Genomic DNA, 144,179 nt, shown 5'->3' with positions numbered 1-144,179 from the left:
GGCCCTCAGAGACACTTAAAGGTTAGTCTTGGGACTCGAGAGACAGAAATGAGGCCACCCGAGGCCGGTGTGAGGCTCTCAGACGCCGGTTGGGCCCCTGAGGCCGGTTTAGGGGCCCTCAAAGGCCAGTGGAGGGCCCTCAGAGGTCAATGTGGGTCCTCAGCGGTCAATGTGAACGCTTGACCGCCACTGAAGGGCCCTCAGAGGTCAGTGTAGGACCCTCAAAGACTGGTATGGGAGCTGTTAATGGCTGGCGTGGGTTTCTCGAGTCTCGTGACAATCGAATACGGGCCAGGGCCCCATACGGCCATGGGGGCCCATCGGTTGTTTGGGGGGGGGCAAATGATATGATGGCCCCCCCTGATTTGCCTTTGGGGGGGGCCATGGCCCTGATGGCCCCCCCCCCCTGCGACCGCCACTGCACTAAGAAATAATTCATTTGGACTTGCAGATGTTTGCTTACTAATACGGCACCACACCGCCAAGCTGACATAAGAAAATAGGACATGCGTGGCAAAGACAGCAAGCATAGGTCAGGTAGACCAAGGTTTCACCGACCTTTGTCAAATGCATCTTAAAAAAAAAAAAACAGGGAAAGTCCCTTAACTGTCACTTATTGCCGGGCAAGGTTCAATTATAAGAGTAATTAAACGGAATAGAACGCAGAAGATCGTATACCATTACCCATACATCATATAACTATACAATCTATAACAATAATTCCTCTCATTTACACTGCATATGGCTGCATACAGACCTAGGAGACAACACGGTGTTATTATTCGAAAAAATAGACAAGATGCTAATTTTTGATCTGACACAAGATGTCATTGGTGTGGTATAGCGAAGGACTATAGAGTGACATTTGGGAAGGTCAACAAGAGTTCCCTATGATTGGAATATAAACCGACCATCGTATGCATCGTGTGCAATGTCAGTCAACCTTACATAAGTATTTCATTGACTTGGCCCGACTGCAGATATGCAAGCTTTCACCGTAGCAGACGCCTCTGAGAACTTGTCAACATTTCACAGGTTGATCCCATTCAAGGCCGCGGGTTAATGTTTAGCTTCTGATATGTTTATTGTTTATGCATGAAGTGTTCACAAAGGCTGATGCCGTACACCAAAACATCCAGTCCCAGTGATTACCTTTGGGCCTTATTGTGCATGAGCGGGTCTAGATGGTGCATGATCGGGTCTAGATATCTTGAGCTAATCATTGAGTTGACATTGGGTTAAATATTCAGCTTAACGCCTCTCGCCCGTGAATGACTGATTGGTATAGGTAAGTACCTCTGGAGTTTTTTCACGATCGCACGGTATGCATGAGAGATAACCAGCTGAATGTGATTATAAATGACCTGATGCTCTTATTGAAAATAAAATAATTGAAAAAATCAGACCCGCAGAAGCCAGGCCTGGCTGGCGTTACTATAGGTATCCTTGGCAAGGGGACGTTTGGGGCTCATGACATGACGTAGATACCTAATCCACCCACTGCGGATCAGTTGTTCCAATGTAAACTATGGTGTCACCCACGCTCAGTTGCCAGTGGTTCATGAGCCAGAATAAAGACTAGCTTTGCCAGCGCGTTTAAAGAATCAATGGCCTACTTGGCACCGTGATTCGTGACCTCAAATCGCAATGCTATGTATGCACTGTGTTGCAGCATCAACGATTCCCGTTTACCAGAAGCTCCCAAGTTCTGTCGTTCGGCCCCGCTTTGTGTCGCTATACGGCAGTATGAGCATCTCTCGGTGCCTACGTCACGGCCGCCGGGCGGGCCTCTGTTGATTCACTTAGCTCGGTGCACCGCCAGGCCCGCCAGGTAACTCGGTCCATCGCAGCTGGGGGCTGCGCGGTCACCGACGGCTAGTTCCGGCTGCGGCCACCAGGAGCGCTTCGGTCGCCGGGCGGGCGCCGCCCGCTTCCGAGAGCCACACGCGTCGAAAATCCTCGTCGTGCGCCGCCACGTGCCACTGGGTTGCGCCGCATTCAAGGCCAACTTACGGTGCGCCGCCGGCAGCACTGGCGCGGCCCAGCGCGACCGAGGAGCGTGGGTCCTCCGTGCCATGGCGGCGCGCAGTTGATGGCCGGCCCCAGGGTCGCGGCGGCGGCCCCACGCGCCGAGCCAGCCGGCCATGTCGATAAACTGCCTCGGCCCGACGGCCGGCCGCCCCGAGAAGCCGAGTTCGTGTCCTCACCGCGGCGCCGGGATGAGCCGACGTGCAGCAGCATTTTTGTTAATGGAGGTCAAACGGAATGATAATGCCTTGGGACGGGCGTCGTATCGCGAGGGTGGGAGTGCCTGCTGCGCAGCAGTTTAGGAGTGGAGTTAGGAGGGATTATGGAGCCACTGTCTGCCGCCCTCGGGCGATGAGGTCAAACGGGCGTCAGGTCGGTCAGACTCGGCCCAGCAGAGTGTGAGGTCGGGTTCGGACACGTCACATCGTTAGGGGAGGGTGGGGAGGGAGGGTGAGCTGCTTGGTCGCGGCGGGGTGGCCGCTGCAGTCGGGGTGCCAGGCGGATACGCTTTCTCTTCTACTGACCTGTCTGGGGAAGGCAGACACGGAAGCCTTGCAACCACTGTTGCCGTCGCGAACAGCGGCAGGTATTACTTGCGACGAGGTGAGTGTAAGTTTGCGACAGTTGTGAAAATAAGTGTATAATCTCAAAGAAAAAATAATCGGGGTTTACCTGGGACGTAAGTCAGGCAAGCCCCACGGCCCACATCCCAGTCCAAAAAAATATCACTGTGGTTGGTAGGGTAAGGTGCTATGAAGCATTCTATGTAAATCACAGCTTCATACATTCCTAAAAAAAAAAATATGAAAAAGAAAAATGGTATGAAGCAAAACTGTGTTTTTGAATTAAAAAAGGGAAGCAAACAGGCAATATATCTGAAAATCGACCACAGTAATCCACTATATTCACTATCCAGCATTATAATCGTAGAAGTCTCACTCACCACTGTACAATTTCTTTTACCTATAAGTCTCTGAAATTATAAGTGTTCATTGTTGACCATTTCGTCATCCACTTGCTGTAGAAGCATTTTATGTCAACTAAGCATTACAGGAACGTCTGTCCTTTGTTATTTTAATGCAATTTCAGAGTGCCAACCTCAAACAAAGTTGAGAAGGTCCAGACGAGGCTTTACTCCGGCTCTTTCATTAACAAGATATGATAAATGGCCTCATGGATGCTGGACATTTAACTAATGGAAATATAGCAACAATGTGTGTTCACGTTGGCACAACTACAAATCCTAACGTCTCATGGCGTGTCTGATAAAACAGTACACCAAACATTTGAGCGGTCACTTTTATCCACTATCAGTTAGGTTCAGTCAGTTCATTAATCACAAATAATTCCCGTTATGTGGCTGTATTTTCACCAAGTTAAGCCCGTCAGCGAACCATGCCACTGCTGACATTTTTCGTGGTCACAGCCCACAGGGGCTCCCACGCGCTGCGTTTCATGACAGTGCAGTCGAGTTGATATCATGAGTCCATAACAGTTCCGCATCCCCCCTCCAGCTGCGGGGGGGGGGGCAGGGGGCAGAAGTCCGCACACATGTGCGGCTCTGTATTCAATGTACCCGGTGACCCTAGCGACCTGTGCCCGGATTCATGGAACGGGCCAATATTGAGGTCATTAAGTACAGAGGACTGCGCCGGTTTTATACGTGCCAGAGCGAGTTTATTGACAGAATGGCAGATAAGGTCTGGCAATGCCGGCTGGATCATTTATTATAGCGATAAGCTGACTGAGTTTCAACAGATGTGGCATGTGACATGTGGAAATGTGGATGAAACTTGACACAATTCAGAAACGTAGGCACACCTACTTTGCGTGGAACTTTGTGAACTGCACAGTGTTGCCTCTTGTTATATTGGTATTTCGATCGGTAAGGGTGCCTTTTGGAAAGGTGAGGAAATCGTTGGAGAGGGGAGCATATCTTGAAGATTGATGTCTTATACCTGACCCTTGACTTTGTTGAGGATGCTTCATAATGTATTATTTGTTTGACAAGAAAAGGTTGATGTAGGAGCAGGAATGTTTAAAAACTATTTTCTACAAAATAATGGTTTATAATATAGTGATATATTCGCAAAATTAGCGGAGACTTCAGCCTCGCTTTTCTAAAACGACCACATACATGTAGGTGCTCGTTTTATCATTCATGCTGCGCATTTTCACCACCCACCGAACTAAGAAAAGCACCACTCTGACTAGAGTTGCAAAATTTCCCTACCGCACTACCGGCATGCCGGTAATTTTTCACTACCGCAGGTTTTTTCGTGGTATCTGGCATGTCTTGCCGGTAGCATGCCGGTATTTTTGATTTTGCACAAAAAATTATCAGCATATGATTCAAACTTTGGACACTAAGAGGCTATTGAATTGTAATAACAGCAGTCTTAGCCACTGCAAAATACATTTTATGGTAGAAGTTCCATTGCCAAGGGTAGGGGTAACACATGAACCTCAGCATTTCATAGGTTTGGCTCTAATTAGAATTGTCAAGAATCTACTGTGGTCTATCAAAGGAAGACAAAGAATACTCATTCATGTTGCAAAAGCATTAACCAATTAGTAAGTCTAATGGTAGGTAATAGGCATAGTACAATCCCTAAAATAAATAAATGTGCATGGCATTATTGGCAAGTGGCAACATTCCCCAGGCAAAAGGCAGAATCAAAACAACACAAAACACATTGTTTGGAAACTGGCCTTGAGACCTGAGATGTGGTCTGAGATACTCTACAAAGAATTTGACACTGAAAATCCAGCTGAAAAGGCAGGTGTTAGGTAGCTCTGAGCCTAACTTTGGTCCCAAAATGAAATGAAAATGAAATAAACTGGCATTTTGTCTTATCTTTACAAGAAAACACAACATGCAGACGAAATGAATACAAAGTGGCACAATGTGGCGCAAAGGCAACCAAGGATTGACTTTTAAGATCCTCTGTCCCCTAAAGAAAGGATGTAAGCTGATGACGTAATATTTATTCATATGCCCTTTTGGTTGAACCACTCAAGAGAAATCAATTTTCTTGTAGTGAATAACACTCACAGTGTTGATTTCATTGGAATTCAATATCGTGTTGGATGATTGTTATCAATAAAATCATTCATGAGGGAGAAGTTTGCAGCCCTAAAACCTTTTTTGCCTATGTTTTTTGCAGTGTTTTAATCAGCTGGTTGAAAACTGTGTTATGGCGCATCTGTTTCGAAATCGATAACCTTGTGTTTGTTCCCGCGTTTGAGATGGGGGAGGATATTATATCGTTTTTATTCTTATTATTTGGTGACTTCTCAGGACAAGTGAGTTTTAACACATATTTTTACATTATTCGTATCCTACTCACGAGCCAGCAAGCCATGGCTGATAGGATGGCCTTGGCGGATAAGAAAAAGCTGATGTTGATCTCGCTTCCTCAGGAACATGGCCGAATCTGTAGTTTTTTTATATTGTGATTTGTGAGTATCTATAGTTCATTATTTGGTTGGTATGGTACCTGCAACATATTAGGAGAATGTGGAAAATAAGAACGCTTGTGGTAAATGTGATTGTTGCTCACTGTGCAATCTTCAGAAACACATTTCAGTAATTCAAGTTCTTTTTGTCCTTGCTTTTTTGATGAATGTGTTAATGCTTTTTGTAGGCAATACCTTTTTGATTACAGGTGATATTTTAACAGCTGTAGACTGGAATTGAGTTTCAAAATTGTGGTATTTGTGGGGCGAACTCAGCCAACATCAGGCTGCTGGTAGTTTTGGTTGGACAATGGGTGGCTGCTGGGTGGGGCGGTTACTGAAATTGCCAAAATGTGGCATCTCATGTAGGGGTAAGCCAGAATCAAGAATGCAGTTTTTTGGGTATGCCGGTAATTTGGCGGTTTTTTTTGCTTGGGGCGTGGTAGCATGCCGGTATCCCAGAAAATTTTTGTGGGGCGGGGCGGTGCCGGTAGCAGCCCATTGGGAAAACTTTGCAACTCTAATTCTGACCGCACCAACCAACCCAATGCACCCGTGCGGTCGATTTCACCAGATTCCTCCGCCGCGGTATACCATCCTCCAGCAAACCCGGAATGACCCGCATCAAATTTCAACCCATCAAAGTCTGAATGAAGGATGACAGCGTGACAAAGGATGCATTCAGCGATTTTACAGTGCACCACGGCATACCTAAACTGCATGCCGATTATTCTTATATAATCCGCGAAAACGGGCGCCGTCGTTTCACGTGCGTGTCGGAGCCGGTGGCGTCTATTTCTGGCCGCGGCCCGGCGCGTTTCCCATGCGGCAGCGCGCGGTGCGGTCAGAGGTTTTACGGCTCGGGAAGGCGGCCGACCGTGGCGGGCCCCGGGCGGTGCGCCGCCCACCCCTCTACCCGGCAGAGGGAGGGAGGCCCGCGGGAACGGTTACCCGTGCCGTGAACCGGCACCGCGGCTCTGCCCGCAGGCAGCCGGGCCGGGCCGCGGTCACCGGCACCATGCACGCACGGCCCACCCGCTACTGAGGTAGAGGTCCGTAGTTCAGACTGCTCGGTATGACTGTGGTATGTCACTGATGTTAAATCCATGTGAACAAAGACATATTTAGCTTTTTACATGGATATGCTTGGTTCTGACAAGGACCACTTTAACCAGGAATTCGACGGTTTCCTATTGAAAAGTGCAGCATATGTCCCATATTTCGGAAAAAAGAAGAGTGATGGTCCCGAATATTACACAGAGACTAAGTTTAATCGGAACAGTAAAACTGCTCTCACCCTAAATTGCAGTGCGACTGACAAGTGACAACACTACCATTCCGCAACGGTAGCATAAGCGTTTCGTTCCTTTCCTCGTCTTTTTTTTTTCACAAAACGCGAATGTGACACGCATTGTGTCCTGGCGAACAAAAATGAAATAAGCATATATTTACGCCTTTTCAGCTTCTGTTATTTGAAAACAGGTAGTAATATTAAAAACGACATTTAACGAATAAGCTTCCTTATTTAGCACAGTTCTCCTTGACTTCATTTTTGCAGCTAGGTGATCTCCTTAAAGGTGGCCTAGCCTAAATGCCAGTATACCCATGCGGTGGTTCTGGCAAATACAAAAGAAATATCCCTCGAATTGCCTCCAGTTGTGGATATCACAAGTGTCAGCGTCATGCAATGTGCTATTGCGTAATTCGGTCGAGCGATTTGGAGAATCGCATACCTTATCTCACCGCACAGTAAAACCGTGGTGTTGATCTCTGCCAATTTGTCTATTACGCGATGCGGCGTTGGCGCCGCCCCTATTTGCCGATCCCAAACGCTGAGTCAGTAGTTCAGCACTTCAGGCGGCGCGGGCACGTCAGGACTGGCACAAAATGATATATTATTTGAAGTGGGATAAGCCGCGTTCTGTCATTACCGATAAACACGTAACTCCATTGACAGGTCTACTGGAGATGATCATGTGTATTTTGAAATGGATATAGAGGTTTGGTGGTGGATTGCAAACAATTGAGTTAGCGTGCAAAACGACTTTGATCAACTTACAACAACTGCAGCATCACGAACAATACAACAGCTAGCGCGCTTTTGGCGTGCATCTAATGTTTAATTCTTGATGGTGCTTTCCAGCTTTTCTGAGTAACTTTCAAAGCCTCCTGACCCGGAATGCCTCGGAACACTGAGCTCCAGGAACACACACCCGGAAAGGGTAGTGTCAGCCGAGACGTGTGCTCCGTTACAGCTTCTGACAAGTAACAGTCGCGCTCTATCGCCCTAGGTGAGATTCCTGTAATGTCCAGCAGGTGTGGGAACTGGGAACCAGGCGGGACAGGACAGAGTGGCGTCACCAGAATAGCGATGGGGCTCGCCAAATGTACCGCACACGAATCGAGCTACTTAGTTAACGGAGTTCCATAGACATTTTTTTACGTTTCATGTCTCGATCACCTCTAAGTTCGAACCCAAACTTAAACGTTCGAGGCCAAAATACAGTTTTAGTAGCCGATTGAAGTCAACATTTTTTGGAATTTTTTCCTTATCGGTAATCACAGTTCACAGTTGTATGTAATTGTTACAAAATCAAAACAAGTGTCATATTTGAAAAAAAAAAAACGTTGAAACACATAGTCATTAGTCAGTCTCCACTCTCCTGAGTTACCATTCCCCAACGGATGGAATTGTCTATTCTAGGAAAATGTGCCAATAGTTCATTTTAAGTAGCACATTACCAAATGATAAGTACCTTTCGTGTAACAGCTGGTTGTCGGTAATACTGTGTTACCAGTAATTTAAAGCCACCGTTGGACATTTTGGAGAATCCAGGAACCAGTCCAAGCTCGTTGCCAGTGGCTGGTGGATTCTAGGTGAATTCTTAGGGCGAGGCAGACAACAAAATCATGACCTCACTAATTTGCCGAAACAACACTAATTCCAAGCTTTTTGCTTGTGAACTGGGCATTTTTAGTGTTTGTCTTCCTGGTTGGAAATCCGGGGATTACTCGGTGGACCACACACCTGCGCGACACGACACCAAGTATCCCTCGGGCATGAACGCCCCGAGTTGTTACGTGTCGCAGCGGTCTGACGCTTACTCAGAGACAAGGAAGTAAGCTTTCATTTTTACGAGTCATGTAAATACTGGTTATTCAAAGTTTCCGCGTTGGGTGGTCTCACGTCCAAACTGCATAATCAGCACTTGAGTCCAGTGTTGATAACACTTAAAGCTCCAGGGTGCAGCATTGTCAACCTCGACCGCGTCAGACACACCTAGAGGCTTTTTAGAATGGGGTCATTTTTGTTTATGTGACTTGTAATGATGAAACAATATTCCACGCATTATATATGTGTCAGACACCTCAGCCTTGTATTCCAATGGCATATTTTTCTTTTGTAAGCGGAAGTGTTTGCTGCAAGCGCTAACCTACATGGGGACAATGGCTGAAAACAGCAGCGAATAACTACAAAACTTGCTGCACCAGGGCCAAGCTGCATCCTGGCGTTTTTGTTGATTCAATCTTTTTGTTCGGTTAAAGAAGTCAGCAGTAGACTATGTGTGAATCAATTTAAAGCCCAGCTTTCATAATACATCGGTATTACGCATCCTTTTTCAGTCACAGATAATGAGCAAACGTATCTAAACCGAAGGTTGGGATATAGATAGATAGATAGATAGATAGATTTGTATTTCAGACTAACAGTCCATTGCTATGAGTTGATGATGGATGTACCAGATGGATGATGGATGAACAACAAACATCGATTAAGGCACACTCCCAGTCGATGCACATTCAATGTAGCATTGCAATGATATAAAGCAGTGAGCACTTCATTTGTGGATACGCAAATTGTACCAATACATATCGGATGGACTGCTTAATATTACAACACTACATGTTCAATGCTCATTTTTCTTCTAATTTTAGCAAGTCACAATGCTACATCGCCTTTGCCGCAAATAGAAACCTCTCTCTGCCATTACAAGCTGGGCCTGCACGTGTCGTCATTTTCCAACATACTGCACCTGGGTGAGCCTTACCTCAGGTCACCAGGACTTCAGTTCACAACACGGCAATCCGAGCATTATTACCGGAGCTCACGCCACCGCGACCAGCGATGATCCTTATCCATTGATTCAGTGAAGCGCATTAAATCCTTAGTGACGCCATAGCCGTCTAACAATCGAGCTCTTTTTCTGTTGGCTTGTATGGTTCACCATCATTATCCGGGCTTACTGCCATGCAACACAACAAAATCAATCGTACATGCACAGAAATATTGAGCGGAAAAACGGTGTAATTGAAAGTACCAAAAGGAACATCTTTTTGGTGTAAAATTACTCTGTTTTCTGGCTAAAAGAACACTTATATGTGTGTTTTGCTAGCTTTGGAGTGTTTCACTATTGTGTAGGAGAACCGCTTTCAGTGTAACCTTACCACGGATCCCGCGTTACATTTACGCACAAATATGTGTTTTTGGTAAAAAGTACCAAAAGGAACACTCGCGTGGTAATCGTACACAAATTCATGGCGGTAAATTTACATAAATATGACGGTTATCATAACGATTTTTTCTGGTAAAGCTAATGTTCGGCCCGTAAAATTTGCGAAGCAAGTGACACGCGGCGGGACGTTGTCGCCAGCCGCGAGCCTAGCTAAATGGAACGAAACATTGTGATGCTCAATGCCTACCCCATGCTGCAAACACGTTTATTTGTTTGTTTGTCGTTTATTTATAAGATTCGACATCACATCTGACGGAAATAAAAATTAGCTTAGCGCAAAAGCATAACCTTATCATATACATAAGCTGATATTTCACAACGCATGGGCGCCGCTACAAGCCTCCGCCACCGCCCGTCTCCCGTCAACTGCCCGTAATTAATAAATGAAAAATATGTCATCTGTACGCACTACTTCACTATGCCAAAATTATCGTTCATTTAATTAGCCATCGGCTCTCTATTGCCTATCTGGCAAAATATTAGTATAACTATACCTAATCAACCCCAGAAAAGCATGAAAGTGCATCCATTATTTTCATAACACGACAGCAGTTCAGTTGAAAAATTGCAAGCCCACCTTAGCACTCCGACAAAGCTGGATAATTTCCAGCAGCTCCTCTAATGTCGCTCCGCTTCAGATTTCAGACTCGGTCTTGATTGCAGTTATCAGACGATGACCACAATGCAGTATTTCACTTATTATTCACTCATTCACTCATTACTCAGCTTATTATCCAACTAGATAAACACCACAGCTCTGTTTTATCTCACTGATCGCACAAGAATGGGCAAACCCACTCTGCGCACTGCAGCCACAACACTCCCCCGCCGGCCCCCGCGGTCCCCGGCGCACAACTGTCAGATTGCGAAAATGGCGCCGCCGCCGTCAGCGTGAGCTCAAAATTTCGCTAAATTTACACGGGTCGACGTAAACGAACGGTGCTCTGGATGTGTACCGCAATTACCACTGCGACACAACACTCATTCGCGTATGGATACACTTACTTTGCATAGAAACATATCAGTTAGGTATTTGAACATCTGTTATGCTGTTACATTATCCTGTTTTGCGTAAGGATGCTTGTGTGGTGTAATAAAACTGCCGATGTTTGTTAGTTAACCAATAAACGTCGTATAAAAACAAACTTATTCTTGATGCCTTTACTTATTATGGCGTTGTGCAACGGATACCTTGCTTATTTATCACGAAAGTACTTAAACTAAAGATATTTTACTAAGTGAAGCAGAACTTTGAAGCTATTTGAACTATTTAAGAGTATATTGAACTTGATATCGCTCAATATTTCTCTGTGTGTATCAGATTCGGTAGGCGGGTGAACAGGCGCACCTGTGGCACGACCTGGCGAACACAAATGTCGTCCGGTGGCCGTTTTCCTGCGGAGTTCACGTGAAAAAAGTCACTTGTTCTTGACTCAGCAGCCCGTGCCCCTTGTCAACGGAAAATTGGTTGGAAAGCCCTGGCCTCTGTCGGTTTACGGCCCGGTGGCAATGGCCGGGCACCGGAACGGGTATACGTCCACGGTGACATACATGGCAAATTCTTACCATCTCGCTCCCCTCCTATGATAAATGATGATTCATCGGAAGCACACACAGCGAAAAAAACACATCGCTTTCAGGCGCCATGTGGCCAAACTGCAGTGCGGAGGGGTAAATGGAAAATTCTTTCCATCTCGCTACAGCTTATATGTAGAGACGCACTGGAAACCAGCTGTGTGTACGGACCATCTGCTGCCGCCCTTGTTCAGGACCTGGGTCGACGTATATCCGCGCAGACCGGCGACCGGCGAGAGACGGCGTGGCTGAGACAACGTCCGTCCCTAGCCACACTGAAAACTTTTTTACCATTTCCTGAAGGGTAAACCCGCCATAGCATGGTAGCTTGACACACAGACGTTTTTTACCACCTTCCAGATGGTAAATTTTACTCTTTCATGAAGAGTAAACTCGCCAGGGAGGGGTAACATGACACACAGACGTTTTTTACCATCTTTTGAATGGTAAACTCTTTTGATTTACTCTTGTCTAGAGTGTAACATTTTTTGGGTTACACTCTTTGAAAGGGTAAATCTTAAACGGGACCCTTTTCTAGGGAGTAACGCATCATCTACTCTGTGCTTTACCCTCCTACAGAGAGTATTATCTTCTGGCCTACCCTTTGTCACATGGTAATGTTTACTCTTTCCTTTAGTGTAAACCCCCCAGAGGATGGTAACAGACTCACAGACGCTTGCTTCAGAAGCTTCAGTCCGCGGCAGTGCCGTCTCCATCTTGGCCACCACCCCATACACCGGCTCGGAGAAGGAGGCGCACAAGACAGGCTCGATCACACAGACTCGCGTCACAGTGCAGCCCCTAGCAGGTCAGAAAGCCCTCCAGCGCGACGGAGCGCAGATGGTGCATATGACGGCCGGCCGGGAGGTGAAGGCGCGCAGCAAGGAGGACCAGCGCAGCCGCCCCAATAACGACGATTTGAACATAATGGCAACAGAGGAGGAGGCGAGGCGTAAAAAGACGGTAAAGCAGGGTTCACACGAGCGGAAACGGCGTCCCGAGCAGAGTCCTGGTGTGACGCACCGCGTGCCGCCGCAGGATACCAATGATATGTACCACAAAACACGACAGGTTGAAATGATCACCATTTGCCTCTATATGACTGGAGTCCGGCACTGCAACAACTACTACTGGCTGTCGGCTTTGACTAATAAATAAACAACAATCTGTTTCTTATTGGCTTTTGCTGTGAAACGGCTCGTAGCTATGCTCAATGCTGTAACAATGCGATGAAAACAATTTGTTCTATGTACCTAGTGTGTAGGCACTAGGCATACATATGACACGGATATCAGTGTTATATAATATATTTCTCTCTCTCTCTCCTCTCTCTCATTCACACTCTTTCCCTCCCTCCCTCTCTCTCTCTCTCTCTCTCTCTCTCTCTCTCTCTCTCCATTCCCCTCCCTCTCTCCAATATTTTGCTTTCTGTCCTCTTTACTTCGTCCCTGCTTCTTCCTTCCGTTCCGTGCTCCGTCCAATTTTCACGCTCACTTTCTACACCCCTCCCTCCCTCCTCCCTCCATCAAAATTACCCGCTTGACAACCGCATCCGCATTCAACACGGTGCAACGTTGCTATTTTTACCTCGCCATCTCTCCTCGTTCTGCCGCGTCCGATTTGGGCCGGCCTTGCCCGACGCACATTGCGTAACGCGCAGTAGTCGGCGCTCCCCCTCCCCCTCTCTCCCCTCCCCCCGCCTCTGTCTGCGGTCGATGCCGAGAATCTGGGTCAGTGGGCCGAGCCTGCGCACTGCGCGTGAGCGTGTGCCGGCTGCCGGCCACCCCAAGCCGACTCGTTGCGTCATTCTGCGTGGCCCGAGCCGCGGAGGGAAGAGTCGCTCCCCACCCAGCTCTCGCGGCGGCAGCGGCGGCGGCGCGGGGCAACTCTCAAAGCCGTGGTGGCGCCTGGATGATGCTGTGCCGGCAAACAATTGGCCCGGGCCGCCGCGCCGCCACGCCCAAGCCGTGGAGTGGGCTAAGTCTAGGGCTAGGCTAGACTAGGCTAGGGCTAGGCTAGAGTAGGCTAGGGCTAGTCTGGTGTGGTGGGTGTCGGAGGGAACTGGTCCAATGTAAACATGACCTAGCGAACCACCGCCGCCGCTGCGACCGGTTCACACTGGCCTGCAACAAAAAGGCCGAGTGAGTGCGTAGGCCGGGCGGAAGAGTCAGCGCAGCGACCAGCTGAACGGCCGTCCGCCCCATTTGCCAGCTAGCGCACCAGAAGTCAGAACATTCTAAGAAACATGAACGACCACGGCGCATCCTCAAAACATTCGGGCTTTAGTCTCGATACTGGTAGTACACATCAGCATTGGATTTCGGCCGAAAAACTTTAAAATCTGGAGATATTTTGACGCATGACCGCTAGTCTCTTACTGGAGGAAAGGTTTACATAATCTTGCCAGAAAGATTCTCTTTTTTTGTCTCCGTCAAGGCTGAAAGGGACATTCCCATCCTCACTTTAGAGTCTCCCATTCATAACCGTGGTCACCTATGGAACTGCAGTGTTTATCTAAGAAGACAGGAGATCCGTCTTCGAGCGACCTCGGTCCTGACATCAGCCCCCTCCGGCCGGCCTCAGGGTCAGCTGGTGCGTGACCACGATGGATGGATGAGGATGCTGAGAGCTGAGAGCTAAGAGCTGCTGCTGAGCTGCGAAAGCTTCTTCACTAGTTCCGTGTGTTAATGCTTCTGTTTGACTTTCTGAAGTTGTCAAAAAGCGGGGGCAATAGATGCCTATATAGCTTTACCTGTACCAAAATCCAAAATACCCAAGGGAAAAGTAAACAGAACATTCCAATATCCAGGATATGTGACCACTTGAAACTGGAACATCTCCATTCCATGTCGAGCGTTATGTAAGAAACTTTAAATATTTATATTTTAATCGAACGGCACTGATAACAGAAACAGTGTGCGTTGGGTATATGGACTGGATTTTAATACCAAGAAGATATGAGTGATATGCAAAATAATGTTTCCTCACGACCCGCATCCTTTTTGCTTTCAAATGCGAAACATACCCCTTCCCCGTCATGAGCATTAATTATTCCCGATAAAGCTGTTTAAGGCTGCTATCACCAATCACTACCTGTACCGCAGACGCTTCCCCGGGGTATTCCCGAGGTCGGCTAAATTGCATGCGCTGCCTATCATCCGGGACAGTCCCTGGGCAGGGCTGTGCTGGCAAGTTTACACAAAAGCATGCACGGAGCTGCCCAGAAGGTATAGGTGTTTTAGATGGCCGCCCCGGCGCCGTCCCTACCCTCGCCCGCAGGCCAAATGTCTGTCAGCTATACTAAGAGCTCCCCCACCACCCAGCCCCACGCAGTCGCCCCCCCCCCAACGCCCCTTCCGACGCAGTAGCCCCCCCCCCTACGCTTCCCTCCCCATCGTGCGCCGCGCGCCAGCGAGCACCCATGGCCGCCGCCGCCCCGGCCCCGCCGAGCGATGCGTTGCAAAACCCGCCCGCACCAGCCGCCTACCCGGAACAATAAATCAGCGCCCATCCTGTCACTGCACTGACATTCCTTTATTATGCTGTGGTCAAAAGAATATCTAATGGAATTAATGAACAATACGTGGCGAATGCTGAAAATATATCAATTAAATTATATCTCATGCAAAAGGCAATGTATTAGGTAAATAGTATCCACTCTTTAGATACAGGGTACGACGCGGCGACTTTTCCCGAAATTGAGATGATCAGCTGTGTACCAGGTGCCCTCACATGGTATAATCCACAGGGACTGGACACCGGTGGTATTACAATACAATACAATAAAATACAATGCAATACAATACAATACAAGTACCAGTTGACGGTTGTGAAATAATCATACAAGACGGGGTCATATGTATATGTACTCACAGCGCCACATACTACTCTCGTAATAGCATTGACACGCGGAGGAAAATGTCACGAGCGCCCGACGTCGTCTTATGCATGCGTGTTTTTTTTTGGGGGGGGGGGGGAGGAAGGAGCATGCAAAAAAAGCGTTAAACTTGAAAGGCTTCTTATTATTCGGTATCCAGCCAAATCCCGACCCCTTACCTAGCGGTATAAGGGCCGGGTCAGTCGCCCCGCCCCCCCCCCCCCAGCTGAGTGGGGCGGGGAGGGGAAAGGGGAGGGGTAACCGGGCGGCAGGACGGGACGATAAGATCACCAGTGGATGCCTATCTGCCCCGCGCCGCCGGCCGCCGCCACGCTCGCCCCGCCCCCCGGTTGTTTACTGGCCACTGATTGGTCCGTGTTGTTGTGCGCCGAGCCCATTCGTCAGAGGCCAGCCGTGTGCGTGTGTGTGCCTGTGGCTCGGATGCTTATTGCTCGACGCGTGTGCGAGGCCGTCTCTGGGCGAAGGCCAGTTGGCAGTTTGCCAGCCCCGCCCCCAGTCGCGGTCGCAGGTGGGAGGGGGGGGGGGGGGGGGGTGGGGGGGGGGCAGTGCTGTGCCGAGACCCAGTCCAACTTTGGTCGTCAGGAACGAGTATTCATTTTGATTGCATTATTATCTATCGTTTGTTATTCTTGTAGCAAACTGAAAGCAATACCACGCTAACTATAGCTACCTATAGCCAAAGCTTGATAAAGCCACTACAGCTAAATGTCAATTATTTGTTAACTCGCTTCTCATAGTTGTAAATTTTGTTGTTCAGCTGGGACATAGTTAATGTATAAAACGTAAACGTAAGCTAAAACGAAAGCTTCCGTTAAAATGGTGTCAAAACAACGTTTTATACATTAACTCGCTTCTCGTTTTCGAATACTTAGGTACTTATCTAAGGTAAGACAGAGACAATCGAAAAATAAACGCAAAGACGAGACCCTGTTTGCTTAGCACAGTTAAAAATTATTCAACAGCAAGCTTCACAGATTTAAAAAAAAACCTGGTTTTGGGCAGGAGAACCGACAAAGAAAAATACCCTTTTGCTAATAAAACCATATGTTCGTTATCACTTCAATGCGTCTAGCTAGGCTGAATGCCTAACAGTGTTTCTTGATGATCCCTTGCATGCTCCCACGGTGTTTTTACATGTGTGTTTTCATGGCAAGAGTCCTGTGGCAAAAGGCCATAAGCAGATGAGTGACGAGTCCAAAGACAATTCACTTGTGAATGAAATATTTTGGAGGTTTAAAATGTGATTCGTAACCCACTTGCCGAGAAGCCATGCACGAATGCTCTCAGCTACATTCATTTCTGTGGTATGGATAAAAATGGCAATTGGATATGCTCTCACATGCAACAGCAAGTAGGCATGTAATGCATACAAAAGTTACAAAACATTGTGTATTACTAATGCTCTGTTGAAATATGTAGACCACCACGGTTGTTAACACCAAATGCACACAAAACATAAACAACAAATTAATCTTAACCACAAACAGCTGCACTCTAACCGTACTCGTATGTACGTTTTTATGTTGTTGTTTTTTCATTGTGGTATCAGTCTGGAGATTTGTGGAAGCATGGTGGAAGAGCTTTCCCTCACATTTTCCACCCAAAGCGGCGAGTTCATCGAAACAATACCAACAAACACATTTCGAGCACTACGTTTCTCGAAAAAGAGATATTCGTAAGGCTTCTAAGATATGTGATGAAATCAAGATCATCGCTATGAGCCTTCATTGTCAATCATCCAGTCATGCCGCAAATAATTTAAACATGAAATCTGCAAACTTCAGCATCTCATATCAGAGCTCTTACAATACTCTTACTGAACTTAAACAACGTTGTCCCATGTCATCAGCCTGTTCAAATTCAATAAACATGTAGAAATCCCACACGAGCATTTCCTTGCTCAGTCGCGGATTAGACATTCTTGCATGATTGTGCGCTTACCGGTCAATGGAGTAAGTGTGACAGTAAGCCGGATTGGAGGTCTGACAGTCTGTCAACAAGGCGTGGCGGCCGGACGTGTGACTGGTCCACACCCCGCCGGACCTAATGACCCCAGCCGGCCGCGCCCCACCCCATTGCAGATGGAGGTTCACTGGTGCTCATGCACGTTGTCTCGTTCAAAGAGTGACTACTTTTATATGGGAGTGGAGTGTAGAATGTATATTAAAATGTGTGCGGGCGAAAGGATGAGTTTTAGAACTATCTACAAATTGGGGAACGAAACAGAGTTCCGCTGGCTATAGGCCAGTCGCGTGTGATTTGTTTGTTATACCTACGAGTATATGTAAGTGCAGCCTGGGTGCAGTTGTATGAACATCGCACGTTAGAGACAATTATACCTACCCTGGGCACTGGGCACTGAGCACTGGGCGTTAGGGAATATGATTGAATGAGCTGTGTAATTCAGTTTTTCAGCTCGCATTGTTCAAATTATACACTACTACAAAGGATATTCAAAGTCAACAATTCAGGAAACAAATAAACATGGCGTTATAAAAATGGCGTTATAGTAGAATTGCAATTTTAATTTAAATGGATGTTTCGCTCTACCTGTTCCGATAAAATCGTGATCAATTATACTTGAGTTAACAATTATTTAACAGCTAGGTGTTCTTTTATGGTGACATTATTAAGTATTAGCGCAGTGTCGGGAAAGCCATTTGTTACTACAATGACAATGTGCCAGAAATCCTTATGTAAAGATGCCTAGCATTTTATGTAAATGCTAATGCATTGTATATTGTTTACATGTAATTTCCCGCTGATGCAACTGTGGCCCATCCCTACTTTCACAATTTTCCTTGGAAGGACTCTGAAAATCATTCCATGGGTCACACGTTTTAATCAATTCATGTTGAAAAATGTTCCCAAGTCTTCTGACCTTTTTTTCTAGTGGGCATTCCCCGGCTCAGAATATTTCTCGTGCACGAAGCGTTCAGGGACATCCTTATAGTGGTCCACCGCGATAATTTCTTTGACGTCCGTCACCTTGCGGGAAGATGCCTCACGACACCCTAACAAGCACGCGGAAGAAGGCAACTCTTAGAATAAACCCACTCTGGAAAGTCAGCTAACGGTTGTCATAAAAACAGGCAGCCCCAAACCGGGTCAAAAAAATAGACAGTATATGAAGGACAACTAACAAGCATTCGAGACTCAACAAGGATCTGCTTTGAAACTTGGTAAAATATGCCTTTTTAGAATAAAGAGTGCTTAAGAATGCTTAAGATCGACTCCGCCCGCACTGGGAGGTATCAACCATTTTCGCGCACGCATGATCTCAATCTGTATACAAATATACGCATTACTGTATGCCTGGTCTATTCAAATACATTAGCCAGAGGGGTGTGGTAATAACTGGTGTAAGCAAATTGACCACGGTCAAAAATGCATTACCAGAATGCACTTAAGCCAACATTTTGGGATGTTCTCGTTCCTAAGTCGGCTAAGAGCTTCGGTCCAGAAAATAAATTTATCGTTGGCATCGTTGGCATACAGTAAAATACATACCAAACTCGGCCGGTGATAAATTTTCAAGACCTCAGTCCTTACTGATTTTTGAACTCGGCCTTCGGCCTCGTTCAAAAATCCAGTAAGGACCTCGGTCTTGAAAATTTATTTACACCGGCCTCGTTCAGTATTATATATCACCGATCATAGTTTATGCTTCGCCTACATTCAGCTTACCTAAGAGGTCACTAGGAACTGCAGAACGTCGATTTACCAGGAACTCCAGTGGGGATGTTTTCTGGTTTGTGACGGCCGGGCAAAAAAGATTGAAGCATTTTATCGCGATTCCCACTTCCCAGCTAACGTTTCTCGCTCGATTACTGGAATTGGTTGCTAGCCGCATCAGATAAAACACAACCCGCCGCGTTAGCTGTTGCGTCAGTGGTCAAGGATTGACAATCGTGCAGCCGATCGCGTTTGTTTTGTGAGCTGTGATGTCATGCTGTTTTGATAACGTTCCTGCGGTTGTTCACAGACGAACGTGTAATCACGAAAATTTAATTTGACAATTGCTATATAGTTGGCGTTTTAACTGAGCGATTAAAATTTACTTAGTCTATGCACTTATGCAGCTAATGTATAAGATAGTCTATGCACTTATGCAGCTAATGTTTAAGATAATATGTCAATAGATAATTTCGAAACAGTTGAAATGTCAATGATTTTGATATCAACGTCATCATTTTGCTCAATAACCATTTCAAATCTATCCAATCTGTATTCAATTTCAGAGGCAAAACAATGTGCTTCAAATCGGTGAAATTCTCCACAAGCCTGTGGGCACGATGAAGTCAACTATGTTTCAATTCACATTTCTTATCCGTCACAGGCTTAAATAAAACTTATTACAAGAGCAACGACATTGCAAGCTTTTCAACGTGCTAGTCCATGACCGTGGATATTCCCATGACCTTGAGTGATCATATATAGGCCGTTCGTTGAAACGCAAGCGCTGCGATCAGCATAAAACCCAGGTCTCTCGTGATGTTGCTCGATGACGTTTTTGGCATTTGATATCGCGTATTGTTGGCATGGACGTTTGGGATAAAAGGCGTTGCTTTTGTGGCTGTGCTATTTTAGAATAACTGTGAAAGCTCGGGAAAGCCACGATCAAGATTGCTATGGGAAAGCGGTAATTATTTTAGAAACTGAAAGGTGGTGGCTAACTTAAACATGACTTTCAGGCTACTTGAATATTGAACAATGACCATCCTTCGCAGCTCGCATATCAATTACGTGCACCATGCAGCTTATACGTGGCCAAATAAGAACGATAGAAGTGTCTACTCGTATCGCCTCTTACGAATATATACCCTTTGCCCTATACTCGTATGCCCCTTGACCCCCTTGCCTCTTTCCCCAAGTTGTCCCTTTATTTTTGAAAGGTGGCCTTATAACTCTACGCATCGTTGCATAAATTTATAACGAAGAAAATTATGAAGAAAGGAGGCCAAGGGCAGGAATGCGTAATCGTCGGCACTATAAGAGTTAGAGCTACCGTGTTTCATGGTTGAAACGTGCAGCACGCCAGCCTCGAGCTTCCATGAAACGCAACTATGTAGGTGCCAGGGGTTGCATGATAGTGACATGTGCTGTGTGCCTAAATCCACACACCCCAGCTTCTCATGATCATGCAATGTGAAAGTAAGTGCTGTGATTAGATTAAACTCCTTCCTGCCTCTTTAGCTTCGCAGAATGCGCCTGAGAGCCTTTACAAATGTACCCGTTAGGCAGTTGATTTGACGTCAGCCACTAAGCAATTCCAGTTGTTCAGTAAAACTTGCGGTAATTAGTCGATTTTTAGGCCTGAACAATTCAAGCTCACCATCAAAAACAGCCAGGAAGTTGCCAACGAAGCCAGCCAGTCAGCATGCTGAAGCCTTCCTTGAACTGAGGCAGCTGCAACGTGCCATGAAACAACTGCTGGAACTATGTCAGCCGCTGTAAGTCCTAGAGCGGCTCGGAAGTTCCAATGAAGTAGTTATTTTGTGCCACACCAGCCTGTTGATATGGTTACTGGGGAGCGGCATTTTTAGCCGCACTCTGCCGAGAAGGGAGCTTAACACGAGCGGAGGAAAAATAACGTCTGACTGGGAAGAAACAGATACAATCAGATCCAACAAAAGTGTTGAACAACATGTTGTTCAATGTACATTGCACAGTTGTAGCTACGTACGACTTTTGAGGCTGATCTATTGTTGTCCTGTTCGGAAGATATGATGGGCTATATGCTTGGAAGTATGTTATTTGTAGCTTAAGAACATTTATTCCTGCTCAGTTTTGAGAAGTCAACGGTTTTAATCAGCTTCACACAGCCCGATGAGAACAGACGTGTATCGACTCCAGCATATCGGCCGATTGAGCGAGGACATATCTAGTGCAAGATGTCATGAATAAATTGTAACATGACTGCCTGGTCATGACGGAACTGAATTGTGCTTATTTATTCTAATACGACAGCATGCAAGTATTGTCATTCACCAGACTTCCCTGTTTATCATTATGAAAATATTTGGGTTCAACACCAGGTTCCACAATCCACACTGCACTAGGTGCTGGTCCCACGGAAATTCCACTCAAAACCTTCCGAGTGAAAGCATTATTTATATAAAACACAGCACAACAACCACAGGCGATATTATATTCAATGAGGCGGGACTGTTTTTGTCTATGCCATTGTCACTGCCGGGGTGTGGGTCGACACGACAGATCTGGGGGGGGGGGGGGGGGGAGGAGGGCGTTCACGTGAACACACCCGGAAGGAATGGTGACACCTGGAAGACTGACTCACATTTGCCTGTTATATTTACCCAGCAAAACATGCGACTAACTTCAGTGGAACGTCTGGGGCCTGTGCTGTGATAACAAGAAATGTTCGCACACAATAGAGCGTCATTCTAGAGAAACAGTCATAAGGTCGACAAAAGTCAAAATTCTGCGGAGAATAAGTCTCACAACTCGTTTTGAAGCAAGGAAGGGACACCAATTCACCATTCCCTCCTCCGTGGTTGGGTTAATCAATGCCCTAACACATCTTTGTCATGTTTATTTTACAATACCTATAGGATTTTGACAAGTGAAATATCGAAACACGAAAAACCGAATGGATATGCTTTTGTGTTGCTGAGAGCAGAATCAGATGGTTCATGATAGCTGCGCTTGGATCATTGTCAAGGTGAAATACAATATAGAATAAAGCCTAAAGGTGGTCAATACAGACTTCATTGATTAGAACTATGAGTGTTATCGTTTGAACAATAACAGGAAGATCCTGCACGTTTCGTGCTTTGGAGATTCAACGAATATGGAATATGGATGCCTTCTCCCTTGACCAGCATTCTCTTCCAATTATTTTCCGCGTTTTATTTCCCGCAAAGGCACAAGACTTCGATAACAGTGCATGCATATAATCTTCATAGTCGAGCATCCTTCTCCTAATCTTGCTTACGTTGACATATGTTGCGAAGCTACCCATGACGAACTTCTATGGATGACTCAGCAAAATGCACTTTGGGCTTTGCATAGTCTAACGTCTTGGTAATCGTAAGAGGCGAAGAGCAGTTAAACTTAAAAGACGCATCTCAAGACACCATGGTGCAAAGATCCATTTGCTTACATCGCTTTTGAAAGATAATGTCGATAGCATCTGCGGGCTCACTTAAAATTGGGGATCTCCGCAGCCATTTCGTTCGTAGATATGTCCCATTCCGACTTGGAGACCACGATGCTTGACTGGCGCGTTGTATCAATGGCGATAATATCAGCGTTTTGCACACTTTGGTATGCACAGGTGATTTAGGTTATGGCTTCATTAAAAAAGCACGTCAAACATCATTAGCAAGAAAAACATTGTCCGTCTTTCCTTAGGCCCAAACGACACGATGGCATTTTCTGCCACGAAAATGCCTTCTGGAATTACCCAGAGTCCCAAAGTACCCAGATGTTTTTTGAAGTGTTTTGAAGTGTTTTGATGTACTTGGTTACTAAGGAAATCACAAGCATAGGAAGGAAGGAGGGAGAGTGAGAGATAAATAGAATTCACACTGAGACAAAGGGCTGGAGCACACCTCGCGGCGTGGATGTTAGAGGGTGACCGAGGATCGATAGGAATACCAAAGTCAGGAGACATGGGCCACCATGAAAACTGTGAACTGCGCCGTCGCTCTCCTTTTCTCCACTCGCGCCACTTCGGTTTCATTCATACCACCACCACTTAAACACAATCCTCTTCATAGAAGAGTTTATTATTGACTGAAGACTGCGAGATGGCAGCAATACAGCGCAGATACAGTAGGTTCGAAAGAAGTTAGACGCAAGCGGAAGCGGAGTACCGCCGTCCGCGTCTGAGGGTGAATTCAGAGCGAGCGGAATTTTGGATCGGTTTAAATACGTCGGCCAAAAATGTCACGAGATACAGGGGTCACGACACAGCACATAAAAAAGGCGACAGGCACGCCGCGTCCCCTCACACACCTTCCCAGTTCCCAGGCCTATAGGGCCCCGCCGGCCCCATTCGGAACAGGTCACAGGTCAGCCGGGTCGCAGGGTCACATTCTGTCCACCGTTCGCAGCGTCGATACGGCCCATTTCTTCAGCCCTAGAAAAACCATGCGCGGCGACAGGTGACCGCTGGCGGGCGGCGACCCGCCCGGCTCGGCCGCGCCCGGGGGCGACCGGGGAGGGGGGGGGGGGGAGGCGGCTTGGCTCGGCCTCAGCGGCGCGACGGGCTTGCACATCAGGCGGCGACATTCGCCTGGTTTGTCGGCAACAAATTCACGGGTGTATGCTGATCACTTGTTTATGCGAATCGTCTTAAAGCATCCAGCTCTCAAACATAAATGTCAGCTATGGTCTCTTTATGATCCGTCTTGAAATTACTTTTACCAACATAAACGATACAATGAAGGAATCTTGTCAAGACAAGGTCTAATGTATTTTCTTTTCTCGTTGGCTCGTAGACCCATTGTTTTAAACCCATTTCGCTACAGTAGTTTAGGAAAACCTTTGCTCTTCTTGTCTGTCCTCTAAGCAATGTCGGGGTTATGGCACTTCCGGTGTTTTTCCAATCTATTTCTGGTAGGTTAAAATCACCCACTATTACTAGAGGGCCGGATACATTACTGAAGGCTTTCATTATTTCTGCCAAAGCCTCGTCGTTCTTTGGCGGTCGATAGCATACCGCCACGGTTATCGAAAACTTCTTCAGGTAAATCATTAATACCTCAATATTCGCAGGATCCCTCAGCCGATCGGGTAACAGTGTGTTGCGCACGGCACACGCCACGCCGCCGCCGCGGCTTCCACGGTCGCGGCGGAACCACGTGTGGTCGGGGAACGCTGCCTGTAGCTCCGAGTCCGCCACTTTGTCGGTGAGCCATGTCTCCGATAATCCAAAGACATCATATTTCTCGAGCCGAGGAGCGAGGGACCGCAGAAGCGGCAACTGTTTCTTTACACTGTTGGTATTGCAGTGGTAGACGAGCATCGTCGGGCGCAGGCTCTCTTTCATGTCACCTTTCACAGTCACTATGCCTCATGTTGTGCTGTGTCTCTATATATAAACTGTGGCGAGATGTTTAGCATTAACCATCTAGCCCCTCCGCACTCCAGTTTGGCCACATGGCACCTGAAAGCGATGTGTGTTTTCGCTGTGTGTGCTTCCGATGAATCATCATAGGAGGGGAGCGAGATGGTAAGAATTTGCCATGTGGCCACCGTGCATGTCGTATGGTTTGGCCTTGGTTTGATAGTGACATGGTGTGGCAATGGCCATCTAGCCCCTCCGCATTGCAGTTTGCCTTTAGGCCACTGACCGCTGCCCCGTGCAATCTAGCCTTTGGGCCAGATCGCTGCCCCATGCGACCTAGCCTTTATAGACCGCTGCCCCATGCGATCTAGCCAGCCGCATCAGCATGGCTAGTCATAACTACGTCACAAGTCACAACCATTTCTAAAATCGACCTTTTCCTAGCCATCTGGCCCCTCCCCATTGCAGTTGGTCCAATGTCGCTGACATTAATTGACGATAAGTACCCGACCTTGGAGAGTGGAGTGGTGCGCTGCGCGACTGAGTTGCCCCTCCTCTCCTACCCCACTTGGCGTGCAGTCGGTTTTCCTGATTCCTTCCTAACTACTTCCGGTCAACATTCACTATTCCCGCATACCCTCGTAACATATCTGGTTTTATGCCGCACTTGGCTAAAAAATCATACCTAGCATAAAAACAATATAACCGAATACAATTATTCATCATTAGCAATGGCATAACAGCCATGATCGACATTGTCATATGAAACGTCGTTTTGATCGTCGTTCTATTTTTCCGTGTGCTGCATTAGCTTAGCACTATCGGTGTGAGTGTCCATCTAACCCGTCCGCGGCATTACCGCATTCTCATGAGCCCGCCGCTCTATCCTATCGCTCCGTCTCCGACTCTCCCTCCCTCTGCGGGTGATGACACCGTCCAGCCCAGCCAGACACCCCCCCCCCGCCCCCGCCGCCGAGGGGGGGAGGCGGAGTCGGCGGCCGGCGCGGCACGTGGGGCGCCACATCGGCTCGGCAGGCCCATGTTGCAGAGTCAGTTGCAGAGAGGTGGCGCTGGCGGACGGACGGTGCAGCGCGCGGCTCGCCGGCCGCCCCACAGCAGTGCGCTCTAGTCGAGCAGTGACGGAGTGGTGAAAGGAGACTGAGTGGATCAGCGAGGCCGCTCCACGGCCAGCCAAGCAGCAATCACGGGAGGACTAACGCTTATCAACGCGGCTGAGGTGAGCGAAAAACCGGTATTGGATTATGGATTTTCGCCATCCATGGATGTGTGCGGTGGGTCATGGACGGACGCCATGAGTGTGTTTCTTTGTCTGGGTTTTTGGGTGTGTATCACCTCGCTGAAGGGTGGTTGGCGGTTCTTGGTGTAGTGCTGTTGCATGGAATCCTTGGAGAGAGCGTTGGTCGGAAGAGATAGCGAAATAGGTCATGGATCCCGTCTGCCGCCGCCGCCGCCGCCCCCGCCCGACGGCGCGGAACGCGGACGGCGGTCGGCGGCGAAAATGGCGGACCGGCTGACCCCGAGTGGCGCGGTGGGTGCGCCGCTGCACGTCTCACGCACACGGCGCACCGCTTTTGGAGGCCGCGCCGGGAACGGCCTAACTGAGAACAGGACGTGGCTGGGATTGGGTAAAAAGAAAACAGGGAAGAGTAAAAAAATAGCAGTTTTTTACGACTGCCATCAGTTGGTGCAGATTAGGTGCAGATTTGATGGAGATTTGGTCAAATTAGGTATCTTAAACGTTTTCGGTTTGGGTTGCACAGATGCTTATAGACCCTATTGTTCAAATTTTCAGACATTATTTTCGATTAAAATTTAAAACACTGAAACAACTTCACGATATGAAGTTATCTGTTGTAAGTGATTTGCTGCAGGTTTGGTCAAGTAAGGTGGATTCGCCAGATAGTCCGTCGTAAAAACGGCTGATGTGAGAGCTTATGCTTGTTTTGGAGGAACAAAGCTACAACAAAGTCGGAACCTTCAACAAGAAATCAAATCACAAACTTGTTTTGTCAATTTAGTTAGGTAATTTGTGTTCCTCTGTTTTAGGCTTGCTAATACCTTTCTCATCTTACAAAAAAAAAAGATAATACAGTGCATATTTTCATTGGCTTGTGATTTCAGTCTGTAAAACCATATTTTACGATACGTCTAAAAATAGGTATTAGTGAAGAAAAATCAAACCACAAGGCTGAAACAAAGCAAGAGGCTTCCATGTATGGGGCTAAGTCTCTGAACACTGCTTCATGGCACTACCATAAGTGTAAGCATGCTGTGGCGGCCGTGGCGCCAAAATCTGATCTTGGTCACGCTATGATACATAAATAGAAATGGGAGTGGGCTGAGTCGTGACGCTGTTCGTACACTTTTCCTTTTCGTTGCGCTACCTGCAAATAAATAAAAACAATCCGTTGAACTACATTCTTTTTCGCGCCAATGTGTTCAGTATATATTTTTGTCACACATAATATGTTAATCTAATATAGTTAACTCTCATGGTAGTAAAACTAAGCCATAACAAAGTAAATAACTCTTAACATGGGCCATATCTCGGCATCAAAACGTGTCTAATCCATCAACATTATGTTTCCGCTCATGGTCATTCGAGACAGCTTTTACGGCAGCCTCAGCACCACGGGGTCTGCTACACGAGCGTTATAAACCTGTTTAAACCCCGGGCTTATCTGGTTCAGCGAACATGTTTCGGCTCACGACGTCATGCAGACATCTTCACGGGGTCATCGGCTGATGACCCGTGCACGGACGCGCCGTGCAGACCAGTGCAGACTGTTTGCAACACAAAGACAGTCGGCTGCAGGCCGAGCGGCGGCGGCGGCGGCTCCGTCAGACCCCCGGGACATGGGGCCAGACACCGGAGCGGCGACCCAGATGTCCGGTCGCGGTGGTGCAGTACTCGTAGTACGGTACCTACTCGCGTAGTGTTTGTATGATGCTTGTGCGTTGCTTGCGTATGTTTCTCATGCGGTACTCATTCGGTACTGTGCGATATTTGTATGACACTCGAACGATCACGGTGTATTAACTATTAAGGCATTTGATGCTCAAACTGAACTTGTGTTGCACTCGTGTCGTGTGTTGCTTTCATGGCGCTCCACCGATTCTCTAAGCTACACTGTCGGGCTCCTCAAGAAGACTCAATCACGACCAGCTCACGGATATGGTGTCATGTCCAGAAGTTCCCGCTGGGTCGGTCACGACTTTGCGAGATGCCCGTCACGGATGACCGCTCCGGTACCGTGAGGCTCCACCATGAGCCTCTTCCCCACTCCCCAGCGATACAGAGAACCACCCTTTCCCGGCGGCAGCAGCTGAATTCCCGGTGCAGGCCGCAGACGGCTGGGAGTGGTGCGGTATACCAATAAATAAACCAACCTACCCCAAAGTCATGCAGCCGCAGCGCCGCATGACATCAGGGCTTCTACGAACCTTAGCGAGTTTGGCATGCGGACAGCCGCCGTTCGTTCTCTGTTACCTTCCTGGCCCAACAGGAAAATTAATGCCCCTCAAGAGGCGGTCCGTGTCGTGCCCGTCGCGTTTGTCTGTATACAAGGCGCCGCGACTGGTGTAGGGTGATGGTGATATCACACCGGCCCCAACCGTGCATTGGCAGACGGGAACGCCATGACCTCACGGCACGGGGCCGACAAACCGCAACATAGCCGGTGCTTCTGCGCACCTAAAGACCTCGATGTGGAGCCGTCCTGGAATGAATATGGAGTCGAACTGGAACGCTCGATTCGTATCCAGAATACCATGACGTCTTTGAAGAGAATGTTGATGTGCAATCAGAGACATTCCGTGGTGCGATGGAGTTGCTCCTGCACGCCACTCTGATCGGAGCGCATGTTCGTACGCCGCCCTCGTCATGCAAACATGACGCATGGCGCCGTTCGCGATGCGGCCCGCACTGCGCAGGATCGGTCACGACTGCGCAGTGCGCACCGCGGCGCGGTGAGGTGCACCACCCACCCCTCACACGGCCAGCCTGGCACGCTGTGCGCTCCCGTGGTGGAGTTCCGAGACCACTGACGGCCCGCGGCCGCACTGAGAAGTGGGCCTCTTTCATCGAACCCATCAGTGGTCGACCATGACCACTGGCCATTGAGAAACATTACGATCAGGGCCATTCTGCGAACTATAAGGTAGCCTCGGCTGTTGGTAGTGTCTGGTTGCAAAGGTTGCCCTAGTCGAACGGCTGTATGGCCCCTATCCAGGCGTAAAGGCGATTCCACGCCTATCTTTTTACGACCAGCTGGTGTTACAGCCGTCATGTAACCGACAACGTCACAGCGAGGGGCGCTTCACCAGGTGTGCGGCGTAGCTTATAACGCATAAGTATAAATCACGGAATGGCTCAGCACTGCTTCGACCGAGCAGATACCGATACCTGGAGCTGAATGATGCGCACCAGTGTCAGGCGAAACTGGGAGCCCTCGCGTTGTGTAACCTCATGCATGTATTCCCAGGGTAGCTCGTATAAGACGGGAGACTTGAGCGCTGAGTTCACAAGGAAGGCATTCGGTTACGGTTTTGTGACTGAGCGTCAGTACATGAATCCGTGTCGGCTGTAAATATGGAACATTGGTTAGCACGCTAGTCTGTGACAACAAAAGAAAGTCCGCATACTGGTCAGGCAAGGCCGCAGAACGCGAAGCTACTGCCACTCCTGTGAACATTTTGGAGCGTCCTTGATACCGTCCGCTCGCGTGTGTTCCACATCGGTAGCATGCAGACGAGTTGCGTCACCGCCAACAGTCAGAGCCAGTAGGTATTTCGGTCGGTAAACGGCAGGTCATCGGGTGGTCGTCTGCCGAAGATAGCCCTCCCAGCGGCCGGCGAGAAATAATCTAATTTGCATCTGTCTGGTGCCCTCATGGGACCGTGCTTAGCATTAAGTGGCTGGAAGGGGTTATAAACGTTGACTGGCGGTGCGCAGCAGCGTAGGATCGATCGGAAAATGTCTGACTGCTCCGACGAGCGCTGTCGGACTCCGCTCCCGCTCTGATTCCGGTCTAACTCCTGGCCTAACTCCCGGCTTAACTCCCGACTTAACTCCTGGCCTAAATCTGTCAGTTTTAACTCCACCTCGGCCTCAACTGACACGGCCCTAGTCAGGGCCTGAAGCTCTACTGACCCTACCCCGACTTCGTCTGAATCCCTGTCGCCGCCACTGCGCCGTCCGCAGCGCCAATGAAGCATGCGTGCCGTTATTTTCCTTCAGCCGTCGCCGCTCGACGCCGGCCGGCGGCGGTGGCGCGCGGCGGCCATAGTGGCGCAGCGGCGACCAATCGCGGCGCGGCGCTGCGCCGGCTCCGCCCCGGCACAAAAACAGGCTACGACGGCTCCGCGGTCGATAGCAGTGAGGCCAAGATACATACGGGCTCTGGGGAGGGAAACGGGAGACGAGAGAGGAGGGACGCAGTGGTGGCCGCGGCGAGCGAATGGCGGCGGTGGCTGGGCGGAGCCGCGGAGGGGAGGACAGAACCTGAGGAACGGGGAGGGGGCGGAAAGGAGCCGAACAAAAAAGCGATAAGGAATAGAAAAGAAAAAAAAACTGTGGGGAACGGGCCCCAGTAGCAGTTGAAGACTGGTCAGAGAAACAGTGGTTGTCAGGGCAAACAAACTAAAACAGATGGGCGGGGCGTCATGGGAGATAAAGCAATGGATCAATTTGCTTAGTGCTCGAGTGGAAGAGAGATAGGCGGCCTATCAGTGAGGGACTTCCCGCCACCCTCCGCAGTTCCTGCACCCAGTGACCCCCCTATCACCGTCACTGTCGCCGTGTTGTGCGGTGGGCGGCGGAGCAGGCGACGGCTTTGTCCGGGGCCTGCCAGGGGAGCCGTTACCGCCTGGCCGGCTGCCGGCTGCGTGGGCCCTGCAGTCGAGTCCTCAGTCGCGCCGAGTCGTGCTAAAATAGCCGACCGCCATGAGTTGGCAGCTGGTGTCGGCTGCGACTGCCCTGCGCCGCGCGCTGGAGTGCCTCAGAATGCGGCTGACATTCCTGCACCATTGTCTTGCAGTCTCTCTGAACAGAGCTAAAATGTCCTCGCCAACCGTTTTCAGACACGGTAGAGGAGCCATTTTGCCTGTCTACTACACCCGTGTAGTACACCAGGCACCGTCTTCACACAATGGCCCATCGGACCCAGCCACTCATTCATGGCACAACAAATAACTGTTGCCCAAATGAGCGTTAACGTCACCCGAACATTGCCGACTATATCCATGACGCTCTGTGGGCCATTACAATTGTTGATGGCGTGCAGCGTTGCAAAAGCCGCGTCCTGGGGCCCATCTGAAGGTGGTACAAAGCTGGTCGGAGGTCGGTCGATCCACCGACCCGGGGCTCCGTGCGCCGTGCAGTTAGGCCGGCCGCAGACGTTATAAATCGTCTACCGCGCTGTGACGTCATAATGGCCCGGGCGCGGCCAACGATGCCGTGGGCCCCTTGTGTTTACACCCCGACTATCCACCCCAGGTCTTGAGAAACGGGGCGTGCAAAGTCGAGCACGGTCTCACTGCGACAGAATGGGATTTATGGTGTCTTATCGGTCCTGTAGTCAACATGACACGTCAGCAGTGGTTAGTGACGTCACAATCCCTGACCTGGGCCCAGGACTGGCCTGGTGTATCTCTCCGAGTTCCAGCGTCCTGTTTGCCCTTGGGTCGCCTAACTTTGCAGCTATCTTTGAGCGGCCGGACGCTGCCGCGGCGGCGGCGATGCCGTGCCCGTTTTTAGCAGCCGAGCGGCGGGCAGAGGGGTGAGGGCGACCGGCAGAGGGGTGACGGCGGGCAGAGGGGTGAGGGCGACCGGCAGAGGGGTGGAGACCGCCGCCGTCATGGCCGTCAGTGACGGGCGCATTTAGCGAGGTCAACGCCGCCGCTGCCGACGCCGTCTGATGAGACAAGGGCGCATTCAGGGTACGCAGCGCGGGAGGGCAACGGGAGCGCGTACAATATAAAACGGCGCTAGGGGTGTGTAAATAAAAACTTCGTTTGGTGGAAACGATCAATGATCTTTTTTTTCTGGATCCAGATAGAAAGCGTGATGTGCATGACGATTGACATTACTTGCATAATGCATGTCAGCAAGCCGCAATTATTTCCATGGTGGTTGAGGCGTGAGTCGAGAGTAATTTGAGACTCGAGGCGTGCGTTCAGTATTTGATAAATGAAAGGAATTAGTTGCATACAGAGAAGTGTGCTTGTCGGATGCCAGGAGACATTTGGGTTTTCCTGTTAAATGCACATTGGGCATATCTGATCAGTTTCAGGGGTCAGGAGGTTCAAATGTGTCGAGATTTTCTACTAACACAGCATTAGAGGAAACAGTGCAGTTGTTTATACAAAATGCTCGAAGCATGACGCGTTCTAAAAGGAACGAATATATTTAGCGGAGGAGGCTGGTGTGGCCATGAAAAGCGGCCCACGCCTCTAGTTCCTGCACGGTCACCTCTGGGCCACTCAGTTGCCATGACTTGCACCGCACCAATCTTTCCAGAGCGGGTTAAAAATAGCACTGGGAAATATGCGATCCTCGCTGTTCCCCGTGCAAAGTAACTACCTGGTTGTCCGCGTAATTGCCATATAAAATTAATACGATCTCATGTTTAAGCCCGGTGCATTGAACTCGCCACCTGACGCCGCTGGTCGCTCGTCCCGCCCCACTCACGGCTCTGTCCCTCTGTCCGCAGATGAGTGCCCCGCTGCCCAAGAAGCGGCTGTACGGCCGATGTCGGCGCCAGCCCAGTGTGGACGGCAGCGACTCGGAGCTGACCCAGGCCACCGACCTGTCTGCCGGCTCCGAGGGCGAGGGACGCGTCACGCCGCCGTCGCCGCCGTCACCGCGCTCGCCCGTCTCGCCGGTGGCGGCGGCGGTGACCCCGACCCCGGCCGACTTCCGGTACTCGCTGTACCCGACCTCCGTGGCGGCACCGACCGACGTGCTGGCTCACATGCGCCGGCTGGAGCCTCCGGCCGAGGCCGGCTCGCCGCAGCTCGCCTCGCCGGCGCCCGGAGACTGGGACGACGACTCGCTGGATGCCAGTGACGAGGAGCCCGTGCCACCCGAGCTGGCCAACCGCGAGCCGCCGCTCACCTGCGGCGTTTGCGGCAAGGAGTTCCCGATCCCGGCGCGCCTGCTGCGGCACCAGCGCATCCACACCGGAGAGAAGCCCTTCCGCTGCGAGTACTGCGGCAAGACGTTCTCCGTGAAGGAGAACCTGAACGTGCACCGGCGCATTCACACCAAGGAGCGACCCTACAAGTGTGAGGTGTGCGGACGGGCGTTCGAGCACTCCGGAAAGCTGAATCGTCACCTGCGCATCCACACGGGCGAGCGGCCGCACAAGTGCACCGTTTGCAGCAAGGCGTTCGTGCAGTCTGGCCAGCTCGTCATCCACATGCGCGCTCACACAGGAGAGAAACCCTACGGCTGTCAGACGTGTGGCAAGGCCTTCACCTGCAGCAAACAGCTCAAGGTGCACCGGCGCACCCACACCGGTGAAAAACCCTACACCTGCAACATCTGCGGCAAGAGTTTCGGCTACAACCACGTCCTGAAGACGCACAAGAACTCGCACTACGGCCAGCGGATGTACAAGTGTACCATCTGCAGCGCCACGTTTCCGCAACGGAAGGCGCTGGAGCAGCACCTCACCGAGCACAACAACGCCGGCAAGCAGCTGTCGCGGCCCTCGCTGGTCTCCCAGGAGGCGGTGCGCCGCTCGGCGTCCCCACCGGACCCTGTGGACACGCCCCCGGCCAAGCGGCCGGCCACCGCCGCCGCCGCGGCCGGCGCAGCGTTCGCGCTCGGTCCGTCCTACCTGGCGGCGGTGTCGAGCGCGGCGAGCGGTCTCCGTCCGCTGGCCACGCTGCCGCACTGGTACGCCTACAGCACGGCGCCGGCGGCGGCGTACCGCGGGGCCGCGCCGCAGGCCGCGCCCGGCGTGGTGGCGCCGCACCCGCTGCGCTACTGCTGGGTGCCGGCGGCCGGCGGGTACCCGGCGCCCGCGCCGCCGGCGCCGGCACCCCGAGTCCGGCACGGCAGCACCGGCCTGCCGTCGGGCTCATCCACCGAGAGCCGCGACTCGCCGCCGGCTCCCGGCTCGCCGCCCGTCTCCCGAGTCAGCACCCCGGAGCGCAGTCCCCCGCCGGTGTCGGCGAGTCTGACGCGCGCGCCGCCGCAGCTGACACCGCTGGAGGCGCACCACCCGCACCACCAGCCGCACCACCCGCCGCACCACCAGCCGCACCCGCCGCCGCAGCCCATCACCGACGCCTTCACCAGCAAGGTGACGTTCATCCTGACGAACCTGATCGGCGCAGAGGGTCTGCAGCGGCTCGGCTACCCCGAGTGCGGCATCGGCGAGGTGCTGGAGCGAGCGCTGCTCTTCTGTTCAGAGATGCCGTGCACAGACGCCGGCGTCAGTCGTCAGGAGCAGCTCAAGTGCAACATGCGCACCCTGCTGCTGTGGTGCATCCCCGACCAGGAGCAGTGGCGCACCTACGGCTGGAAGAACAAGAGTATCGAGGAGATTGTTGATCAGTTTTATGGCGAGTGCAGCCGAGACGCCGCCGGTAGGCAGGGCGGCGGTCTGAAGCCGGGCGCTCCCGGGCCCCTGGCCACCTCCCTGCACGCCCTGTAGAGGCCGGCGGGGTACCCGGGCGCCGTCTGAGCGTCTGGCCATATCTGCCCAGCTCCATAACGAAGCCATAGCGCAGCGGTCGGGGCGGACAGGCAGTTTGCCGATAGATCTCCTGTGTGAATGTTGATGTGTTTCTTTGCACTCTGCGGTGTCTGTCGATGGGCCAACGATTGCAGACGGAGAGGAGAGGGGAGGGGGACGTGGGCAGAGTCCCCGGATGGTAAGGTCAGAGCGGGTTAGCTAGCTGAGTCTGTGATCGTCCACTGCCCCTATTGGTTGAGTCTCGCGCTGTGTTGTGTCGGGCCCGGTGCCCGCTGCTGTACAGACAGAGATAGTCGCTCGGTCTAGGGCCGGTGTTGTGTATAGAACGCGTTAGCTAGAGCTGGTCTCCTACAGGTCACGTCGTGTTGTGCTGTGCTGTTTGTCGCCGATATCGGCGAGACTTTCGGAATAACGGGTGAGAACTACTGCACGGGTGAGCGACTGTGAGCTTTACCGGGCGCCGGCCGCGGTGGCGCCCCCTGTAGATGGCGTTGTGAGCGCTGGCGGAGGGCGGGCCGAGGTGGGGATTGGGGACGGTGCTCCGACTGGTTTGGAGAGGCACTGCCAGCGACTGGATCGCGATGTCGACTGTCTGCAGCGCCCCAGTGGCCAGGCTGACTATTTTGTAACCCTACCTGTCGTGAATGGTACTGCGATTGACACGTTATCTTGCACACTATAAATATAATGCGTTATATGATGAAGACCGACTTTGACCTCCGCAGAGCGGGGATTATAAGCGACGAGCGAAAGAAAGGAAGCCGAGAGAAAGCAACGGATGGAAACGATGTGAAGTGAAAAACACGAATTTTACTTTCACCGGGGCCGGACGGATAGCTCAGATTAATTATATTGTTCGAAGCAAGGCACACCTGAAATCCTGATACATTCTGACCGGTTCTATACTCAAATTTCAATGGCAGACTTCACAAAAGTGCGTGCAATAAGCTGCAACTTAGTCTCTCAGGCCACACTATTAAGAAAACAAAATGCTCTGGAATTCCACAAGGTCTAGACTAGTTTTGACACTCCTCAGTGAGTCCTAAAACCATTGCTTAAAATGGAGAGCGGCGAAGGCCTTCTTCGAGTAACATAAAAATGTATACGCAATGAAAGGAAGAATTTCTATATTTAGATTGAGGGTGAATGGCATCAACTTCGCATGAGCATTGAGCAGTAACAAGCACAAATGGAGCCATTCGACGCTAACAAAAGTTTGCACATAAAGCGAACTGCGTACTTAGTGGAAAAGCCGTCTATTTACGCTACACCGAACCGCAGGCACGCAGCACGTGCAGTGCATATTGCGCAGTTCGTGCGGGTTCACAGGGTCCGTGCTCGTGACGTGGCGAGGACATAGGTATTTCCACCCCCTAAAAGTCTCCGAATATAAAAAACTATTAAATTAAATGATATCTATTCAGCGCCTTTCTATATCTTTTCTGTACCTATCAGCAAAAATGTCAGCTTCGGGTTTACTCAGGTCGCCTGACCACGTAATCTCACTTCAGAACATATGATGATGTTAACCCAACCCATGCACCAATGCACTGAACGAATACTTTGAAGCTTTGAGCGATTGGTAAGATTGACCGGTTTCGGATGGTAAATTTCATGGATAAAACGTGTGACCCATGCGATCATTTTCGGGACCTCGACTCGGGTTAACCGCCTATGCTCCCACTCTCGGTCAATGTGATATAAATCAACTTTTATTTGTTTGCACGAGTCATTTAAAACACCCGCAAACATCATAAATTAGGCCTGGCAAAGCACACCACTTTATAAATAAATCGTTCAAATTTGTACAAGATAGTACTTCTTTTATGCACGTTCACCGCTATTTAACAGTGACATTAAGATGTAAAAGCTACCTATACAGAGCATTTAAGGCTATTGTCAATTTTACGTCCCGTCCTGAGCTTTCATCAGCCTGCTGCCTGTTATGAGAATGCCACTGTCTCCAGCATTCCATGAACCGATATGGGATCGACGTGATCGTGATAAAAAAACGGTGGGTTAGCGTCCCTTATTCCGGCTTACATGGTGTCAGGAGCCGGCTCAACACCTCGAATATCTCCAAATAGCTTGTAATCTGTTATTTGTGTACCGCGATTTGTGTGCACTGCATCCACACAAAACAAGAAAAATACTCCTTGCAGCAACCGGTTCATTCAACCTCCACCTGACCTATCGCGAGGTGAAATCTAGTAATTTAGAACAATAAGGACATGCCTACGTCAACCACAGTCAGCACGACCGATCGATAATAGAGATCTAATTAACTTCCCGAAGTTAAAACGTAAGTAAATGAAGACCTCAAACTTTATCAACACATTTTTTTTTGTCTACAATCATTTCGTTGTGGAAGAAAAATGCTTGCTTTATCTAACACATGATTCATGCTTTCTATGCCTATAATGGTTACTCCATGCTCCATATTCCATCCGTACTCGTAGATACATAGTGCATGTACTTATGGAACGTGTATCTACTGGGCGATCTTTTAACTCGTTTAATACAATGTTCAGGCTGTCTGTATGCCTAATGATGCAATTTCCCATGGCAAGTCTGAACAAAAAAAAAAGTGTCATGCATATTTTATCTTTCTTGTCGTTTCCATTGGCATTGTTTAATGTTTATCTCATTCAGGACAAAATAAAAGCAAAATAATCAACAATGAAGAATATAACTTTCTTCAATGAAGTCAATAAGTTTCAATGAAGTTAATTGCAATACGAGTTCCGAGTTAATAATAGCCTTTTTTCTCATAACTAAAGTAGGCCAAAAACAAATCTACGCTAAAAAACGTTTCAAGCCATTCAATCAACGAAGAAGCGCAACATCTATAGTTCCGTGCCTGCATTTACCTCATGCCTGATCTGATCCTCTACAGCAGTGTGGCATTTCAGGATAATTAAAGAAATTAAACTGTTGTGATATCCATAACATAGCCCACATCACGAACTCACAATATGTCTGCGAGATGTTATATGTACCAAGGGATATGCTTAGGTAGCAGTAGCACCGCATGAGTAGGAACAGCTTTTGGAGGCAGCTCTCTCGTCTTTGATTGGGACCACAGTCGGGGCTTATCAGCAGCTCGGTCGATGTCTGATCAAGCGGTGACAACTTTATCGTCAGCCACGACAGACAGCATACCACGGACCACGGAGCCTTTCCCAAGGCAGCAGCTCCTAACGACGCGTGTAACACTGCACAGAACAGCCAACCCTGGAAATCGGCACGACTTCACCAGACAGTACCGACGCGATCCAGACGATAGTGTCATTTTTACCGTGCATACAGACGAACCTGGTGGGTGCAGGCGGTGCAATTAGGGATTGTCTGGGTCGCCGGGTAAAGTCACCAGATTTGCAGCGTACCGCATGGCCTCGTATGGACGAAGCCGTGAGGTAGGCGGCCTCCGAACCGACCGGTCACAGCCATCAGCCATTGGACTTCCCGCACTGAACAGACATGATTGGGGGTGACGGAGTGCTTCTTAAGAGCTGGCTGACACGATGAGGGATTTCACTTCGGTGTCACACAGATGTCCACAGCGCGTGGTTAGCTGTCTGAGCTTTTGATGAGTCGAAACTAGCGAGGGGTATGTCTGGGAGATATATATGCCGCAGGTGTCAGGTGTTCGAGAAGTCAAAAGTTGGCAAACTTGCCTGGGTAGTTGCAATAAAAGGTGACACGCTTAATACCTAATGCTATTGGTGGTGGCTATGTGTGATATTTGATGAAGAGAAATGTTTCAGGCACAGTGAACACCGAATACATTTTACTTTTAAATCCCACCCGCTTTCCAGGTGTTGTATATGTAGGTACTGGGTCTATTGGTTGCAATACAACCCTGGGAACTCCTGTGATATGTGCATAATGTAGAATTAAGTGCTCCGGTCCGTATAGCTATAGTTGCTAGACGGCGAGACATTTAGTCCAGCAGCGAACAATGAACATCCATGATCGCTGACTCACAGAGTGAATAAAGATGGGCAGACCAACAGTCTAACCGCACACACAGTGTAACGATTCCTCGCATTCCCGTGTATGAGGTCATGTATAACGGCCAGCCACCTGTGACCTGTGTATACTTTATGGTGTCACCAGTATTCTGCCAGCTGGTGCTACGTAACGCCAATGTAGGCCGACTATGACACATACACTGACAATGCGCATGACACATGACACAGGGAGGAGCAGTTCAGCCGTAAACCGGGAAGTACTTTGGACAACAAAACTGTGGTGTAAGAATGACAGAAGCAGTGATAACAGACATTTAGACTATTCACCTATTCAGGTGTAGCAACAAGCTTTAGGTATCTGCACAAAGTGTACTTGCATATTGGCCTTTCCCACCTGACTATAACAACTTGTCTAAGGCTGGAGACTTCCACACGCGGGTAAGTCGCGTGTAAGTGGTTTGCGGGTAAGTTGGCGTTTATCTCGCGTTTAAGTCGGTGGGTAACTTTGCCCGGAGACTTCCATCTGCGGGTAAATAGTTTGTTCGCTAAGTTAGCGAACGAACTTACACGCGAGCCACCCCATGTATTAAGTTCGCGGGTATCTTTTCGGTGGTGCCTTTTTTGGTCCTTAGGTGGTTTTGAAAGTTTTTTTTTGTGCAAATTTTATGTTGAAGTGCTAGACAATAGTGCAATCATCTAGTTCTGGCTTTTTCAGCCAGTTCGGCCTAGCCGTTCGGCTGCTATGATTAGACGAATTTGAGGTCACCTTTTCATAGTATTGAGGCCAGTTTTACCAACAGAAAAATAGCCGCCTGCCGGAATTTTTCGCCTAAAGGCCGCTTCACATACGGATCGAGAGTGGTAAAGCCCTATTCGCTTACGTGCTTGTCGTGTTTACGCTCCCTATGTGAAACGGTCTTTAGACAAAAAATTCCGGCAGGCGGCTATTTTGCTGTTGGTAAAACTAGCCTCTGTACCTGTTGAGTGCCTGTTGAGGGGTTACAAATAACGTATTTCTTCACTGCAAGTGTCCAGATGTTTTCGACAAGTCATACATGAGTAATGAGAGCAATATTTGAGTTGACAGAATTTAAGATGTAGGACTCAAATTTTCAAATACGGAGGCGTTAAGTTCCATCGCACCTATCTCCTTGCCACCAGCTGCTATTTCGCAATCTTCGAGATAGTGAGATGGGATTCTTATCGCCTCCGAAATATGATCGTCGAGCCAGCCGGCCAGTGTCGGGCCCCGGTCGTCGCACTTCGTGTTACGTGTCAGTGGGGCGAGGACCAGCTCAATGGAAGCAATACGAGTGGCTGGTCAACAACCCTGGACAGGAAGAAGAGGAGCAGAAATTTCAGCAGCAGAGACAGGTATTTGTTAGCCGATGTCATGAAGACTGAAGTAAAAGTCATCGAAAATAAACGACACGATGGAAGGAGTAATGAAGAACGAAAGCGGTCTTGGAAGAACATTGATAGGTACAGCCTGTAATGCAAGGTCCGAAGAAAAATGGGACGAGAAACAGAGCGACACAGCTCTGGAGAGATATGAAAAGGACGGCCAAAAAGGACCATTCGCGGTTTAAACGGCAGCAAATGGGCACTGGCGGTGGACTGGACTCGGAGCCTGCGCCGTTGGAACGCAGCCACCCCGTGACACGCACAGAGTAAACTGATCACTCGGTGATAATCGTCCTTTGTGTAGCATTGACTTGGACATCGACGACGCCTCACCGGTGAAGTGACGGGGCGGGGTGGGGACGGGGGGTGACGGAGACGAACCGACGAGGGCAGACGAGTAATCTGAGATACGGCTGTTATAAGATCATGCAGTAGACTGGCGGCCGGCCATACAGAGTGAAATAACACAAGGCGCGTAGCATTATTGATGCTGATTGGCACGGCTTCAAACGCTGTTCTGGTTAGGTTAATGCAACACCACATCCCATTGTTACGGCTGTACTCATTGCATGTGTAAAAACGCTGATTGGGGGCCACCGGTCCCATCAATAACGGAATTACGCACTTGTTCATTGGACCAGCTGATCGCTGCATCCGGATCAGCTGATCGGGAAGCCCTTTAAACTGGCGTGTAAGTCGGCATTTAAATATTTACCCGCGTGTAGCTACCCGCGAGTTATTCGCGGATGGAAGTCTCCGGGTAAAAGTTGGTGGGCAGCTACACGCGTGTAAGGAAGTTAGCCACCAAAATAAACGCGAGTTAACCGCAAACTGGAAGTCCCCAGCCTAAGTGATGTCATAACTCAAAATGCGACAGAAAGCGACTTTCCTGCGAACTCTTCTTACGGAAAGATATGCAAGCTTTCAGCTTGCTAACATCTAACTAACGGAACGCAGTGGCTAAGCGACATATTGCGACACATTATTGAATCTGTCTCGTAAGTTACGATTCAACGGGTGCAGACTGCAGATACCAGAGTCATCTGCATAAGGTGCACCGTAAACGGCGGATGCCAACTCGCAGTTACTATATTTCCATTTGAGATCAATACCGTTCTAAATATACCTAAGCATACCAACGCAACTTTTCAAACATGCTAATTAGTCGTCCATCAGAATCATGCAGCAAAGTATGCGAGTCCGGCGGCGCGGATAGTTCGCCATTCACTTACCAGTGGACTGACTCCTGGGTCCTCGGTCCTGTGCGGAACACATCAGGCAGCATTGAGCGAGACCAGTCCCACTTGATGAAACTCACACCGACGTCCTGGGAATAAAAAGGCAGGCGTGTTATCAATGCGAGTCATATTTCATCTGTATCATTTTAACACTCTGATTTTGAACTCATATTGATTATTGACGTCTGAACATAACTACCTACCTACCGATTACTCATTAAAGCGTAAAAACGGTGCTAGGTACGATTACCTATCCTCAAATTCGGTAACAATTTTTGATTTAGGTATTTATTTCATCATCGATTTTATTTGTAAACGGTTAGATTTTATTTCTACTGTAATAACGAGTAGCATACAACACCACACACTCACCATTTCGATTTTTCTATCGCGAGCTCATCAATAACACCGCAATCAGCCAATGGCGCTGACGGAGTTCTGCTGTAGATAGGGCCTTGTGCTGAAGGCTGTAGCCTCGGGCGGCTCAGCGTGGGTGTCGGCCCGGCCGGTTCCACCCAACTCGACCGGCCGCCGAAACGGCGCGGTACTGCTCCGCGCACTGTTTCAATTTGTGGAAAAAAAAGAGGCGTGTATTCTTCACTGTGTTGTTTCATAAGTCAAATGGCCATTCAATTTCTCGTATTAAAATATAAAAAAAACATGCCAGACACTGCTTCCATTTGATCGGTACTATTTCTATGTGAACGGAGATGTCTAGACAGGTGACCCGTCTGACATCAAGTTGGGTCGGCGGCCGGCGCGCGGCGTTGCAAAGAAGGAAATGTCAAGAGGGAAGGTCACGGGTTATGACACAGAAGCGTCAACTAAAGACGAGGAAAAATTGGGAGTGAGGATATACATACACCCATTACTCTCTCTTTGACGTGACCTGTTACAGAAAGGGTGACATCGAGTTACAATAAATTCGGTTTAGTTAGTGAACACAATCAGTGCTTATAGCGGACGATCAGCACGTCAGCACATTGACCGATATCCCCATGGGTGCCTGCATCTGACTACTCGGGTATGCACTATGCATAAACTCCAGTCACACATACCCGTGAATTGATTGAGCAGGCGGTGTCATTCGCGACCGGCCGGTAACTCGCCATGGAAAACCCCTCGTGAGAAGCGCTCGAACGAACTGCGTCAGTGTCATCTCGTTCAAAGAAGCTCTCTACACCATAGCTTCACTCACTGTAAGGGGCCCCTGATCGGCCGGCTTTGTCATCGGTGCAAGCTATGAGGAAGGGTAGCCTCGGCAGATCACACGATATACACCAACTCGGGGACGACCCCTGCGGTTTGGCGGTAACCCTCAGAACAGCTCCGATCAATAGCGATGTGGTGCCCAACCGTGCTGGTCGTGACGTCAATAAGACTAATTAGACGTCAGTTTTTACGTGACCACGTATATTGTCTCACGGGGCCGTTATGCTTAGTGGTTATCTTCCACAACTGACCGAAGACGGGTTCAGAGTTGGGTACGTCAATCTTGCATCAGCCGTACCACGTCTACTCAAGGCCTAGTTCCTTGTGCCGTTACATTGCACTAATGCCGTTCGCAGTTCTGTAGACATGAGTAATGACCAGTGCAGTAAGCATGCGTATTAGTGTGCACTGCAAGTCAGTGTAATCTTTAGTCAGTCATCGATTCCACCAGTGATCAATATCTGATCCCGACGTTTCTCACACTCAGAGGCGTTTGTTTTGTTTCTTTATTGTGATATCCATACCTTTATAAACAGCTGGCCGGCGCCGGCCGGCCGGGCCCAATTTCCGCAGCTCTGTCCGGGGCGCCGGGCCGGCGGCCCGACTCCGGCAGCTCTGCGCGGTGGCCCGGACCGCGGCCGGCCGGGCCGACCTCACACCAGACTGCGCCGGGCTCCACCTCTACCGGCCAGGACTGTTCGGTCGGTCAGTGCCGCCCGCTACCAATAAAATAACCACGGAGACGGGCGGCTAGCCACCCGCCCGCCACTGCTGCCCAGAACGATAGCGCCGCCCGGCCGCGGCGCGCGCACTATGGAAAATGCCATCACAGAGCACGTGCACGCCGGCCACGGCCAGTCCGTGCTGCAATGGCGCGCGCTCGCGTCCGCTGTACACATGAAAGACAAAACCAACGAAAAGTAAAACACCGGGAAAACGACTAGCAATGTAAATAACGAAGCCGCCGCGCACGGCAGCGCCGCGCCGACTGTCCGGTCGCGAGGGGCGGACACTACCTCGTGTAATATCTCTCTACCGAGGCTATCGCTAGCAACACATGCCCGGCGCCCGGGACGATAACACGGCCGGCCGCGGCGGCCGGCCCACAGAGACAGAGAGCGAGAGCGGTGAGTGAGGGTGCGGCGCGCGCGCCGGCCGCCCTCTGGCAGTGCGAGCGTCTCGGCGGTGCCGGCCGCGAGTCTGTGAGCGTCCCCGGCGTCCTCACACGTCCCTAGCACCGCTACCGGAGCGCTCTGTCCGCTCCGACACTGGACCGGGCGTCCGCCGGCCGGCGGCGAGCTGCCGGCTCAGACTCCTCCGTCACACACACACGAGTAGTTCATTCACATGTTGTAGGCGACATAGATGGGGTCGAGCTGATCCTGCAGGAAGCCGTCGCGCAGGTGCATGCGCTGCTTCTCTCCGCGCGAGTTGATGGGCACGACGCCGGGGTCGACGACCACCACGACGCCGACGATGAGGTGGTGATCTTCGAGGACGGCGTTGGTGATGAGTGGCACCAGGTCGAGCGCGTCGTCCTCGTTCCCTTCTAGCTCGGCCACCACCACCAGCAGGTTGGTCCACACGAACACCGCGCTGACGGGAGCGGAGGCAGGGAGGTCAGAACGGGCGGACGGGGGAGCTGAACGGTTTGGCGGGCATGTGGGAGCCATATTAGACAATGTGTGGTGATATGTGGTTCAAGACAAGACAAAATTGAGAATGCAATGGCGCTAAGAATTTTAGGAATTCCGTGAGGGAAAATAAGATAAGAAAATGAAACACAGAAGGCATCAGCTTATATTATTACTTTCACAAAAAGGGTTAATAATAATGGCACAATACAGCGCCAGCCTACTACAGCTAGCCCGCGATACAGAGAGCTTACACAAACAACTCCGCCGTCTTTCTCGCGACGTCTGCCCTCCGCGGGCGACTCACCATTCGACCACCTTCTTGTGGCACTTGAGCACCGAGGTCTCGATGTCGATCGGGTGGTAGCGCATACCACGCAGCATCACCGTCTCGTCCAGCGAGCCCACCACGAACACGGCATCGTGCTTCTCTGTAAGACAGAGAGGTCATAAGAGGTCAGTAACGTTAAACGCTGGCACACGGGCAGGGAACCCAGTCATGGCGGTGGGCACAGTAGCGGCGGAACACCCTCAATTAAGGGGGGGGGGGGGCATTGTCGACTTTTGATCCCATTCTTTCCATGCAACGCCCATAGGGTTAATGTTAAAATGCCAAAATCAAAGGGGGCACGGTGCCCCGGTGCCCTCCCCGTCCCGCCGCATATGGGTGGGCAGCTTCCAAACATTGCTGCGTCATGATGCATGTGAATCCCATGAGTCTACGAAAAGCCCATTGAGTGAAAATAGTACACAAAGAACATATACAAATAACAAGACTCGGTTAGGTCACGCGAACTTTACACACCTCACACGCGGATTAAGATTTCCCAGGGTCCTAACGCCAAGAGACTCATAAATATGTACACAATGGGTGTAATATGCAAAATACGGTGTTGTTATGCAATTGAAAAACAAAACATGGCTTATCCCGCAGAGGTGGCGAAAAGCGCTAAATAGTAAATACCCAGCTCATACATCCACTTATCAACTGTAGATTCTGGGTGGTCGGTCCGACCCCAACACTGAAGAACTCAGGTAAAGTGGCCCCCACCCGGTAAAGCCGCCCCACTCAGGCCACAGGCACGCCCGGCGGAAGACGCAAACAAAACGCGATCACGGAAGCCGGACAGCCACAGGAAAGTACCCGGTAAACAATCCGTCAGGTCTGCACGGGTTAGTTTCCCCGTGACAACAGAAAACGGACACCCACTGACACGCGACGGGGACAGGGGCGGTTCGTAAGCACTACCAGTGTGCGCTGGATGCCACTGACATGACATAATGTAAAACATGACCTCGGCTGAGGTCATAATTTCTGCATATACCTTATCATTTACTAATAAAAAGATTCACAAACTTCCCAAAACTCGACCATAAATATAGATTTAAAGTTGTGAGCAATTGAAAATCCATGAAAAATGGATTATTGCAAAAAACGAACTGATTTATCCATCCCCTTTCGTCATCTAGCCAAGCTTCACATATGGAACGAATCCGCTCAGTTGACATTTTGCATTGTTTTGTGGAAATAACAAGTCAACAGACATGTGCTTGGATCCGGAAAAATGGATCTGAGATCCGATCCCATGGATCCCGATCCGAGATCCATTCAGATCATAGATCCAACCCCTCAATTTTGTCGAGAGATCTACTGGGATCATAGATCTGACCCTTCAATTTTGTCGCTAGATCCACTCGGATCATAGATCTGGCTCCCCAATTTTGTCGTGAGATCCATTGGGATCATAGCTCATAGGTGCTCAAAATGTTAACAACTTTCTTTCATAAGAAGTTTTGAATACCAAAGTATGGTTAGAAACAAACAATCTTATACAAAGGACATATTAGTAAAGGCATCCGCCATCCAGTTACATTATACAGAATACAAAATAAAGGAGGCTCATGACGGTCACAACTTGAGAGAATTGAGTGACATGAAGATTGTTCACAGTTCACATACCTACCAACAGAAAAGTTTGCATTAACAATTAACATAGAGGTAAGTCAAAGTAATGACTAATGAACAATACATAACTAGGTACCTACCACATCACAATTCATGTTAGAATCTACATAATGATATTGATAAGACAATCTTGCATTAGACAACCATGAGGCTTTCCAGTTTCCACTTTCCAGCTACCACAATTGATTGATAAACAATAAAAGATGATACTGACACATGTGGCTTGGTTAGGTAAAGGTATTTCAATCTAATGAAAGAAATATTTGATAAAATAAACTGAGATATAAACAAAAGTATAAAAATATTCAACAGCCTGCGGAAGCGATGGGAAGCGAAATATCAATTGTAATGGCCTTGGATATTTACCGTAAAATGATTATTCAGTATCTAAATAGAACTCGTGACGTCATTTCAAATAACAAATGAGCTAGGCCGTAGGCGTTCTACCTTCGAGTATAATGAAAATAAATAAAAAATCAAACTGGAAATTCAAAAGTCTGGAGTTTTTTTTTAAGAATGTTCATTTTTTCTGCCTCACATAATTTTACGATACGATTGTTTGTGAATATCATCTTTGTAGCGTTGAATTTAATGACGTAAACGTAAGCTGAAACGGTATTATATGGCCCAGAGCGGTATGCGCCTTGCATCTTTGTTTTATTCATTTTTCAAAAGAATAATAATATCTTACGTCATTAGTTCAAAGGGCCTATTACGGGGAATCTTTTGGAATCATTACGGTTTTGGTCAAATTAAGATTTTTCATTGGTCAAACGATAATGACGTAATAAAACCACATTACCAAAACGTGAGCTGTGAATTTCGTTTGTCTTTTTTTGGGAGGCTCTCTCATAACAAAAGCACAGCATAGCACCACACACGTGGCACGGTGCCAAAAGTAGGTAATCTGAAGAAGTCGATGTCATTTTTGATCTTGTTATTTTATTTGGAAAGTATTAGAGGTTGGTTGCTATTCTTACTAAATCGAAATTGTGTTGCACATACATAGCTCATACGAACATTCTGGATTGGGATTTCATACCTGGCAGAAGTGGATTGCTGCATGTTTTTAACAAAACTGACCTATTTGGCTTCCAGGTTTGATTCCCTAACATCTGTCCATAGGCGGCAGAACAGGGGGCACCAGCCACCAGGGTACAGTGCCCCCATAGATGTTGGCATTTTAACATTAGCCCTACTGGCGTTGCATGGAAAGAATGGGACCAAAATGAAAATCTGCAGTGCCCTGCTGCCACTGCATCTGTTTGTACTGCTTGTTCATTGAATTAAAGTGGCTGTAGCTTGTTGATAAGATTGTCATCAGTGCTGTCATGAAAAAGTTACAATTGGTCACAAAAAGTAGCAATATGCATGTTCTTGGTTTATTTTAAATGTAGTACAAATGTTGTTTATTTAAATTCAAATTTAATGATGATATCTAATGATTACAAGTGGTCTTAACCAATAACCATGTCCACAAGTGATAATTCTCAATTGTATTGCACTGTAAGGTGTACAATTATGTAGGATAGGGGTTTCATTGGCTACATGTTGTCGTGAGATCCATACAGATCATAGGTCCTCCACAAATTTTTGCCCGCTGGATCCACAGAGATCATAGATCCGACCCCTAAATTTTGTCGAGAGATCCATTCGGATCATAGATCCAACCCCTGAATTTTGTCGAGAGATCCACCCGGATCATAGATCCAACCCCTCTATTTTGTCGAGAGATCCACTGAGATCATAGATCCAGCTCTCGGATCCAAGCACATGTCTGCAAGTCAATTTTTTAAAGTTAATTTTCGTGCATTTTTGAAAGCACTCGACCATTTCTTGACATCCGTCGTCCCGAAACACGTTCCCCTCCCTCCCTCCCTATCTCTCTCTCTTCCCCCTCCCCCACTCACCGCCATCCGCGGCCACGCTGTCGGTGTGCCGCAGGAAGCCCAGGTAGCCCTCCCTCCCTCCCTCCTTTCTCTCCCTCCCCTCCTCCACTCACCGCCATCCGCGGCCACACTGTCCGTGCGCCGCAGGAAGCCCAGGTAGCCGGTCCGCGCGTACACCTCGCCCGTCGAGCCGGTGACCAGCTGGGCAGTGAAGTGATCCGAGGTGCCCGAGTCGTCTCCGTAGATGGTGAAGTAGCCCGTGGAGGTGTGTGGAGACTGCACCCAGATCTGTGAGGAAAGCGAGGGTTGGTTAACGGTCTGTTTGGCTGTGGCGACGGCACCCAGGTCTGTTGGAAGAGAGGGAAGGGTTGGGGTCGTAAGATGTGGGATTTTTAGGGTGATTGAGGACACGCAACTTGCTATTCCTCCTGAATGACAGTTGTTGAGGAACGTGTAAGGGAGAAAACAAACTACAAACACATGGTCGACGTCACACACCATATTATGCCCATTGGATGATACGCATATTGCATAATGACAATAAATAACACATCTGTCCACTTCACACGAGTCCTTGCCTATGCGAACATTGTCGATATATGATGATCATGGTCAGATGTCGAAGTCAAACGCTCATTTCCCTCGAATTTGTTTTCTTTTATACAAAACATAATACGGATACAGTACAGAGAAGGCCTTGCTTTTAAAGTTTAAGAGCACAAAACAGCGTCTTCTGTCGATTTGGTGTCCGATGCGGGGTGGCAGGCACACGCAGACAGATAACATTGCAATCTAACGAGCACACAATTTGATCACATTTTTTGGGCTTCACAAAAAAACACATCTGGATTTTCAAGGCAGACACTCCTAGTCCCCGATACTAGGTAGCTGCACTTATGTAGAAATACATGACGCCACTTTCTACGCCATTTCTACGAAAAAGCCTGCGCCCCGGGTTCGCGGAAAAGGAAGGGGGCTAGCGGTAAATGCGCCCAGAGGATTAACGGGGCACTACGCGAGGTCAGCATGTGGTTATGTAACTGCTTGGCCTCGACAACAAAGGATCAACACAGCTCCAAACTTTCCAATACGGCACGCCCCACACGGCCAATTATGTAATGGTTCAAACAGTGGGCGGTGTCAGGAGCCTGGAGCGCTTGTGAGAATCACTTTATAAATATTTAACACTTCTGCTAACACAGGAAACCCAGTAAAAACAATCTGTCACTTAAGTAACGAGCAAGGCCATTTCAACCCTCCAACGTCCCTAACCGCTTGACTACCCATTGTTTATGAGTACTGCCCGTTTCCTGAGTCTCCCTAGCATTACCTTCCATACACCTCCTCGAGCCGCCACCTCCACCCTTCAGCAGCCAAAACACCGCCTCTCCAGCATCCCAGCTCTGTCCCATCGCCACACCAGCTCATTTCATCCACCAGCCAACCCCATCCCTCCAGCAGCATCCCAACCTCACTCCTCTACCAGCTAAGCCGCACCCCTCCACCAGCCCAACTCCACCTTTCCACCAACCCAACCCCGTCCCTCCACCAGCCCAACTCCACCTTTCCACCACCCCAACTCCACCTTTCCACCAGCCCAACTCCGCCTTTCCACCACCCCAACCCCGTCCCTCCACCACCCCAACTCCACCTTTCCACCAGCCCAACTCCACCTTTCCACCAGCCCAACTCCGCCTTTCCACCACCCCAACCCCGTCCATCAACCATCCCGCCCTCTGACTGACCTCTCCGAGGTTGGAGTCGCCGCAGTGACCCTTGGTCTCCGGGTTGGCGATGATGACCTTCACCCCGGGCAGCAGTTTGCCCGACTCCATCAGACAGAGGCTGTGAGGTGCTCCGCGCTCTACCAGCGTGACACGGTCGTTCCTCAGCGCACGCAGATCCACAAACACCGTGCTCGGGTCCGGAGACGAGGCGCCCTGGGCAGAGAAACACGAGGGGTTAGTGTGTATGTTGGGATGGGGCAGAAGGTGTCCAGCTGACTACACTACACACACAAGGGAGTGCAGTCAATGTGTGGACGTGAGGAAAGGCGCTCCGGGCAGAGAAACATGGATCTCGGTTCGTGGGTGTGACACGGAGACGAGGCGCCCTGACGATACATCCGTAGGTCCGAGTTCACGGCCTGGGGATGTCGGTACTATCTACCATGTGGTCAAACTACATCCATAAGAGACCAAATGAATGCGTACACATAATTTTCATTCTAGTGTACATATAAATGTTTAAGCTGAGCTAGCTATTGTTACCAAAATTACATAATGCAACGAGCATTTAGCGCCCAGCGTGTTACATAATAGAATGTTCCCTGCTTTACATTACGTAATGAAGAGCATTCAGCGAAATAAAATCAAAAGCCAGGTAATTTGGAACTTCCTACCACAGCCCACTCATTTTGAAAAAATTCCAATCCACACCTCCCCGCTTCCAACTACACAGCTGATATCCGAAATACTTTCTCCATCCCTCCTCTCGAACTCTTTCCACCATTCCTTCCTCTCCTCCCCGCCATTCTTCCCTCTCTCCTCTACTCCTCTCTCTCTCTCTCTCTCTCTCTCTCTCTCTCTCTCTCTCTCTCTCTCTCTCTCTCTCTCTCTCTCTCTCTCTCTCTCTCGTTACTCTCCCCACTCCTTCCCTCTCCCGCTGCCCGCACCTGCAGACAGATGGCCACATTGACGCGGCACCCGAAGCTGGTGCTGACTGCCCGCGGACTCAGAGCCAGCCCGGAGAACAGTCGACTGAAGGAGGTACAGAGCGCGATCCGAGGCCGCTCCTCCGCCACCACCACGCAGGTACGCACGCAGGAGAGGTTCACACCGCGCTGGCGCAGCAGGGGGATGGATGACGAGAGGCCCTTGGTGCAGAGCTCCATCACACCTGGTGGGGACAGAAGGGGAGGTTAGAGGGACGAAGTGGGGCACATAGAGACGACATTTGAGTACATAGAAATGACAGACCTTCCTTGGCCGTGCCAAGTGCGCATTGAACATTTGTTTTATAATCTGCTTTGCTTTCATTTTGAGACTTTAATAAACAAGTAAAATGCTCAATTTATACCACCTAATAATTGGGCCTCACTGTATGGGGTAAATGCGTCCCTGACTTTGAGTAGCCTACTACTCATCCTATGGGCAGAACGTGTCCCTGGCCCTGTGTTGACATACGGCACTGACTTTGTGCTGGACTTACAGCATGAGCAGGTGTCCCTGACTTTGTGCTGGACTCACCGTATGAGCAGAAGGTATCCCTGACTTTGTGCTGGACTCACCGTATGAGCAGAATGTATCCCTGACTTTGTGCTGGCTGACGGCGGTCAGCCACAGGGCCGGGTTGGTCTCCACCTCCGAAGGCGGTATCAGGATCGAGTGGTGGCCCGAGTAGATGCTGTGGACACACGGAACATAGACACAGCGTCAGACACACATGAACCAATGCGACACTCAGTCAATGTCTCAAAATTTAGTAAACTAGCATTCTTAAACTGATACGATTACCCGATCGCAGAAGGGCACCTCCTACTCAAATCATTGGACACTTTCCAATTTTCCATTGGTCTCAATTTTCCATTATGCACAATCTCCTCAATCTTCCATTCCATCCTTCCCGTACCTGCTGAGGCACCAGAGCGCGAAGCCGAGCCCGCAGTAGGGGTCCAGGCACAGCGCCACGTGCCGCGACGGGTACAGCTCGCAGGCCAACTTCATGGATCGGCACAGCGACGTGGTGGCCGCGTGTGACATCTTGATGCCGGCCAGCATGCCAGTCGTGGAGACGCTGTAGGGAAAGAAGAGGGCGCTGTTAGTCTCGCAAAGATGGCAGCGGGCACAGTCAGGGACAGCCGAGTTACTACATAGGTTCATAGGACACCGCCAGTGTAGTCACTAGTCAGTGGAGTCAGACAGAGGGCGCTGCTGTTGGACTAGACCAGCCTCTGAGAGCCATGCGGAGACACCACGCCTTGCCTGTATAATGTATATCACTATAACATAGTGAATAAATATTCTTCTATAGAACTCAAAGACACAGAGGAATTCTACGAAGCATCACTCGCTACCTGATCTTCTCCGCATCCCCTCCTCTTCTAACCCTTCCCTTCCCTCTCCTCTCCTCTGTTCCGATCTGGTTCCGATCACCCACCTGAAGTCGAGGTAGGCGAGCATCTCTGCCGTGGGCGCCCGGTACACGGCCACCAGTTTCCTCTTTGGCATGTCGTCGGTGTCGAGTGTGGGCGGCCACGACTTGACGTCGACCACGTTGGACGCCTCCTTGGAGCGCAGCAGCTTGATGACCGTCTGGTTGGAGAGGATGAGCACCGACTTGCTGACGTCCACCGTCATGCGGACAGTGGGTAGCGTGGTCTGCAGGTTCTGAGGATGCGGCGGCCGAATGGTGACCGGCACAGCGCCTGAGGACACAGACACGGCCAGACGGTCAGATAATCGGTGGTAAACTGGTCAGAGGGTCACAACATGTCAGTCAATCAGTAGGCATAGAGCACCTAGGAAGGAGGCTGTCGGGAACCCTCGACAAATTGACAGCAAAAGAGACGAGGTTCTTGGCAAAGTGAAACTCCATGAAGAGACGGGTCGCTTGAATGGCAGCACAGTTTAGGCAAGTTTGAGACGAGTTCTGTATGGACTTCAACAAGGTAAATTCACAAAAGACTTCGGCCGCTCGTCTAAGCACTCGAATATGGAGTATCCGTCACTTACCGACATAGAGGCAGCCGTAGAAGGCGGCGATGAGGTCGAGGCCGGGCGGATAGACGAGCGCCACGTGGTCGCCCGTGTTGACGTGACCCTTCTCCAGGAGAAGACAGCCAACCCGCTCCGCCCTCTGAGGTAGAACAGGGAGATAGGGGTGGTTAGGGAAGGGATAGGGACACAGTAGTCCGGCGGTGTGACCAGAGAAAACAAATACCGTGCGACCGAAACTCATCACCTAAATAGGCCACTGATTGATCATGATCCCCGATGCAGACAGTCCGGTGATACGCGAATTAAGTATTTCGAAAATGCACTGGTGATATGCAGCTACATATGTGTACTCTACTACCTACCCATTTTTCGCTTTATCGTCTGGTGACAATCCTTTCTCCTTTTCTCACCTTGTGCAGCTGCGCGCAGGTGAGTGTGGAGCTCGGCCCGCCCTTGGCGTTGAGCAGCGTGAACAACGCGTGGTCGGAGGTGGTCTGCGCCCGCCAGCGTAGAATCTCCGAGATGAACTGGTGCTGTCATAACAAAACCGGCGGTTAGGTAAAGGTGCGTCGATAACGTGCTACGGTCAAGCAGGGCGTAAAATGCACAATAGTCATCAATTCACCCACATATTCGGCCACACACAAAAGTTGAATAAAAGTGTTTTCTTCCGAAACAATCCAAACAACCGACTAAAGATTCCTCAACGTCCAACGTCCTAAGATTCCTCAACTAAAGATTCCTCAATGATACCCACGGACGACTTTTCATGTATCCTCCACTTAATACAAACAGCCCAACCTTTTCCTCCTAAGTATCGCCCCCATTCGTCCTATCCCACCCTCCAGTCGGCGGCGGTGGTGCCGACTGACCAGTCGGCCGCCAAGTCCCGCTCAGTCCAGAGCTTGCGCGACGGTGACTCTTAGAGCAGCGCCGTCGACTGACCTTTTTGGTGGTATCGTTCTCGTCGTCGGCGGTGCCCAGGTCCCGACCCTGCGCCGTCGCCAGCCGGTTACCCTGCACGATGTTGCCCAGCATTACGCTGGCAGGACCCACGTCGGCTGGAAGAGAGAGGAAGGTGTCAGCGATGGGCGGCGGACGTGTGGTGCACTCAGTGCAGTGTGTTTTACTAGCCGCTGTGGATTGTGGCAGACAGGGTAAATTCGAAAACAAATGCTGCGAATTCTACCAGAAATAATGAACATAATGTCTCCGATCATTTATCCCATAGCAGTTAACAATAGACTCAGTCAATACGTACAAGATAACCTACAATTATTCACTGACTCGGCGAACCCAAACATCATACTATCCACGCTATCCACACCATAAAGTGGTTCAGTCAGACTGAGACACTTATGAGCAGTTGTAGCTCCTCATGAATCCACACCGCCCAGCCGCGTCCTAATTCTTACCTTTGTGCACCTCGCGCGGTTTGGGCAGGTTGGTGACACACGTGTGCGGACACATGAGCACGTTGGCCGGGTGCAGGCACCCATCCAGGAAGCGCCGCTTGGTCTCCGACAGGTGGATGCCTCCCAGGGGCGTCTTGGGTAGGTAGTTGTGCGGCACTAGACACAGGCAGTAGATGCCGACCTGGTGGATCGAGTCCACCGCCTGCAGGACCCGTGACATCCACTGGAAACTCTGTGGAGGGGAGCAAACAAGCGGCGTCAGAGCACGGCACTGCTGAGTGCTGGGGCATCGGAACACTACAATGACCAGGACCTTGGCACAGTTATGAGAAAACAATTTGTTACATTCCGGAAATGTGTCGAGTTTAACAACAAAATCGCCTTAGTGAATCAAATATAGCAAACCGCGCATCACATAAACATCACACGCCTAGGAGTGAGCTGCAAGTTCTTCGCAAAAAAAAAACTTCCTAAAACACGTCAGTGAGCTGAACATGAACACCAACTACCCGCTTCCTTTCCTATTCAGGACCCGTTTCATCTCGCCCCTACCCCGTAGTTGCGGGTCCCCTGTTCATGCTAACCTGCTCCTCAGTGCACTCTGGCCTCTGTTCCGCCACCACGCAGATGCGCTCGTCGCGCAGCACGCGGATGCTGAACACGCCGATCCGTCCGCGGTAGATGAACTTCATCGGCTCCACGGCCAGGATGGTGGCGATGATGTCGTCCGTGTTGTGTTTTCGGCCGGAGACGGTCATCAGGCCCTGGCGAGAGCCGCACACGAACACCAGACCTCCCTGCCGGAGGAGAGGGGGCGCTACGGTCAGAGACGAGCGGTTACAGTTGAAGGTTATAACAGATCAAATGGGGAATACCTCGATAAAGTCCGTCGCCTGCACACTTGCAGGTGAAAAAAGGGATACCGCCGCAGACCTGAGCGCAGCCTGACATGGGAGCATAGGGCGAGAATATCAGAAACAAGTTCTGCTGATTAATAAGAAAATGAAACGACCAGAAGACCGCTGTAAAAATAGTACTTAAAATGGTGATACCGAGATAGTCATGGCCCATCTCATTAGCGTAACACAATAGGCGCTGGCCGCGGTTCTCGTTGGGATGTAGAGGCGATAGGTGCAGCCCACCACAGAATCAGCTAAGACGGCCCTCCCGGCAGCCACTTTTTGCGGCCTGACGCCCAGATGGGACGATCCATTCTCGGATAACATAAAAAGGCATCTGCAGAAAACCACACCGACCATGTGCAAAATAATAGACAATGAAATGAAACGTCGCACTTCAAACCGAGAAAAGCCACAAGATAAGCTTGTTCGTAAAATGATATCACCCATGGCTATACTGAACAATTACAGCCCAAACCGAGACCATTTCGATCTGTGAGGCCAAGTAACCACATCCGGGCGAGTGATCGATCAAAAAGGCAGCTGCAAGACCGTGTCACTGTCCTGTAAAAGCCACTGCAGGTCTTAGTGTGACGCACTTCCTTTTGGAAAGCGGCCACCTGCTACTGGATAAGCTCAGTAACGCTGAAGAACGAGGAAGCTAGTTATGCTAGCTAATCCCATTGTCATTCAACCTACTGCATCTTACCGCGCGGCTTGAAATGTAAGGTTTTGGGCCGGCGCTTCAGTGTACAGACTGGCAAGTGGTGCTTAGATACAATTCCTTTGAACTTATGACATTTTCAGTTTTTCTAGCAGAACCGATTCTCGGTTCTTTAATCTTATCACTGCCCACAATTGCAGTCAACGGGTCCGAAACTCGAACGAGAGCCGAACAAGCCTCTATGTAGTGCCTCCCTACCCCCACATCCCATTCGCTACCCCCGGCATCCCTCCCTCTAGCCTCACCCGTCCGAGGAATCCGAGCAGCCCGCTGGACGCGGACTCTCCATCCCATCCCCTACCCATGTGTCCCTTTCCCTCTCCCTCACCGGTCCGAGGAATCCCAGCAGTCCGCTGCGCACTGCCTCTCTACCCCATCCTTCGCCCATCCCCGCCCTTCCCCGCGCCTCACCGGTCCGAGGAATCCGAGCAGTCCGCTGCGCACGTAGTCCTGGTCTCCGAGCCCGGAGCCGTCGGCGCGCAGCGGTCGCACGCGGAAGGTCTGGTTGGTGACGCCCTGCAGCCCCCAGTAGCTGGTGCCGGCTGCCGCCGAGCTGACGCAGATCTCACCCACCTCGTCCGTACTGCAGAGCCGCGGCTCGCCGTCCGGACGCACCACAACAGTGGTCGCTGTGGTGAAATAAGGAGGGTTAGAGTTTTGGTGTTGGGTTGGAGGGACTGAGCGCAGGGCAGCAGTAACTGATGATGTAATCAGCAGAACGATTAACAAGATGTCTCCACACCGATTTTTCATGCCTCGCGGCATCACGAAGCCAAATCAAGCTCAGAGTTCGTAAAAAATAGTATGAGGACAATCCATGCGCATTGCGCAACAAATTAATGCGTAAATAATTCAAATAAGATATGTTCCATATCTGATGTAATCGACATGTATCTTTTTATTACACTGCCCAACATGCCCACTATCACTACCACTGACCTCCGGGCAGCACCTGTCCGCAGTCCTGCAGTGTCAGCGACGTCAGGCTGTTCTCCTGGTCCACGCGCACCACGCCGTGACTCAGGCCGGCCATGCTGAGCACCCCCCGTCCGGTGGTGTTGGCACCTCCCTGGCCGGGCCGGCGCACCGCCACTGTCATCGTCTCACAACTGCTGGCACACGGGCAGATGGCGTCCGGCCGCAGACCCTTGGACTGGAACACGCTTAGGAACTGATCACAGGAGCTGAGCGACCACGGGTTGGCTCCGTCAGCCACCAGCAGCAGCCGCAGAGAGGACAGGTTGATGTCCTTGTGGTCCTTGGTGGCCAGCAGACCCCAGTGCAGGTCGCGAGACTTGACGATCGCGATGCTCGCTGCCGGAAGGAAAACGAGTGGTTAGTGGGTCTGGAGACGCCATTTTTATTTACAAAAATTATCTACAAAGTATAAACTTGACTTTGCGGACGTAAACGGTTATAGGCAAACAAGCAGGGAAGCTGAAATGTTCGCAATAATATGCTCATAGGACGGAACTTCTCCAATTAAAGAAAGTAAATCGCACGAAAATGATGTTCAAGGTAAGTACAGTCCCCCAATAATTTTATATTGGGGTGGCCATTGTACTGGATTCCTGTAGTGAACCCATCACAGACCAACCAGACTCAATAACACCATCTCACCTTTGAACTTTGTGATCATCTGCATCCAGCTGGCCGGGTTCACCTTCATCAGTGAGTAGGGGATGAAGATGACGTGCATGCCATTGAACACGGAACACAGCGTGGCGTGCCACAGGCCCACCTGAATCACACAGACATACATACAGTTAGGTGAGCCAGTCTCTGTGTCACGCAGCCAAGCGATAGACAATACAGGGTGCGGGGGACCGGCACTGGAGCCGCCGGAGCCGCGGCGCGCACACAAAGGGACGGAAAACGGACGACACTCAATGGAAAACCGGCAGAGGATAATGGTCAGTCTGATGGCCAGCTGTCACATTAGCAATTAATTAAAACGACAACCTCCAATAAACGTCGCTTCAAATATCCGCTCTCAGCTAGTATCAGACGGATTGTCTGTTATTACGTAAAAGTATCCTGATTTGCATCTGTTTCGAATGATATATTGTAAAGATCATTGCAATCAATACAGGTAAGTGAGCACCTTTCTTCCTGTAAATTTAATTACATACTTCTAAAACAGACATATATCCATGCGGCGAGTAAACACATTGCACTTTAGCACGTCTTTTCAGCCGCGTTGGGGCTCACCTCGCGTTTGAAGTCGACCACACAGACGCAGATTTCTCCCTCCGTGTAGCCGCAGGCGGAGGTGAGGGTGCGGCACTGGGCCAGCATAGCGGCCCGGCTCACCGTGACTCCCATCACCGAGCCGTCACCGCCGGAGGTGTACTGAAACACAGAATAGGTGTAATGTGACACACAGAGCCGGTGTAATGTCAAACTCATACACATCACCGAGCCGTCACCGCCGGAGGTGTACTGAAACACACAACAGAGGTGCAATGCGACACCAATCACCGACCCGTTCCCGCGAAAGCTCATTAAACCAATGTGTTTTGCACTGAAAAACCGACCCACCAGGATCTTATACGAGTATAGACAGTTTGAAGCCTACGGACACACCCAAACCCAAAAATCGTAATCTTGTGACAATGTACAAGCGTTATGGGTTGGTTCGCCTTTTACGTACGATATGACTATCTCAACACTTTATTTCGCGCTGAATGACTGAACCCAGACGATGAATGACCCAGACGTTACACCCAGTTACCGTCTATGTAAACCCCATAACAAACACTCAGTGGCACGAGCCACGTCCCAGTGACAAAACTAACAATGATCGCACTAACCCATCAGACCCAGACAGACAAACAAACAACTCGGTGCCACCACGTAAACACGTTAGGTCATACGAAGACAGCCGCACTCAGTTAAACTTTACCGACCAGCTGGCATTCGCCTCAAATTTAGCAAAGAGGCTTTTCATCGAGTGCGTGACACACGAGATAAGTGCACGTCGCATCAGTGTCTCATTAGAAGGAAGCTACGCATGTTACGCTTGACAGGGTCTAACCCATCATTGAAGTCAGTAGATGTATGTAGTGATAAGCTGCCTTTCTGTGGCTACAACTAGGCATGACAGCAATGATGAATTACAAGGAAAAATTGAATGTCAGCGGACAGTGTCTTAATAAGCGTGCGAAATTTAGCAGCGCGGCAGAAGCGAGTAGCCAGTGCCCATAAATCTAAAAAAGTGAAAGCAGGCTGTGTAGTTCGATGAACGGAACCTCATTAGTCTTCTCTTGGCCATCAGTGCCTCAATTGCTTCCTGCTTATCCCCTTTTCAGTAAAACTCCCATCCTCCTTATTGCTTCCTCCCTATCTTATCTTCCTCTCCCCCCGGAGACAGATCAGATCCTCACCTCGACATAGGCGGGCGTGTCGTCGTTGAGTCGCGGCGGCGGCTGCCACTCTTTGGGCGGCCGCGCCAGGTGCTCTGTGATGAACCAGTGCAGTTTGGGCCAGCCTTTAAACACGGCCACCTCGCCGCTGGCCGTCTTGGGCAGGCCCTTGTGACAGGGTTCGGTGGTGAGGGCCACCTGGACGCCGCAGCTGCCCAGCAGGAACCCGATCTGCAGCGAACCGGCGTCCTGCGCACGGCGGGCGGACGGGTAGGCGGTCAGCGGGGAGCTGGGGGACACGGGCCGGCGTCCTGTGCACGGTGGGAAGAAAGTTAGCATTTAGCGGGAAGGGGCACGGGCGGAGTAAATGTTCTGCACACGGCAGACATATGATCAGCGAGGAAGATACAAAGGCCAATGTTCCGTTCTCTATGCGGCACACGGACGGTCGGCGACCAGCGGAGCTAACCAGGAAATGAGAAACACAAATCTGGGCCCTCTATTCCACAGCACTTCTGAGACACATCCATCCCTCCTCTACCCCTGGGAAAGCACCCATACTCACCCTCCGTGTGATGGGCACCTCGATGGGCACCGGTACCATGCCGGCGTACAGACACCCGTAGAAGGCGCACATGAAGCTCACGGGGTCACTGTTGGGGTACACCAGCGCCACCCTATCACCCGGCTTCAGACTGGTCTCGCCGCGCGCCTTGTTGAGCAGCGCGAAGGCGATCTTGTGCGCCCGACTGAGCAGTTTGCCGTAGGTGAGCGGCACGGAGGGTTTGTTGGTGGCGTCTAGCACGGAGGCGCATGACGCCTTGAAGGTGGCAGAGCCGTACCGCTGGACTGCTGCCTCCAGGTTCCGAGGCAGGCCAGCGGGGATCTGTGGGGTACGGGAAGGGGGGGGGGGATCAGAGGTCTGAGCAGTTCTGAGGCAGGGATCTGCACGGCGGAAAACAGAAAACGTGTAATGATAAGGCATGATATGATATGGAATGGAATAATAATAACGCATAACGAATAAATGCCTGGCAGCTGTACACTTCGCCGAGCAAAATGTGCTGACTGATAAATAAGAGAAAACCGCATATAATGCATCACAAGTTCTCACGCACCAGCATTCTTTGAAACGACTTTGCAGCGAACGCTCACGATTTTCACACTTGTTCGTCAGCTGAAAACCGGTACACCACCACTACACTGCAGTAGCTGCTGTAAGCAACGCCTTGTCAGCAGCAACGCTAGCAGCTGCAGCATTAGCGTTAGCATCAGCGGACGCAGCACCGCAGTCTGCACTGACACGAGCTGGTACGAGCCCGGAGAAACCGGCGAAATTCCGAGAACAAACTCCGCTAACTCCGGATGTGAGTAGGTCAGATTCGACAGCAGAGTGACGGTGGTCACTGAGGGGACGGGATGAGACACGCACGAGCATGCGAAATGGAAGAAGGAAGTGAATAATGGATAAGGTGGGGGAGGAACGAGGACGGCTTGCAAATAGTGACTGGGAAACGAGAGATATGGCTGAATTGGTATTGACGATCAGTGGAAGAATGGAAGACGGTTTCAGGAATCTTTAGCACGAATTGCGCGAATCAAGAGTCCAACTTACGAAAAACATTACCCTCGTATGTTAACCACCGTCTAAAGTTGTCACCTATCGAAAACAGAAATCAAATTCGTTACGCTGCGTCGCCCACCTCTAAATGCTCGCCAACGGCGGGCGTCATGGGTCCTCCCTCGGGTTTGGGCGCGGCCGGGTCTCGGACGCGGGCAGCCATCTCTAGCTCCTCCTCGTCATCCATGTAGAACTCTGGCAGAGGTCGCCGCTTGGGCCGCTTCAGCGTGTTGAGAAGCTGCTGAATCTTGGTGGAGACCTTCCAGCGGGCGGTGGCTGCCGGCGGGGAAAACACGGGAGGTCAGACACGAATAATCAGACAGTGACCGACGCACGCGGTCGGTACTCAGAATGCAGATATGTTTTTTTGTGGCAGTGGTGGTGTTTTGGGGCACGCCACGGGTCAACAGACACGGGATCCCACAGAGGAATGTGCGGGACTGCGGGATTTACGGTCCAGGAACCGGTTGTAGTTTGAAATACAGCTAGGCTGTCGGCTGGGGCGTTCCGAGGTGGCCGAGTCTGTACTGGTGTCTGTGGCGGTACCAGGCGATACTATGACCGGCAGATGGGGCGATATTTGTGTAAATTCATTGAGCGGAAGGAGCGTCCACCCATGTTACAGCACGTGCATTGGATACATACTGTACAGCGCACACGATAGGGTCTTAAAACATGCTTAAAACAGCACGCTATTACCACCCACACAAAACATCAGGGCGTTTCAAGGGCGATGAATGACGTCTGAACTGACTGACCACGTCAGGGGCACATCTCCCTCTCTGCGACTCACGAGGACCCTCGCCCGTCTCACTAGACACATGCAGACTCGTCGGCACACTACACACAACCACTTCCGCTGTCCAGTGACAGACAAAGACACAGAGAACGAGCCACTCATCCCACGTCACATTTAGTACATCCTGAATGTCCTATATCAAAGTTCCATCCGCATCTTTGTCACTAAGCGTGTCGCACTTACGATCTAGTCATCTAACCACCGTTAAGTCAAGTTGTAGTACCAGTTCTCTGTCATATCCTCACACATCTAAACAAGCCTTCAGAGTGTACCAGCCCGTTCTTCTGAGCCAGTATATAGTCCCAGACGGAGCAGGAAGTCTGTCTGTTTGGCAATGGACCATGTCATCACCGCTCGTTTAACCCAGTTTAACCCGCCCACCTCACGTCGGACCCAGCCTCTAAACGCCCATCAGTCAGCGGACATGACAGCGACTGTGACTGTTTGTATAAAGACGAGAGAGTCTAGGCAACACTCTTCCGCCTCGGATCAGTAGGTACTTCCGGTTCCGTCACTGCATGCGCGTGAGTCAGGCCCAGACTCAGCGGCCGATTCGTTGACGTTGACTGGTTGCCAGAAATTGACTGACAGGTCTACAGCTGATAAACTGAAGCGACGGATCCAGTCAGCGTAAACGTTGCTCTGAGACACGGTAAAGAGTAGCTTACTCAAAGCGGTGACGCATTCAGGACATGGCACCCTCTCGCGGAAAACGCTGACCCCGATCGATTTAAGATAGCTGACCCTTTTACTGATACTAGCACCTACCCGATTTCAAGTTGCAACTAGGTAAACACCAAGTGAAGTTCGATCAACTGAGTGACGCACGCTGCGTTCTTGTGAAAAACCGACACAAAACTCAGTCGGCTCTGCCATGAAGGAACAAAAGGTCCACAAAACCGGTTCTCTCGCCGTCAAAAGTCAGACTTCTCGCTAAATTGGCAGCGCTGAGACCTGTTTAGGATCGCCACATCCTGTTATGCATTTAGTCAGACCAGTATCTAAAGAGCATCACCGCAGTTTGGACAATTCAAAGCCATAGCGATCACCTGACACTCCTATAAACGTCTCGACGCAGCTCGCGCTCACCCGACCACCACCGCCCCTCCCCCTGCACACACCTGTGCACGTCCGGCCAGCCGGGCCAGCCTGTGCCAAACCTGTCCATGGACCTGTCCAGACATGATTCCAGTGCGGCCTCGAGGTCGTCCAACATGGATTAGGTACTGGCTAGGCCGCAATAGCGGAAGAAAACTGGCCCGATGGATAAAAAAGAAGACAAGAAGGAAGAGTGAAAATGGTCATGCTCGGCAATCATGACAATAATTGCCGTAATCGAGACTCGAGCCTTGCAACTCAGAAACCAAAATCAAATGAGCGTAGGTCTACCGCCAGCAGGAGGTGGAATATGAAAACTTGAGCCTGGGGCGATTTGTTCAAGGATCTTAAAGTTGTTACATGATAGTTGACCTGTTAGAGGCATTAAAAGGGAGAGGACTTATCAGTAATCACATGACTAATATGCCCTACGACGCCCTGTTTTCAGATTCCATCCAGCAGCACAGGCTCTATGATCAGGCTCGTCACACATGTGACAATCGGAACTCACCGTCACTTTCTCCACTCTGTCCTTCGGTCTGTCCCCTCACCAGCCACCACTCTGGATTTCCACCACCCACGACACCAAACTCCCTTCTTCTAGCCACTGTGGGCGCTCGTCTCACACACCTCACCAAACTCTCGCCACTCCTCTCACCAGGGCTACAGTGTCTCTCTCACCCTGCTCACTGAACGCACGCACTGCTCACACCACCGCGCCGCTGAGCGACCCGCTCGCACACGACCTGCTGCGTCGCGCGGCTCGCCTGCAATACTGAGTGAGCGGTCGGTCGGTGGAATTCCTCCAGCGCAGCCGGCCGGCCAGCCGCGGAGCCGTCCGCGTGACTCACGCCTCCGAGCGACTGCCGACACTCGTACCGACCGCTCGGCGAGGCGCACAGCGCACGGAGGAGGCGCGCGCGCTACGGCGAAAGCTACGGCCGAGCTCGTCCTGCGTATACCGCCGAGTACGATTCGGTGTATTCTACAGTCGAGTGCGGTTTGATGCGGCGCACGTTGGAAGCGAGCGCGGTAGGGCGGACGCTACTGCTCAGCACGCCCGGCGGATGCCACAGCTGGGTGCGCCACCAAGGCGTTTCTCGCTCGAGACGCGCACAGACCGCCTCCCATCCGCTTACGCCGCCCACACAATGTGAGAGGACCTACTGCGGCGCGCACGGATGGGCTCGGCACGCACCCTTCCCTGGCCTATGACCTTGTACTCTGGCCAATCGCTGCGCAGACGGGTGGCGTAAAAAGGAAAACACCAGGGATGACAGCTATACAAATAAAAACTTCATCCGTAGATCAGCTTTCTATTTACAATCAGTTCTTGGTTCAATGTTGGCACGCTGACCTTAGAGTTTGAACTACGGAGACGTGGCGTTAAGTCCTGGCAAAAAGCAGGATACCGCATTTCTCTCTCAAGTTTGGACTCTGTGGTGCAGTTCCCAAATTCCTTTCGTTCTTGTGGTATCGAACACCGTTTTATCTGTCAAACTATCCCCGCTCCAAACTTCTCAGCCACCACACGCAGTCTCTGACCCAGAAAATGTGAACCCTTCACTGCGTGACAGCCCGACCGACAGCGTGTCATCGTCCGTCACACAAACTGTCAACTTATAGACGGACAGCCGGACCCTGTCCCCTCCAAGAACAACCGCAACGCTAATGGTTGCAGCAAACACGTGGCCCGAGACGGACCACACACAGAGCAGGACGGACGTAACTGGTTTGCGGAGCTGCACTCGACGTCTTGGAGCCACCAATGACAAACTGGCGCTGACGTTTTGTGACGGGCGGTGACGTAAAATGACGTACGAACTGACACACTAGCACGCACAAAGCGGGTGGTGGTTGGATCAGTCACAGCGCAAGGCAGAGCACACAGACTATCGTACAGACAGACAGACGGGCGAACTGAGAGGAGCAAACCAAACTAAGCGAGCGAACAAACGAGCCACAGGGCCCGGGCCGGCTGTGGACACACAGACGAACAAAACACATGGTACGGCGGTGGTGTGGAGACATGGCAGGCCATTTCAGGACGTGGGCGGCACAGGGCCTGTCGTGTGAGCGTTGGGGAACCCGGGGAGCCTTAGCGACCGGCGGGACAGCGCCACCTTCACGAGGCTTCTTGATTACAAGAAAGTTGACAAAGACTATCACGTCAAAACTATGTACCACTTAGGACGTGCGTGAAGTTAGCGTCGTATTCCGCGACGGATTCAGCGTCGAGTCCGAATTTCAACTAAACCCAACCTATCCGATGCAGTTTGGGACGCTAATTCCGAATATCGTATTCATTTCAAATTTCAAGGTCATCTTCAAGGTCAAATCACGGATTGAAATTGAGTCCCCGATTTTTCCTACACCGATCGTCCGATCCGATTTCTGAAGGTCGCATTCGAAAGCTAGGGTCAGAATCTCGAATTCCCTAATATATACCTTATTAAAAATATTTGACCTTAAAGGTCAAATCACGGATTGAAATTTTGAGTCCCCCTATTTTTTCTACACCGATCGTCTTATCCGATTTCTGATGGTCGCATTCGATAGCTAGGGTCAGAATCTCGAGTTCCCTAATGTATACCTTATTAAAAATATTTGACCTTAAAGGTCAAATCACGGATTGAAATTTTGAGTCCCCCTATTTTTCTACACCGATCGTCCGATCCGATTTCTGATGGTCGCATTCGATAGCTAGGGTCAAAATCTCGAGTTCCCTAATATATACCTTATTAAAAATATTTGACCTTAAAGGACAAATCACGGATTGAAATTTTGAGTCCCCTATTTTTTCTACACCGATCGTCCGATCCAATTTCTGATGGTCGCATTCGATAGCTAGGGTCAGAATCTCGAGTTCCCTAATATATACCTTATTAAAAATATTTGACCTTAAAGGTCAAATCACGGATTGAAATTTTGAGTCCCCCTATTTTTTCTACACCGATCGTCCCATCCAATTTCTGATGGTCGCATTCGATAGCTAGGGTCAGAATCTCGAGTTCCCTAATATATACCTTATTAAAAATATTTGACCTTAAAGGTCAAATCACGGATTGAAATTTTGAGTCCCACTATTTTTTTTTACACCGATCGTCCGATCCAATTTCTGATGGTCGCATTCGATAGCTAGGGTCAGAATATCGAGTTCCCTAATATATACCTTATTAAAAATATTTGACCTTAAAGGTCAAATCACGGATATTCGACCTTAAAGGTCAAATCACGGATTGAAATTTTGAGTCCCCGATTTTTTCTACACCGATCGTCCGATCCGATTTCTGAAGGTCGCATTCGATAGCTAGGGTCAGAATCTCGAATTCCATAATATATACCTTATTAAAAATATTTGACCTTAAAGGTCAAATCACGGATTGAAATTTTGAGTCCCCTATTTTTTCTACACCGATCGTCTGATCCAATTTCTGATGGTCGCATTCGATAGCTAGGGTCAGAATCTCGAGTTCCCTAATATATACCTTATTAAAAATATTTGACCTTAAAGGTCAAATCACGGATTGAAATTTTGAGTCCCCAATTTTTTTCTACACCGATCGTCCGATCCGATTTCTGATGGTCGCATTCGATAGCTATTGTCAGAATCTCGAGTTCCCTAATCTATACCTTATTAAAAATATTTGACCTTAAAGGTCAAATCACGGATTGAAATTTTGAGTCCCCCTATTTTTTCTACACCGATCGTCCGATCCAATTTCTGATGGTCGCATTCGATAGCTAGGGTCAGAATCTCGAGTTCCTTAATATATACCCTATTAAAAATATTTGACCTTAAAGGTCAAATCACGGATTGAAATTTTGAGTCCCCAATTTTTTCTACACCGATCGTCCGATCCAATTTCTGATGGTCGCATTCGATAGCTGGGGTCAGAATCTCGAGTTCCCTTATATATACCTTATTAAAAATATTTGACCTTAAAGGTCAAATCACGGATTGAAATTTTGAGTCCCCCTATTTTTTCTACACCGATCGTCCGATCCAATTTCTGGTGGTCGCATTCGATAGCTAGAGTCAGAATCTCGAGTTCGCTAATATATACCTTATTAAAAATATTTGACCTTAAAGGTCAAATCACGGATTGAAATTTTGAGTCCCCCTATTTTTTCTACACCGATCGTCCGATCCAATTTCTGATGGTCGCAATCGATACCTAGGGTCAGAATCTCGAGTTCCCTAATATAATAGAAAAAATAGTAGAAAAAATAGGGGGACTCAAAATTTCAATCCGTGATTTGACCTTTAAGGTCAAATATTTTTAGTAAGGTATATATTAGGGAACTCGAGATTCTGACCCTGGCTATCGAATGCGACCATCAGAAATCGGATCGGACGATCGGTGTAGAAAAAATAGGGGGACTCAAAATTTCAATCCGTGATTTGACCTTTAAGGTCAAATATTTTTAATAAGGTATATATTAGGGAATTCAAGATTCTGACCCTAGCTATCGAATGCGACCTTCAGAAATCGGATCGGACGATCGGTGTAGAAAAAATCGGGGACTCAAAATTTCAATCCGTGATGTGACCCTTAAGGTCGAATATCCGTGATTTGACCTTTAAGGTCAAATATTTTTTTATAAGGTATATATTAGGGAACTCGAGATTCTGACCCTAGCTATCGAATGCGACCATCAGAAATTGGATCGGACGATCGGTGTAGAAAAAATAGGGGGACTCAAAATTTCAATCCGTGATTTGACCTTTAAGGTCAAATATTTTTAATAAGGTATATATTAGGGAACTCGAGATTCTGACCCTAGCTATCGAATGCGACCATCAGAAATTGGATCGGACGATCGGTGTAGAAAAAAATAGGGGGACTCAAAATTTCAATCCGTGATTTGACCTTTAAGGTCAAATATTTTTAATAAGGTATATATTAGGGAACTCGAGATTCTGACCCTAGCTATCGAATGCGACCATCAGAAATTGGATCGGACGATCGGTGTAGAAAAAATAGGGGGACTCAAAATTTCAATCCGTGATTTGACCTTTAAGGTCAAATATTTTTAATAAGGTATATATTACGGAACTCGAGATTCTGACCCTAGCTATCGAATGCGACCATCAGAAATTGGATCGGACGATCGGTGTAGAAAAAATAGGGGGACTCAAAATTTCAATCCGTGATTTGACCTTTAAGGTCAAATATTTTTAATAAGGTATAAATTATGGAACTCGAGATTTTGACCCTAGCTATCGAATGCGACTATCAGAAATTGGATCGGACGATCGGTGTAGAAAAAATAGGGGGACTCAAAATTTCAATCCGTGATTTGACATTTAAGGTCAAATATTTTTAATAAGGTATATACTAGGGAACTCGAGATTCTGACCCTAGCTATCGAATGCGACCATCAGAAATTGGATCGGACGATCGGTGTAGAAAAAATAGGGGGACTCAAAATTTTAATCCGTGATTTGACCTTTAAGGTCAAATATTTTTAATAAGGTATATATTAGGGAACTCGAGATTCTGACCCTAGCTATCGAATGCGACCATCAGAAATTGCATCGGACGATCGGTGTAGAAAAAATAGTGGGACTCAAAATTTCAATCCGTGATTTGACCTTTAAGGTCAAATATTTTTAATAAGGTATATATTAGTGAATTCGAGATTCTGACCCTAGCTATCGAATGCGACCTTCAGAAATCGGATCGGACGATCGGTGTAGAAAAAATTGGGGGACTCAAAATTTCAATCCGTGATGTGACCTTTAAGGTGGAATATCTGTGATTTGACCTTTAAGGTCAAATATTTTTAATAAGCTATATATTAGGGAACTCGAGATTCTGACCCTAGCTATCGAATGTGACCATCAGAAGTTGGATCGGACGATCGGTGTAGAAAAAATAGGGGGACTCAAAATTTCAATCAGTGATTTGACCTTTAAGGTCAAATATTTTTAATAAGGTATAAATTATGGAACTCGAGATTTTGACCCTAGCTATCGAATGCGACTATCAGAAATTGGATCGGACGATCGGTGTAGAAAAAATAGGGGGACTCAAAATTTCAATCCGTGATTTGACCTTTAAGGTCAAATATTTTTAATAAGGTATATACTAGGGAACTCGAGATTCTGACCCTAGCTATCGAATGCGACCATCAGAAATTGGATCGGACGATCGGTGTAGAAAAATAGGGGGACTCAAAATTTTAATCCGTGATTTGACCTTTAAGGTCAAATATTTTTAATAAGGTATATATTAGGGAACTCGAGATTCTGACCCTAGCTATCGAATGCGACCATCAGAAATTGCATCGGACGATCGGTGTAGAAAAAATAGTGGGACTCAAAATTTCAATCCGTGATTTGACCTTTAAGGTCAAATATTTTTAATAAGGTATATATTAGGGAATTCGAGATTCTGACCCTAGCTATCGAATGCGACCTTCAGAAATCGGATCGGACGATCAGTGTAGAAAAAATTGGGGACTCAAAATTTCAATCCGTGATGTGACCTTTAAGGTGGAATATCTGTGATTTGACCTTTAAGGTCAAATATTTTTAATAAGCTATATATTAGGGAACTCGAGATTCTGACCCTAGCTATCGAATGTGACCATCAGAAATTGGATCGGACGATCGGTGTAGAAAAAGTAGGGGGACTCAAAATTTCAATCCGTGATTTGACCTTAAAGGTCAAATATTTTTAATAAGCTATATATAAGGGAACTCGAGATTCTGACCCTAGCTATCGAATGTGACCATCAGAAATTGGATCGGACGATCGGTGTAGAAAAAATAGGGGGACTCAAAATTTCAATCCGTGATTTGACCTTTAAGGTCAAATATTTTTAATAAGGTATATATTAGGGAATTCGAGATTCTGACCCTAGCTATCGAATGCGACCTTCAGAAATCGGATCGGACGATCGGTGTAGAAAAAATTGGGGGACTCAAAATTTCAATCCGTGACGTGACCTTTAAGGTGGAATATCTGTGATTTGACCTTTAAGGTCAAATATTTTTAATAAGCTATATATTAGGGAACTCGAGATTCTGACCCTAGCTATCGAATGTGACCATCAGAAATTGGATCGGACGATCGGTGTAGAAAAAATAGGGGGACTCAAAATTTCAATCCGTGATTTGACCTTAAAGGTCAAATATTTTTAATAAGCTATATATAAGGGAACTCGAGATTCTGACCCTAGCTATCGAATGTGACCATCAGAAATTGGATCGGACGATCGGTGTAGAAAAAATAGGGGGACTCAAAATTTCAATGCGTGATTTGACCTTTAAGGTCAAATATTTTTAATAAGGTATATATTTAGGAACTCGAGATTCTGACCCTAGCTATCGAATGCGACCATCAGAAATTGGATCGGACGATCGGTGTAGGAAAGATTGGGGACTCAAAATTTCAATCCGTGATTTGACCTTTAAGGTCAAATATTTTTAATAAGGTATATACTAGGGAATTCGAGATTCTGACCCTACCTATCGAATGCGACCTTCAGAAATTGGATCGGACGATCGGTGTAGAAAAAAATCGGGGGACTCAAAAATTCAATCCGTCATGTGACCCTTAAGGTCGAATATCCGTGATTTGACCTTTAAGGTCAAATATTTTTTATAAGGTATATATTAGGGAACTCGAGATTCTGACCCTAGCTATCGAATGCGACCATCAGAAATTGGATCGGACGATCGGTGTAGAAAAAATAGGGGGACTCAAAATTTCAATCCGTGATTTGACCTTTAAGGTCAAATATTTTTAATAAGGTATATATTAGGGAACTCGAGTTTCTGACCCTGGCTATAAAATGCGACCATCAGAAATCGGATCGGACGATCGGTGTAGAAAAAATTGGGGACTCAAAATTTCAATGCGTGATTTGACCTTTAAGGTCAAATATTTTTAATAAGATATATATTTAGGAACTCCAGATTCTAACCCTAGCTATCACATGCGACCATCAGAAATTGGATCGGACGATCGGTGTAGAAAAAATTGGGGACTCAAAATTTCAATCCGTGATTTGACCTTTAAGGTCAAATATTTTTTTTATGAGGTATATATTAGGGAACTCGAGATTCTGACCCTAGCTATCGAATGCGACCATCAGAAATTGGATCGGACGATCGGTGTAGAAAAAATAGGGGGACTCAAAATTTCAATCCGTGATTTGACCTTTAAGGTCAAATATTTTTAATAAGATATATATTAGGGAATTCGAGATTCTGACCCTAGCTATCGAATGCGACCTTCAGAAATCGGATCGGACGATCGTTGTAGAAAAAATCGGGGGACTCAAAATTTCAATCCGTGATTTGACCTTTAAGGTCAAATATTTTTAATAAGGTATATATTAGGGAACTCGAGATTCTGACCCTAGCTATCGAATGCGACCATCAGAAATTTGATCGGACGATCGGTGTAGAAAAAAATAGGGGGACTCAAATTTTAATCCGTGATTTGACCTTTAAGGTCAAATATTTTTAATAAGGTATATATTAGGGAACTCGAGATTCTGACCCTAGCTATCGAATGCGTCCATCAGAAATCGGATCGGACGATCGGTGTAGAAAAAATAGGGGGACTCAAAATTTCAATCCGTGATTTGACCTTTAAGGTCAAATATTTTTAATAAGGTATATATTAGGGAATTCGAGATTATGACCCTTGCTTTCGAATGCGACCTTCAGAAATCGGATCGGACGATCGGTGTAGGAAAAATCGGGGACTCAATTTCAATCCGTGATTTGACCTTGAAGATGACCTTGAAATTTGAAATGAATACGATATTCGGAATCAGCGTCCCAAACTGCATCGGATAGGTTGGGTTTAGTTGAAATTCGGACTCGACGCTGAATCCGTCGCGGAATACGACGCTAACTTCACGCACGTCCACTTAGGCGACGGTTTACAGGACACTTGCATGGAAACTTTCAGACACATAAAGTTCTGATAAGAAGCTAAAAGGGTCCCTCCACGATAATGCCTACCTATGTACACCATATGAAGACCCCCTCGCCCCCACATTACCATCCACCACACGCCAATCTACCCCCGACTTCCCGCTGACAATCCCACATACCTCCGTGCGCCTCGTCCAGCGCGGCCGTGATGCTGGTACTGCTGTTGACGCGTACAGAGGCCATGTGCGGCGGCTGGTAGCGCGAGCTGCGACTGCTGCCCGTGTTGTGGGTCACGTCCGGAGGCTCACAGTCTGTTGAGAGAGAGAGAGAGAGAGAGAGAGAGAGAGAGAGAGAGAGAGAGAGAGAGAGAGAGAGAGAGAGAGAGAGAGAGAGGGGTGAGTCACGAAGCTGTGTAGTGTAGAGTGGAGGCACGGTTTGAGCAGTAAGGACTGAGGTTAAGAATTAAGCCTTTTGACTGTCACCAAATGCGGCCGCTTAGACCTCGATAGCTTCAGCGAACTTTTGTAATTACGGGTTATGAAGAGTGCCATTACAGGGACATCAAATGTCTGACAATATAGTCCTTCAGACTTTAAAAAAGGCTAAGTGAGGCGATAGATAAAACAATACGACCCATTAGCTGAACAACGGTGGTGGTGCCAAGCAAATCACGCGACTATTCACCACACCAGCATCACCCAGCCCACTGGACTACCGGCGGACACGGCGAGAGCTTGGATAGCAGGTCTATTCATTATACACAAATTCATGGCGCCTGATAACAGCGGGCGCACACCACACCACACCGCCACACTAAGCTTTAGGACCCGGCCCGTTCCAGCCATAAGCACATGAACGTTGCTCTGTTCAACACAACACCACTCTTTCATTCATGTGCCCCCCCCCCCCCCCGTAACGCTGACCACGCCTGTCACCACTCTACAACTTCTGACAGTCATTCGAGCAATCCACGTGTCATGGGAATGTCCCAGCCCATCAGCAAACGACATCGCCTCAGGGCCGTCATAAAGCAGCTCTGTCCCACGACCTGGCCATGTTAAACACCACATCCCTTCCAGCCTCGAAAACAGACTGGCATATGACCATCGTATACAATTCAGCCCCATTTCGCCACCCGATTTCATAAGACCTAACAGCCGGCGGCGTCTGTCCTAGGCCGTAAGCTTCAATTAACCTGATTTGTAGCTCGGAAACACCCTGCCTGTGTTCGCTAACAGTATCAGCTATCAGAGCTATCGGTTGCAGCGGGCCAGTTTCGCAGGCGGCACCTGTTTAGCACGGAGCCGGCGCCGGCTTCAATCGACGGCATCTAATGAGATCTCTACTGCTCTCGACTGCCAAGTAAACTGCTCCGGCAACTAGCACACAGCGGCAGTCAACAGCCGCTCGGCTGGCACGGGAGCTCAAAGTTAGAGGCGGAGAACGGTGAGAGAAGGGCGGCGAGAGACGGACTGGTGTGGAAAAGTGGAGGGAGAGAGACGGATATGGACTGTTGGGAGATGGTAGAGACTGGAAAGAGACATTAGACAACAAATATAAGAGACAGTGAACGGTGGACGGAGAGATACAGATAGGGAGGATGGTAAAAGGACAAAGTGAGGCAGGTTCGGCCAAATCCATCTATCCTAAAACGAAGATACCATGTGTGTTTGTGGTATCATGTGACAGGCGAAGGAATCGCAATACACCACACTGACGATCACAACCACAAAGCAGAGCAGTTCTACGCCACATATAATAACTGTCAAGGTGTTGAGTCTTTCCACTTATGATTGCCTTATTAAGGTTTCAATTCAACTTCAGTTAAGCAAATTACGTTAATATCATTTTTACTCAATGTGCTACGTCACTGTGTCTAGCAACTCAAATTACTCAAATTAATATCAAAAATAAAAGTCTACGATTCAAATCCCTTTTCTATTCTCTCCAAAATTCATTCGCTCTCTCCAGTCACATAACATTCTCAATTTCTTGTGACACACATTCTCTGCACGTACACTTTTGACAAACATACTCTTTTTCTGTAGAGCTTAAATAAATGCGCATTGCGCACCTCCCGTTAGCAATCACAATCCTCTTTGGATATTCTACATTCTCCCCCGGGGTGGAATTCATTCCTCAGGTGGAGAGGCCGCCTCCAGCAGGTACAGCTTCTGAATAGGACGCCGCACGTCCCCCCGGAGGGTGTGCACGGTCGCGGCCCGGGACCGCCCGTCCCGGCCAGGGTGCAGGGTCTTCACTGTGCCCGTGGTCCAGACGAGCCGGTTGGATGACCTCTCCCCCTCGATCAGCACAACATCGCCCGGTGCCGGCTCGAGGTCCACTCTTGAGGCGTTGTGACGGAAGTCTCGCAAGTTCCGAAGGTACTCGCGCTGCCACCGAGTCCACAGGCTGGTGACGATCCTCTGCTGGTAGCGGCGCCTCCGCGTCAGCTGTTCCGATTGCCTCCCGGCAGCCTCGCTCCGTTCGAAGGCACAGTGCAGAAAGTCAGCGGGTCGTAGCGGTTGAATATCATCGGGATCATCGCTGACGGGCGTTAGAGGTCTCGCATTGATCGCTGACTCCACCGAGCACAGAACGGTCTCCAACTCTTCCCACAACATCAGTGAAGATCCCAGGGTGCGTCGCAGAGCGGCCTTGGTGAGTCCCACCATCCGCTCCCAAAAGCCGCCCCACCACGGAGCGCGCTCAACGATGAAGTGCCATTTGACACCCTCTGCAGCCAGCACGGACGCAGCGCCACGGAATGTTGTGGCGTTGTCACTCATGAGGCTGGCCGGGCAGCCTCGTCGGGCGCTAAATCGGCGGTAAGCCTTCATGAAGTCCTCTGTTGTCAGCGACTTCACCATTTCCAGATGAACTGCACGAACTACTGCGCAGGTGAAGACGGCGATATACGCCTTGAGGGGGCAGGAATTTCTTCCCTGTCTCACATACAGTGGCCCTGCGAAGTCCACACCTGTTCTGCTGAAGGGCCGGGCCGGTGTGGTCCGACTGCGGGGTAGAGGGGCCGGCCTCTGGTGGCAGAACGGTCTGGCGCGGAACAGGTGGCAGCTCCGACAGCTCAGCAGCACTGACCGCACCTTCTGTCGTCCCCGAACGATCCAATACCGATCACGGATGGCGCTCAGAACTTGCGGGGTGCCGGCATGACACAGCTGCTTGTGCGTCTTCTCGATCAAGAGATGTACGAATCTATGATCCGGTGGCATGATGATTGGCCGCTTTTCCTCCTCTGGCAGCGCAGCATAGTGCAGCCTACCTTCCTTTCTCAGGACCTCCCCGTCCAAGAACGGACCGAGATCTTTTATTCTCGATCCAGGGGGCACGGTGTGACCGGCTTTCAGAGCCTCCACTTCTTCACTGAACTGAGAGCGTTGCGCGTCCAGAATCCAAAGTCGCTCCGCCCTCGCGAGCTCTTCTGCTGTCATGATACCGTCTTGCTTCTCTGACGATCTGCTATTACAGATCCAGCGCAGGACGTAAGCTGTGACTCTCAGGAGCTTGTTCAAACTGCTGAACCGTTGAATATTGATCAAACGACCAATACCTGGCGCAGGCTCATAGCTGCTGGAGGCCGGAAGTGCTTGCTTTCTCTCTTCGACCTTGCATTCCGCAGGTTCCTGTTCATTTCGCATCCCCTGTGGCCATCTGATTTTCGCTTCTCTGAGCCACTCAAGTCCGTGCAGCCAGAATTCACCTTTCATTTTCTCCGCAGGCGTGCCGCGGGAAGGCAGGTCGGCGGGATTCTCCGCTCCGGGACAGTGGTTCCAGGCAGCAGGAGAGCTGAGACTTTGGATCTCGCAGACTCGGTTCTTCACGAACACACCCCAGCGTCTGGCGTCGCTACGGATCCAGTGCAGAGCCACCATCGAGTCCGTCCAGAAGTACACGGCTTGTGGTGTCGCGTGCAGCTGCTGCCTAACATAGCAAGCTAGCCGAGCACCAATCAGGGCCGCTGTCAGCTCCAGTCTCGGCAGTGACACCGGCTGGCGAGGTGTGAGCCGCGACTTGGACATCACCAGGGCAGGCGGGCCGACTGCCTGATCCTGTTCAGCGGCTCTTGTGTACGCCACAGCAGCGTACGCCTCTTTGCTGGCATCACAGAAGATGTGGAGCTGGTATCCGTCTTGAAGTCTGTTTCCATAGGGTCTGGGCACAGAGAAGCCGTTCAGTTGATGGAGCTCCGTCAGCCATTGTCTCCAGCTCCTGCAGACACCCTCGGAAGCCCGCTGGTCCCAGGCCAGACCCTCCAGCCACAGCTGTTTCAGCATCATCTTGGTGCGCACGGAGAATGGTGTAAGCATTCCTAACGGATCGAAGAAACGTGCTGACATGCGAAGAATACTCCTCTTCGTCTCTGGTGCTTCGGTAGTGAGCTCCGCGAACTTGCGTGTTTCAAACACCAGCTTGTCTTGGTCTGGAATCCAGTTTATTCCTAACACCTTGCAAGCTGTGTCAGGATGGGCTCCGAGCACCTTGGTCTGTTCACCGCTGCTTATGTCTTCTGACCGGCTCACCGTCCACTTTCTCATGTTCATCCGTGCGGCTTCAAATATTTCCCTGGTTCGCTCAACCAGAGTCTGCGCCTCCTCCTGAGTGTCCACGCTTGTTATCAAGTCATCACAGTAGATGTCCCTCTGTAACTTGTCAACCAGGTCCCGATCTGACTCTCCATACTGCTGCAGGTGTTTTCTGAGGGCGGCCTGCAGTAGGAACGGTGAGGGCTTGACTCCGAAAACTACTCGAGTCATCCGGTAGAGAACTGGATCTCGATCGGTGGCGTTCTCCCTCCAGAGAAACCGTGTCACATCCCTGTCTTCAGGATGGAGCGACAGCTGCAGAAAAGCCTTCTCTATGTCCGCTGTCACGCCCACGCTCTTCGTCCGGAATCTCAGGAGCACCCCTGTCAGGTCAGCGATCAAGTTGGGTCCCGCCAGGAGGTGGTCGTTCAGTGACTGATTCGGAGGGCCAGCTGCCGCATCAAACACCACTCTGACTTTATCATCCTTGTATACTGCGTGGTTAGGAAGGACGTGCACCGGTCCATCTGGAACAGCCGGCGCCTTCTCAGCATGTCCCTGCTCTAAGTAGTCTTGCATCGCATCATCATATTGCTTGAGACGCCCGTTTTTTCGTAGTTGTCTTTCACAGACCTCAAGGCGAACCAGAGCCTGCGCTTCATTTGTCTGTATCTCTACATGTCCGGGCTTCCAGGGCCAGCGGACTTCATACCGACCATCTGGAAGGCGGTTACAAGTATCTTCGAAGTGTTTTGTAGCGAGTTCTTCCAGTTCTCTCTTAGAGTCGCGGTCACTGACTCCTTCGCTGCTTATCCCAATGCGTTCCAGGTTCCATAGCTCTTCCAGAAGGCGATCAGTCGACTCGGCCCTGATGAAGTTCACGATACTTGGCGTCGACTCTGTGATGCTCCGGCCTGAACGGCCAGCCAGAATCCAGCCGAATCGTGATCCCATGGCCACGGGTCCGTCCTCTCCCTTCTTCATCCTCCCGTCAATCACATCTTGCATGTAGTCAAGACCGATTAGGATATCGATCTCTTCGTTGAGGGGATCAGCGCTGGGCTCCTCAGCCAGTTTCAGGCCAGCTAAATGCAGATGGCCACGGAGATCCTCTTGCGTCACGGCCGGAGGTGGACTGCAGATGACTGGCATTTCGTAAGCTGTCAGAGTGATTCTGCTATCCTCGTTATGTGTTGCTGATAGGGTTGCTTTTACCCTATCACTGGCCTGTTGCAGCCCCTGGCCGCCTCCGAAGGTGTGGACCCGCAGGTGCTCCTGGCTCAGCACCTCGCAGCCCAACTCACGCGCTGTCTTCGTCCGTATGAAAGACTGGTTGCTTCCAGAGTCCAGCATTATTCTGACAAGTCGTGCTCCTGTTGCTCCTGTCGCTTTTACCTGGGCCGTCTGCATCAGAACTGCTCCTTCCTTTCTAGTCATGTTGGTGCTAGCTGCCGTCGCTGATGCCTCCCGTACGTTTCCATCTCGCGCGCTGGAGCTGGCAGTAGATGGCAAGCTGGACCGCGGAGCGCAGACCAGCTGGTTGTGCTTCCCACCGCAAAGCGGACATCTGGGCTTGTCCTCCCGGCAGTGCGCGGCGAGGTGTCCCGGCTGAAAGCACAGGAAGCAGGCCCCACGCCGCATCGCCTGCTCTCGACGCTCCGCGGCTGAGAGCGTCTGAGCCCTTCGGCACTCTTCGGTCGGGTGTGGAAACTGGCAGAACAGACAGTTCTGGCCCTGTTCTCGAGAAGTTCGCAGCGCTGTCGCTGAGCTAGTGGTTCTGGATGGTGCGTGCGCGGTATGGTCTTCCGTGACCGTCGCACGCCTACTCAGACTGCTGGGAGACCGATCATGGGCTTCCAAGAACCTTTGCGCGTACTCAGCTAGCTCATCTAAGCAGTAGGTGGCCTTTTCTCGCAAATAGATGGCGAGGGGCTTGGGACAGGTGTTCATAAACTGTTCGTGAATGATCAAGTTTTTCAGACCATCGAATGACTGATCAGTTTTAGTCAGCGTGATCCATTTCTCTAGGTAACTAGCCAGACGAAAAATAAACTGCTGGGGGCTCTCATCCGGCTCCGGCTTGGCATCACGCATTCTTAGCCGGTAGCCTTCCCCAGTGAGGCCATACCTGTGCAGGAGAGCCGACTTCAGTTTCATGTAGTCGTTTGCGTCATCCTCCTTCATTCGGGTGTAAACTTCGAGCGCTCGACCTGACAGCAAAGCGCTGAGACTGACAGCCCATTCCGATTCGTCCCATCCGTTTACTCTGGCCAGTCGCTCAAATCGGTTAAGGTAGCTGTCAAGATCATCCTTGCCATCCGTAAACGCAGGCAGTTTGGGTCGCTTGACGGCCGGCCCTGAATGGGCAGGCTCGCTCGGCTGCTGCGGCTCCCTGGAACCACCGGTGCTCTCTAATTCTGCTCTCTCCAATCTCAATCGCTCCATTTCCAGCTCATGTCGTCTTAAGAGTTCTCGCTCTTCTCTTTCTTCTCGTCTTGTCTTGTCTTCTCTTTCTTCTTTTCTCGCCTTTTCTTCTCTTTCTTCTTGTCTTGCCTTTTCTTCTCTTTCTTCTTGTCTTGCCTTTTCTTCTCTTTCTTCTTGTCTTGCCTTTGCCCTCTCTGCCCTGTCTGCCTGCTCGTTCGCATACTTCAAGGCTGATTCGCCGCTTAAACCATACTTCTCGGCCAGTTCCAAGTATTCTTTGAGTCCTGCCAGGGTCGCCATAATGTTGAGTCTTTCCACTTATGATTGCCTTATTAAGGTTTCAATTCAACTTCAGTTAAGCAAATTACGTTAATATCATTTTTACTCAATGTGCTACGTCACTGTGTCTAGCAACTCAAATTACTCAAATTAATATCAAAAATAAAAGTCTACGATTCAAATCCCTTTTCTATTCTCTCCAAAATTCATTCGCTCTCTCCAGTCACATAACATTCTCAATTTCTTGTGACACACATTCTCTGCACGTACACTTTTGACAAACATACTCTTTTTCTGTAGAGCTTAAATAAATGCGCATTGCGCACCTCCCGTTAGCAATCACAATCCTCTTTGGATATTCTACACAAGGCTCGTCAACATGCCATATCAATCATATCAGGAAGTTTCTGAATGTGGGCGTTGGACGGGCCACCGACTGACCCCATTTGCGCTAATAGTTATAGATCACAGGCGGACACATGATAGCCAGGTGGCGCCACGTGCTACAGAAAACTGACCCAGACGCGGCACCTGAGGCGAGATGAGATCTAGCGGAAATGTGAACTAGTTTTTAGCTGCAACTCCATATCTAAAAATACTCACGAAAAGATGATGTGAACCATCATAAAAAAACAAAGCAACTGGTTGCAAACATGCTTACTAAGACCAGCCCCAAGCCATCTCAGCGCTGGCATATTCTCCGCCCTGACAAGTACCACTCCCCAGGACACTGGCGCTTGCCGTCCCACCGTCGAGCCCAGTCGATCTACTCACAGGGTGCGAGGTTGTCCATGACCTCTGAGAGCTGTGTCATCTCGTCCCGGAGTCGTGCCCGCTGCCGGTCGTGGTTGGACGACTGGGAGCTGCTACTGAGCCTGTGACAGACAGGGGACGTGGTGGGTCAGTGAGGGGTCATCAGAGGGGACGCCGTGGGTCAGTGAGGGGTCATCAGCGGGGACGTGGTGGGTCAGTGAGGGGTCGTCACAGGGGACCGGCGAATCACCGTCATTGGTCACTGGTAGGGTATCTGATATGTATGGGTCACCACAGCCAATCAGGAGTCATCAACATTCAGAGCACCACTTGACACGGTAGGGAGTCACGAATCATCATCATCATCATGATGATACAGGATTGAAGGAAAGTGGTTGAGGTGGACATAAAATAAGCTATTTTGAGGTCACACCAGGAAAAGGCTCATCATAAAACGTTTGAATGTGTAGTTTGTTTTGCCTACAGTCCGCTTAGAAAACGGAGAGATCCACGACGACCGACCAATAAATCGCCACACCACAGCTAGCAACAGCAGGCTGACATCATAACTCGCCCATTCTCGGCACCACAAAACACGCCAGATGCGGTGGTGGCTGCGCTGCACAGCGCTCTGACGTCACACATTCCTCATGTCTCCTGACGCACGGCCTATCCACAGGCGCCGGGGCGACTTCTGCGCTATTCTGCAAACCAACCGTGCATTGGACGGAGCGGGCCGCACAGCGTATTATCCCGGCTCTCCCGATATCGACGCAGATAGTGCAACTCGGGTTACACACGGCGTGGTAACATAACGCCAGCTGGGTAACTCGATGCAGCGTGGGGGTTCACTAACGATAGCTCCGCGACATACAGAGGAGTCTGTTGGCCAACAGAGCTCGTACATCATTTGACAGACAGGGAATCATGGCACAGCTGGTAGATGAATAAGGCAATACAGCAATACCATGGCCACATGCGCCAGAGAAGTCACAGCAACGTCAGCTTCAAAACTCCGGAAGTAGCTTGCGACAACCCTAGAGCCCACGAAGGCGCCATACCATTGGGGACCACAGCCTCTAGGGAAGACAGAGTAGTGTCGAGCCTACAGCTACCAGAAAAGTAAGCCGACATCGATGGCACCTCGGACGCCATACACTGCGCCGCAGAGGCTTGTAGCCGCACCAGCGGTCAGCGGGGTGTGTTAGTGGCCGGCGCACCCCCATAGGGAGCAGCACCCACCACCGTGTCCGCATTCCTCTCCAAGCAACACCCGGGATCTTCTGACGCCATGGTGGTGGACGATAAATAGTGGGGGGGGGGGGGGGGGTGTCGAACAGGCAGCTTTGATACCACGCTTCCATCATAAAACTGTTTTGGTCAACAGACATCAGTGACACTGACATCAGGCTTTCGTCTGAACGATATTTCGGTGTCAATTCAACCATTAAAATAAACAGAGCTTCCCTGTCCATGTCATGAGTGTTCATCGTACAACAAACTCAGGCCTTGTCTCAAACACGGGTAACGAGCTAGACTGGCTAAACTTACCACCCCTTGTCTACCCTTTAACACCAATTCTCGGCAATGTACGTGCCGCATCTCGCTGACCCTCGATCTAACCAAAGCCCCGTGGCTTTAACTCATATGCACTCCACCGAGGGATGCTGCCTGCGCAGCAGAGGCATTGCCGGCATTCCTGCTCTGATGTCCAACAAACTCCGCAGATACCAGTGTTGGCCGGTGGATAACGGACCCTGCGCTCTTCCACCGAGGGAAGGTCGAGGTGGGGGTGGTTGGTGGATAGGTGGAAGGATAATCAGACAGGGGTGTGCACTGTCAATGGTGGATGGTCGGAGACTGGTAAAAGGACGGTGGTAGAAGCTGGATGCACAAAAAAGGTATAGGTATATTGGACTGTGATGACCCTTTGCCTCCCTGGCATTGCGTGGCTTTTATCGCCCCTGTCGTAGCCATGAACAATGGACAGCCATTCACGGGTGACAGTCCCGGAACCCAACATTGACCGGATGTTGCGCGTCACGCATCACTCGCCGACCGACCGACCAGCCAAAAACAACCGATAGACCACCGATACCGGTATACAATCGCCGCCACTGACCAATGACGAGCCACCACTACCCCTTACCCCGTCGGCTCCCCGCAGTGAAAGGCTTGTTCCACTCCGCGGTGCGCTGGAATTTCCGCCGGAGCGGCGCCGGGGCCCCACCTGCGGCATTGTTTACATCACACAGCGGTCCGCCGACGGTCCGCGCGACGCGTGCAAGGCGTCTCTATCGGCCCAGAGACACCGGGGGTGCCGGAGACAAACAACCGCACCTGGCGGGTCTCTCTCTCTCTCTCTCTCTCTCTCTCTCTCTCTCTCTCTCTCTCTCTCTCTCTCTCTCTCTCTCTCTCTCTCTCTCTCTCTCTCTCTCTCTCTCCCGCCATCACCTGCCGCTGCTATATGCTGTTGGAGTCGGAACCCGTCATGAATGGATTGTGGAGCGCCGGCACCACATAACGATCCGTAATGACTCTCCGCGGCTGTCAATGGGTGTGGAGTGCAGGGCCGCCTCAATGGTTTGCCGGTGCGATTCAGGCGCTCTATGGCGTGTGGAATATTAATTGATGTATCAGCGGGGTGTCGGCACCTGGCCCGAGGGGCAGACCCCGAGGGACAGATTGGGTGCCCCGGACGGGTGACGGGACTGCTGGTCAGGTGACTCGTAGCTGACTGACAGCGCATAAAGATGAGAGCTGATGTCATATCGCATACGGTCAGATCACGCGGGCTAACACACCCAGGACATCCTTGGTCATATGCTATGCAGTGGATATGCTAATGCTCGCACATCCCGTCCCAGGCATCCCGTCCAGGGACATTACTTCTAAAGGGACCTATTGCTACGCTACAATCTCCATTCCTTCCTTTTCCTTTCTGACCCCCTCAACCCTAACTGTTCCTGTTCGATCTCTTACTATTCATTTCTGATTCTTATCCTTATCCTTATCCCTTCTAACCCCTAGGTGCGTGGTGTTGTCCTCCCACCTGTTCTGGACGGTGTTGGGCTGCTGCGACTGCTGTTGTATCTGCTGTATCTGCTGTATCTGCTGCTGCTGTATCTGCTGTATCGGCGGCGGCGGCGGCTGCTGCGGTACAGCCGGCTGCTGACCGGGCAGGGGAGGCAGCGGCCCGGTGCGTGCCCTGCTCTGTGGCGGTGTGTCTCGCGCCGAGCCCAGACTACTGGTGTCGGACGGGGGCGGGCCGTGGTGACGGGAGCGGTCCACCTCGGGGGTGGCCGGCTCGCCAGGAACGGAGCTGTCGTCCTCGTCAGAACTCGAGTCTGCCGGAAGGGAAAACGGGGGTCAGAGGGTCACTAAGCTGGATAAGCCAGTTTCAGATACACAGTGCCATGTGGAAACGTCCGGAAAGAGACCGGGTAAAACATACTACGGATTACCTGTAGAATGATGGGTGCAAGAGCCACAACGGTTATCAGATTGAGCAGTTAACACCTCACATATCAAATGGACGATGACTAAGATTCCGACTCACCCTCCAAAACTTGATGAAACGCTGTATTTTCCACTCAGAAACACCACAGCGACACCAAGTTCAACAGTACACCAACACGGCAAATCCTGGCGCCACGGCCACCTGTCTCTCTCCGCACGGCACACAGCACGGAGAGCAACTGATCGACAAAACACCGCACGTGAAACGGTTCACAAGGCCGCACCGGCCGGCGGACGCGGAACACTGGATCAACCACGGCACAAAACACCGTAAACACTGCAGAATGGAGCACACGGGATGGATCGGATGAGCGATTGGATGGGATCGCATTGGTTTCAATACGTGCTGAACGTCACGGTCGTACCACGCGACCGTTTTGGATAATGGGATCATTTTTCACAGGGCATCAGCCGCACAAATAAACCAGCACAATGCACAAAAACACGCATATGCATACAATCACTGTCATATCGTCAGAACAATGACGCAGAAAAAAAACATTACAGACTACCGATCATATATCATAGGGCAAACAAATACACAAAGGCTTTGTCACACCGATACGAAAAACAAACGTCCTCATCGGTACAAATAAAATAACCATCTCAACGCACTCACCGATGGCTTCGCCAACTACCGCTCAGACGGCGAACAAAGGTTGATGCCACATAACCAATGGCCCTATCTCCAGTATCCCCACCACTACCCACCACACTGGGCGTCGGACGACGAACACAGTAGAGCACCACCACCGTTTCCGATCCCATCAAACCCACCGTTCCCGCACTTGACCCCACCCGACACTGTCCACTCACTGGGTCCCCTGCCGCACCGACCCCGGTCACCAACCATAAGAACCACTGTCGCGGCGCCAGACACGGCATATCCAGGAGCCAATCAGAACCTCTGTGGCTGCAGAGGGCTACAAGGAGATGGTGTGAGATCACTTCAGCGACCTCTGCATTGGGATGATCGGGCAGTCAGGGTCATGTCCTGCTCAATAAGGTTTGGATCGGGTTGGATTGAACGTGGGCGGCGGACGGGGCAGCTCAGCTCTGATAATTGACAGTGGAATGTGCAATAGACTCCATATGGTGAATCATTGAGCGTGGGCGCGAGGGCTGTGTGGACGGATTTCTAATTGGAATGTGGACAGACAAGTATGAAGGACAGGCAGTTGTCGATAGATGGCTAACTTCATGTAGTGGACAGTGGACTCTAATTTACTGGTCGTCCATCGGACTGTAAAAGGCCACTGGACGGCGGACAGTGGACGGGTCGGGTTGGAAGGGACAAAAACAGCGCCTTGACGACACGGTTCCCGTCCGCTGCGTCCGTGAGTCATGGCCTGAACCGTGGCGCCGTCTGAGGAGTAGCCTTGGACCAACGTAAACTTGATGCTAATTTGAAGTTCGGGCCCAAATGGCTTATGCAACAGTTTGGACTCGTATCTCACAAACACTACTCCAAAAAGTTACGGCTGACAACTTCTTTCTAAATGAGCAGAGATCACTAAACGTGGACCACTTTCCAAGCAAATGATAAATTGGTAGGCCGTAGGACGGCTTTATGCCTGGACAGTGCACAAGGCTTGTCTACGAATGAAACGTCACACCCACGCAACGATGCGAATTATCAATTCAAACACTGCAAGACTTTAGTCTCCAACGAATAAAATGAATTCAGCACCAGCCTGCCATCTCACTGATACAGGTCTGGAAATCCCCAAGCATCCATGTCCGGTGGCGTTTCTCGAAGAACTCTCCGGCGTCTGGTGTCTCTGACAAGACAGGACGCGACCGAACCATTTATTTGGGTTTCGTGTCTCTCGAGCGGCGTTTGACTCAGACCCTGTGTATTTATCCGGACTGACAGAAAAACGGCGGCATGCCTTCAGCGAAAGAACACCACGCCAGCACACCCACGCGGCTCGTCCAGAAACTCTGAGAGATCACTCGGCGCTAACAAACTTGGCGCAGCAACTTTAAATGGAGGATCGACGCCAAAGCCTCGCCGCCTCTCCAGACGCGTCCAGTGCAGACTGGGGGCTCCAAGGACGGCACGGTGATCATGTCTGACTCGTCTGTCTGCCGGGCAGCGGCGTGGGTCGCCGACCCCCAGCCGGCACACCCGGCCGGCCGTTCCGGTTGGGAGGAGCGCCGATGACGCTGTTCGAGCGATGACGCCGATTTGCCATTGGATGACTCACACATCAGTTCGGTCGTCACGCCATCGCACACTGGTTACACGACGGCTCACCAGCGGTACGGAGGTAGCTCGATTCAACGTCACACGGAGTGTAACATCTGCTGTGGGAAGCGGTCACCATCCACCACTGCAGCCCTCCCCTCGCCGGATGCCAGCATTCAGCGGAACGTCGCGCACTTACGCGAACCATGACACACCAGGCAGGACATCATTCGTCGGTCGCTGCGTGCTGCGTACAGCCGCTGATAGGCATACATGGAACGCTACCGTGGCGTATAAACTGAACACCGTCGTATAAACGAAACATTACCAGGAGCCAGCACGGGAAGCGATTTCACAACACACTGCCAGGGGGCAGGATCTCCGTACGCATCAGCAATGACAAAGAAACAGCTGGAACGCAGCAAAAGGCCATCAGACTGCTGGAGCGTGTCATTTGAAATTCAAAGCACCCCATGCCTCCGGGACATCCTACTGCGCTGGACCTAGGGACGGAGCGCGGCGCACAGCTGAGCGCAGACCGAGTTCATAAAATGCAGGCCATCCATCATAGCCATTCGTCTTCGTTGCGACGCGAAGTCCCCTGTCCATTGTGTCAAGGACTCGCTTCAGTACAAGGCCGTCGCCTCTGTCCAGTCAGTCACAGATTTGTCCATAATTATTGGTGTGACCGTACGGAGGACCGTGGTCACGACAGCTGAATTAGGTAACCAGTGGGAACGGACTTCTAGAACATTAAATGCGCGCGCGCAGTAATTGCACTACACGAGACAGAAAACTCCTTACTACCCACAAAAAGCGTAGAAAACGCCCGAATAGAGCCGCAAGGACAACTCTCACAATCACCAGCCAAGATTTTCCGACAAGGATTAAATGCGACCACGCAACAACGAATGCACGAAACGCAGTATAAAACACCTCACTGAAGACAAAAGTACTAAACAACCTTGACTGGAACCACGAGGACAGGTATCACTATCTCAAGTCATAACGTTTATCAGTCCACCTTTCGCTTAGAGGCTACAAAATGACCAACCAATGCATTGCTGAGGTTTTTGGGCGGGCGCTTCACCTCATGTACGTTATAAAGGCCGGCTAGCTCACCGTTGTCCGAGTCCCTCCGACGCCGCCGCTCGGCCTCTGGACTGCGAGCCATCACCGACTGTCGTTTGGAGGGCATCGGTAGCTGCTTGGGCCGGCTCTGCATGGCCGCGATGGCCTGCTGCACGGCTTCCTGACGCACCTCTGCGGGGGAGAGACAACTTCATCAGCATCACCGTCATCATCAGAGACGCACGACGTCAGGGTATGGCAGTGGGGTACAGGGTCAGGACACGTCACTGGGGCACATGTCAGGATACATAACTCAATCAAGACTCAATCAAGGCACTTTAGGTAGACATTATTCAGAGCACAACAGGACAAGCGTCAGTAGAACGGTAATGTTCACGACAGGCGACGACGGAACGGGGCTCAGTAATGAAAAAAGATCACCAGTTTACAACATGGAAACACAACATCAACAAATAGGCCTCATTGGACGAGTAACGCTTAATAGCACGAGGCAGCAATGGCGTAAAAAAAAACAGGCAAGACAGCGGACGCCTAAATAAGGTGGCACACACGAATTGAAGGCGATTAGCACATCTTCAAGAATGTGCACAGCGTGCTAGTTGACAGGTAAAAAAAAAACGTGATTATTTCACTAGCAGCTGCCATGGATGGTCGCTGATTCTCCATCCTTTCTCTTCTCTCGACTGTCTTTTCTCCTCTGCACATGTTCCTTCCTTCGTTTTGCACGCTCGAGTAAAGAAAATGAGAATCACGTCGGTTCTTTTCAACGAAAAAAGCAGACAAGGGAACAGCTGCCACCTCCTGCGTCAGCTCAGTGTAATCCCGTCCTATGAACCAACAACGCCCCGCCGTACAAAAATGGCAACAAAAACACAATTCATCAATCCAAGGCGCCGCCGTCGCAGACGTTTTCTGGCAATATGACAGGCGACACTCTGGCCTCTGAATGCCGGCACTATCGCTACATGGATCAACATCCGTTTTCTGAATGTTATCGCTTTCATGTCACATGTAGAAACAAATGTCGGCTTAAACCGCTCTTTTCCGTGGCGCAGAGCACCAAAAAGGGACCACAGACAGCCCCAGCAGTTGGACTCTTGACCAAGCTAAATCATCAACACTAGCACAACACAACACCCTGTCGTGCCCATCGCCCTTGCCAACGAGCTTCGAGAGCTCAGAGTCGGCAGTCATCCTCCAGATAAGGTCACCTCAGCCCAAATAAGGCCCACTTGCTAACGTCATACTAGACAAGATGACATGCAACATGTGCCAGCATCGAATCTGAATTCGAAACGAGACTTTTTTCACGCGGCAGTCGTGGCATTTTTCGCCGAGCTGCCGGATGTCTCGTATGCACAACATGAGTCAGCGACAATTGAACACAAGCCTCATTAGAATAGGCCATCAATCAGGCTGCATTACGATGCTGACGGAGTTTACACCCCGGAAAATGACACCACAGGCATCGGCTGACGGTGTTACGCAGCTCGCCAGCACATTAATTACGGTAATACGGTGACAGAATGGAACGGACAGTGAACACTTGTCAGACACGTGAGAGCAAATCGCACTATGTGCGTTGCAATAGAGCCAACACGGTGAAGCCAAGCCAATACGACCATGGCCATTCAGGATCCTAGTTCGAAGTGTTCCGGTATCGGAGAATGGATAGTCATCTATGTCTATCCCTGTTCGTGATCTGCAATATCTACTCGCTCAGTAGATATTGCAGTCTGCAGGTCTCAGGCGAGTCACGCTCTCAGGTGTCACGCATCACCAGTTGTGAAGTCGCACTCTCATAGGGGCGGCTTCAGTCACATCACGCAGTTTAGTTTGCATACGACTCATACGAGATCACATCACACACATGGAAATACACCTCCCACACCATTGCACTCTCATCACATCGATATGCGGCACCGGGAACACTAACAACAATCGTACCTAGCCTGTAGCGCTACGATGCATGGCGTTAAAAACACACATCAGCCGGGGCGCTACACCTAGCGCCAAAACAACATCCCACCCAACACACACAAAGAGACAAGGCGACAGTGTCGGACCCTGCAGACACCCTACCCTACCGACCACACGTACCGCCGGCAGACACAGGGCGCGTGCAGCACGGGCGGATCGCACCCAAACAGCGACCAAATACAGACAAAGCACGTACAGAACACGGGCCAAACATAGCAACGACAAAATATACACTGCCATATTTCTGTCTGCACCGGGGACGGCCGACACAGCCGACAGGGCGTACAGACAGCTATGGGGGGCGGGGGGGGGGGGAGTTAGGCGCGGTATCCTGTCTAACAGGTGCCATATCCTGCATATCCATTAAATAGGTTCTACACAACCCAGGAATTTTCCCATCATCCAAAAAAGCTCATATCCTAATGGTCATAAAAAGAGGCTGGTGTTTTCCTAATTGACTGGCTAATACTCCACCTAAAAATGATACCTGAGTTACGTGAGCCCACCCCAACGTCCTTGCAATCAAACACACGGCTCGGCTCCATGTCCGAAGCCCCGTTTATTCACTTCACTCACCTGAATGGTACCGAGATTCATTCCTAGTGACTCGTCGCTGTGCCCGCCGTCGTGCTCGACTGCTGGGACTGGCGGCTCCCTCGCCTGTGGACCGACAGAACACAGTCAGCTTTAGCATACTAAGACACGCCGCTAACGCCGGACAGTGCACCATACACAAAACGGCACGGGGCGGAGCGTCGGGCGGCGGCAGGGGGCGGGAGGGGTACCGGAGCCGTGCACCGACCGTCGGAATGCTTCCAGTTGGGGTACAAGGCCACACGGGCGGGCGGACGCGACGCCGGCGGACGTGAGTCGGCCACGGCGTGCACAGGGCCGTGCGTGCACTGTGCACTGTGCAGCGACGGAGCGCGGCGTCACATGACATCATCAGACAGCGCCTGTCTGTCGCCAGAGGCCGGCGGGCGACAGGCCGGCCGCCGGTGGTCTGCCGACGGACGAACGGTAGGGCACATGGGCAGACGGACGGACGGGCGGACGGACGGAAAGACGGACGGACGGAAAGACGGACGGACAGGCAGACAGAGATAGGACAGACAAACGGTAGGACACATGGGCAGACGGACAGACGGACGGACTACGGACGGACAGACGGGAGGACAGGCTAACAGACAGACAGACGGACGGATGGACGGACGGTCAAAGAGAAAGACATAATATAGACGGTCACAAGGAAACACGGACAGACAGGCGCGGACAGTACGGACGGAGGGAAAGACGGGAGGACAGACATGTCGGTCACCGGTGGCCCACCAACTATCGGACGCCGGCGCACTACGAACCCCAGTACCCGACCACGCCCCTCACTACCCAGAGACGGTGGGCGGGGTCGGCGTCGTGACCAGCCGGTGTGACGGACGCGCCGGCTCGGGACGGAGAGGCGCGGCGCCATCACCCTGATGAGGCCCGTGTGACCGGCGGCCGTTCTTCACCATCGACGCGTCGGTGCCGACACGAGACGGCCCCGGTGCTACGTGTATCCTGGTACTGACGGCTCACGTGAGCACGTCACATTGCACCTGCCTGTCTGCCTGCATGTCTGTCTGTACCGGCGCCAAAAGGCTTCTCTCATTAGTCTTTGTTTCCCAACTTTTTTCGCCGCGTTGACTCGAAATCATTTACCACATTTTTGAAAGACATCTTTCAATCAACATTTTTTTTGCAATAAATCATGCTTCCGCACGGCGCAGAGTTGGTAACACGTCGGGTGAGAAAGGGCGCAGTACGGCGCGGAGGAAGTTCAGGGGTACGGCGCTGGGTACGGCTATGGCAGATGGGGCGTCGCGTACGGCTATGGCAGTACGCGACGGCGCGGAGTACGGCGCTGGGAGTGGAACGGCGCGCACGCCGGACGGCGGCGGAAGCAGCTCTGGGAACGCCGCCACCGAGCCGTGAGAGTCGCCTGGCCCGGCCGTCCTGGCCACGCCGTGACGCATCCGCCGCCCCGTTCGCTGGACACCGTCCCGCGCTGGCAGTCTGCAGATAGCGCTCGACGCCGGGAAACTCGGGGTGACACTCGGGCTGATATTAGAGACGACACTCACAATGACACTCAGACGACAGCCAAAACAGAGCATGCAGCCACTGCAGCGGGCGCGCAGGCCGGGCGGCCGAGCTAGCGCTAGCGGGGACAGGAGTTGGCCAGACGGGAGCGAACGCGGCGACATTGTCAGATCGAGCTAACGGCAACAAAACCAGACAGAACCAAAAACAGAAGCAAAAGGTTGAACGCACACAACGAAGACACGAAACGCGTCCATGGGACGACACAATGCGGCAACTCACTAGACATAAGGACAAATTCGATCAACCATCAAAATATAAGATAAAGAACAACAAACCAAGATCTCAATCTAAAACAAACGCAAAAAAACGCCGACAAAAAAAACTGCACATAAAACTCTGGCATCGTAGCAGGCAGCGGGAAGGGATGCTCTCCCAGCGATCAACACCCATAACTACGGGTGCAGCATACCAGCTCAGAACCACAGCTCATCGCAGCAACTTTGGCTGCAGCTTAGACCCAGCTGCAGCTGCCGGCGGGACAGTCCAGCTAGCCGGGAGGGGGCATGCCGTCCAGTCAGCGGGGCAGGGGCGGCGGCACGGCACTAAGACGGACAGACGGACACAAACACCTCCCACCTGTCGGGGTCTTCTGTTGGCGGCTCTGACGCGGCAGCGGCACCGGAGGACTACTGCTCTCTGTCGGAGCCGGAACGCACAACACACACGGGAGAGGTTAGTGGGCGGACATAGCGCAGTACTTGGGTTAGATACCTAGCCAGCGAATACACGGCTACAAACACGTTCGTGGCCACAACCACAGATAACAATAGTGCTACTGTTATCTGTGTCACAGCACATACGCGTTCAAAGTACAGGTGGTCTACAAAATAAGTTCCCGCCGTATGCGGGTCACCAGTGGACAGTAAACGCCTGAGCGCTACTCGGGCGCCACCTGCCCGCACACGGAGAGGACTTATTTTGTAGACCTACTGCACGTGACATGTCCCGTGTCCATGTCCCCACCCCACCGAGCCCAAGACTGCTGCCCATCACCCATCAAACGGCAGGGAAACCCATCGGCATCACGCTTCCATGGCGTGAAGCATGTCTGGTGCCTCTGCCCCTCCCCAATCCAGTCCCCGCACTGCCCATCACCTGTTACCTGTCCGGTCAGCTCACCAGCCAGACAGGTAGGTGAAACTACCGCCGAAAAACCCACAATAACTCACCCACCAATTATGTTTCTCCAGTATGATAGAGACGGATCGAGTGCGGGTTATAACGATGCCGACACGGCCGGTTTTTGGCCGGCCATAAAAACCTCGTCACAACCATGGCCCGTGTCAGTGCGAGTGACACTGACACGACGTACGACAGGTAAGCCACTGCAAATCCGCAGCCGTCACCAGCCCAGGAGTTCAACACCCTACGGTTGTGACGTAGACAGTCACTCAGTGAATAAGGCTATTGCTTTAGCAACAACACAGGCAGCTGTGCGTGCCATCAGAGGCGTCTATTATTTCGGTAAGTGACATTGCCGGTGTACCCTCTGTAAAGCAGACCCATTGCGTGGACAAGACCAGCCTCTCCGAATTTTCCCGTCCAACCTCGTCAGTCGACGGATTAGTATTCGGCCCAGCCGCCCACAGGGCCGGTACCAGGCCTGGGGCTAGGTGCCATGCCTTCACCTGAGCCAGGCTGGAGCAGGCAGCTCAAAACACCGCCCTCTAATTGACCGTCCATGTTGCCTCCATCAGTCACCGGCTAGTGGACAGAATAACGATAGATGCGATGACAAATAGATACACCGTGACGGGAGACGTGAAGGCTGGACAATTTGTCATAGCCTGCAGTGTATGCTTGCACACCTGGGAGGCAGCAGAAAAAACTGACGTGGATACAGGACAGCAGCTCCGAAGCAAGAAAATGCGGCCAGTCCTCTCCTTTCATTTTGAACTCGCACACTGAATCACCACGCCCCTTCCACACTAGATGCTCTCCCCTCATCTTGGTGACGTTAGGCAGGTAAACAGCCCGCCCCTCCTGGCACTACCGCCCTACATCCATCCATCAGCACAAATGGTGTCATGTCCGTACGCAAATGACGTGCACATACACTCGCTAACGGTTTGGGACGCGTAACGTGACATGACCGGTGGCTGGATTCCTAGGTCGTCACGTCAGCGCCTCAGCTGCTGCGGCTAAAGGCAACAACCAGCTCAGCGCTCAGCACGGTACGCAGCTCAAAATCCAGCTCATAGGTCATCAATCATCATACGTGACATGTCTAAAGGTAAAACTTGCCTATCTGCCCAACATCCTTTGAGACAAAATTGGCGTAGCTATGAAAAAACTCGACCGACATAAACTGACTGATCGCGTCACGCATATGCCGTTACCGTGCGGACGCCACTGGCTCGCAGGGTCAGCCTACAATGCACATAACCAGCGTCCACGGCCGTCAACCTAAATCGGTCCCGACAGCCGTCCGTGCATTCCTGGCGGCTCCTGACACAGCGGTGTAACGGCTGACATCACAATGGCAGGCAGCCGGTGCACGACAATGCCCCGACCGACACGACTGGCCACTGGGAGCAGGTCGGGGAGCGCCGCCGCCGGACAGTGGTGGTGTGCCGCCGGTCGGGGTCACTTCCGACATGACACGTCACGGTGACGTGATGGCATGGATGGTAGGAGGCCAGATGCCTACTGGCATGCATACCAGACGCATCGTAAATCGTAATTCGGAGTAAAAGTGATCATATGTTGACGGAGTGCTTTTACAGTTCCTGTTCCTCATATTTTGCTCATGAAATTGAAGGGGTCACGGTTTCAGTCCTTTGAGCCTATATCAGCCCAGATTGGCAGTCTCCAGTGAACGACATTGGTTCGACGGGAGATCCATTCGACTGGCTCCTCCCTGACAGCCGGGTAGTCAGCACCCGTGTAGCTCGGACAGACTCCCCGCCGAGTCGTCCCGTTCAGACGTCCCCCTGACGGCCATGTCATGACGCCAAGGACCGCTCCACGATTCACCGCACGCGCGATGGGCGGCGCGGCACCATATTTGTCCGAGCACCCGCACGCTGACTTCAGGTCAGGTGCGTCTGTGATGACCGTCCATTCACCGGCACAAATCAACCGTTCAGGGGACGAGCCAGATCCGGCCGATGGCCGCACGTCCTGCTGAGATCCATCTCGCGAGATCCCGCTGCGATCCAGACAGGGGATCTGCCTCAAATGGACAGGGATCGATGGCAAACGGAGGTGGTCTGTGCAGGGATGTTCGGGAGCCAATGAGCATGACAACTTGCGATGAGGGAAGGCAATCAGCGATGCATGGGAATGCGAACGGATGAATGGATAAATGAATGAATAAACGCACCCAGAGATGAGCAATTCGCAGCACGCTACAATCGAATCCTAGCGAAGCTAACCAAACTCAATGCAAAAGCTGATGAGTAGCATGCCAGTGTCAGAACATTCGATCTTCAGTAAGTGCGTGAGCCCAATCCTGAGTTCCAAATAGGGCATCCGCTCAATCCTGGCTTCAGTCCACGCCCGTGCGCCCGGGAGAGCTGCCAAAATTGGTGTTCGCTTTACGGTCGGCCAGCTAGTGCCACTCTCGCCCAATCAGCTGACGTTACTCGGCCAAATCAGCTGAGGCCGGCAGAAAACGGCCCACGGGGGTGAGACGCTCCAATCGGGACCAGTGCCGCCGGGTCTGAGCCACCCACGGTCAATACAAACTAACTGCGAGATGCTGCGTCCCAGCGGGCCCAGGCGGCGGAGGCAGCCGAATACGGACCAACAGAGGTTATTTATAGCTGAAGACGGTTCGACCCAGCATAGAAAAGTAGGCGTCGACGCATCTGCTTCCACAATCGTCAGCAAAAATCTGCTTCGCTAACGCCCACCCGGCTATCTCGTCCGTCACCGCCATCCGTGCCAACTGCTCGTCACCCATATGCTGCTCAACGACAGAGTGATACGACACATCTCTGTCATACTTATACACTATACAGCCAGCATTAGCGACATATACCACCTCACGCTCCGACCTCAGACCTTCCCCAGAGCGTTCTCACGGCTCGCCCCAGCGGACCCACGGTACTCGGGTCAGCGCCTGAGGCAGTCACGGCTCCCGTAGCCCCGGGTCGGTCGCGGTCCCTCCTTGGTAGCTCGGTGGTCCACCCGTTTGCAGAAGTATCAGGCCCGGAGCGGTGCCGCTGGCATAGACGTGGGATCGTTCCCAGCCCGCCGACTCGCCTAGTGAGCCCCAGCAGTCAGCACTGCTCCGACTCCGAGCTGACGACATCCGGCTGAATGGATGTGGCCGCGGACAAGTGGGACGCGAAAAGCCGGTGACGACTGCACATGACACAACTGTGACCTAAGGGGACTTCAGAAGACTAACGACGACCGCCTTCTGTGGCTGCCGGCAGTACCACCACCAACTGCAGCTTGTGATATCAGCACCCACATAAAACTCACACCGTATTGCCTTGGAAGTTATAACTTGCTGTGACTGAAACCCTTTAAATAACGCACGTAACGACACTAGCAGCAGCCCATATGTCAATCATCATGCATTCAGGGGTTCGTTTCACTTAGAAAGGTCAATCAAATTAACTCAGAAATCATTAAAATACAAATGACGCTCATCAAAACACAGCGCTGGCGTAAAAACACCGGAACCCCCGCATATTTGAAAGTCGGTTTAATTAATTTCCATAACATGAATCCATAACGCTCGTGAGACTGCGCCGATCAGCAGCGGCTGTGCCAGTTCCACAGGGTCGCGTGCATGAGAGGGGCAGCGGGAGAGTGAGCGTGTGACTGTTTGTACCGCCGCTGGACGGCGTCTTGCGTGCGCGCGTGCACTTTCAATCGGGGGCGCACGCGCTGGCCGGCCGCCGGCGTCTGAGCGGGGCCCACCTGGGCGTGTCTTCAGGGCCGGGCGGAGCGCGTGCAACAACAGTGCTGATAAAAACACTCGGCGTCGAATCTCGACAGACAATCTGAGGCAGCGAGCGACTGGTAGCGGTCGGACGGACAGTCGCCGCCCACTCCTGCCGAGATGTCGGCAGTCGGACTGACAGTTGGCAAGTAGATCTCGTCAGGACCAGCGCTGAACGCTGGGCGGAAGCTAAGGAGCCGGCAATCGGGCTCGTCGACAGCGCTGTAACTAGCCTGAATCATCACCTTTCCTATTCTAGCATTAATTAGCATACCCTTTATATTTTCTACACCCCGCACCCTATTTTTGACCTAGCAGGGAGTCCATCGATGACATGAAGGCGTCCCGATCCTCCCCTTTCCTCTCGGGAGCAGCTCATCGACATGTCACGAGTGTCTCCTGTCCGCCCCCTGTCATCGGCCCCCATCGATACCCTAGTAGTGAACCGGAGATCACCGGGCCGGGGCAGAAGGCACGCTCGATGCACCCAAAGGGGTGAGTCGGGCGCGACGCCAGCAGACGTCGGGGAGGTGGAGATAAAAATACAGTCGGTCTGTCAACAGGGAGTCCGAAATACATCCGTCAATGGGAGGGTGCAGACAGGGTAGGAGCTGTGGAGGGATAGAGCCGTTCTGAGCTGATCGAGTATGATCTATCAAGACTATTGTAGACAAAGTGGAATTAACCCTTTGATGTTGCACAGACAAAACACGGTCGGTGAAGTAATATATTAACCTTCTGAACTGCAAATGGCTACACTCACAAACTTGGTTTACCAATACACTAGAAAGTGTCCATTCGAGCAGACTTGCAGACGAAGCCTCACCCCAGACAGACTGGGCGATTTGGGGCGCACGGCCCTGGCCGTTCGGCAGTCCGCGCGCCTTCACAGCAGGGGGTGCCGGGTCTCTCCCGTCGGCAGGTTGGGTGCTCCCGCCCGCCCCGGCCTTGAGAGCGACCCACCCTTTTACCACCGGCACATAGCTCAACCGCGACAGGGTCCGGCCTGAGGTTCTCACACTGGTCACTTTCGAAGCCTTCCATTTCACACAGCACCCTGCGAGGGTCCGTTCCTAGCCCTTGGTCGTCCGCACCGCATCACCATCAGAACAGGTTCCTATTCGCCTCACAAAGCGTTTCTCCAGCGGCGCTGATCACCCAACCGACATGCGATTAGGCTCCCGCTATGTCTTCCTCCACTGCGGACAAAGCCGGCCAACAACTAAACCCGGCACTAATCACCCGGGAATGCTGCGTGGCCAAATGAGCCACGACTGACTGCACGACCACCGCTGCGCATCAATGAACAGCGTCATCAGAGCTCACCGAAGCCAACGATTAAGCCCTCGCCACTAATTTCGCGAGTTCGGGTCGAGTCTCAATCGGCGCCGGTTTGTGCGGGAGCGGGAAAGTTGAGCGATCAATCCATCGGCCTAATCTCGAGTAGCCGAGCCGGTAGCCAGCTGGCTGGGCAGCTCATTAATCAGTCAGCGCGTGGAGCTCCGTGGACGAGCGCCAAGCCAAACGGAGGGACCGGGGACGGGGACGGATCACTGCTGCTTGCCGGCGCTCCCACCTCCGCTCGCAGGTCGTGGCAGCTAGCTCGGCTCATGAGCCATCAGTGGGTATTTTGGGAACACTTGGCTGTTTACTTTCGGCCACGAAACCTCAAAATATCAGTAAGATCAGTACAGTGCACATTATGTAACCATCCACCTTGTCGGCCTTTGTTTTGATCGCCTTATCTTCACAGAAATCGACAAAAACAAAAACGAACAAAAGGAACCTACATTATGAGGGAATATACTTCTAGCAACACGTGCGGATCTCAGTCTTTGTCACATTAGCGAATCTCACAGCTAAAACCATGAGTCATTATGTCTTCAGCCACGCATCCTCCATGTCGGCTCGCCTGGATACAGGACGGCTCGACAGTAACTTCCCGGCCGCGTCAGCCCGTCACGCGGCACATCGGCCACCCTGCAGACAAACCCGGCACTCGCCCGACCGGCAGCAGCGCAGGCACCGCCCGCAAAAACTGGACCTGGCAGCGCGCCGGTCTGCCGGGCGGCGGTCGGACGAGCTGTGAACCAGCGAACGACCGGCCGACAGCGGACGAGCGGCCGGACGGATGGACGCGTGGCGCAGCGCACGTCCCCGTCAGGACGGCGCGGCGGTCGGCGCGCCGGTCCATGACGTCAGCAGAGGGCCGTTCAACCCCCGGCGGCGGCGGCGGAGCGCGCCTTTGTTTACGCCGGCTGCCGAACGCCCACGGTCTACGATCGGGGCTCGCTCCAGGGTTACGGAATCCTTGGGGCTCGGCGAACTGCGGTCAAGGTATATCTGAGACAGAGCTGAGAGCAGAGCTAAAACGAATCTCTCATAAAGGGACAGCGACAGACCTTCGCTCGAACAACTCCTTCGCTCGCCGTCGGCCGACGACCAGCGGTCTCTGGCGGGTCGGTCACGGTCACCCACTCGGTCACCACCACTGGACAGGCGGTGGGAGCAGACTCGGACAGCGGGTACCCATCGGACCGTGTCACCAGCTAACTACCGGTAAAGGACGAGCCATGGTCACACGGACCCAGTGGCAGACTGGAGAGGCGAATATGCCACCACGCTAACAGCAGAGTGCATAGAGTTCATTGATGAAGCATGGTTTCCCCCACAGCTCTGATCAATCGTCACGAACCCATGCGAACGGAGAACTGTAAAGCCCCGGTGTAGCGGTTCTAGCCCACCCAACCACTAGCACCAACAAAGGATCATAAATGACTCACCCACCAGCCCGCACAACCGCGCGGTGACTGAAACCATCCTGCGGTGAACGCTCCCTACGTCACAGCCCCCCACCCCCAGTTCACACTTCACACCCACTGGGTCACATCCGTATTAACACCGCAGTCATAACTGATCAGGACAGTCACCCGCGCAGACAAACGCACAAGCCGAATCCCGATCCATCAGCTCTAAAGGCGGATCAGTTTTTGCTCGGGGCGCTGACGGCCGTCAGGCAGCATGAGGTGGTTTCCCACGATCGCCACTAGATGGCACTGGCAGGAGAGGGTAGATGTTCTTACCTGACTGACCGGGCAGGTACGGCGCGAGCAGCTTACTCCGCTTCTTCTCATAGCCCTTCTGTGTGATATCACCTGAAACGAGAACACAGCCGTCAGCAACACACGTCTAAATCCATTGCGGAACACGTGTCTAAATTTGTCACCGTGCTGGCGACAGCGGCGAGCCGCTCACCAAGAGACAAATCACCCCATTTGGCGACACGACGCTCGTAACGAGATAGGCAGGATTTGGAGCTGTAATTGGGGCTCAGCAGGCGACTGGAGCTGCTGTTTTTGCACACGACGAGTGGTACCTGCGACGGAACAGCATCGGCGAGAATGAGATACGCCAGGGCGCGCACGACGCGCTCGGCTCACCAAACAAGGACGTTTTGACTGGGCCGTCACTAATTCGGGCCGAGCGTGTATGTTAATTCCGGTCGGCCTTGCTTGTGGCACCGCTGAGCTGCTTTCCATGCGTGTGTCGTTCGCGTCCAATAGTCTCGTCTGTCACGGCCTGTCGCGTCGGGTCCCGGCACTCGGCCTAGCAAATCTCCCTCGGTCCTGACCTGACGATGCCCGCTCTCTCTACCGCAGTCAGTGTCCTTCACCTCAGCCGCTCCCATCATCTGCCATTATCTATTCTTTGTCCCTTCTCTAACGTTTATCCCATCCTCTGTCCTCTCAAAATACCTCTCCCCTTCTCTATCCTTCTCTATCTATCCGTCCTGTCTTCTAACCTCCTCCGTAGCCTCTCATGTCTTTGTCCTCTACCTAAACTCCCCTCCCGTAGCACCAACCAGCTCCATCACAGCTCACTCTGGCACTTCCGGCTCCCCGGCTCACTCCCTCTCTTTCTCTCCCTCCCTCTGTGCCGACCGACCCCGCTCCTCTCTCCGACACCTGAGCTCCCCCCACCCACCTTCGGCACCATCTCGCCTGTGTCGGGTCACGCCGCGTCAGCCGCCGCAGACAGATGGCCCTCCACTGGAGACCGTCCCGCGTACCGCATCACCCTCATAACCAGGCTCAGTAGCGCCTTTCAGATACACGCCTCGGACGCCTCCTCAATGGAACCTCTCTGTTACGGCCAGACATGCCGCTTATTGTCGTCTCCATCACTGTCAAGAGACGCTCATCGAGAATCACCTCTTCCTGAGAAGACTCTGAGGCTCTCGCTCCTCTCTGCGCTCTTCCCAGCGAACCTGGGAGGCTTCTCTAAGAAAGGACAGGGATAGGAACCAGGACATCCATATGATATAGGTACTAGTTAACACCATCAGACTGTGTGGGTCTGGCTCAGTTCCCAGGGCACAGAACCCAACATGGGTGGGAGAGGAGAAATCGAGCCAGCAATGATGTAGCTGAAAACGAGATAAACCGCGAATTTAAGTGTGATATTGCGGCTCCAGATTCCTAATTTACTTAGCAGTACAAGTTATGTCAGCTGATTACTCGTACTGCCCAGAGTTCAAGCAGTAAAAACTAGCAATCCCGCTATTACCCAGCTTGTAGAGCTGGCCAGGTGAACAATGGACATCTTTGACAACGTCCGGAAGTCTAAAGTGCCATATCGCTCCGAGTCACATCTTTCAGCAGAACTTACCAACAGCAACTACATAGTATGAACAGGAAGCGCTCAGTCAGAATGCACTTCCCCGGACATATCGCGATTCTAGGCATCCGGTGAGACGCGTCAGTCATACGCATTTCCAGTCGCCGCCCACACTGACACGTTTACGCTCTAGCTAAAGATACCCGCGAAGCGCAACGCTTCTCGTCTGTTACAACGCAGTTTTGCATTTTATGTTTTCAAATATAATGTCGATGATATAAAATGTCGAAGATCAATTCAGTTCTTTCATGAACATCAGCACATCCTTTGAATGCAATGAAATCAACAAGCAAACTGCTCCCGTCGTCAACCGTCCAGCCGGTGATACTGAGTGCCACCCGCAAAGCTTCCCACAATCCATTCCCCACCTCGGGTGCGATTGTCGTCACCAGCACTAACCCCGCCCTGCCCGGCGGGCCATCGCAGTGGGTCCCACTCTGGCTCAATCTGGCCCTGTTAGCGCGCACAGCGGGGCGGAAGTGCGCCTCGTTCCAGCCCGTTCAGCTCCATCGGCCGTACCCAGGGCCGCTGCACTGGGCAGAGCGACGGGCAGCGGGAACGGGGAACGGCGCGATGAGACAGGGGACAGCGGGGTCGTGCGACAAGACAGCTGAGAGTGTGGGGATGGGCAGTTGAGATCTTCATGTTGTGAATAAGAGACTGGCTAGAATAAAGAAGGGAAATTAATGGCATGCAAATTTTGAATTAAATACGCAGCCATGAAGTTTGAAGCACAGACGTCAGAAACTGATACAATACAAGTCCCTGCACCAGAAAGACATGCTCACACCAGGCTTCTACCGACTTGTATTGATCCAGAGGCGGCGCCAGTCGATTCCGCCTCTCTCGGATCACAGAGGACATCTCCGCTCCGCGGGTCAGCCATCCAACCATCTGGTACGGCACATCGACCGACCCCATCTGACCCGAGACCTGACCTGCTGACCTCTGCCCGCCACATATGGACACGCCAGAGAGCACCGCCCGTTACGACTCGACGTCTGGAGACACGTTGGCAGGGCGGTGAGCAAAAAGTAAAAGGCGGGCCGAAGGAAGACTGCTGAGTCCGGCCGCGACGAATTGAGCTTACAGTGCGAATGCTGGGAACGTTTGGCAAACTTGCTCGTGAAGTAGGAGCTAATGATGGTCTCCAAAGGAGTCTTGCCGGTCATGGTCGGTGCGAGCGACTTTAGCGAGTGTCATTTGAGCGAACGTCATTTGAGCGAACCATTTTCAGCGAATGGCAATTCAGCGATTATCAAGTTCATCGATTATCAAATATAGCGATTATCAATTTTAGCGAAAGCTATGTTTCAGCGACATCTATTTCGTCGACTACAATTTGAGCGACTGTCAATTCAGCGAAACATTTCATCGTCCTGTAACGGTGGATTTTTTTCTTTTGCGAGCGTATGCGTACGAATGTTTCCGGAATTTCTCATGGTTATCCGGAACTGGATGGCGGATGTCGCGCGTTCAAAGGTCAGACATTGAGCTCCAAATTTAATGCTACATTTTTTTCAAAAATTCCAACGGTTCAATTTCACCCCCCCCCCCCCCCACCCCACCCTGCTCTTTGTCAATAATGGTGACCAAACGTTTGTTCAGAGATCAATATTGCTTGTGCTTTTTCACGAGATTGCCCCGCTTGAATTTGGATCAGTTCCCCATGTTGTAAAATTTGTTCTTGCCCCAAGCACCGTACGAATGTCCAGATATTTGGGTGAGGTCCCTGAAACATAGACTGGATTCCCCTGTGCCATCTCTCTAGTTTATTATTGGTCCTTGGCATTCCTTCCGTCGCCCTATCTCTCACGTTCCACATTTTCAATTCAAATTTTGCCCGCCTCCTTCCCCTCCCATGCACCCCTTGTTGGTCGTCCGATGTACATATGTGTCTTCAAAATTCAAATGATGTGTAAAGAGGTGCAATAATTTCTGAAAAGTAGCAAATGATTGACTTTCGTCGCGTTCGGTCATTCGCTGTAACTGCATCGCTCAATTGGTCTCCCACTGACCCCCATATATTCGCTCAATCTGGTTTCGCTGATTCTGGTCCTCGCTTAAGTTGATAATCGCTGTGATTGAATTCGCCGACTTGACAATCGCTGAAAAAGCCAATCGCTTAAATTGATAATCGCTGAAAATGTTTCGCTCAAATGTCGTTCGCTGAAATAACGTTCGCTCAGGTGTCGCAGAACCGGTCATGGTGAGTGAATTATTCAGGAGGTGAGCTATGGCTAGTTTGAGCATAATTATGAATATTATGATGGTAGAAAATGACCTTATGCTCATGATACAATGAAATGATATTAAAATAAGTCCAAAAAGTATTATTTTGGACTAATTTTAATATCATTTCATTGTATCATGAGCATAAGGTCATTTTCTACCATCATAATAATTATTCAGGACTTCAGAAACCCCTGAATACACATTTATGATATCTAATATCTATGTTGGCACATCTAGGGCGAGCAAATGTTTCATTCGTACAGGCGTTCGCAATTTATTTGTATTTTTTCATGCATCTTTTCTGAGAGAGAAACATTCTATTTAGAAACGCACAAGCTTTGAATTTCATTTTATATTACGGGAATAACTACATTGATACACATTGCAACAGCAACAGACTACGCGGCAGCGCGCCGCTCCCCTATCGTCCCACCACCTTCCACACCATTTCCGCATTGGAAATCCCAGAGGAACCCCGACGCGACGCAACTTCGGCGAACCAAACACTACCAATCTCCGGCCGTCGCCGTATCTCTGCTCGCCGTTCACCTTCCGCGCTCCCGTCGACGGCGGGCGGAGGCGGGGGCGGGGGCGGGGGCGGCAGAGCCGGTCCACTAAACCGTTCGTCTCGCGCTGGCCAACTCTCTGGGGATGCACAGACCCGGTAGTGCGTGCGTGGCCTGCCAGTCAAGATGCCCCGCCGGAGGCAGGCCGGCCAGCTGCCAAATATTTACAGCGAGTGGCGAGGGCGTTCCGTCCGTCCCGGGACGACAGCGGACGCCCGACCTCCGCGAGCGTCGCGCAGCAACACAAACACAGTCTGATATGGCGCGTCGCGGCGCACTGCGGTGTGCCACGCGGGCGACAGCGCGTCAGAGCCCCACCGCAGACGCAGAGTCGCGTCAGCCCGCGGTGAGCCACGCCAGCTGTGTGTATGTGTGTACGCGTGTGCGTCTGTCTTGGTTGGCAACGCGGAGCGGCAACGGCAAGGAGGGTGATCTGTCACAGCGCAGGACAGGGTACGGTGAAAGGGGCTCAGTTCAGCCAAGCAAAGCCACTATCAGTTGGTCGGACATCAGTTCCGGCAGTAAAGCTTCGGGAAATGAGCAGTACAAGGCTATCTATTCGGTGTCATGTCATGGGATGACATCACCAGTTACCGAACACTTAGACGGCTGCAGAAACTCTTAAATCCGTGCAACGAAAAGAACAAACACGGTAATCCTTGACACCCAACATGCTCAACAGGCACTTCAGGGCTAGCGATGGGCGACTTTGTGAAACGCTTTCATAGCACGAAAAGAAAAGACACCTCGCCACAGGCGATCAGCTTTCGTCCATTCTTCAGCACCGTAAGACAACACCGAGACGAGCCGCGTCCCCCGAGGACAAAACTCATCGTCAGGCGGCGGGCATCCCATCTCGGGCAGTGAAAGCGGTCAGCCAACACGACCCGGCTGCTATCAATGACATCTGAGCCCACGCAGAAGCTGCGCACACCGCCCGCACGTGCGCTAAGTGCGTGCCGCGCGTACGCAAAGCGCGCCTGACATACGTCGGGCGTTCTTCGCGAGCATGCCTCCCCACCCCCACGCTCCAAAGTATCTAGTGCACAGGTGAAGATCTTTACACTTCCTGTAAAAAAGCTGGCGCTATGCTCAAATCACGGCGCCCGATGTCGTCAAGGCAGCTAGCTGTCGGTCAACTCGACAGACATCTGACCAACGCCCTACACCTGTCTCTTCTCTAACGATCACACATGCAGTAGCCAGCGTCCTGCCAGTCGATAACATTACCAGAAGTCTGTCGGGTATCGCTGACGTACAAATGACCACCACGTCAACTAACGCAAACACTCCCTTCTGCAGTGCGTCTCACTCCGGGCTCGATCCCGGCCAGCGTCAGCTCGATGTCGGACATTGATACACCTCAGCACCTCTCTGAGGGCTCTCCTACCAACCATCCCCGAAGCTGTCTGACCCCGATCGGACCGTTGAACGCCGAAACACTCGCTGCGCGAACTCGGCCACTGCACGGGCACCAATGGTATAACCATCCGGCTCCTCGTAATCCGCCGGCTATGGCGGCTTAGTGCCAATAACGTCCAGGGCCTGTCAGAAGCAAAGGTCGCGAATGAACGATCGATTAATGCCAAACGGCGCCCTGATGCAGATTTACAATCCTTACAGCGGTACCAGACACCGGCGGCCCTTACCGGGTCCTGCTGTTCATTCAAGCCTCCAACAGCGAGCCGAGCGGCTGATCGTCAATGGGCAGTTCAATTTCAAAGAAGGGAAAGGCCATCATTGTGTCTGACTGAGCATTTACCATAACCCATAAGCAGTCATAATTCCTCTTCCATTCACATCGATATCGTTTAATCAGACGCACGCACTGAGCCACCACCTCTTCAGGAACGCAGTACCGCACAAAGGAGCCCCACCCACCCATCCCGCTCCGGCTCCCCCTTCTTCCTTCTCCCTTACGCAGCCGTACGGACGTCCCGGCAGTCCCAGGGGCCATCTGCAGAGCCACAGTGGCTCAGGACGTAGCCGGGTGTCAGCGTTCGGTGCCAGAAGCACAAATCAGCCGAGCGCGACCCAGTAACGCCCGGACCGCCGCCGCGGGTCTGTGCGTGTGGTCCCAGAGGGATCGGAGGCCGAGACAGACTTCGGGAGTTTGTGCGAGCTCCCTGGGGAACGGTTCAAATGATGACAAACGCAGGCGTGGATATGCACACACGAACAACTGATGGAACCTTATGTTGTAGGCGATGGTTACAAATCTCAAATGTTTTCATGGTTATCAATAAAGCTGGTTTTGAAAGCTATCTGACGATGAGCTGCCTCATAACCAGCTGATTATTTGGCAATCATACAGCAGCGTTGTGTTTCATTCAGACACTATTTACATATCATCGCTCCTACTAACCACGCTAGGCCTCCAGAGTAGCCGCTCACCACGTCACGGCCCCCGTCACCGTTCGACACTCGAGACAGGCGCTCGGCGCAGGTGCCAACCGGGTCAAGTGGCCGGAGCAATTAGAGGATGACAGGCGACGGACAGTGTGTCCGTTTGGCAGCGCGGCATACGCCTGTCACCGGTGATCGAGTGACACAGTCTGAGGTGTCAGTCGATGCGTAAATGAGTTCCCGTGAAGCTCACATGGAAGCTCAGCTCTCACACGTGAAGCTCCACCGGCGGAGCTACCGTAAAGCTCACGGCAGGTTGTTTGTTGTTACATCGGACATATCAGGGAGGGCCCTGGTGCGCCGACAACACTCAACATTTTAAATAAGCTTGCGCTATCTCTCGACTATCAGACCCACTATACGTTGCCAAGCATGGACATGATCTCTCAGTCTCGTTAGGACAGGGGATCATGAAAAACGATAACTTACTTTTAGCACATACTAAGGCTTTTATTTATGCACGCTACATCATATCAAACGAGCGGAAGACAAATGGAGCACCGCAGACCCTTCTCAGCATCAGGATGCAACATCGCAATCAAACTTTCTTTTCTGGGCATGTGTGATGTTGAAAAACAGCCTCGCCATTTCCGGGGGAAGTTTCCGTTTGGAGCAAAGCAAACAAAAGAGAAAAACTGTCCTGCGATGCATCTAAAAATTCATATCCCAGTCCTAGTAAGGCAACATACATTTCGCATGAGCTTCGCAGATAACTCTTATCAATGGAAACTGACAAACACTGTTGAACATCCTGTATAAAAATCTGATCCTAAGATCTCCCAGCAGGAACACGTTTTCGCATTACAGAAATGTTGGTTATGAAATTCTGCACCATCGTCTCTCACCTCCACACTAAGAACGAGCACAGAACAATTCATCCGGCCATGGCCGCACATTTACCACACAACGCTCGGGTGGCATTGGTAGGGTTCAAGCACACCATCAATTTAGATCGCTGTATGACAGGCCGGCTCTGCGGCCCGTACGAGAGGTGGCTCTCAATTGGCCGGGACCAAATGGTGGCCGGCACGCTACGAGGGGTGGGCGAGCCATATGGCGAACAGGGGAGCACAGTGTGGGTGTGCGCGAGGGAAAGGGAGAGCGAGCCACTGAGCTGATTTAGGACATGGGGGAGCGGCCGGACGGGGCTCGGTGAGCTCTATCGCGCCGCAGACCAAAAGCACGCAGGGAGAGACAAAGGCAGGTCCGTTTACAAAGCAAACGCCGACACACGGCCGACACCTAGCCCTGACTGACGCCGTCATACATTTTTTGCTGAGTACAAACGGTAACAGCACTAACATTCGGCCTTCGTTGACCCAAATTGAGCAAAAGGTGAGAACACAGGGTGTCACTTAGCCAACCACGCCGGTCTCTCCCCATCCAACCACCCAGTTTCACTTTTTATCACGAAATACCACCCACGTAAATTGCCTCCTCGCTGTCGCTCCATCCTTAGCAAAGAGATTAGAGACGCACTAAAGCGAGTTCCGTGGCCTGTTCATTGTTCAAGTACACTCACGTTTTACCTGTAATTGCTGACACAGGCGGCAGTGCCTGTGGATATTGCGCCACCGGTGAGCGCCCTGACAATTAGCGTGTTAGCGATCCGGCAGATAGTAGCACCGGCCCGCCGACCAGTCGGCCGTTTACACGTCCACCTTTTTACCAGACGCCAGTTAGCACCAGACTGGCGCAGTCTCACAAAATGGGGCGGATAAGTGGGTAGTTAGGACCCGTTTAGGACACCCCGGAATGGGAGGCCCGGGACCTGTTGAAATTTAAATGGATTTCTGTCCTTCTGTCTTACTAACAGTCCTTACTATCCTTACTAACAGCACAGCCGTACAAGAGCCGGGGAAGTATGTGTTGACCTTTCCCCGGGCTGTGCTGCCCCGCCAATGAAGGTGTTTCACGGGCCCTTCCGTCCTTTGTTCCGAGCGCCGGCCGCAGGGCTGCAGGGGCCACTGCAGAAACGTGCGTCCCGGACGGAGTCTCAACAATGGACCACAGCCGGCCTTTCTTGGCAGGACTGAGAATACCAAGAATAAGGAGATACGTCCGGCCTTAAAGCCTGTCTGGGTTTTTATCCGGCCTTTCATACTATCTGACCTCTTTCTGAGAGTTGACGCAAACAAGGCACGAAATGACACTTTAAATAGCGGTTAGCACTATATCGGACCTTATCGTGAAGAGACGCCGATGCTGCTGAACTTAGAGGACAGATCGCAATGAAAGTCACCGTACGGCCTAATCTCCGCATAATATCGATCACCAAGCGAAGCGGTTACATCGCCGTCAGCAAAGCACAAAGCTACAGCCGCGAGCGCAGGCAAAACCGAGCAATGTTTTGGAGGCTCAAAGGATCAAGTTGCTGATAAACATCACGAACCAACTATCCGAAAAGTACGGCTAGGCAAACCGGCTAAATGTCAGCTGTCTCAATATCTTATCCTGCATCAATAAAAACGCCAACACAGCTTTACCCGGTTGGCCTGATCAGCTCTGATCGCGGATGTCCGAAGGCACAGGGCGATTCCACCGCGACTGTGCGAGGAATCTACCTCAGTGTTCACTGCCCTCACCAATGTCCTGTAATCTTGCACAATCGAGAAAAGGTGACTGTCCTGAGGCTTTATTATACAGGCGCACTCGTTTCTTTTAAACAAAGCTGCATTTCCCAGAGTAACAGATTGCCCGGTTTCTCAACCAGGTCACCATGCTTCCAAGCCAGATCAACGCCAGATTGGCACTGATGCTCATCGAGACACCAGTCATAGATCTACGAAATCAGGGTCCTGCTGCGACCGAGCCTGGGTGAACGGAAGACTCTCTCCTCTTGTATTTAGAAAGGCATTTAACCACCAAATACAGGTAAACACGCACAAAGGACCTCGCCGTGCGCCCGCGCCCACAAGCGCCTGTTTTGGTCACCTCTCTCGAGCCCCGTAACCTGCCCCATAAGGCGCTTCTGAGATGCGCCTCGACCCGTGCGTGATACCAGAACACATGCAAATTCAGGCGATCGGCCGGCACATAACAATAGAAAACCCGACCTTATCAAAACATCGCCAGACGCCAACCGTTGCCCATTAACTTTATCAAGACATCGCATTTGGATTATTGACCATCGTTACGATATTACGGCATTGAAAATTTGGCAACATCATAGCATGAGCAAGTCTGCATGAAGTAATGTCTGGCCATCTGGTTTACAGCTAAATTACGGACCCGAGACGACGTGTTTATTGCTGCGTCACATGCTGGGGCGTAATAATAATGGAATGTTCCGTTTTGTTTATACAGTGGAGTTGCTGGGGCCATTGCGGTGAAGCAGATTCCAGGCGGCAACACGTGACTGTCGCGGTCTCCGGCCGCAGTCGTCACGTCTGGTCCCTTGGGGATGTGGGACCAGTGTGTGGGGATATGGGATATGAAGGTAGAGACAGAGGACAGAAATGTAGACTGTCACGCATACCTATATGTCTCCAGGGCAACAGAGACAGCCGACAGGGGACCTCAATCGCATGGATAAACGGACGGGACGGGGAAAGAGGCACGAACAAAATCATCAGCAATGTAGACAGCATTGACTGTTGCGACTGTGACAAGATGAGGTGGGTACAATGATCGCACATTTCGCACAGCTGTGTTACTAGGCGATATTTATAGAAAACTGAGTTAATTTGGGTGCTTTGGTCCCGATACATTATAAACAATTTTACAAATAAAGCGCTATCGATAGCCATGCTTCATAATTTTCGCCTAAACACAATGATAAGGCTTCTTCAACGACATGGTTCTCTATGACATCGGTTCGTTTATCTCAGAAAAACGCACTCATATCACCGCGAACCATTCCCACTGGGACCAGTCATCTAACATTCCAGATAACATAGCTCCTTAATTATAAATACGATGGCATACCCGCGCACAGTCTGCAGTCACCGGGCTGGAAACGGGACAGCTTCCAGAGCAGGCGACCGGGCCCTGCTGTCGGAGTCAGCGTTTTTCCACGGACCGAGGCAGGCGGGGCGGAGAGCGCACCGTGCCGGCTGAGGTTCGAGGAAGCGTCGCCGCCGCCGGGACGGGACTAGACGCTGAACCAGTCTCGCAGCCTCGCAGCGTATGTAAGGACAATGTTCGGTGGATATCTCCCGTCGCAGCAAGAACTCGATCAACCGCACAGAGTTGACCGATGGCCAGTGGTCATTGCACTCGTAAGTCGGTGGTTTCTGGTCAGCACTGCGCCAGCACCAGTCAGACTGGCATCCAGCCACATTTCTCTGGACTAAAAAACCTAAAAAGCCGACGTGGTGATGGTCCAGCCAGTCAGCCTTCTCCGCTGCTGCGCTATGGACCGTACGTTGATCAATGGGTCAAACCACAGCGACAAACTCACCAGCTTACCAGCCCGCTCAACCGGTAAGCAGCCGTCAAACTCCACTGCTCACCGAGCCCGTCACTGGTCACCGAGCGATATCGGGCGGCACGTGCAGGCTCGCTCGGTACCCGTAGCACGCGCCGCGCGAACCGGTCCGTGCGCCCCGACACGGCTTCGGCCCGGTCGGGTCGCGGCGCCCGACGGGGTAATCTGGGTTAGACACGGTGAACTGGTAGTCAGGGCAGGTAGCGCAGACTACGTGAGGTCACTGGTGGTTTCACAGTAGGCAACGTTGGCACCGACATCAAAAGTACATAGCAGACACTGCTGTCTCGGTGAAAAAGTGAAGCAAGTAGAGAAATGAATCACATCGGGCAAGGAACACATGATGTGTCGTCCAGCCTCAGCCTTATCTAATAAAATCCCCCGAGTCTCCGAAGACCGGAAGACGGGGTCAACAACCGACGCGCAAAAGCCATGACACCACAGCTTGTAAGCTTCCGCAAATACCATTAGCCATACAACTGGGTAATCATTATAAACCAAAGACCAGTTTTACACCGTCCAACCACACACCATCGACAATCCTCGGCTTTCTTTCCCTAGCGCTCGGTGCGTCCCGCGGCAGACTGGTGCGGGTAGTCGGGTGCCGCGTTTTCCTCCTACCACACAACCGTACCGATCGTGCCGTGGTCCGGTCCGACGGCGAGCCGTGGTCCGGTCCGACGGCGAGCCGTGGTCCGGTCCGACGGCAAGCCGTGGTCCGGTCCGACGGCAAGCCGTGGTCCGGTCCAACGGCAAGCCGGACGAGTTCGGCCATATTCGGCCGGTCCACTTCCTCCCGGCTTTCACCAGGGTAGACTGACCAGAAAAGGCAGACGCTAGGGACGATATGGCAAGCGGTGCCGTCACAGGTCATCGGGGTATCCCCAGGTGCGGATACTGGCACCACGGCAGTAGTAAGATCATGTCAAAGCTGCAAGCTGTTCAATCGTTCAAAACATAGCGAGAACCTGACTGGACAGTGTTCGACCGAGATCCGTTTGCGATTGGCTAGAGCAGCCACTGCCTGATCGATCACGACTTTCCGTGAAAAGGTAACTGCAGCAGTGAGTTTGAATTAGGATTGCGCGCCGAGCAACGCTCGATTAGATAAATCGAACTTATAGGAAGCAAGTATACGTGGTCACTTATCAACGTTCTGCAATACCCTTCAAGCTGACGTTTGCTAAAAGGATCATGATTTTCCCTTGACATTTGAACAATGGCAATGAATTTAAATCGAGTAGCTCATACGTTCGGAGTGTTTCCCTGGGATCACCAATGGACCAAACTAGGCAGACAACCAATTCAATCAACAGTAATTTCGCAGTGAGGTAATCACACCCTTAAAACGTTGATTCTTTGTTTCTAAAAAGTTCAGCACTTGGCGCACTTTTACAACCTTTTGTGGTCATGACCTTTAGCCAGCCTTTGCAGCTTCTGTGAAGCACGCTGGTCGAAACCTTTCTGACGAGCCGGCACTTACGGTCTGCTGACGGTGAAACGACCGGCTTCGGGCCCGCTGCCAGAACCCTAACGCCACTTGACGGACAAGCGCTGCATTTAACAGCGGCCCGTCAACCGGCCACTGTTCGCGGTGCAGCCAGTCAAGAGTGCACTGCACCGCTAAACGTCGACGGTGTCGGCAGCGACGGGCCGGCGGGGGAGGTGCTCGCGCGCCCCAGGCGTCACGTCGGCGTCACGTGACCTTACACTAGCGTCACGCCGCCTGTTGTCGAGTCACCATAACTAAGCTCGTCCGTCACCTTCAGCCACACTGCCAGAGCCACGCCTCCGAGCGCCCTTGCGGCGATCAGCCAGCCGCCTCCGCAGCCCTGGCAGGCATGGTGGAAACGCGCCCACGTCAGGAGGTTATCTCAACCAAACCTTTACCGGATCGTCGAAATGAGTTGAAACGTTTACAAACAGTTCGGCATGCCTATGACGTCACGGTGAATCAGTGTGGGTGGCGTGAGTTGGTTCGGGAGACGGCCAACACAACTAGCAGAAGTTAGCGCGTCGAACTTGGGATATGCTATCAGCTCTATCAGCCTGAAACCAGTCTCCCTACGAAGCGCTGACAGCGGAGCAATGAGTTGGCCAGAAGATGGAGTCACTCGTCCACACTGTCCAATGTCCATTAAAGTTGGACCAAGTTTCCACCCAAGTCTCGTCTCTACACGAGCCGTGGCGACGGAAGGTCTAATCTGTTCCACGGGGTAACGGATCGCCCCACTCGGCTCGCACCAGAAACTTCAAACGACGCCGTTCCATGTCAGGGAGAAAAGGAAATCTGACTCAGTCACTGGCTAAATGGGTAAAATAGCTAGACCATGTCACATTCAAGGGATCATAAACCAAGCAAATCAACCAAAATATTACGGCAATAAATTTCTGGAGACCTGTGTTCGCTCTTCTATCACTTTCAGGAATCAACAATGGAAAATGATGTTCCACTAATCTCTCTAGGAACAAAGAATGTTTTCAGGCATAAGCGCTTCTAAAAACTTTATCATATTTGAAAGCTTCACGTCGGAAGCATTCAGCAAGTTAGACAGCTTTCCTCCCAGTAGCCATCCAGCCATCCCTGTGATAGTCCAACCCGCGTGGCCGCACGGCACCGACCATTGTGCGAACCGCGACCTGGGGACGCAGAGGCGAGCGGGACCACACTGAAGTGATAGAGTGATCAGGGTACACGGATGCGTGCGGCGCAGGACATGGATGCGTGACTCTGGAGGCGGAGAGCACTGTCCCGGAGCCGCGACCCGGCGTGTAAGACATCGATCGGTCCCCGATACGGACAACTACCCGGGCATCATTATCTGCTGTAAACGGTCCGATCAGTCGCTGGGAATGACACATACACCGGTCTCGGGGACAATTAACGTGCTCTCCGGCGGGCGGGAGCGGGCAGTTAAAAGTTACGGTTCCACCTAAGGCAAAAGGCAGTCCTATGGAGAGATCAATGCACTAACGAGGGTTCAGCAGGGTCGGCAGTAGATAAAAATATAACACAGATGTATTGAAATGTGTCAACACATCCGTCGCCTAACATTACTCGTGAACCTTGAGCAGCAAATAAAACGTTTGCATTTCACACAGCAGCCCTGTGTCCATGGAGGACCCGTGGTCAGCCTCGCTCCGTATGGTCTGGGTTTCGCCATTCCCCATATAGCCCCGGGTCCCCAGGGACGGACGGCGTGCCGGGCCCGCCTCGGCGCGCCGCTCCCAGCTGGGGCGCCCCGCTCATTAGCCGAGCACGGACCCATGTGGGCCACAGCAGGGGCGCCGCCAACAAACAGACGCAAGTGCGGCCAGCCGGACCCTCCTTCCCTCTCTACACACGGCTGTGCAGACGGAGCGAGCCGCCGGACCAAACCGAGCACCACGCGACCACCTCGGCCGGTCTCTCCCCTCGCTACCGACACCTGCTGCTCCCTCCGTCCGCTCCCCTCTGCCTCGACTCCCCTCCAACCCACACCTGTTGCCCCTCATGCGCCGAAGTCTGGTCACCCCGGAGCGCTCCCAAGGAGGCACACGCCGCCATGTGCGTGCAGAAGCCGCCGGGTTAGGTGTCTTCCGGTGGCCTCCCCGCGGCTCCCTAGCGTCGTGAGAACACCCGCTGTCCCTCGCGGCAGGCCGGTCCGGTGAGGTGCAGCCGGCGGCAGCGCGGCAAAAACGAGCTGCCGAGGACGGCGCAAAAAGGTGGCTGTGGTCGATCGGGTGAGGGAGGATGACGTCCGCCACCCGCCGCCGACAGCGCCGGTGGTGCTGAGGCTCCGACAAGACACACCAGCGCCGTGGCGCCAGTGGCGGCCCGAGACGGTGGTCACAGCCCCGCAGGCAGCGTGTCATGCATCTCAAACAGCCATCTGTTTAGTTGACCGTCCTCCGAACAATGCAGAGCATATGAATACATACATTCCGTAAGTGGTGTGACTCATTGCTATCACTGAGAAGCAACTGAGACAGCCACTCAGTGGAAAGTGAGAGGCATGCTAAAATCAACAAATTCTTTCTGGCGCCTGCGTCAGCCCCTTCACTGTCCAAATCAGCTGTTTACCCTCAGACGCCGTCTCGACGGGAGGGGTGCGGGAGGGCGCGCTGCGGCACTTTGGAGGGACATTCCTCCCGCCGCACGTCACCGGACACCACGTCCGGCGGTCCGTCCGGTGCGCGGCGGACGCGTCACCGCCAGACACCCATCCCATTCCCGACCCGTCACAGCTGGCCAGCCACGCCACGCCAGCCGGCCAGCCGTTGACCCGACCGGAGCGGTACGGAGGGGCGCGCACGGTCAACGGGTTCGACACGGTCTGCACATCACTGACTCACGAGACACTTGGTGAGCACGGCTGTTCCGGTGAGACGCGGAGTCACGCTGGACGGCTCACTGAGTCACTCACGAGTCACGACTGACTCGGAACGTGCGCTCTCAGAAAGGAAGTCATTAGCTCAACCCAGCTCGCCAGCTGTGCTCGGCTCGTGGTACAAGGGACAAACTTCAAGCCCCAGTAGTCCCGACACTGTGTCGTGTCTCGAAGTCTGTTCCGCCCGCGGCCGGCGCGCTGCCCCAAATGGAGTCTCTGAATGGGCGGACCCGGTGCAGATGTTATCGAGAAGGGCTCCAGTTCAGGGGAGATTCGTGAGCGGACTGACACGTCGGCGGATGGAGCCTCTGTCCGCGAAGCCGGCACATCTGCCGAGGTCCTTAACCAGCTGAGGTTCAAGGTAAGCCGTAGATGGATACTTTCTGAGCCTTACATAATGGCGAGGGTGATGTGAATAGATGCTGTCAGAGTATCAAAAAGATGAGTGAGAATAAGAGCAGTGCCATCTAAAAACCTCATGATGAGGCAGCCACTTGGTCCATGAAAGCGTAGATGATAGTAAAAGCTGAGAGCCAGGTTCCCAGTGGAATAACGAAGATCGCGCCGCGGACGGTCTGTTGAAGCTCGGCAAGCCTTTCAATTCGGCACTGAGGCGGCACCAAAGTATTTTCACAGCTCCTGAAGGCTTTCAGACGGCAGCCATGGCCTGTTCGCCACCCAGGTGACGTTGAACCATTCAGACAGCTACCGGACAGCGACCAAACGGCTCCCGGATTTAGCACCGTGTCGAATGCGCTGATCTCGCGTGAAATCGTTTGGCGGCGCCGCCGGGCCGAGCCACCGTTCCCAGTTTGGGGTCGGCGGATCAGTCCGTGAAGTCAACGGAGCGGAACGGTTGGCGGACCCGCCGGACCAGAGGTGGTGGCTGATCATTCAGTGCCGCCTGAAGGTGTGAGACGGTGCCGACTTCTTCCGCCTTCAGAACACGGAGTTGATGGAAACGCCGATCAATTTAGGGTGAACACAGGTTTGATGTCACGGAAGTATGATAATAATTTCGCCTCGCTTCAGCATAATACACAAGGCACCGTAAGACATTCGATTCTTCCTTCCTTTCCCACCGCAGTTTCACCTCGATGGACTATTCCTGACCATTTCATGTTCTCGCACTATTCTCAGTTCATTATCCTTGTCATCGTTGTTCAAATCCTTGTCAAACATGCTTCAATATGTCGTTCTACCGTCAAAGGAAGCCCACCGTACCCCTGAGCTCTCCTGCCGCCAAACAGTCCGAGTTCTCAGAGCTTCATGTCTTACACCGCTATCACGTCCGGCCAGCTGGCTATCGCGGTACAAGCGCGACTTTTGCGGTACTAGAGTCGCTATCGCACTACCAGCGCCACTATCGTGCCTTTCAGAGATGAAACGGTCGCGGGCCGCTCTCGAAGCTGTGGAATGTCAATTCTTAGGAGCTGTGGGATGTCACAAGCGACGTTCGTCTAAGCTGGAGAGGGCGAAAACGACCTTCGATCAGCCATCCCTGTCAGCGATCAGCTGACCCACTGGGTCTAATGAGGGCGGCGATGGCTGCCAATACCAGCACACATCGCCCCACTAGAGAGGGCCGGGGAGAGGGCACCGAGGGGAGGGGTGGACCCGTCACTGGCAGCGCGGCCGGACAGATGGACCAAGGCCGACAGCTCGCGGCTACCAGTGGGTCGCAGACCACCACCGACCTTCGTCGAACCGCGGAGCCGGCCACCACATCAGGCCGACAGCCGTCGACCGACGCGCACAGACGCAGTGTAAACTGGAGCAGTTTTACAAACACGCCTGGAATTTCAGAGGTTTACACACGACCTCGAATGTGAACATTTGCAGACACCCCGGCTCGCGAAGATCTCATTCGACGGAAGGGATCAGCAGGACTGCCAAGTTTTTCCCCGGCGACCGCCAAAAGTTAGCCCTGTCAGTAGCATCGGAACAACACAACTAACGAGCTGGCACCAGACCATTGCCGTGACACCGAGGATCGGAGTGGTGACGGGTGTGAGGTTGTAAAATGTCTCGTATCTTCTGAGGTTTAGAATAAGTCACTAAAAGTGACGCAAACTTTGATGAACATTATATCATGAAATCCTGGAACAATAAACCTCTGCCACAATCATGGAATCATGGCCTTTTAGTTAGCAGCTTGGTATATCCAACCGCAATTGAGGGACCAAACTTATATAAGGGGACCAAAGCCTACCAAGCAAACGGAAAATCTACACAAGGTTTACCGCCTTTTCACACAGTCAGAAATGCAGCAGACTGGGTCGAGATCAAGTGAAATCCTCTACCACAGCCCTCAACTCAAACGGCCTGCCATGCTGGGCCATGCTGGAGTCGGTCGAGCCCACCCAACCACACACGACTGAGGAGCGACGGAGACCGCCGAGCCAGGGCGGCGTGAAAATAAGGCCAGATCGCTCGCCAGACGTGAAATGGTGTCTAGACATCGAGCCTGACTGGGGAAATCTCGAACTCTCTGACCCCTGAAAACCTTACCACCCAGAGTCCTTCGAAAAGTCGGATGTCCGTCACCTACCTTGATTTTCGTCCTCCAGCTGAGCTAGCCACTGGTTCAGCTCCTCCAGGTCAATGACCTGCGCGGTACGCAGTCCGGCACTCATCCTGGCACTCTCCTCCTTCACACCAGCACCCACAACACACCGGAGATCACTCCTTCACCACCACACATCTGCGGAGAGACACCCTCGGCTAATCCCGACAACGGACGACGCGGCTGCGGCGGCGCGCTCGGCTGCCGCAGAGCCACTGGCGTCTGCCGAGCGCCCGCGCCGAACCCTCGCCGGGCGGCGGCGGCGGCGGCGGCAGCGCACGGGCGGGGGCGGGGGCGGCACGTGGCCGCCGCGCCGGCGGACCGTGTCGGCGCCGACAGGGGCACACGGCCGGAGCGGTGATGGCGTCGATGGGCCGTCACTCAGGCCGGATCATCACCGTGTTCCTGGACGGGGCAACACGAGTTCACACGGACCGCCGCCGCCCAGCGGCAGCCGCCCCTGCCACCAGGAGCGCTGGCGACGCTGCAAACTGCGCCAATTGCTGCTGACCGTAAAAAGGGAAAGGAAAACTGATCGCCTAGACGAAAACAATTCGTAGGAGGAAATGGAGTATGCCACAGCTACCAACTACGCTGCACTTGCAATGAAAAAGACCGACGCTAAGCAGTATCAAACGGCTCTGGCTCTGTTCTTCGTGGTAACCACTCTCGCAGTGATCAATGTTGTTAGATCCAGCCCCCGATGTTGGTATGTTTAACCTTGAATCCGAGACAAATTTAGCACCTGCATTGCACGCTGCAGAGTGCGTGTGTAGCTCAGCCGCTGGCTGTGCGTGGCTCACATCCCCCGGATGCGTTACGCACTTCACACGCACACACCGCCGGGGGCGATGATGAAACAGCCGTTGGTATCAGAGCGTGCGCATTTTTCCTCCACCAGGGTGTTACTTGTCTGTTTGGGAGGGATCAACGCGAAGCACGAGATCAAATGGGCGGGCGCGGAGCGTTGGTGCGCGAGCTGGGAGGAGGATCACCCCAGGGCGGCGCTCCGGGCTCTCGAGAGGCTCAAACGACGGCCAGAGAATGCGGGGAACGGCGAGAGAGGGCTGCCGTCGACAGCGGGAAGCTCTGATGAAGAAACAATGCGCCGGCAGAGGCAGACATACGAGCCCGCGGAGAAACAAAGAACCTGCTCTGGCTCCGCGGCAGCGACGGCGGCGGTGGAGGAGAAGAAAAACAGCCGGTCGTCGTCAATACGGGCTTCCCGCTCCTCCGTCACAAACACCTCTGCCGCAGCAGTCGGCACAGCACCGGAGATGAAGCTGTCAGAGCTCACACTGAGGGAGCTGCGACCACAGCCAGCAGTCGGGGCAGAGGTGAAAAACGAGACGGTAGGGACACGATGGCGTCACAGGGGAAGGATATGTGACAGCTGATGAATGAACGGGTGGAGCAGCACAGACAGGAAGAATGGGAAGGGTGAGGAGAGATGAGGAAGAGAATACCAACGAGACAAATGGAAGAAGAGGGCAGATGGGAAGAGAGGGAAATGGATAGCGGAAAAGGTGGATGAAGCGGCAAATGAGAACTGAAAGATAGACATGGAACAGATGGTCTGTAGATAAAGACAGCAATATATGACCAGAACAAGTGGAGCGAAGAGGAAAAGCAAATAACACCAAGAGGCCAAGGTAGGGAAGGGGCGTAGCTCTATAAAAGATAGAACACAAGTCACAGAAGGCAGCCGCCACACGATTGGGAATAATTAGGGCAGAGCACTAGAGAAGAGAAAAATGGAAAAAAGAATTTCAGTAAAGGTCGGAAAAGGCTGCCTGCCTTATCAACTACAAATGGGCAGAAGGAGAAAGCAGTTAGATAAAGGATGCAGCATCAGACCTCGGAGCAGACAGAGGATTTAGCGTCCGACGGACGGAGGGGAGGTATTCATTGCCGGACTCTCGAGACGCCCCCCGCGGACCTTACGAGTCATTACGTCTGACGGACGGGCAAACAAGGGCCGGTCCGGCCGACCGAGCGTCACGAAGTGCCCCCGGGCACGGTCGGCCGAGCTGCCACCGGTCTACAAACGGCTAATGGCTGACAGTGATGGTCACTGGCCAGTGGACGTCACCGTCCAGACTGCCCTCCAAAGCTGAGGGCAGTTCGACGTTGGTATTACTGGGCATTGGGCAATATAGGCATTCGTCTTGTGGCAGTCAGGCATTGTCACGTCCGGCAGAGTCGAGTCGATCGGTGTCACACGCAGTTACGGCCCACGTAACCTTCATCCAAGTCACGAATTAGTACGAAATCGGACCAATTCAGTGGACTGAGCACTGGTACGGGAACAGCTAAGCAGCTCAAATGACGCGAGGCTGAGTCAGTAGTCAAACAATTCAACAACATGCGAGTCTACAGCAGGTGAGTACGAGCCACAGCCATAGGGACTGCGAGTCACGGCTATGGAACGGGCGTAAGTCAGGGACGGTGAGTCCAACTCAGGGACTTCAAGTCACACCTAGTGGCTGCGAGCTAGTCATTGTGCCAGTCCCTAGATGTGGCTGCCAGTCACATCCAGGGACTGCGAGTCAGAGCCAGGGAATGAGAGTCACAGCTAGCGAGTGGAGCCAAAGCCATTGATTGCCGAACATAGTGAGTGCGAGTCACAGCCAGTGACTGGTCGATCCACCATGGAGGTCGCTGCCGCACCCCGCGCGGCCACCGGATGCGGAACACCAACCGGCGTGGTAACGACCAGCGAGTGACGCTGCCGGAGGCCCTGGCACCGCGCCTTATCCCCGCACACCCAGCCGTGCACCACGGAAGGCCCGGCCACCAGCTGGGCCCACCGGAACATAATTGAAGCCGCCGTCGGTCCACCGGCTCGACCGCGGCAGCTGCAGACACTATCTGTCACATGCACGCTGGGAGAAGGGCCATTACAACCACCCTGGGCCGGTGAGAGAGCCCGTGTACCACCGGCCGTGGTGGGGCAATCCGTTCAGAGAAGATGTAGGTACGGCAGCTGTTGAGCGAGCGGTATGAACGAGGTAGTTATCTCGTCACAATCTGCATCTGAAATGCACAACATTAAATCATAATTGGGAATAGGCCGCAATGGCGCCTGCGAGCTCCCGCACTCATTAGCTGGCCGTGTTAATTAACTCTTAACGATCGCTGGCGACCGGCCTCCTTCACGCCTGTCTATTACATTTCACGGCACGGGTCAAATGGTGTCTGACAGATCACTTGTAACAGCTGTCTGCGGAGGCCCGCTCCGATCGACGGGTTGCCCCTAGCGACGTGTCGTCAGTAAAAATACGAAATACGTCAATAAAGAATACGAAACACGGCGATAAAAAGGCTTTGCTCTGGCGATGGAGGGCTGATTTAGCCGATTCATGGTGCGACGTGACTGGAATACAATGGGAAGCACCAGATAGCGATGGATGATATCTCACCAAAGGCGCTCAGACGCAGATGGAAGGGTACAAAAACACAGTCGTGATCTTAGTGCTGGATCGCACCACTCCAAGAGCTGAGCTGGGCCGAGCTGATGACATACCAACCCAATGATTGGAGGCATCAGCGGGTCTGGACCGGGGACAAGGCCATCTCCGTCACCGGAGACAAACTGAGACTGCCTGCACATCCCCTCTGGCAGGCTACTATTGTCAGAACATACAGCGCTCCGATGACCCAGTCCCCGTCCCCCTCCCCGCTCCCCGCCATGCCCACCGGCCCCGTTCACGGCTCATTTCCTAATCGATGGTCAATTATCGCCGTCGTAGGCAGACTGACGGCTGACCGGTGGCGAGGGGGAGGGGGAGGGGCGGTCAGACCAGTCCAGAAGGGACGCTGCGCAACAGTTCACCCAACCAGACCCTGCCCACGGGGGGGGGGGGGAAGGCCGTTAAACAACCTGGTCGAGTGTTACAAAACAGTGCACCCGGCAACAACAGAAACAAAATCTAGCTAAAAATACGCATGCAGAAGCAGAAAAGATGAAACACTTTCACAAATGAGCCATTTGAATGTCAACCGACCTCGGTGGGTTTTCAGAGAAGTATGAGTTCGTTTGATTCCGGTTTGGACTACTCTGTATTCCGCCCAGACGAAACTCGGCCTCCAGAAGGCTACTTGCCGCAGCTGCATGGGCCAAACAGACAGCCAAAGACAGCCAACACACGACATCACGACGTCATCAGACAAGGTCTGACTCCAAGAGAGATGTCTCACCAAGAGATGTCTGACTCCGAACCATCCATGCGTGCCTGCCGTCTGCCGATGCAGCCTCTCCCAAGGAAGCAATAGTCAACCGCACATCCATCGCAGTCCGAGCATGACTGTCGCCCACACAGCCAGTGAACACCACCCTCACCAAGCCCAAAATCCCCCACCAGGCTGCCACGACCCACCCACCGCACCCTCCCGACTAGAGATTGCAATCCCGGAACGTTTTGCCAATCCCGGGATCCCGAAAGTTTTTATTTCGGGATCCCGGGATCCCGGGATCCCGGTCTTGTCACTAAAGGTCGTAAGAATAATTTCCAACAGACATATTTTGCGTCTTTTAGCTTACCATAAACAAAGAGGCAACTTAAAGCCATCCTTACACCATGTCATTTGCAATAAACACGATTGAATTTGCGAAAGAAACGTTTCGATTTGATTAGCATTAGGCCAATTGGCCTGAATAAAACTGTGCGCCGACCTGTGCGTTTACTATCTCGTCATTAAGACGGATTCCAGCACATCCTCACCCACTCTTCGTCTACGCTACTCGTAGTTAGCGCGACAGTTTTAAAGGGACCCTCCCACCTTAACATTAGTTTTGAGTTGAGATAGCCAAATTGGTGGCCATGGCCTGAAAATACCGGTTTGGGCATTCACAACATCGAAAAATGCTTTAATTCGGAGATATGGAATTTCAAACTTGCAGTTTTCGGATTCTAAGGGGCTAATGCATTGGTATGCCCCCTTAGAATTTGTGACGTCAGCGGAGATCTAACGATTTTTAAATCTTTTACTAAAACGTTTGGCAGCACGCGGTGGTATATGCTGCTTTGCGCGCAACAAATGCCGCACTTTCAAATTAAGTCGCTAGGAACAGCGGAGATCCCAAAAAGTAAACAAAAGTAAAAGTCTAATATCTTGAAAACCGGTGAATATTTTTCGATGAAATTTGGTAGATATGCATTTTTGCTCTTTCTGAACCGAGCGACATCACTTTCATGCCAATTCATTAACTTCTTTGAAGGTGGGAGGGTCCCTTTAAGCCATTGCTGGTAGGTCTGTCTATTTTAAAACTCGCGACCAGCGTACGCCAAATTTTGCAGCTCCCCATTTCACAATGTTTTCAAGACGTCGCTTGGTCACTTCACCTCCTTCCGGTTCCGCTTTCATCACTAATGTCTCTCAGACTTTGCTCCAAAGTCGCTTTGAGGGCAGAGTCACTGACTGGGAGAGCTCCACTCTACCGTCTTCAACGTTTGAATCAGTGAGCTCTGCCGTCACTTGCGTGACATCTGTGACATCTTTCTGCGACACGAGCTCAAACACTGTCTTGATGACCTCTTTTGTCCCGGCCACGGACGGACAAGTCAGAATCGCTGAGCGATCCGTGGTCCTGATTGAGATGTTGCTGCACTGATGCTGCAATTTTTTGACGTTGGGGACCGTTTGTCGTACACATTTAAGCGGCTTATCCGCTGTGGGTGATACCCGGGAGCTACCAACATGGTCAATTGTGGACGGCCGATACCTACGGGGTGCCACCTAAATAATTTCTCTGCTTTATGTCACGCAGCACCATGAACACTAACAGTGTAAACAAGGCTCGTGCAGCGGCTGCATTTTTTATGGTGAAAAACTGATATTTTCGGGATCCCGGGATTGGCGGAATTTCGGGATCGGGATCGGGATTAAAATCCCGCCGGGATCCCGGGATCCCGATCCCGGGATTGCAATCTCTACTCCCGACCAAACCCGCAGCGCTGCGCGCTCCTAGATCACTCCGATATACGGAGACCGTGCTGTGCCTGTCACCTTTCCCGGATCGGCGCGATACCAGTGCCGCCCTACATGTCTCCGACGCGCTGTGCGACGCATACAGGGTGTCCCATAAGTTCGTTCTCACTTAAATTTTACGTTTTTAGGCTCTCTTGCTTAAAGGCACGCTGAAATTGGTTCGTTACTGAGCTTACGTGGTTGCCATGGCTGGTAGAAATATGCTCCACAGTAACTAATTTCTGTAGACAAAATAGTTTTTGCTAGAGAGCCCGTTTCCTACACAGACGACTAGCGCCGCAACATAGAGGTCTCCAATACGGGTACGTCTCGGTATTTAGTCAGCACGTGACCATTCGCGACGATTAAGGGTGATTGAGGCCTACCAGTCTGTAGACAATGTCCATCGCTAACTGGACGCACAGTCAGCAAGTGACACCGATGATTTTTCGGGAGTCAATCATTGCAAGTTTATCCTCTTTTTTGTCAGCTCTCAGGAGTGAGCCATGTGGCCAAAACTGTGTGGCGCCAAAGTGGCCATCAAAAAGGTCAAAGGGTTAGAAAGTTGGTAAGCAGACTTTTCAGGATGGATTACCAGCTGTCTAAAAGTGTTCTTTCGGGGTATATAACTCAAGATGACTTAAGCTTTGCTTACCGGATGGCTCAAAACAGTCAAAAACGTCTTAAAATGGCCAAACATGAGTTTCGTTATGCCTGAGGCTAAAAAAACTAAAGGGCTGAGGACATCAACCAGGTCATCTGGACTAACTAGTCCACGTTCGAGACGAAACACCCGTCCAAACCGGAAAACAACCCCATAAGGGCGAAGGAGGAGGCCCCCGTTTCGTCCCGTTATGTTCCTATGCGAAAGGCCAAGGTCACGGTATTGTGGGTTTATAGGCGTCCAGACGCTGACCAGGTTGCGATTGGTGTCCCAGAAACAGCTTTGGGAAGCATAATACTTTCCCAAGAATATCTAGGAGAAGTTTCAACCCTCAAGCTGAACTCGAACCGCGAGTATGAACACATTTATAGAGGAGAAAATGGCATCCGAGAGGTCGTAGGCCCATCTTCAGGCAAAACAGTGCATCAGTGCACAGGTCAAGCAAAGCTTAAAAGCGGTGCAAGGAGACTGTGACAGGCGTTTGTGACAAGACCACATGCCAGGCACTTCATCGGATCAAAATTTCATAAAAATTTGTTGGTTGTGCTGAAAATTAGGCTCGTCGAAGCGTAGCGCTGTTCCAGCCTCGAGGAGCTCACGGCGCATGTCAAGTCAGTCTGCGTTAACTTTAAGCCTGCTATGCAGCCAAACATGCCGGTTGGCATGCCGCAGCATGTGTTCATGTGTTTGCCTATTAAATGGGGAGCACATTGAGGGGTCACAAATATATCAAAACGCAATGTACTCTGTTTTACATGCAAATATAATGTGAGAACGAACTTATGGGACACCCTGTACTTCTCCGCGCTGATCTCACTAGGGCGTGCGTTGAGCTAAGCATCCTGCCTTGGTGCGACCTGTCGAGGGCAGGACGGCTCGGCTGTGACCCGGGTTTGATCCAGCGTAGACCGGTGAGTGCGCCGACCACGTGTCATCTCAGTCTGTCCTACATTTCCAGAAGGTGCGCGCTGTGCGCTCCCAACGCGCACGCACAGCAAGTGAGTGTGGGCGGCGGCGGCGGCTGGTCGAGGGCGGGGGCGGGGGCGGGGGCGGCGCAGACCGGCCAGACCTGACCCCCGCCGAGCGCCGGGCGCCGAGTCGGCACAGACACCCCACTCCCCGCCGCTGGATCCACAGGGAGGCCGGTGTGAGGGCACAGTGGGCAGCGGAAGGAGCCGGGAGGAGGAGAACCCAGGCTCAGCGAGAGGTCGGCGTCAGCTGCCCGGTTGAAACAGAGGGGCTACCGCAGCAACACGTGAGCCGGCAGGGTCACACGAGCCGGGTGCGGATGATCGTTTTAGCCCACGCGGAACTGCACAGTAGGAGGGTCACGGGTCTCTTGCAGATGAGCTTTCAATCCTGATTCCAATTACACGTGAAGACGCGTGGGAGTGAACTGTTAGCCTGCGAGGAGTCTAATCGAAAACCTCCGTGTTCTCTTCAATGCTGCTGTAACTTCTTGCAACAGGTGAAAAACAGAATGCTATGCTATAACTGTTACAGCAAGAGGTAGCGAAAGTAGTCGGTAACTTCATGGAGTCTTTGGGCTCACGCCTCCCTCTGGGGCGTTCCACGACAAATCGACAAATAAAAAATTAAATTTGCACCCTCATATTTTATTCTTCGTTGAAAACTGGTGTAAGGGGTTGTGATGGGCGGGGAAGCCAGCTGTGGCAAGGATTTTTTTCTTCGAACAACGGTTTCCGAGATATAGCCTCGGGCAATTCCTGGAGTTCGCGCTGCAGCCCTATGTTTGGCGGCCTATAACTCAGAAACTATTGGTTTTTTACGATAACAACTTTATATGGTTCAACTCACAATCAACGAACAAACATTTTGGCTATCTCGGATTTTCAATTTTTGAAAATTTTGATCACGTGACCTTTTGTCCTATTTTTCGAAGAGTGACCTTGCTATTTTCCCCACTGAAAGTTGCAATTTTGTCTGATGACGATTAAAGCCTTATTGATTGTCATTCATATGCGATAATAAACAAAGTGGTTGTCGCCCTGCGTTGACCTCAGGTCAGGTCATTTTTATGACCTGTCCATTATTACGAGCGGGAGCGACAGCGAGATCTCGAGAATAAAGCAAGATAGCGACAAGCGGTAAACGGTAAAGGGTACACACGGATAAGGTCTATAATTTTTACTGAGGTCATTTTCAGGTCAGGTCAAAGATGACGTCACAGGAGCTAAAAGGATGTCACAATAGCGGCACTATACATATATATGAAGTTTTTCTCGAATAACTTTCAAGGTATCCCAGCTAGGAACAAACTAATAGCACCATCGTGATCCTCTCATCGATCCGCATCGAAACATATGTAGGGGAGAGTGGGGCAAAGCGGCCACCCGGGGCAAAGCGGCCATCCATCGTTTTAGCCCTCCACAGCTGGCGTCAGTTCCAATTTATGATTTCCAATTATACTTCTCTTTGCGGTCGTTCGAATGAGCCAGACCGGGGTTTCAGGCCCATCGCCATTGTTCTGTGAAACACGGAAAAGCATTTCTTGCCAGCTTACCAATTATGTTTACAATTCTTAAATGTTATTTTATTCCATAACCGTTTGGAATTTTTATAAGCGTTTTTGTCCATGCATTGCGTGGTTATCGTACATGCCTTCTACCAATTTTAATGCTTTTTACCCCACTAATAGCTGAGCTGGAATATTTTTGTCTCGGACGGTATGCGCGGGGCAAGGCGGCCGGGGCAAAGTGGCCAGCCCCCAATTGGCCATAAGTTGTTTCCATCTGGATAAAAACATTATTTATATTCAAATGTGTCGTCATGCATTCATCTTGGCCACTTTTCGGTTACATGAGTTACCAAATTATGCAATTAAATGTTTTTCCAAGAAAATTCTTTCTTTGTTTAGCAATAGGTGGGAAGATAACAAAGTAAACATCCATCTTCCCTTAAACCTTGTCACCATCAAATACCCTAGTCGTGCATGAGGCAACTATTCTGTTTCTCATATCGGGACTTGAGAAGTCGCCAGTGGCCGCTTTGCCTCAGGGATGGGGCAAAGTGGCCAATATGCTATAGGTTTAAAGTTTTGTCAATATCTCCCATATGTGAACGCCTTTGGAAATGAAACGCAGTTGGAATAAAAGACAATTTAATAGGGATCACATTGGTATAGAAAGAATCTTTCCAAGTTTAAAAATCAAGCGTCGGCATCGTTAGAAACGTTAGGGTGGCCGCTTTGCCCCACTCTCCCCTATGTTGACCTCGAAAGGTCGAAAGGTCAAAAGTTGACCTTAGATCACGTGACCTAAGGTCAACTTTTGTATGCCTTTGTATGCCAACAACAACTCTGTATGCCTTAGAACAACATTGAGAATGACGTCTAGCAGCGCTGTCAGCGACTGCCCTTCAATGAGACAGCCGGCTACACATGGAGAGACGCCGAGACGCTACTACACCAATCGTATGCTGCCTGTCCGTCTAGCAGCTGGCGCCGGTGTTATGTGACAGTGGCACAGAGCGACGGCAGTGGACGGGACAGCGGCAGACGGGGACAGACAGTCAAGGGAGAGAGGAGACGCGCGGCCGTCTCCCGTCGCGAGGACACTGTTTGCCAGCCGCTCTCTCCGCCAACATCATTACCATTTCCGGGCCGACCCGGGTCGCCGTCGAGGGTCATCGTCCCGCGCCGTGCTGCGGTCTGGACCCACCGCAGACCACCAGACCAGACCGCCAGATCGACCACCAGGGACCAACGGAAGACGGCGCCCACGCTTGGATTCACGCGGAGGAGTATAAGAACCCACCCGTTTTCTGCCAGTCGGGGAGTCAAAGTTCAAGGTTCCGAGTGGAAGAAATTGCAAGTTGGACCGGTGATTTCGTCTATATTTTCCGTCCCACCCATCGGCGTTCGGTTCCACCCTCCAACACACCCACTGCATTTGGTGCGGCCGGTTGAAATCACTTGACCTATCGACCTTCTTGGAGAGCCTCTCGGCCGTTTCAACTCAAATACTCGTTTTGCAGAAATGGCTCTCAGCACCGACACAACAACACATCCTGTTCTGGTTCAGGTTTAGTTGAAGTAATTCCATTATAAACCAACCACCACAGTAAATCGGTGCCAGTGTCAGTTGGCCGGGTCACCGCAGCGGAAGCGGTCCCAGCCACGACACGGCGTAATCGTGCGCAGTCGGGCGGTGGTAGTGGCAGTAGTGGTCAACCAGTACCGGTTCTGGACAGGACCACGGGTCACGAGGGTCCCACTACCGTGACTTTATCGTGACGGCAGGGTTCCACAAACCGTTCCTCTGCCAGCACATGAACTCCATGGGTCATACCACCGCCAGCTCACGGTAATACCGACCAACCAGCGACCAATGACCGCTGGCCGCGTATCCCAGCCCAGCGCGCAGAGCAGTCTAGCTTTCCAGCCAGCTACCTCCGCGGTCACCGCCACACCGCCGCATCTCGGCCCAGACACGCTGTCTGACAGCCTAATTACCAGCTGGCTGCTGAACACTACCATTAAACGTCGGCAGTGCGGTGCCCATGCATCGAGCGAGGCATAACCACCGCACTTTGGGCCACGTGAAACCGCACCGGCGCCCCACAATCGCGCGATAAAAACCCGATCAAAAACATACCACGATCTAGCAAACTACGAGTAACATGTTATCTTGGCTTGGGTTTTTGACTTACACCTAATCGAGTTAGAGTTTTGCATTTATTATTCAAAGAAATATCGTGATAATAGCGTGATATCTAACGCTACTCTGAAAGAAAATAACGAAAACCGCATACGCGTCTGCCAACCGGTGTTGAGAGCGGCCCTAAGCCAGACGTCTGGCTCTATCGGACGCCTTTAAACACTCTCGACACAATGTCCAACGCCACAACAATGGTCATAGTTTGATGTCATCTTCAGTGACGAACCATTTCCTAACGGGATGATGCACTTTTCGGACAACTTGAATCGCGGTAGAGCTCTCTCCGGAATAGTGGGTTTGATGCAATGCATATGAACTTGGTTCGGTGGCTCAGATGCTTTCCATGATAACGAAGGCACTGGACTTGCAACCAGATGAAAAATTGGAGCTTCCCATCGCCCCAACAATCCCACAAATTTTCAGCGACTCCCGAGTTCCCATTGAGACAATTTTAACCATCAATTCACCCCAGGTGGTCTCGAGGCGGCCATGACCGATGACGTCACACACTGTCAATGACGCGTCACACATGTGACGTCAGCGATGACGAGAGCTCGGCGGCGCCGCTGCCAACACAGATGGATGGCCGTCTGAGTGAGACCAATCAGCCCCTTCTCCCAGCCTGCCCGCGGGCGGTAGACTGCAACCGAGAGGAGTTGCGCATGATGATCGGCTGCTGGCGACGGTGGCTCATAGCACACATCGCTATGAATTCCAAGAGTAGCCTGGCAATGTGGGACGCGGAGATGAAACACTTGATTTAACCGGCAAGCAGAGCTTTCAGATTTCTTTTGAATTCGAGAATTTGAAAAGTTGAGACAGCATAGTAAAATGACTTCCAACAATCTTACATAAGCTGGCTGTAGCCTCCAGTCACGTCATGGACGCCAAGCAGATGTGTTCCCACAATTCGTCCGGGATCTCCTTTCCTCGTACAGAGCCGACCTGCCTCTTCACCCTGGCCGACCGTGTCCTCAGCCGCTCCCGGTCTCTGACACAGCCGGAGCCTGACGCGGCACACCGGCGCCGGACTACGACAGGAGCCGTGCACCGCACACACACAGCACACAGTCCGGCACGGCGCCATCAGACCGGCATCGGCCGGCTGGCGCCAAGCAGGCGGGGGAGGTAGAGGATGGAGGTGGGTACTGGGTAGGTGGAGAAGGCGGGGAGGCAGAGCAGGCGGGGAGGCAGGGAAGACAGCTACGGGGAGACCAGCGACGGTAGAGGAGGCGAGGAGGTGGGAGGACGCAAAGACGACGGCACAGAAGGCGGAGTAAGTAGAGGAAGCATAGGAGGCGGCGGGCGGTGAGGGATGGATCATGGGCGCTCACGAAAAGTTCCAAATCACGTTTCATGCCTGTCACGATAGTGACCAGACATCACGACCGCATCAGGCCGTGTAGAACAAAAGTCACACGGCAATAACTTTTTGCACCGGACAGTCCACAGGACCTGTGCAGTGTGCAGACAGCTTACGGACCGCTATGAGCACGGTCCGGAAATGCCTCCTCGATTGCGGCGGCGGAGATGACCCCACTGTGGGTGGACCGCAAGGGGTGGGGTCGATCTGAGATGGTGGGCAATGTTCCGACTGCAGCGCAGTGCTGAGATGTATGCACATTGAACACACCCTGGTCCGGTCAGCGGTCTACTGATGCTAGGATAAGGTTAGAGACTAGCTACGCACCAGTGGCAGGCGACAAGGTATATCTTATTCGGGCCGCGTAAGATACTAATAGGTAGTTGTGCCTAGACAGACGACCATAGTCGGCGAGTGAGTCGCTCGATAAAACCCTATCAATCGGGTGAATTAAGTCAAACGAAACCCGCCCGGACGCGGCTGACGTTTCACAGAGATCTGCGTCGTTCCTTCAGAATAGATCTCAATCTTTCTCCGCTAACATCCCTCCATGGTCTCAGACCTCAAGGAGTCCACCTTCGCTCGCCCCACCGCGCGGTGTTTTGGTGCAGGTCCGATTTCCGATGCAGGCAGCACGGTGCGCAGGGCGCCGACCAGCAGTCCGCTGGTATTTCCTGTCCGGCGGGACCGGGCCGGATCCTCCCGAAGGCCGCTGATCGTGGTCGCCTGCTGACGACTGCACACAGCCGGTCGGCCCGTCTAGCTGACAACTCTGCTGAGTCCAGTACAACGATCTGCCCACCTGACTGGTCCCGTGAGGAGACAAAGCTCAAACACGAGTCAGCAGTCCAGGAGACACTCGGCAGGGACGTTCCCATCGGTTCGACACAACTCAGCAGGTCGTGAGGCGCTCCTGAACATCCGAACTACACGAGCGGTGAGTCTGTTCTTGGCGACTGCAAGTGCACAAGTTAGCGAACAGCAGGAGTGCACAGCAAACCGCATGCGTCAAGGACAAAGAGCGTTCACCCTATAAATTAGTGGAGTACAGTAGCTCTAGCGCTGCCGACTTTAATGGCCGGTTACACCCACTTTGTGTTGACCGTTATGGCGTATTTGTGCACGAGTCTCCCAGTGGCCACGATATACTGGAGAACTGTGGTCATCGGCCTTCCGAGGCCCAACATTTGCGCTAGCCGTGGCGCTCAGTTGCTTGTAAACTTCCATTGCATCCATACATTTATATGATATCTATGCTTAATTAATTATATAAGTTTTTCCCACGATCCAACAACTAAACATTGTGCTGTTTACAGTATCATCCACGGGACCTTTCATTCTACTATCAACCCACAACCCCACTGCCTACCCGCCACATCATCCACCACCCCTGGACCATCCAGCGTCCACCTTCCTGCCCTGGGTACCGGCGGCGTCCCGTTCTCACGCCCCACTAATTGGCCCCGCCAGCTGACACACGTGACCACTCAGCTGAGCAGCCAGCCGGCGGCACTCCTCCGTTACCTGCCCGCCCGCGGCGCGCCGCCGCAGCGCCCCGGGGCAGAGAGCCGGGCAGCGACCCGCACCAAAACAGAGGCCCGACAATTAGCGGCTCCTTGCGCCGGCCGGCCGACCGGTCAGCCGCCACAGCGCGTAACAACACCCGGCAGCAATTGTACGCGCCGCGCTCAAGGAAATTGTTTTCGTCGCTCGGTCCGACTCCGCTGGCAATTGGGTAATGACCAGCCCAAGCCCTCCGGTATTGGTCTCGAGATGACCGAACCCCGGGGTCGCGGAGGTAAATTGGAGCGACGGCGAGGCGGCAGGCCCCGAACAAAGGAATATGGTCCTATTCGGTGATAATGTCCGGTACCAGTGACCTGACGCGTGCATAACACGAGCCGTAGCTCATGGGGTGTCAGCAGGCTTTACGAGCCACCAGTACTCCCATCTAGCGGTGGGGAGGTACACTGCCCGAGTCCGACTCCAGATGGCGGTGGCGCATCCCTCATAGCTGCAGATGGCGCTAGTGGGACCTCCAGGCATAGGCAGCGCCACCTGCCAAGAATATCATATGCCTCGAACTACTGTTTCTGAACTTCCCACAGAGGTGTCGCCACCGATTCAAGTCCTTTGGTAGTCCGACTACCAAATCGGGTCGTGCATCGGCACTCGGATCACGTGCCTTTTTCGAGCCGGGAACCTGGCCGGGAATTCGCCTCAGCTGAGCCGGTTTGACCGCCGGCCGAGACGGGGAACAGAAGGGAGGCGGACCCCGGACGAACAGCAAGAGGTGGGCAACGGGAGAGCAATGGGCGGGGCTTGAGAGCTCAGAGCAGTGATAAAAAAGACGACGGCAAGAGAATGAGATTCGGATGAGCACCCGAGAAGGGCACAGCAACAGTTTCGCATGCATATGCAGCTAGTTACGTGGGCTCACCGCCGACTTTAAACTACTGCAAACCACGGCGATCCCGGCCGCAGACTGCCGCCCGGGGGTGCAGTCGAGTCCAGCCGACACGCTATCCTTCGTACCGACCGTCCGGCGCCCCAGGGCCCGCCCGTGGTCCCCGTGACCTTCAAACAGTCCTGGAGGCCGACAATTACACATGGCAACGACTTCCGTGGGTGATTCTTCCCGGAGTGAGGCACGCTATCCCCTGCCGAGTCTCCTGGGGTCTCCAGTCTCCTACAAAGCACGCCGGGGGGCTACCTTTGGCAGATCCGTGCTTATATTGGAGCCCGATGGGTGATTTTTAAACGGCCCCGGTCACCCAGGATGAGTTAGGCAGCCCAAACAAACACCGGGAGTTGGCAGACGGCGCGCTGTGGCTTCCTGGCTAATTTTACCGGATCTGGGCGTCCCGCCACCGACCTCCGCGCCTCGCCTCCATACAGACATGAATATTTCATATAATGTATGGGCTCCATGTCGGCAAAATACTGCTCGTCTATTCCGAGTGTCAGTGTCGGCGGTATTCCCGCGCAAACTTCCCGCCACAAGGCGTCACTCAGAGCGTGAGAAATTCGCATTAGACGCCATATTACTCATCCCGCCGTCAAAACGTGCCGCTTTAATGAGCAAAATAGTCTCCATCAACACCTGAGCCCCGGCAGTGCCATTGTAATACAGCGTCCAGGTAACGGCAGCGGTTGTCTGTGAATACGCAACACGTAGAAAGCGGGTCAGAGACGAGGCCGCGCGGTCAAGTTCAGCGCGGTTGGAGAGCTGTGTTGACGGAAGCCGGTCCCAGAGGAGGGTTGGGGAGGGGAGAGGGAGGGTTGAGACGGGGTAGAGGACCGGAGCAGGGATGAAGGGTAAAGACAGAGTGGACAGCCGCGACGTCATCCGATTATATCTCGGCCGGGCGGGCACTGTTGAGACTGACGGGACGGGGCGGAGCCGTATAAAGTTCGATCAACTGTGCAGATGAGCTGACCAGTGTGGACAGCCGAAACAGACGGGTGTGTTCCTGCAGTGCCTATCCTCGACTGCCCCGACTAGAACCGGGCGAACCCACCACCCAGATATACGAGGTAACTAAAGCTCCTCGATACGAGGAGCTTTCTCATACAGAGGAGCTTCAGTGGCCGGAGATACACGAGAAAGGCAAAAACTAATTACAAACAGATTATAAAACAAAACCCAAAACGGAATCCGCTTGTTTTGTGTATTTACTCGTGTAACTCCGGGAGGCATCACGCTGCCGTCATAAGTCGCCTCTAGTCCACCGAACCCGGACCTGGGCCGCCACTGATGTTGACCCACCACCGTATGATGGTTTTGGCGCTGATGTTAGCCCTAAACAGCTCCAAGTCCACACAGAGGAAGCCATGCGGGAGACATCACATCCGCCGCTTTTCATATACCAGGAACTACCACCCGGTTAGAGATTCCTCGAACTGGTGCGACACTCTTGTACACGTATATACTGGGCAAGATAGCCAGGATCTGGAATGGTATGCCATCCATCAACCGCGCCATCTAGTCCTCAACTGATGGCAGGCGCAGATTACCACATGCAAATCGCACTGTCTCTGAGGGACTCAGCCACCATGATGTCACCCAGCGACAGTTTTCTTGATATGCTGGATATTTATGGCACATTTGATTGGCGCTGATTTCATCAGCTGTATATATCGTTAAGTGGGTTGGACTGGTCATGAAGATCAATGTCATCTACGACAGGCAGTACCGCGGACTCGGGCTGGCCGAGATGAAAGCCACTAACGGCGGACGGCGGCGCCTGAGTGCACATTGACCGCGATACTGGTTAGCATTGACAGCAAAAACCGTGATTTACATCGCTTTTACCGACAAAATGACACCCAGTGACGCCTCATATTGGTGTCATCTTCTCCGGCATCGGAACCCCCGCCGGCACCTGGCGCGCACAGCGCTCAAATCCGTGTCAGTGGCGGCATCGGGACAGCTGACCGGGTCGCGACCCGACCTCGGGGTCAGTTCCCGTTCCCACACCTAGTACGGCCGCGCACCGTCCCAATGGGTCAGTTAACGGCTCCCTGCCGGTATTCGTCACACTCACACCAGCGGAAGCCGGTGCCGTCTGGCGTCCGGTCACCGGGTCACGCCAAGGTCGCCGCCGGGTCTCACGGAGGTCACGGCAGCTCCTCTGGGTCACCGGGACATACGGCGCTGGTCATAGCGTGCCGCTGTGAGGTGACAATACCGGACTCCAGGGGCCAGGCCAGCGCGCTCGGGTCAGACGGGTCGTGGCTACGTCTGTCGATATTTTTAGACCCTTTTTAGCTACTAATTACATTAATTCGTTCACCAAACGGTTATCATCGCCGTTTTCCAGCTATATTCACATGCTATTCACATATTTGAGCTACTTGGTGAGGCTGTGAATTGTGATCACCAACCGTGACCTAACCGGGCGAGAGAAAGCCTTAGGTCCACTGCCGCTCTCTCGGCTATATTTGCCAGCCACCACAGACCATTCTTGGCGAATTGACGGTCACAACTCTGGGCTAGCCGACCTAGATCCCGGAGACACACACAGTCCATCGTCAAACCCACCAGCGCCGAACGGAATGGATCCCATCCATTACCGTCAATCTTCCACTCGGCGGCCGGCGGCGCCTCGCACTGATCTTTAAGTCAAAACACAACAGCGGTGATTGACGGCAATCTTTTAGCCGGTGCCCGGAGGCTCGGCCTCGACAACACCTCCCGGTTCCACCGCGTCACCGGGCCCGTGCTATCCACCGCCCGGGGCGCCGAGCGGGCCGGCCCAGCCGACACCGTCCGGAGGCCGCTCCGGGCTCCTCCGGACTCCGCCGGGGGCTCCTCCGGGCAGGTACAGAGCCGCCGCCGCTCTGCCGCGGGGCCGCCGCTGGCCACTGGCCAATTACAGCCGAGGTGGTAATAATTACACCGCAGCCGGGCGACTGACGTCAGCACTGCCCCGGGCGGGACAGATTGAACCTGAGCGTGTTTACCCCACACCTGCCGCGGCGGAGGACGGGCTAAACCCCAGGACAAGAGTAAAACTAAGGACCAAAGCTGGCCGTCTTTGGCCTCAAATCTGCAGTGTCTGCGGCGGACGAGCAGGGGCACCGTACGTGCATTCAACACAAGACTGAGACGCACCCGGCGCAAACTACGTCGCAGTTCATAACTGCGTGCTAACAGTCAACCGTCAACATATCTTGTCTGTCAGACACAGCAGTGAGGTGCGGTGCGCAGCAGCATAACAGCAGTACCTACTAACCAATTTAGCAGGAATTGCAGTTCTCCTGTTAAAATCCCCACAACTTAACCTCACAACACCCTCCCGTCTCATTTCCCGCATATCTCCACGACTGGAGGGCTGACACTCCCATCTTTTAACTCCACTACGACGAGATCGGAGTGGCGATGGTCGTGTACGTGTTTTCAGGGCCTTGGTCGTGTAGACGGCGATGCAGGAACAACGCCAAATGGTGTCGGGAATGTCGAGTGCCGGGAATTCTCACTGTCCCCGACGGGTTTTGGTCGGGCTCCCCGAGACGTCAGAGCCCCACCCAGGCTGATATTTATCAGTAACTTATCGGGCGTGAAGCTAAGTATGTGACGTTTCAGAAAAATGACGTGTGAGTGCATAGCAAGTTAATCACATCAGAGTCCCGTTAATCCTAATGCCATTCCTAGCACTCATTAATTGCGTCATCTAGAGGTGTACAAACAAAGCACGAGGCGCGTCGATTCCGGAGAAATAATGACAGATTCTCTGTATCATTCCCCGGCGTGGCCTCACGTCTCTCTTGCTCACTGACCACCGACCCGTTATTCCTGATCTGTGGTTGTGTCACAGAGGACAGCACACATCACATTGCCAGAGAAACACCAGCCCGAGAGTTGGTATTAGGACGAGTGGGTTTTTTGCTCGTCCATGCCATGCGAGTGTGGGTGGCAAACGTGATTTTCTGCAATTCACTGACGTCGGCTTAATTTGACCACCATTCTCATTCCCCATAATACCGCAGACCCAAAGCTGAGCCTCTACTTAATCCCAGCGGGAATGAAAACGAGCTTAACGATAGCATCAAGGCTCTATCAACAATGAGCAGCGAAGTCACGCAAGAGCATGCCGATTTAGAATAATATTCATTCGAGATTTCATTGATTTGAGAAGCCGGCTAAAATAATGCATGTCAGTAAGTCCAGCCTCATGATTTCAATGTAATCGTTCAACGGGCAATGGACGGTAATTTACCGTATCATTTCAAACCAACGCGAGATAAAGATACACTAAATGCATTTCCACAACATAATTTGAAAACTGCACAGTATTGTTACAGTTTTGTGGGGAACAGAACGGTCTCAGACCGGTGGATCGCATCTACACCTACCCTTTCATTAACAGACCGCAGCAGGTATGCTAGATGAGCTGAACGGAATACATTACAACCGTAACACGGCCCGTCCGCCCTCCCACCGACCACCAATCAACCAACGATACGGTAATGCTTTAATCGCCCTACACGTGGGCAGTGTGGCGCCGTCAAAATATGGAAGCTCGGTGCATGTATGAAGCGTTACACGCAATATAATTATTCAGAATGGGCTATATGCGAGCTATTTTAGCCGCCCTGGTATCGGTCCCCAGGCTTTCATATCCCCATATCGGAGCATTCACAAAAATCGTAACACGTAATATAATTATTCAGACTGGGCTAAATTGGGAGTCATTTTAGCCGCCCCAGTACCAGTCCCCAAGCTATCACGTCCTCCCTGTCGCCCGTCCCGTTGCCGAGTCATTACAGTGGTGTCGGCACCGATGCGAAACGAGGCTGCCTGGGTCGACGCGACGGTTTGCGCCGCCGCCCGCGCCGAGGAGCGATTTGGGGCGGTTCGGGGCGCGTGTGTGATTTGAGGCGAGACTCGGTGCCCGACTAAGAGCGCAATTCGGGCGCGTCTCGGTTGAGTGCGTCGTCAATCACACGCACACTACACCTGGCAGCCCAGATGGGCGGCGGTCCGGCCGGTGGTCCACTCACCGCGTCACCGCACGTCATCGCTCAGCGTCACCGCACGTCACCGACCCGGCAGCGGTGGCGGCGGCGGCGGCGTCATCAGCGGGGTCCAGACCACCGCGGTCCCCGCTCCGTTCGGGCGTGATTACCCAAACTTACCTGAAACACAGACAAAACACGGTAAGTAACGGGAGGCAGACGGACACCGCACGGCACCGCACCAGAACCGTAATGAGGGCGGGCAATAACAAAATGGGTTGCGGCCGCCGCGGTTGGGGCACCGATGCCTGTGGCGGCGGAGGCGGGTCGGGGAGACGGCAGTGGTTGAGTCAGCGTGTATAGGTGGGGAAGTGGTATCAATGCTTCCTCATTCTTGGTATTACCGTTATCACATCTACCACTATGAGTTGGCCCGTCTTATCGTCGAACACTTACAGTTAAAGGTTTGCTATCTACTTCATGCGGTCTAAGGTCCACAAGCTAAGGCTTAACTCGTGCAACCGTTTATCGCGTTAGCCAGTCGGTCCCTTCATTCACCGTCCACAGTTCAGTTTCCCCACACCCACATCCACTATTCACAGCCAGCGCGGTATCACAGTCCATTAGCAGTTTCCACATTCCACAGTCCTATTTTCTATATTTTTTCCACAGTTCACATCCCGATTCCTCTTCCTCCAACACATCTCCACAATACATAATCCATAGCCTCAAACATCCACAATCCACACCCATATTCCACCATTCACCATCCGGCCCAATCGACCCAAACTACACCTCAGCACCCAGCCCCGTCGGTTACAGCTACACCCCAGCACCCGACCCGGTCGGCTACATCTATTCCCCAGCACCTGGCCCCACCTATACCCCAGCCCAGCGCGCCGGTCCCGGCGGCTCGATGACAGAGAGCCGCCGCCGATGCATATTCAGCACGGCGCCGGCGGCAGCAGATAGAGGCGGACTAATTACACGCTATGGGCGGTAGGGACGCCGCGGAGGGCCGGACGGACGGCTGCGGCTGCACCGCCTCACAGCGGCGTCTTAATCCGGCACAGAGGTCACACATGGGGGTAGGCGACAGCTTATGGATTATCAAAAGTTGTCGAGAATGCAATGTGGTATCCCAAAATGGCATAGACCTTTTACCGCTTGAATACAGGATATGCGAATACAGAATGAAATGGAAGCTATGCAAATCTATAAGGACCGCCAAGGTGACTGAAGTAGAGACAAAAAAGAGAACGACAGATTTTCTTATAGAAAACTATGCCGTAACAAAGTCATCACAAAAGAAAAAGTACGATTTATCGAGGTCATTTCCCGAATCCCCACCAACCCTTCCACTGTGTGATCAGCCAGCTTTCCCCCACCGAGGAACCAGTCCTGCCCAGAACACCAAGCCGGCGTGCTAAAGTAGCCCGCTGGGCCCTTCGTCCCTTCACAGCGGGCTTCGGGAGCCGGCAGGTTTCGATCGAACGCCGCCGATATGAAATTTTCATCGCGTGTCGGTTCCGATCACGTTCCAGCTGTGAAGACGGCGAGTTAGGCCGGCAGCCTGCCGTCAGGTAGTTGGAATTCAGTCCGGTAACGAGTTTGTGAGTGCATGTAACGAGCGGCGAACATCCCGGCTGAGGGTAACGGACGGTGCATGCCACAGTACGTGGCGGGGCGGCCCTGACGTCCAAAGGTATCGAGAATGCTGATTACCAACGTAGTTTCAGAGGAAACTAATTTAGGGACGACGCAGGTTATCTTCTGAATCTCATTTAAACATTACACTATCTGTCTTTATCTTTAAATGGAAGTCATCGGCACAAAAACGTGTCCGGAATTCCAGGGCTAAGCCTGTGAAGATCGGAGCAGCAGGGTCGATTGTGAAGGTCAGCGAACGGTGAGGATGGGTGGACGTAGTCAGACGTCACGGAAAGACGTTTGATCACCAGGGTTTCACGAATAACTGAATGATAAAAACGAACGATCAAACAAGTGAAAAATCACGGAATGTGCGAACAAGCTAACACAAACGAGCAAGCGAATAAAAGAACCAGCGGAGCGAGCCACCAAGAGAACTAACGGGAAGCGCGACCAACTGACTGGAAATCTGGTAACACTTGCCTGCTACCACTCCGACCGAGCCATCCTGACTGTCGGGGGTTCGTCACCTATGCCTCATTATACGGCGGTCAACAGTTCGACCTACACTAGCCCAGAGGTCACGACTCACGGCTGGCCCCACGCCAGGCCGCTCCTTCCGTGAGTGTAGGCCGCGCTAAGTGGTCCTCTCCGATTGGGACTATGATACTGCCGGCGAGCCGGCGGGTTAGGAGGCTGGCCAAAGGGCTATCATACTTCATCGCGCTTCGGGATGTGGTGCTAAAATAGCAGCTGGCGTAGTAAAATGATACTTTGCGGCGACGATGGTAGGAGCTGGTGAGATTTTTACACATTTTCATCCGGTTTCTCCTGTTTCCGTGATAAGCTCTGACGTCAAGGCGTCGATCACAGACACATCCACCACTCGATGAGTTTCGAAACTGGTCAATTCACCACTCAGAGAAACAATCAAACTCGATCGGCACGCGCCGAGTTTCCAAATCGCCACACGGCGCCAATTTCATCTGGTTTAATATAGAAAATGATTTATATATCAGGGCGAATATACCCTCCTGCGCTAATGAATAAATTAGAGTAAAAGCCCTCACCACCCACTCGTAGCCAAAGGCGATTCGTGGCGCAGCGGCGGCAATAAAAAGACCGCTTCCTTCCTGGTGCGCGGGTGTTTTTATCACCACATACTGAGAGGCTGATCACCAAACCACTAAAACCGAGTGAATCTAATGGGGCCGCTTCTATTGCGAGTCGACTGGGAGTCGCTCCTACCCGGCAGTGGTACACGGCCGACCGAACTAACCCGGCGCTAGTAAAAAGGTCACCGGTTAGGGGCCAATTGTGGCCCGGTTACCACTAACCACGGCAGCGCAGTGTGGCGGCTGAATGGTCGGCCCAGACCCAGATACGCTCGCCGGGTCGGAGGAGGTCTCATGACACGGTGCGTGGCTGCGGACCCGTGACGGACGGATCCATTGATACGGCACGGGGCGCGGTAACGGAGGGTAGAACGTGCCGTACGGGCGTCCAGTCACTGCAGACGACAGTCCGCAAACGTCACCGAACTTTACAGTCACCTGGCGCAATCACAGATCCATTCACTTCACACGGCTGACGCCTGTCACTTCCCACTTTTAGGTCAACCATTGCGCACAGGCTCTGTCGTGTCAATCCCATTCACTGCTCTACCAACGAACAGGTCAAATTCCTTGGAATCCATTCACAATAGTTCAACATTCACCACACCGAAGCCGTACCCGTTCCGCGACGTTTCTATCCTCACCTCTGCACCACACCCCATTCACCTCACACCAGCACCATACACCGTCTGGATGCTTTGGTTCATCACCAGCCACACGGCCACAGGCGGCACAGTGCCGGAGTGACACGACACAAAACGACATGACGAGGGATATCCAAACAAAATCAGTGGCCTAAATCGGACCCAGAAGGATCTTAGGTCACGTTAATATCTTTTAGAAGAAACGCATGGACGGCAGTGCTAATATTAGAGACCCGGGTTAGATTTCTTCCAGTTTTTGTTGTACCTTTCAGCAATCAGTTGATGAAAGCCTCAAGCACGTTGCGGTTCCTTTGATGCCACTTGGACATCAAAAGTAGGCGAAAGAAAAACGCATAACGATTAACGCGACTTTGTTTTCCTACTTTGACTACTTAAGGCGATATCCATCGAAAAGGTGAAAGCCGGGTAGATGCACTACCTCAACGGTTTGGTCGGTAATGGCAATACCGGTGCAGTAGTGTCCCCAAACCCTCAAAAAGTAGACCGTGCATGAGCGGAGGATCGAATTACCTACTCTTCAAGGCTGAAACTCGAAATCTGCAATGTCCGGAAATCGGTTGAACATCGTATGAAGTCACCAGTCATAACGGTCGTACTTCCTACATCTATTTAACATGTGTTACCGTTACTTTAATGCCTAATAAAACCAGCATCGGGATTAAGAGTGGCATATTCCTCAGCAGAATTCCTGTGCTCCAATTCTCAGCTGTAGGTAACCAATCTGCACACTGCACAGTACAGTATAGAGTGACAGTAGTTTTTACCCGTTGCAGACCAATTGCTCTACACACAATACAAAACGAGCCACTTCCTCGCCACACCACTTCCGTGCTCCTCTCACGAACCCACAGCCTCCTGCTGCGTCCACCGATGTCGACACGCTGACCCGTACCGACCGACGCCGAGCATCGCGTGACCGATACAGTCGATTGTTCACGATCGACAACGCACTGCGACCGTGAGGTCACGACCGACGCACACCGCCCCGACGATCCCCCGCGACACGTCCAGTCATCTTGGGTCACCGTGGGTCATCACGGGTCGCTACAGGTCACCACGAGTCGCCCTAGGTTGCCACGGGTCACCATTGTCCATCCTGATCGCTCCAGTCCCACTGGGTGTACTCAATGGGATCCAGCACCCCGCTGCCACCCGACACAGACCCACGGGTCACGGAGGCACACGCCACACCCGTAAAACACGTCTAAAACTCTCAATGAACGTGTTCGACATGGCCCCACAGAGCTTTCCCGTGGCGTAGCGGCGCGTGACGGGCATTTTTTCGGAAGCTCCCACGTGCCGTGACGTAGGGCGGTGTTTCAGGCCGACGTGCTGAATACGCATCGAGCCGAGAGTTGGCTGAAAGTCGGGTGCATATTTACCCCGGACGTCTTTGTACAGCAGCGACGACCGTGGAACTAGTATCGGGTCGGCTGTGTGGTGAGAGACGCAGCGCGATGCTGGTTGTGTTGTGCTGTGCCTGCCGAGTGGCCCAGCACGGCACAGCGCTAGTGACCCAGCTACTGACCTGCGTGATGAACTGGCTGGGGCCACCGCCAGCCTGCTGACCCCGCTGTGAACCAAAAGAGGCACGATCGCACGCAGCCGCCACGACCGGACCCAGCTGTGTAACAGTAACCCAGCCTCAGATTGACCCAATATCGATCCTGGGTCAGTGCGGAGCCGCACGCAAGGGGCAGCCGAAACACTGATCTTCCCTGTCGTGCGAGGATTTTTTTTTCGAGCATCATTTCAAACAATACGGAAGACGTCCAAGTCGCGTCTCACTAATAACACTATATCATCAAGGACATGTCCGTAAATTTCACCTTCCAAGACAGCCAACACAGAAGCATCCAATTATACAAAATTATTTTTCTTTGTCCTATCTGGGAAAAAGCGACACATAAAGCTGGCCAACGACGTCCGGTCTAGAGCCACCAAAGGCGCCAATGGGACCGGCCGTCCGGCCGCATCTGGAGCACCTCCAAACTACCTCACGCACTGACAACGAACAGCCTCAGCCTGGGATCCAATCTTCTCGGTCCACCATCGACCTGATTCAAAAACAGAGCAGAGTTCCAGCAGAGCCACCGAGACCACAGACCCACATACCGCCGGGAGACCACGGACCAGCGCCGGAAACGGTCCCGGTCCGGTTCGAGTCTGGTCCTGGTCCGGTCCAGTCCTGGTCTCTGAGCGGAGTCTGGTCGGTCCAGCCAACTATTCAGCCGCTCCTAGCGCTGATACAATCAGTGAGGGGACCCGCCAATCGCCCTCACAATGCAGCGTTCGATGTAATCGGCCGGGCGGCGGGCCATCAGAAGCACCGCTAAGTCGCCGGGTCGGCCTCACATGGACCGGCCACTCAGCCGAGCGGGGCTAGCCTGAAGGACGAAAACTAGGGCCGATCGCCCGGCGATCAGTGAGATACAACACAGAGTGATAAACCGAACACGAGGAACGGATCAATCGGATAGACAAAATAGGCCAATCACCAAACGAATCAATGGAGAAGCGTTTTTATTCAAACGAATGGATGAAATAAAATCGTTCCAACTAGCGATACAAGAAGACGGAATTTCGAAAAATAGAACAAGAATACCCAGAAACGAAAATTGTCGTGACGCTTTAGGTATCACCCAGCGCATTGTGCGCACTCTGGTCCAACGCTCTCACCGCCTAATACGCACACATTCGTCCACAGGGCGTCACAGCGCCGTTTCGCCGGTTCCAACCCACTGAGCTCCACCACTAAGCAGAAGCACATTGAGCTTCAGCGCCACTTCCGTGCTCTTCCTCCCTCCACGGCGTCGGTGTCTCCAGCTTACGAGCTCTTCCTCTCCCCTTCGCTGCATCTGTCTCTCCCTCTAGCGGATCTTCCATTCGGCATGTCAACCTCTACCGTGGAGCGAGCCACTGAGTGAAGCAGAGCCAAGCCGAGCCGAGCCGAATCGAGCCAGGCCGGTCCTCGCGCCACTGCAGCCGTCCGTGCGGGCTGACAAATGTCCCCGGCAGCGGAATGCGCCGCGGCCCAGGAGTTCCCAGAGGAGCCCGCGCGGTGCCAGCGACCTCACACAATGGATGGTGTCGAGCACGGGCCTGGTACGGCGGTGGGGGCCGACAGGGACGGCAGAGGCGGCAAAGGACTAGAGAGACGGCAGGGGAGGGAGAGACAGCAGGTCGAACAATGAAGGGTGAGCGAAAAACAGCCTAAACAAAGCGGCAGACGAAAAATAGAAGGGGAGAAAATACCATGGTTCTTGCCAAAGGAAACCATAGACCCACCCGAGACCCGTAGTATTTCAGATTCAGGTTAGAGGCAGTACATTTGAAACTTGAAAAATGTTGAAATAAAGTGAAGATACATTTAAAAGAAACCATAAAACAGCAGCTTAACTCTTAGCAATAAGCTTAGACATTTAAACTCTTCAAAATTTAGCTTGCAGATCAAGATATGGTTGCACCGCAGTGAACATCTTAACATTATCGTAGAGGAGCCTAAGTGCAGTGCTATTTATAGCCTGAAAGCAGCTAAGAAAATTATCAGACGTGACTGGAACAGTTCCAGGTATTCACAGTCTCAGTCACTGAGCAGTCATCGGAGCGTCAATCATCCGACCCAAACTGCCGCCGATGCTCCCATGTTCGATGGCCGGCTCCGGCCCGTGCCTGGCCCGGGCTGATTTCCGACACCCACCGCTGCCCAAACACAGCTCCGACAGGGCCGGCCCCCGGTCCACCGCCCGCCGGGTGCCGGTGGCAGGCACGGAGCTGACCTGGTTTTGACTGCTAATGATGGTGGTTTGGATTGAAGGACGCCCCATCTTTGATTGTATACTACTGGGTTCTGATATCTAGCTCGGATAGGTAAAACAGCCTAATAACAACCGAGCAGTTTTTAAAAGTCGCATCGAAAACACCTGCACCGCATCCACAAACACGCAGAAAGGGCGATGGCCAAAGGTAACTCTGAAACATAATCTATCTTCACTTTCCGTCTCCAGTCTCGCGCAGAGGCTCTCCCTCCAGCCAGCTCTACCGCCGTCCGGTCCGACTCTATGTCTGCCTCACCCACGGCTAATGTATTATGCAGGCGGTGTACGGTACGACCTCTCTGTCAGGGTCACAGTCCGTGTCTCCCGAACAGAGCACAGTGCGGTACCGGCTACGCCCAAAGGAGTGAACCGAGTGACCAAAACGCATATCATTCCGCAAAATGGACTGTCATCCAGACGGCCAGCATAGCTCCATAGCGGTCACTTCCCGGTTCGGTGAAAGACCGTTAAGGTAGTCAAGGAACGAGAGTGGTAGTCACAAGGCCCATCGTGCATTAACGCCTTTCTTTTGCATTGTGTGCCTTATAGAGGCGCATCGTTCCGCGAACCAATCTCATCGTCGCTATTTTAGTGCGTCGTTTAGTCATGTCGACTGGTGCAACA

General features: G+C 51.8%; 3 protein-coding genes across 6 annotated transcripts; 1 reads left to right on the top strand and 2 right to left on the bottom strand.

The window, feature by feature from the left end:
* Window positions 1–25,563: 25,563 nt before the first annotated feature.
* On the top strand, window positions 25,564–34,943 carry LOC122386600 (zinc finger protein 358-like). Its single transcript, XM_043375934.1, has 2 exons — window positions 25,564–25,748; window positions 32,245–34,943. Exon 2 carries the CDS (start codon window positions 32,245–32,247, stop codon window positions 34,195–34,197), a length of 1,953 nt encoding a protein of 650 aa, XP_043231869.1. The 5' UTR covers window positions 25,564–25,748; the 3' UTR covers window positions 34,198–34,943.
* A 7,615-nt stretch (window positions 34,944–42,558) lies between these two features.
* On the bottom strand, window positions 42,559–116,387 carry LOC122386598 (disco-interacting protein 2-like). Of its 4 annotated transcripts, XM_043375929.1 has the most exons (28): window positions 116,156–116,366; window positions 98,005–98,076; window positions 90,598–90,657; window positions 88,456–88,539; window positions 85,930–86,070; window positions 82,150–82,444; window positions 79,119–79,219; window positions 71,277–71,408; window positions 60,381–60,574; window positions 59,243–59,563; window positions 58,699–58,926; window positions 57,524–57,664; window positions 56,933–57,053; window positions 56,252–56,626; window positions 55,724–55,941; window positions 54,274–54,486; window positions 53,690–53,921; window positions 53,220–53,335; window positions 52,685–52,807; window positions 52,290–52,413; window positions 51,715–51,982; window positions 51,187–51,351; window positions 50,846–50,961; window positions 50,231–50,454; window positions 49,302–49,496; window positions 47,670–47,844; window positions 44,009–44,132; window positions 42,559–43,663 (listed from the first exon to the last, which is right to left on the bottom strand). In XM_043375929.1, the coding sequence occupies exons 1-28, from the start codon at window positions 116,238–116,240 to the stop codon at window positions 43,411–43,413; spliced, it is 4,896 nt and encodes a 1,631-aa protein (XP_043231864.1). In that variant the 5' UTR covers window positions 116,241–116,366; the 3' UTR covers window positions 42,559–43,410. The 4 variants fall into 4 exon arrangements, with proteins under 4 accessions (XP_043231864.1, XP_043231865.1, XP_043231866.1 ...); XM_043375930.1 differs by lacking the exon at window positions 90,598–90,657 and having other exon boundaries at window positions 116,156–116,387; XM_043375931.1 differs by lacking the exon at window positions 90,598–90,657 and having other exon boundaries at window positions 98,014–98,076.
* LOC122386599 lies at window positions 72,851–78,695 on the bottom strand. Its single transcript, XM_043375933.1, has 2 exons — window positions 73,904–78,695; window positions 72,851–73,574 (listed from the first exon to the last, which is right to left on the bottom strand). Exons 1-2 carry the CDS (start codon window positions 78,363–78,365, stop codon window positions 73,237–73,239), a joined length of 4,800 nt encoding a protein of 1,599 aa, XP_043231868.1. The 5' UTR covers window positions 78,366–78,695; the 3' UTR covers window positions 72,851–73,236.
* Window positions 116,388–144,179: the final 27,792 nt, after the last annotated feature.

The sequence above is a fragment of the Amphibalanus amphitrite genome, unplaced genomic scaffold (assembly GCF_019059575.1).
Source record: "Amphibalanus amphitrite isolate SeventyFive unplaced genomic scaffold, NRLGWU_Aamphi_draft 000257F_arrow, whole genome shotgun sequence".
Classification (NCBI taxonomy): domain Eukaryota; kingdom Metazoa; phylum Arthropoda; class Thecostraca; order Balanomorpha; family Balanidae; genus Amphibalanus; species Amphibalanus amphitrite.
The sequence above is the reverse complement of the archived record's forward strand: the minus strand, read 5'-3'. Positions and strand labels throughout refer to the sequence as shown.

Coding starts and splice junctions, on each gene's coding strand:
- LOC122386600 (XM_043375934.1), top strand. CDS start 32,245: ATGAGTGCCCCGCTGCCCAAGAAGCGGCTGTACGGCCGATGTCGGCGC.
- LOC122386599 (XM_043375933.1), bottom strand. CDS start 78,365: ATGGCGACCCTGGCAGGACTCAAAGAATACTTGGAACTGGCCGAGAAG. Junction 73,575..73,903: donor CCGATTTAGCGCCCGACGAG/GCTGCCCGGCCA, acceptor GAACGGAGCGAG/GCTGCCGGGAGGCAATCGGA.
- LOC122386598 (XM_043375929.1), bottom strand. CDS start 116,240: ATGAGTGCCGGACTGCGTACCGCGCAGGTCATTGACCTGGAGGAGCTG. Junction 53,336..53,689: donor ACCGCGCGAGGTGCACAAAG/GTAAGAATTAGG, acceptor TCTCTCTTCCAG/CCGACGTGGGTCCTGCCAGC. Junction 51,983..52,289: donor CTACGGCTGCCTCTATGTCG/GTAAGTGACGGA, acceptor CTGTGTCCTCAG/GCGCTGTGCCGGTCACCATT.